The sequence below is a fragment of the Copadichromis virginalis genome, linkage group LG18 (assembly GCF_057382275.1).
Source record: "Copadichromis virginalis isolate Kocher_CV1m ecotype Utaka linkage group LG18, C_Virginalis_male_GT1.1, whole genome shotgun sequence".
Taxonomy (NCBI): Eukaryota; Metazoa; Chordata; class Actinopteri; order Cichliformes; family Cichlidae; genus Copadichromis; species Copadichromis virginalis.
Window position 1 is genome coordinate 27,815,397 of NC_140635.1, and position 113,922 is coordinate 27,929,318.

At 41.2% G+C, this 113,922-nt stretch overlaps 6 protein-coding genes across 14 annotated transcripts; 5 read left to right on the forward strand and 1 right to left on the reverse strand.

The window, feature by feature from the left end:
- Nucleotides 1-2,775: 2,775 nt before the first annotated feature.
- LOC146688152 (disabled homolog 1-like) lies at nt 2,776-53,640 on the forward strand. Of its 3 annotated transcripts, none has more exons than XM_085439413.1 (15): nt 2,776-3,191; nt 24,066-24,689; nt 33,884-34,023; nt 37,739-37,837; nt 39,615-39,746; nt 41,273-41,392; nt 41,911-41,949; nt 44,557-44,622; nt 46,050-46,109; nt 48,075-48,122; nt 48,327-48,435; nt 49,366-50,004; nt 50,960-51,087; nt 51,511-51,595; nt 51,946-53,640. In XM_085439413.1, the coding sequence occupies exons 2-14, from the start codon at nt 24,620-24,622 to the stop codon at nt 51,580-51,582; spliced, it is 1,722 nt and encodes a 573-aa protein (XP_085295539.1). In that variant the 5' UTR covers nt 2,776-3,191; nt 24,066-24,619; the 3' UTR covers nt 51,583-51,595; nt 51,946-53,640. The 3 variants fall into 3 exon arrangements, with proteins under 3 accessions (XP_085295539.1, XP_085295541.1, XP_085295540.1); XM_085439414.1 differs by lacking the exon at nt 2,776-3,191 and adding an exon at nt 3,229-4,099; XM_085439415.1 differs by lacking the exons at nt 44,557-44,622; nt 46,050-46,109.
- A 1,633-nt stretch (nt 53,641-55,273) lies between these two features.
- Nucleotides 55,274-62,661, forward strand: c8b (complement component 8, beta polypeptide). Its single transcript, XM_085439412.1, has 12 exons — nt 55,274-55,386; nt 55,667-55,814; nt 56,895-57,042; nt 58,071-58,212; nt 58,574-58,706; nt 59,844-60,041; nt 60,204-60,444; nt 60,634-60,762; nt 60,848-61,011; nt 61,683-61,836; nt 62,154-62,225; nt 62,354-62,661. Exons 1-12 carry the CDS (start codon nt 55,304-55,306, stop codon nt 62,506-62,508), a joined length of 1,767 nt encoding a protein of 588 aa, XP_085295538.1. The 5' UTR covers nt 55,274-55,303; the 3' UTR covers nt 62,509-62,661.
- Nucleotides 62,662-63,776: 1,115 nt separating this feature from the next.
- Nucleotides 63,777-71,564, reverse strand: c8a (complement component 8, alpha polypeptide). Its single transcript, XM_085439411.1, has 11 exons — nt 71,344-71,564; nt 71,127-71,220; nt 70,646-70,793; nt 70,351-70,498; nt 68,224-68,413; nt 67,969-68,151; nt 66,244-66,484; nt 66,015-66,146; nt 65,735-65,892; nt 65,336-65,561; nt 63,777-64,077 (listed from the first exon to the last, which is right to left on the reverse strand). Exons 1-11 carry the CDS (start codon nt 71,451-71,453, stop codon nt 63,926-63,928), a joined length of 1,782 nt encoding a protein of 593 aa, XP_085295537.1. The 5' UTR covers nt 71,454-71,564; the 3' UTR covers nt 63,777-63,925.
- A 363-nt stretch (nt 71,565-71,927) lies between these two features.
- Nucleotides 71,928-81,442, forward strand: LOC146688155 (uncharacterized). 6 transcript variants are annotated; one of them, XM_085439405.1, is made up of 19 exons: nt 71,928-72,137; nt 73,275-74,184; nt 74,308-74,499; nt 75,112-75,595; nt 75,677-75,792; nt 75,886-75,911; nt 75,992-76,053; nt 76,173-76,217; nt 76,302-76,431; nt 77,399-77,558; nt 77,710-77,833; nt 77,925-77,956; nt 78,140-78,203; nt 78,303-78,340; nt 78,597-78,660; nt 79,829-79,930; nt 80,014-80,060; nt 80,835-80,868; nt 81,031-81,442. In XM_085439405.1, the coding sequence occupies exons 1-19, from the start codon at nt 72,129-72,131 to the stop codon at nt 81,095-81,097; spliced, it is 2,706 nt and encodes a 901-aa protein (XP_085295531.1). In that variant the 5' UTR covers nt 71,928-72,128; the 3' UTR covers nt 81,098-81,442. The 6 variants fall into 6 exon arrangements, with proteins under 6 accessions (XP_085295531.1, XP_085295534.1, XP_085295532.1 ...); XM_085439408.1 differs by having other exon boundaries at nt 80,047-80,060; XM_085439406.1 differs by having other exon boundaries at nt 78,306-78,340.
- A 961-nt stretch (nt 81,443-82,403) lies between these two features.
- On the forward strand, nt 82,404-94,625 carry LOC146688156 (phospholipid phosphatase 3-like). Of its 2 annotated transcripts, none has more exons than XM_085439023.1 (6): nt 82,404-82,772; nt 87,491-87,645; nt 91,390-91,670; nt 91,781-91,838; nt 91,931-92,107; nt 92,952-94,625. In XM_085439023.1, exons 1-6 carry the CDS (start codon nt 82,634-82,636, stop codon nt 93,078-93,080), a joined length of 939 nt encoding a protein of 312 aa, XP_085295149.1. In that variant the 5' UTR covers nt 82,404-82,633; the 3' UTR covers nt 93,081-94,625. The 2 variants fall into 2 exon arrangements, with proteins under 2 accessions (XP_085295149.1, XP_085295148.1); XM_085439022.1 differs by lacking the exon at nt 87,491-87,645 and adding an exon at nt 88,481-88,638.
- Nucleotides 94,626-111,143: 16,518 nt separating this feature from the next.
- LOC146688157 (uncharacterized) lies at nt 111,144-113,526 on the forward strand. The gene is made up of 3 exons (XM_085438969.1): nt 111,144-111,748; nt 112,221-112,393; nt 112,888-113,526. Exons 1-3 carry the CDS (start codon nt 111,536-111,538, stop codon nt 113,396-113,398), a joined length of 897 nt encoding a protein of 298 aa, XP_085295095.1. The 5' UTR covers nt 111,144-111,535; the 3' UTR covers nt 113,399-113,526.
- The last annotated feature ends 396 nt before the right edge of the window (nt 113,527-113,922 follow it).

Sequence of the window (113,922 nt, forward strand, 5' to 3'; positions counted from 1 at the left end):
CTCACGCTCTGCTGTGACAATACGATTAGACTTGATTAAAACAGTCTATTAGCATAGAACCCACAGGCTGGGCAAACATCCTTCTTTCCTGGAAATCATGCTCACTCTGAGTGTCGAAACTGCAACTGACTGGACGTGCACTTATTGTTCGTGTTTTTGGCAACCTTCATGCCCAGAATCAGAGGCAAATCAGCACTGTGTTGGTACAATAACCTTTTTCTTTGTCCTTGAAATACACATCGTGACCCCGAAGCTGCCGCTCTGACTCAAACAGGGAACTAATTATTGATCAGCTTTCATGCCGAGGTTTTGCAAGGTAGCCACCAGTTACCCATCTCCCCTTAGGGAGCTGACTAATCATTTGCCAGGGTGCGGCGATGAGAATTTTGACTTAACTAATCTCTGGATTGAATGGAGATTAACTGCCACGTGGGGTGACGGCTCTCCTCTTTGTCTTTTTTGTCTGGACGGGGATCTGTTCTCCTTATCTTATCACCCTGCCTCATTTCTCCGGGGCAGTTCCCTGCCGTTATCAATTTGGCTCCATCTACATGGAAATCAAAGCCTTTCCAGAAGTGGAATACGATTAGGGAGGGGGGAAAAGTCTAATCTTTCCCCTTTTGGTTCATGCCACCAAAAAACCTACGATGAACCGAACAAATGAACAACAACAAACACTTCCTGTTATTCTTAATTTAGGGACTGTGTGCGTATTTGCCTAAAGAGAGCCTGTGGAGAGGGGTTTATTAATGCTGACTGGTTGACAGTGGTTGGGAACAGGGAACTGGGGAATTGACAATGGCTGCAGTGGACCCTTTAATCATTTGTAACTCTCAGTTTCACTTCGGCTCTTTATATAACTTCACTCTTCTCTGTGGATGACTGAAGGGTCATCAATAAGACAAACAATAGTTGCCCACAGACCAGTTGTACCACATATTTTTGACATTGCCCCCATCTGATAACATGTGCTCGCTGCAGGTGGACATTCAACCCACAGCTGCCAATGTACTGAACCATAATTTCCCCTTTACAGTGGAGGTGGATGAATGGGTGAACAAGGTGGCACAAAAGTGACGAGTTCCTGCATAACTCACGAAGCATTTCAACTGCGAGGCTTCTTTTTGTCTCTGGGCCTTGGAAATGAGGATTAACTCTCGCCTCACAGGACACAGCTGCCTGATTCCACTCCTGACACTGACCTCCTTTGTTTCTTTTTAATGACCAAAGAGTAGAGGACTGTGTGTGTGTGTTTGTGTGCTTGTTTGTGTGTGTGTCCAGTAGCAGGGGTGTCCGATAAAGAGCGGGAGGTTTACAGAGGGGATTAAAACCCAAACAGCAGCTTCCCTCCCTGGTAAACAAAAGTACATGGGGATGTGCAGTGTGTGTGTGTGTGTGTGTGTGTGTGTGTGTGTGTGTGTGTGCGCCACCGCTCGTGACACCAGACAAAAAGAGGAAGACTGAGTCCATCTGTGAAAGCAGCAGGATTAAGCTGTGCTCAAGCCAGGAGCTACACGTCAATCAACCGCTAAGTGTTTGTGCGTGTTCTTGTGCCAATGTGCATATATGTGTGTGTGTGTGTGTGTGTGTGTGTGTGTCACATGCACAACTGTACACCCACATACATGTGCTCTTCTGATCCCACAGCGAGGACCCCAACTTTGCTGAATTCGTTCATAATCTGTGGGATGGAGCGAAGCCAGCGATACGTCCGTCACCCAACATAAAAAAAGAGAGAAACTTTATTTTTTGTGAAATGTGTGAAGTTGGCACCCGAGCATGAATCGTATGTGGCTGACATCTCCTTCATACTGTAATGTGGGATGAAGACGATGCTTTAAAGTGCTTCAAAAACAAGTTTGACAACAAGAGGGCCGACAAAGTACCGAAATAATAATAATAAAAAACATAAATTCATTCTGCAGGAATGTTCTACATCATTAGTGTACAGTCAGTCCCCCCAACACAGGTCACCCCCTCTCAATGGTTGCTGGTGCTCTGTCTCTCTTTGAGAAGCTTGTTGTCTCCTTGTCAGGACCCCCGACTGTTTGCCCATAATGCACCAGCACTCCTGCATGGCACCCTGTGAGGGGTGGTGGTGGAGGGCAAGTCAGAAGCCTTCAATGCGCGGGCCACAAAGACCAAAGGTAGGCGTGTGCTTGGAGAGGTGGGGGGCTTGACCTGGATGTTCCTCAATAAAAGGACCTTGAAGGCAGGGGATCATTACGCCTGCATGAGCCGGTGCGTGAACCTGGCTTTCTCCCCTTGACAATCTTAAGGGGTAAATTAAAATCAATACAGCCTATGATGAGGCGACTGCAGTGAGACAGGGGTGAGGGAAGGTAGGAGGTGGGGGAAAGAGGGAGAGAGAGTGAGCTTGGACTTGATGGATGGCTGGTTAAAGGGGGATGATCAATTACCCTGATGGATTGCTTTTTGGGGATCTCTGAAATGAGACAGATCTCTGCTCTTTAAAGGCAAATTCAGAAGGAATGGAGGCTCCACTCCAGTTTGCATGAGAGCCCTGCAAGGCAGGAATATTATTCACTTACATCTTTGTTGTTGTGAGAAGTGGCAACTGGTCCCTCCTCCTCTCCAGAATCCTTTATTTTTCGAAAATGTTTAATCCCCTTCGTCCCCTCCCCCCTCCACACATTCTCCCTCCAACGGATCCCCTCTCTACATTATTCTCTGTGCATTTTAATTTTTTTTTCCTTCTTCTGTCACCGGGGGCCCAGTTTTTCCCCGCCTACTCTCCTCATTTAAGCTTGAAACTAGAATACTGGAGCCAAGAAATAGTTAATCTCTCCGGCTGCTGCTATGATTGGCCGCTGTATTCAGCGCTTCAGCCTCCTTGAATGAGAAATAGGGGTAACCAAGCAACTTCAGTGCTGGGGAGAAGAAGATAAAAAAAGCAAAAAGATGATAGGGCTTTACGGGATTTTCACAATGATGGAAGAATTTTGAAGCTGTTAACAGAAGAAAGAAAAAAAGAGGAAGAGGCAATGTGATTTCACCTTGAGTGTCCGGCAAATGGAATTAACAAATGGATTTTCTTAAACGCGCTTCCTCCCTCTCTCTCCCTCTCTCGCTCGTTGAGGGGGGGGAATAGAGCGCTCAAATGAAGGAGACACAGATGTGGATTAAAACGCACAAATGGGACACTTCAGAAAAGCATCCACTGAGAAAAGGTGAGTAACATCTCAGCTTTTCTTTCTTTTTTTGAGGGGTGTGGGATGAAGAGGTGCTTCAGCATTAAACTGTGAAACTACAGAGCTGTTTAAGGATGCAAGGCAGCTCAGCGACATGTCAAGATTTATGGATGGGATGCGTTGAACGAAAATGGGTTGCGAACCAGTCCGCTGTGGATGACCGGGATACAAACACACACAGAGTGAAAAAAAAATAAAGAAAGAAAAAGGGAAAGAGAAACAAATGTGATCATGAAGCTGTGAACCTGATCGTCGGTGCTGCTTTGATGGATTTGAACGTGGAGTCCTCTGAAGCGCAAACGCCGGTCGCCTGTCAAATAACCCGCTGTCCCACGTCAAATTGCGCATAAATTACAAAGTGACGTTTGGGTTTTGATTGTTTTTAAACGATTTCAGCGGGTTAGCTGCTCATAGGGGCTTTTGGCTGTAGGATTTCGTGTAAAGGAACAAGTGTGAGAACAGGCGAAATCTTTTTTTCTCTGCCCACCACGTCTGTTGCTCTCGCCCCCCCTCCACAATATTCAAATGAAGAGATGTTCTGCTGCAACAGCAGTAAGTCATCCTCAAACGAGTGCGTGTTAGCCCGCTCCGATGCTGAGCGAATGGATGAATGATGACGCATATGTTGATAAATGTATTGATTTCAGTGCGGAAGCGGTCAGGGAATGCTCCGCGGGCTGCAGTAGTAGGGGCTGAGTACCTGTGGATGAACGGTTGGATGGGAGCGCACAGCGCACAACGGCGCCGGTCTGTCCGGCAGCGGTGAGCAAAAATGTGCCAGAAACCAGTGCGTGGGCCTTCAGTGTGAGTCCTCCGGTCAGCAGCGACGTTCGTGGGTCAGTGTGGAGGTGGAAGCATTCCAGTTAGTCTTGGAAGACGTGGATGAGGTGGGTGGGTGGGGGGTAGCGTGAGACACGACTTCCATTTGCGTCATTTAAACATTTTTATTTTATTTTTTATGTTGATTTTTAATATATGTCTGGATTTGTAGGACTTACTTGCGTTGTATAAGAATGGCTAAACTTTGGTTATTTTATTTTTTAAAAGTCTGTTATCATTCTTGGTTCTATATTTAAAGATAACCCTAAACAGCAAGGTCCATCCCTAGTCCAGAGGCATTTCTTAATTAATTAAAAAGAGCCAAATATTGACAAAAATATAGTTTTTTCTGTTAAATCATTCAATAGAACAGGCTACTGTCCTGGCTGTTTATTATTTTGTTTTTCCCAATCATAACCTCTCAAACCCAACCCCCCTCCCCCTTTGGGTAAAATTGAATTGGAGCCAGTGTTACCAGTTCAAATGCAAAGTTCATTACTGGACCATATGTCAGTCATGATGCTCTGTGTTTTCTACATGGGTGCTTGTATGAGAGCAGCCGTAAATTATGGGAAATGAGCACTGTAGTGGAAATGTAGTAACACAGCAGCCATCAGCTACAGATCAGGGTGCTGCTGAAACACTGTGGCTCACCTGCATCTTGTTCATGCCGTGGTTTGGTGGGATAAAAGCGAAGGTCTGGGGCTAGGATTCTCATGCTGGTGCCAAAGTTCACTGGCGATTTCTGCAAGTCGCCCAAACTATCCTTCGTAATCTCCTTAGTGAGGATGCTCTGCAACAGAGCCTAAGCTGTGCTCAGTAGGTCGATCGTGGGATGGATGTGTTACCACTCTCACACACACATGCTATAATTTCCGGTTGTCACCCCCAGACATTTCTTTGCAGCCCAGTGTGAATTGTGGTGCTTAAGATAGAGCTCAACAAAACACTAGAGAGCATTAACTTCTCCAGTAAGGCCTTCTTTGTTGAGACTCCCAGTGGAATCAAGGCGCTTCATTTAGCTCCTGAAAGCGAAAGCAGCCGGTGCATATGGTGGATATAGCTTATCTAATTAAGACCATAATGAATTTTCCCCTTTTGCATTTGGAGGAAAGGTGGTTTGGGTATTTCTTCTCTGTGTTAACTCTTCACGATTGCATTGCAACAGTGTTGGAGCATTTTCAGCCTGTTGTTGTTTTGCACTTCTTAAATCTTTGGGCTTTTTCACCCCTTTGCCGTACCGTGCACACTCTGCTTCTCTTCTTTTGTTTCTGCTGGAAGCCTGGTGGATTATCGCATTTGTAGTTTCTCTTCATCTCGCAGCGGCATTCCCTCAACATGAACTACCAAGTGCTCTGAGGTAATACGTCTAACAAACAGGGCCTCGTACTGACACTAATGCAGTTTCAGACTCAGACACATGACTCCCGGAGTGGCCTGAATCTTTTATAAAAAAAGTAGCTTTAATGAGCAAGATTGTGCCTGAGTTCTGATTTTTGCTGGCGGCCTTATCACATTTAGTCTGTTCATTAATAAAGATGTGGCCCCTGGCAGAGGCAGGTCAGAGGTGACCTCGCTTGCAGGAGTTGAACAAAAGGGGGGAGATTGCTCCGATAACGGTGTATTGTAAAAAGCTGAATGATGCACACGTCCCCCCCCCCCCCCCCCCCCCAACCCGCCACCCTCCTGGGAGTGTAATCACCATGACAGGTGCAGGGAGAGTTGGGGCAACTTAATGTGTCAGAAGCAAGAACTCAGACTACTTGGTGTGAAATCAAAGAGCAAAAAAAAAAAAAACGGCCTTCCATTTTACAGAGTGCCATGTGCTGCACTAGGTTTTGGGATGAGTAACTTTGTTGAGTTTACATCAGCAAACTGGCACCATCTTGAAGTAATCCAACACAACCCCCCATTAAATTGTTTTGTTTTCTGCTATTTTGATGAACAAACAAAGTGTTAAATACTAAACTTTAAAGGTATTGGAAGGAATAGCAAGTATAAGTTGGTTGTCACATTACACCGTGGAATCTGTCAGTATCACACATTTGACCTGACAATATGTCCATTTTTGCTGTGGTCAGTTTGTGGAAAGCACACAAACTTTGAGGGGAGGACACATTTTGTGATTTTCTTGGGTCAGAGTTTTCATGTTGTTGTTTCTGTATTAAAAAATCATACAATATTAGGCATTTAAACTGGACTTTTATTAAAAAGTTGAAGGTAATAGCTTTGATTTGAATCAGTTCTTCACTACCCAACCAAAGCCATTTGGTAGCTAGGTCTCACTGTTACCCTGTGGTTGATTCTTTGTTGACAGAATGGTTTTTGTTGAGCCATAAACCAGAGGAAGTATGGCTTTGTTGTGTTGTCTGCTAAAACTGATCACACAAAGACTTTATCCCTGAAAAACAGAGGTGTATGTTTGTCATGACTGACTTGTGTGATGCTGAGGGATGTATAGGCTTGCTAAATCACAACAAGCAACCTTATGGAGATCCCAGAAACTTTCCTTACCTGGTTGATCGAGCATGCATAAGGACTTAAATGGAGAGCAGTCAGTTTGATATTGATGCAGTTCATTTTTCTTCTCACTTTTACACCACCTTGCTCACTATTCCTCTGGTTACCTGTTGGAAAATCTTGCAAAAGAAATCTGTTTGTCTTTTAAAATATATACAGAACTTCTGGCCTTTTTTAAAATTATATCAGTGATACATCAGTGGAATTGGTTCTCTGTTGTTTTTGTGGCTTTTATAAAAGTGACATTATTAAAGCACTGAGAATACCTTAATTTCACTGCTCATAATACACAATAATTATCACTTGTTTAAATTCACATTTTAATTACAAGGTGTAATAGATGGTGTTCATTTCTAAATTTACATTTAGAAACACCATTGATAACTATGGAGACAACCAACCCCAGTTGGTGTTCACAACGTGTCATTGATGGTTAATTACTTTGTGATACAATTGACTGCAAAAATGAAAAGGATACCCATGTTTAGCTAGCACCATAAGCTCTGATTTAACAAAGGAATAGTTATTGAAAGCTATTCAATGATCAGCAATTCATGCAAGAGCAAAAAGTGTAACAACAAACCCTGGTCTACCCTACTAGCTGTTTGGCTAATGAGGAACTTGGATAGCACCACAAAGTAGTGCCTTCCTTTTTTGTTTTATAGTTGCAGAGTTGAGAGTTGCATATGGTCACTAATATACATTCATTCCATCCATCATTGTGACTAACAAAGAGCAAAGCACAAGTACTGAAGTCTTCATTCCCGCGCCGGATAAACTTCTGTGCTAACAAGCTAGTGTGCAGCCAGTGGAGCCAAGCTAAAGCTAGCTGTTGCTGTTTGGTTTGAGTCTTTATGCTAAGCTGAGCTCACAGGCTGCTGGCTCCAGCATCTCATGCAGTTTAAGGTCATGTTGCCCTTATTGATTTTTTCATCTAACTCTCAGCATGAAAGCTGTTTTTAACGTCCTCTAGGACAGCCGTCCTGCTAAGAACCAAAATATCAGGCTTGGACAGACTTCACATCAGCAATATCATGGTAACAGGACTCGCTTATTGAACAATCTCTCAGTAGCATCAGCAAGCAGTCATACAGAATATAAAATGCGAAACTGGAAAATGTTCAAATGAAAATACTCTTTTTGGACCTGTTTCAGTATAAAAATTGGAAATAGTCCACACTTTACATCTTCCACAGGACAGAGGCTGTACTGCCTTGCAAGTTTCTGTCTCTCGCTTCATAAAGAGTATCTGAATGGAAAAGCTAATTCTGTTTATGCCTTATTAATACATATGTTAAATTGTTTCCAATTTAGCTATTATATCCAAAATTAAAGAAAGGCTGAAGATATTAAGCAAATAAATCCACTCACATTTACAAACAATCAAACTTATAAACTTCTCCATCCAAAACTATCTCATTGTGATTTAGACAATTGTAGATAAATATGTACATTCTGCAAAAACAGCAATCGAGTACTGCTTTCCTAACCTCTTGTCACTTATCACACTGATCCTTTTGAGCTGATAATGAGGCAGTGACCCTAACAGTATAAACAGTTTCACTGGACTCAGATGGGGAAGTGAATTACCAGTCAGTCATACAGTTATTTCCATTGTGCAGAGGCGGGTGGCTAGTAATCCCTGTGCCTTGGCCTGTAACATCTGGTGAGTGAGTGAAGTGTTCAGTGTGAAGCCATCACTGCCCGCTTCACTTCCAGAGGACTGGGCAACTTCAATGCATCAATGACACCAGCCATCACAAGGGACATGTAGCATGCCAAACCAATGATTCATTAGGACTCAATTAGCTGGGAGGCATGGGGCGCCCTGCCATATGCCTCGAGGTTCAACAGCAATCTGTACCCACTCTCCGTTACTATAATCTCAACTGTATTTTGGCACTGTAAAGTCTGTACATGTGTGCTGTATCAGTGGTGTACAGTAGCAGCACAAGGGCTGCAGTCTGCTCTTTTCCGCAGAGGCATCGTCTTTGTGCTATTAAAACAAGTCAGTAGCAGAGTTTTAGCAGCTCTGTTTCCAGCCGCCCAGCTTTTGAGCTGGAAATGAGTCACAATGACCTTCAGCTCAACTCATGTTGCGCCAGTTGGCACCGTATGAAATACTCATCCATCTACTGAAGTATGAGACTGTGGAGCTCCAGATACTGTAAATCTTAGGAGGTAAGAAAGGCCCTCGCTCAGTATCGACTTCTCTTCCCTTGCCAAGAGGCGGCATGCGCTGCAGACAAGATCTATCCGCCCTCAAATCTAGTTTGTCTTCTTATCTGTGCCAAGGTAAAGGACCCCCTCACCTCATTCCACATGCCCCCGCCACTTAATCAAAGTGTTCCATAAACAGAAATAAATGAAATCAGATAGGAGCAGGAGGCAACCCCTTCGGGGTAAAAAAAAATCCATTAATCATCAACACTTTTGAGATTTGAAAAGCAAATGCTCATAATTTTCTCTATTTTACATTGATTTGTAGAAATTTTAGGTCAGAGGTCCTTGAAGGAACGGCTGAAGCAGGTGTAGGGCTTTCTTTAGCGTATATATTTAAAGTGAAACCTCCCATGCACATAAGGAAATTAATGTCGGTCACACGCCTCCCTCCCTCCATATCTCCAGCATTTTCCGGCATATGATGGGACGGCTTAGCTGCTCATCCAAATCACATTTGATTGGATAAATTTATATGTAGGGCAGTGAAAGCAGGATGAGTCAATGAAAACACTTAACAAGAAAGGGATTTTGGTAAGGCAGTGTTCTCCATACAAACAGGTTTGCATCTCACGTGAACATCTTTAGCGGAAACCGGCCATCGTTCAGGAGGTTTTGTTGGTTTGGCTTTTGAATTTTCACATTTTAATTTGTGGAGCCTTTTTTTTTGGAGCAAGAAATAGAAAATGAATGCAGGTTTTTGCGCATTAAAGGCCTAACGTTTCAATAATACCAGCAATGAGTGAGGAGACAGGCAAAGTAAGTCAAGTCGGAGCCACTCTGCCCCAGTTGTAAGCACGTGCAGCCACCCAACTGCACTCCTCCAGCGTTTTCACCGCATTACCCAGAAACGCTGCGTTCGCGTGACCCAATTTATCAGTCTCTCCTCCCCATTCATCTGCTCTCACAGATGCACTACAGGAGGCTCCATAAGAGCATCCATCACCTCAGAGTAGTGAGATCCTTCAGTTTCATCCCGCTGGCCCGTTCTACAACCCTGTTCCCAACAGGCAGGACAGCGGGTCCATATGTGGCTGGCGATTATAACAGAGTGCCAGGCTGGCAGCAGCAGCCTCGTGTTTCAGTCTGTAAAATATGTAATCAAATATAAGCTTAGCCATGTTTTTCTTCCACTGACAGTCAATTTAAATATTGTCTCTGCCACATCTCCTTACTGCTGTACTTCTTCAGCCCCCTGGAGATAATTGGGCTGTTTAGTTCAGCCCGGAGGAGATATCAGATTAAGTTTTCATGTGATTTCATCTCCCTCAGATTCATGTCTTTTTTTTTGTTGTTTTCCCCAGTGCTGCCATTTCAATCATTTACAATTTTGGAGTATCTGAGAAGCTAATTTTTTTTCAATTCACGAAAAGGAGAACTTTATGCCTCTTATGGGAGGCTGTAGTTTGTGTTTCCAATACTCGGGATGCCCTCATTGGTATAAAAAAGGGAATCCTCACACATCTAAAGAAGTTTCAGCAGCAAAGGCTACGCTACAGCATAACCTTCAGGATTCACCGGAAAGCTGGTGTATTAGACTGCATTAGTATCTTTTTGTAGCGGATAAACTGACTACTGAGTGTAGAATGTCTTTCATGTGGCCAAGCTGCTACACCGTAAAGATGTAGAAAAGCATAAATAGATGCTGTAAAACTGCTGTAGCTCTTGCTGAGATCAAGAGAAATCTTCAAAAACCCAAAGTTCTCATTCTACCCTTAAAAAACAAAAAAAAAGACAGAATTTATATTCATGCGATCGAAAGTGCGGGGAATGAGAGTACCACCTGAGTTATGCTTTTATTTTATCAGCGTACCGCGTCTTTCAATAACCAAGTCTGCTAAATTAAAAGATGCTGGTGCAGAACGTCTCGTAGCAGCGCCTGCAGGGAAGAGCCTCTGTATTTTTAATTTTTTTTGATGTGGAGTTGCACCGAGCAGCGAGCATCTGGCACAGCGGCGGCGGTCAGCATGACGCCTTCTGACGAGACCCTTTAGATCACTTCTCATCAGAGCGTCGCAGTTGGAGACCACCCTGATACTTTGCTCTAATCAGCCGTCAAGTGTCATATTCAGAAGGCTTCACTCAGGCTTGTATCCAGCCTCCACTTTTGGTTTATACAAAACAACACCGAAGGAGCAGCTCCTTGGAGAGAGAGACAACACTTGTGTTGCTTGTGTGTGCATGATGTTTTTTTTGGGGGGTGTTTTCGCGATCTGTGCGAGATCCTGACCTTGCGACGCCATTGTAATGAGAGGCAGTGGAATATTTCACTTATCATTAGCAACATGATTAGCTGCCAATGGGCTGTGCCTGACGTGGTTTAATCCTCCCAGTCTCCAGAGTGCGATAACATATGAGATGACAACAGTTTCACACCCAGTTTCACACCTCCCGTGGTTCCATACGTCGCAGCAGCCTAATCACTCATGTGAGATTAATGAGAGACGTTGAGGTGTGGTGGGAGATTCACTAATTACACCCGCGCATGCTGTAATGTAGTCGGGGGACTGGAGAGTTTGTGTGTCCGAGTGTATGTGTGTGGGTTTCTTAAGCTCTTTTTAATGTACAGTTTTATGAGATACCTGTTACTCCTTAGTGGGCGAGGATGAGCTACAACAAAGGTGACCTCGAGAGGAAAGAAGAAATGGCTGTGTGGGGAAATGGAGTAACAAAGTCAAATCACTGCAAAATATCTTTAAACCTGGAACGTTAACAAGTTGTAGTGTAGAATTATTAAAGGTGCAGTTAGTCATTTTTTTGAGGGGGGGTTATTTCGATGAAAAAAGATTGTTGCACTGATGAATATGTGTGTAATTACGCCTTCAACAATCTGATGCATTCACATAGAAAATGCACAGGAGCGAGTGCAGGTTCCTAGCATATTTGAAGTGGCTAGGAAGGACATCTACCTTCTAATCACATTTCACATATGTGGTTGTTAGAAACATATGTGGTACGCAAAGGAGAAGAAAAGTGTTGTATCACTTGTAGGGACATAAAATTCATGTCTGCGTGAAGGTTCATAGCTACATTTTATTGTTAGAGACGGAGTTCCCTTTAGCAAAGAAGCAAAAAATGCAAAGAAAATGAAAAGAAAAAGAGACAACACCAATAGCATCACACACTCAAGTGTGCATAAACATGTTTGTTTATTCCCATGCTGTCGCACTTACTTATTGTGAGCAGATTAGATTAGATTAGACACATGACTGTTCAGGCTCTGGACTAGATTATAAATAATAAACTGAATATAAGTTAACATTATGCCGGCTAATTTTATGCTCAAATGTCCTAAAATCACACTTTCCCTCTGATAAATTTAGAGTTTATTTACTAACCATCAGATTCCAATCTTAGATCTACTTCAAAGGCAGTTTTGCTAATGCTGGCTAACAGCAGCAAAAACAGCAATGCTTACCAACAGAAAAGTTCAACATATCCTCATCAACTCACCTCAGTATTGCTGTTATTGGTCAGAACTGAGCTTCACTGACTAATCAACTCATGTATGAATCTTTTACAAAGGTTCATAACCTCTTTCAGTGTAAATAAAGGTGGCTGTTTCCCACCCAGCATTGATAGTGGACTGACAGCCTACATAACAGGAAAAACCTCAAAGGCAAATCTGGTCGGTCTCTTTGCTATCTCAGTACACACATTACAGACAAATGGCAGCCAGAGGTTTTGATTTAACTGATTTCATTTAAGTGTTGATATTATTCAAATAAACTCATTACAAAAAGTAAGGACATTTGTGTGTTGTTACAGCAATTATTATGTTGCTGTAATGATTGTTCAGCAGAGTTGAATATGTGGGCTGAATAACTGACCTGGAAAACTTCTCCGTTATCCAGGTCATGATTGTTTAAGGAGCTTGGAAAGACAGAGTATGGACTACTTTAAGTTTCTTGAAGATGTTTTTTTACCTCTCATCCAAGAGGCTATGTCAGTTCTAAAACCAAATGGTGGATCTTCCGAGATCTTTAAATCCTGGGACTGTCCACCATTTGGTTTCAGAACTGAGGAAGCCCCTCGAGTGAGAGGTGAAACATCTTCAGGAAACTTAAAGAGGTCTAGACGCTTTCTTTCCAAGCTCCTCAATCTGCTGCTGAACCCACAGATGCATTACAAATGTGGCACAATTTAAGTGGAAACAAACAGGCATTCCAACACAGTAAGATTTATCGCCAACAAACATTGTTACAACAAAGAAATAATCCACCAAACTCAATTTCCTTATTTTTTGTGCTAAGTTAAAGTAAAAATATAGTGTGTACAAAATGTATTTTTATACCAACAGAAAGAAACACACCAGCTGGTTGCAGTCATCATGGAGAAGTCGTAATTTAACGTTTTTGATCTCTCTTGTCTGACTAAACCATACTATAGATAGGAATATGCATTTGAATTAGGAGGGGTAAGAAAATAAAACTTAGTTGACTGCAATCTGCAATCTACTGACATATATTGGTGAAACTTTACACACTGTAATCACAGGAATCTTTTGGGCAGTAGATTTGGAGGAGCAATCAAATTAATTGCGGCACTTTTAAAGCAGAACAAGGAATGTTTCAGAATCAGAATTCAGTTCCGCCAGCTTGATGTGCCATAAAAGTGACGCGTTCGTGTGGAAGTGATTCGTAGTATTTGTGTTGGTAAGAAATACCAGACCTTCAAACTCAACAAGAAAACACCCAACACTGCTTTTCAGACTACAAAGTGGAAAATGACACAACGAATGACATCAATGATAAAATCTAATCTAATTATTAAAAAAATCAAATCAATCCCAGACTTAAGGAGAAATCACTTTTTAGACACAAATAATTGTATTATCCTGTTAAGTCACACTTTCTGTTAATGTTATAGACAGGCAGGACTGATACAATTTACTGCCCAGCTCCCATTTTATCATTGCTCTTTTATTATTAACCAAAGCTGCTAGCATCTATCTGAATGATAACCTAACTGGCAGCTAATAAGGCTATGCTAATAGCACTGGTCTTTTGTTTGCTACTGGGAATTTCAGACCTGCTCAGTTTTTGTTTTCTACATTGATTTCTGCTATGAAATTCAATTTAAGCTTGCGTGTCATGTTTTTGAGATACATATCAATGACATTTTGACACTTTTGAATATTAACATATATGGAAGTTTAGCAATTTCCCTCCAAAACTGTTGAAATCTGTTTAATCTAAAAGCAGAGCAGAAGATGACACTAGAGATCCGTTAAAACATATTTCTGTCAATTTGACTGAAAATAAAATTAGGTCAGCGTGCTAAAAAATGTTTGAGGCACTTGCTTTTGTCCTTGTACTGCACATCCTTCTCTCGTTGCAAGCACCAGCGGTAGCCACCTCATCATACTCGGATCAAATGTTCACTGATATCGTTTTTTTCGTCGTGCTTATATCTGAATGAAATCTTTCCCCGCGTTCATTGCTGACATCGCCCAGGTTTGGTGAAAAAACGTTGAGATGAGAATGTAAGAAGTGGCATTCTGGGACTCATTAGCTGGTACACGTTCAGCATGCTATCACAAGCTCAGCGTATCTCTCTGCTCTGTGATTACCAAGAAAATTCTGGGTAACCTGCACAAATGTTTCCCATGTTTCTTTTCTTTTGAACTCATCATGAAGAATCAGTTCACACATTTCAGTAAAAACAAACACTTTCCTTAATTTTGATGTCACTTTTCTCGAGATCAAAGTTTTTTTCTTAAATGCTGAAACACATCGCCGTTTCTGTCCAGTCATCCGAGCTGTCTAACACTTGGATTATCATAACTAAACAACTGAACTTTGCAGGAAGAGAAGACGGCACTGTTGGTCAGATGATTAACATCTGATTACCTAATCAGATGTTAATTTTTAGAATCAGCTGGAATCTGAGTAGCATTTTTTTACCATATAAAAATTGTATTTCACTTGCTTCGCTTTCAGCAGCTTAGATAAGCCAAATCAGCATTTAGATTGAGATTTCATCTTGCATCCAGCAAATGAAAGTCCAACAAATACCCTTTTCTAGCTCTATTTCTGTTCTCCACCACTCGAAATGGCAAGTTGCTACCTGTTTCTTTCTTTGTGGTCTGCTTGATGCTGAGACATTAGAGTATAGTGGGATTTTCCAAGCGCACCTCTGTGCTGTAACTAAAAATTGCACTATGGCTGTTTTCACACATGAACTTCGGAGGTCAAGATATTGTTTGGAGTAGTCCTTTCTCAAATCTAAGATACCTTCTCACTCCTGAACATACCTCCTTTTGTTGTGGCTCCTGGTTGACTATTCAGACATGTTCTCACATAAAACTCCTTCTGGTAATATAAAATTTGGGGCTATGGCGCATGTGTGAAAATGGCTTGTGAGAACGGTGAGAGTGGAGCAAAAAGATAAACCGTTTAAATCTCAGTAAAGCTGACAGAGCAGCAGGTTTAGCCGATAATTCTCTGCAGGCAGAGCTCTATGAGAAACCCACCTTCACAATATTATTTAATGGTATTTTTGAAATGTAGACAATACTACTTCGTGACTAATATTATTAATCTACACATGTTAGAGATCTGAAGAAACTTTCAACAAATCTTTCACACATCTGTTGATCATTTATTTAGATCTATACAAGGACGTACAAATAATATTCCACATTACTACAAATCACTTCCACACGAATGCGTCACTTTTATGGCCGAACATGAAGATGGTGAAAAGGAATTCTGGTTAAACATTTCTTTCTTCTTTAAAAGAAAGTGCCACAATTTATTTTGGTGCCCCTCCAAATTTCCTGCCCAAAAGATTCCTGTGATTGAAGTGTGTAAAGGTTTCACCGCTATTGCAGTCAACTAATTTCCGTTTTCTTACCCCTCCTAATTCAAATGCATAATCCTAGCTATGGTGTCTTCTATAGGACACCCATTTTAAAATGTATTCCACTACAGATTACAGATTACATGCCCCAAAATGTATTTTGTAATGTATTCCGTTATGTTACTCAATGAGAGTAACATATTCTGAATACTTTGGATTACTTAACATATTATCATGCTTTTTACAACTACATGAATGTACTATTGCTGTGTGATTTATTACTATTACTGAAGGCTATTCGCCATACAAATACTAGATTTTTAAATCTTAATATAAAATGAGTAACAGTAGTGTGGACACAGCGATCTCGTATACAAAACTATTCTGTACGTATATAAAACAGGTCCGCGGCTCTGAACCGTAGTAAAGGGACCTCTGGCTAATACCTCGGGTTCGTGTCGGGCTCGTAGCTGAAAAATAGCTTTACTTTGTTGTCTGGGTCAACTTTGCTAGCAAGAGACAGGGAGAGGCGTTGAAAGGCTGCTCCAACGGAGCTTATTGTTTCAGAGGAAAACTCGAACACAGCGTACAGTCGAGTCTTAATAGCTTACTTACAACTGGGCTACACTGCCCATGAGGCTACATTATTTAGGGCTATGCCTGTAACACTCTGCCTATTGCCTTCATATTAAATAATTTTTTGAACAATAATTTAAAAAAATATTTCTTCACATCATTATGCGGGCTGCAAGTAGAGATGACATGGGCCGCGAGATTGAGATCCAGGCATTAGAGCCTCTTAATGCGTGTTTTGTTTGGGTTTTCATCCGGCGTGGAATTACCAAAAATAGAAAGGGGACAGCCTAACATATGAAACAGGAAAAGACCGCCGTGTAATCCCTTTATTTCAACAAAGTAACTGTATTCTGAATACCACCTTTTTAAACGGTAACTGTAATGGAATACAGTTACTCATATTTTGTATTTTAAATATGTAACGGCGGTACATGTATTCCGCTACTCCCCAACACTGAGGACAAGCAAGTTTAAGTTAGCCAAGGGAGCTTAAAAACATTAAATTAATGCTACTCCATAATGACTGAGGTCAGCCGGTGTGTTCCTATCACTGCTGGTGTAAAAAATACATTTGATTCATGTTTTTTTGCCATTTCAATTTCCCCCGCAAAAGTCTCAAAAATGGTGTTGAATATTTTCTTGGGTATTCGTATTGACTTTGAAGTTCTGTTACTGTGCCAAACCTAATGGAGCCAGAACTATTGTGTTCTTTAAAATCCTAACCATAAGTGCAATATTGTGCCCATCTCAACTTAGGCTTTAGCAAAATGTTGTGACAGCAAGTAGAAACACTAAAAACTTTCATCTCAAGATGGATGTTTTGGGTTTCCCCTCAAGTTCATTAATGTTTTCTTGCAGACCACAGGTAAGGCTTTTGTGCTTGATCATGAGCACTTTAATCTCTGCTACACAGGACTGTTGTTGGGAGTACTCCTCATATACCTGTCAATGATTCTGCATTAAACGTGCGTCTTTTAAGATGCGAATAGTAAGAACAACAAACCGTGAAACTAATTCACTGTCAAGTTTCATGAAGAGGCTGCTTGTGTATCTTAATTATACCCATGACCCATGTGTAATTAAAGAGGACACCTTTTGGCTATTTATTTAGTTCAAAGAGAACACAGAGGGAAGAGGGGGGAAAGCCCTAATTGTCTCATTAATTACTCTCCACATGAAATAATGACCAAACCAAGGTATCCACAGCTCTTTTGTAACTGACAAAAGAGAGCAGAGGAGGGGTGGCAGCAAAATAAAACATGCTTTAACCTCTTTTCACAAACAGGCATTGTGTTGGAAGAGAGGGAGACAAAAAAAAAGAGGGCAAATGAGATCAGGGGCAGGAGGGAGGAGAAAAAAAGAGGTAAATACGCAATTGAAAGAATAAAAAAGGCTGAGATTGAAAATTATAAATACAGAGCAAATCAAAGAGAGGGAAGCGAGACAGAAGGAGAAAATATTGGCTGTGAGGTATCGTGGTGTTTGTCCAGGCTTTCTGGACTCTGCCCAGTTCTCTCTCCCACCAACATGGTAAATAGGCTGTTTTAACACACTGTTCAGGCACTGAGACACAAACAAACCAAATCAACACTAAATTAAAGACTCCTCGGGGAGACCACAGACTAACATCAGAGGGGGTGCTTTGAAAAGCCAGATTCAGCAATTAAGTGTTCCAAGAGAGGTCCTGGAGTCTCGCGCCAGTTTCCAGACCTGCTATATTGCCATGGCTGTAATTAGATGAATAAAAGAGGAAATGTAGTGTAGCTTGTTTTCTTGCTTTTGTTTACTGCTACCATTGGGAGCAAGTGACACTTTATTAGCCTGAATATGTCTTTTATTGAGGCAGTAGAGGCCTAAGAAATGAAAACTTCCCAAATAAACCCCATTAATATTTGCATCTTGAGACCTATGCTGTGAGTGTATTTCTTTATTTATCTCGTGAGATACACACACAGACACACACACTCACCCCCTCCTCATACTTGTTTGATCTAAAATGGGCCCAATATCCTCCAGCTAAGCTGGTCAAAAGGATAATGCAGGGGCACTTTGAAGGGCAGCTTCTCACTGCCCTTTGCTTGCCAGCCACGAACATGCTGGAGCCACGCCTTACTGAGTGCACAGCTCAGAGCCCTTTACGGGCAAACTTTAAATCTGCACAGCCAAGCAACTGCGTAACAACGCTTATTTATACCCTCAACTGAATTTTTTGTATGTATTTTCTTCCCCCTACTTCACAGCTCACACACTTCACTATTCTATCATCAGAGGCCCTCAGTCTTGTCAGAGAGAGGTGAACTAATGGGCCGCGGCTGAGCAGCCTGAGCTCAGAGGCTATCAGTTCCCCCTGGAAGGCCAGGAAGGCAGAGAAAAGGAGAAAGGGGAGGTCCTTCTGTTCTTTAGCCTCTATATTTCTTCTTCTTCTCCTTGGGATCACCAACTGCCCTCAGTCTGTTGGTTATCCCTTCCACCACACTGGGCCTTGCTGTCTTTAGAGCAGGGAGAGTGGGACCGTTTGGGGAGGTTAGCACCAATAAGCTTATAAAGACATAAAATTTACATTGATCAGAATTGTAACTATGGTTAAGGAAGTGATTCCTCCACACGTATCTTCTGTACTGCTATGTCCCAACACAATGCAAAGCAGCTTTCTCAACTCTACTCCCACAGAGGTCCATTATCTTGAGACTAGTGTTATATCCTCATAATACTGTGGCTTATCTGAAGAAGAAGCCAAGCAATAACAGTTGCTTAAGCAGCTGATAACGTGAAAGTTAGAGGAAATGGTCTTGCACTCATTTAGAAGGTCTTATTTTGGCCTCTATTAAAGAAGCCCTGTGTAAAGCTGGAACATCTTTCTATTTGTCACCGACTGAGAAAAACGGTAGCTGTTCAGCACTGTAAATAGAGCTCAGTTGAACCAAGTATTCCTTTAACCTTAACTAGAAATGGCTTTGTGAACTTCTGCACAGGTAAAACTTTAACCATTAGAGATAAAATATTAAAAGCCGTCCCACAGATGTGCCTTTAGGTACAGCAACCCTAATAACTACTGATTCTACTTGGATTCTTTCGCTCTGATCAGTCTGCATTATTTTCAATAATGTCTTCCTTTAAATCATTGATATCCATTTTAGACCCCATTCCTAAAAGACTGGTCAGGTTTCACCATTAATAATAATAATAATAATAATAATAACAGACTACATAGCAGGCTTTTAAGGTGGCAGTAATGATACAAATACTTAAAAAGGCATCACTTGATTAAGCTGCCTTACCTAATTATAGACAGATTTCTAACCCTTCATTTATTTAAAAAAAATGTTGAACAAGTAGGTGTAAAACAGTTAACTGATCATTTATAGAGGATTTGATTATTCAGTCAGGATTTCGAGTCTTCTTTACACACAAAGGTTTATTATGGAGTTCCACAGGGTTCTGTGCTAGGACCAATTCATTTTACATTATGCATGCTTTCTTAGGCAATATTTTTAGAAAACACTGTATACATTTTGAATGCTGAACAGATAACACCCAGCTTTATTAATCCATGAAGCCAGATGAGACAAATTAACTAGTTAAACTACAGGCATGTCCTAAAGACATCAAGGCCTGGATGACCTCTGATTTCTAAATTCAGATGTAATACTCAGTCCTAGCTGGGACTAGAAAATGAGAGCACATTTCTCCCCTATTAGCTCATCTTTAATGACTCACTGTTAAATTCAGAAATGAATTTAAAACCCTTCTCTTTATATGGAAAATATTGAATAATCAATCATATCTTAAAGACCTCATTTGACCTTATTACCCTAACAGTTCAATATCCTAACAGAGAACTTCACTCACAGACTGCATGCTTACTTGTGGTTCCTAAACTATCAGGACAGACGTAGGCTTAAAACTTGCCTTTTTTGTTAAAGCTTATAGCTAGAGCTGGATCAGGTGACCCTGAACCATCCCTTAGTTATGGGCTAGGCTGCTGGAGGGCTTCCCATAATGCACTGAGCATTGTTTTCACTCACTTCTTCTCGTTGTCTATGTGTTTATACAGCACTCTGCATTTAATGATTAGTAATTATTAAACTCTGGCTTTCTGTCCTGTAGTTTGCCTTTTTTCCTCTCTCTATAAAGTCCTTAAAGTACAGCCTTGCAGAACCATTTCTATGGTGGACCATTACTCTGAAATGCTAACTTTGAAATCTTTAAACATTTTCCCAGTGGCCTTACAGCTATAACTAAGTTTAATGTGATTAACCCTCAGAAAGCCCTGAAACACATGGTCAGAAATGTTAATAGATGCCATGCTACCATGAAGACCCATGTACCAATGAACCACTCGCTAATCAGGAATCTAATTTGTCCAACAAAATCAAATTAACGTTATCATAGATTAAAGGGCCATCAGACTAGGATGACCTTGTTGTTGATTGTGAACCTGTGATAAGGCCTCTTTCAGAATAGAATAAAATGTCCAAATAAAAATTTTCCAGCAGAAACAGTCGGTCGGTCTGTACAACCGTAGATAACACAAGTTAGCACAGCGAGGCTATTCTGAGAGGAGCTTTCCTAGGCCAGGTTGTGACAGTTGTGTCCCACTCCATAAGCTGGAGGCCATTTAGTAACAAAGATGACCAGCGCGAGGTGCCAGAGCCGGTCTGTCGAACAAATGTTCCACGAGCCCCGGGCCACACTAGGCTCAGCTAAGAACAGACAGAGATGGTCCTGGGGACGGGGCCTCCCCGCTCCTCAGCTTCAACGTGCAAGCTGGAGTGCAGGCTGCACCTTCCGTCGGGACCACTGTGAATAGAGGTGTAATTGGCCATATCCAGTCATAGATGGGTGTTCAACCTTTGTTGCTCATCAGTGGCAGGATACACAGAGGCTTGTCTCACAATATGAGGTTGATTGTGCAGTCTATTAAACACCAGTCTCAGGAGGAAGTGTTTCTCCTTGGAATGCTGGAGCTTAGAAGAATCTCCAGAAAGATCTGATTCAAAAATCGGCTCGTGCTCAGTGATTGCCTATTATATCCCAGAGACAGTAAACATGATTTAAAAATTGATCACGCTTAATTAATTGCTTTCCTCAGCAGAGACGACTAAAGAACTAGACTCAGTTAGAAAATCACAACCTTTTGTTTCTCAGAAGCATAAATCAAAGCTGTAAATTATAGTTTTTATTTCATTCCAAACCAGTTATCATGTTATGCAAATTTCTGGTTGTATGATACATGCAATAATTATGTAATTATGGAAACCATTTCATCCTAATACAAAGAGTCAGCATGACAAGATACAGACACCTGCATGTCGCCCAGAGGGTCTTTTTGAAGAGAAGGTAAATGTTCCTGTTGAAACTAGAAGGGCTGAATGCATTGTGAGCGTCGTGTTAAAGAAGAGTCAACCACACAGTAGGTTTGTGATGTTGATTTCTATAAACCATTTCTATAAACCAACAGGGTGAAAATTGAGACACAAACAGGTGATGCACATTTCAAGAACAGAGTTTTGAAATTCAGGCAGATAGAAAAAAATGCCAGCAGGGGATTAGTGGAGGAAAATAAAGACATGCATGAAGAAATGAAATTGAGAGCAGCAGAACAAAAATGAACAAATTAATAAATAAGTGGTGGCTTTTGTTGAGGGCTTTTAACATCCCCTAGCAGTTGAGAGAAGCAGGAAAAATGAGCGATGCTCGTTAACTCTGACCCAAATCCTAAGAGACAGTGGGAGCTGTTAAAACACGGAGCAGATTGGGGAGTCTGCGTGACCTAGATAGCATTGGTTTTGAAAAGCAGCCGTACTTCACATTAAATCGCTCCTACGTCTAATATAATGAGGCATATCTCCCTGGTCGGTAATGAAAATTACATTCTGATAAGGTTCTTTGTGACATAGAAAATACCTCTCCCACCACTGACACTCCGAGGCTCTGTCTGAGACGCAGTTGGTAAAGTGCGCCTTCGTCTGGACTTGGGTGGCATTATCTGGCTCGTAAGCGCACATGAATTGTGACACATGGGCTAGACATCCAGAAAAGAAGCGGTAGTGATGAGACAGCCAGTGGCCAACTGTTGTTCAAAGACATTATATGTGTCTACAACTGACTTTGGAGACTAGTGGATTAATGTTACACTCACACTGGGAAAAACAGTGATTGGAAGCCATGGTATGACCAAAAGTATTACAGCTGTGTGCAGTGAACTTGTGTGAAGTTGCATATCAAGGGAGTATATGTGACCAGTCGCAGTCACCTACCATCTTCAATGCATCTTTGGCGTGATGGTAGTAACACAGGAATAAGACAGAGTCAGTCTGCTCTCAGTTTGTGGTCAAATCAGGTCAAGTTGGTGATTATATGCAATCTATTTGTGATAATATGGTAACTGACTGTAAGAAACTCCATCCAAATAGTGATAGATAGTGATGTGGTTGCTGCAGGGCAGCAGTTTAACTACAAAATGACATAGGTTTTTACTTTTACATAGGAATATAATCATAGTACAACCTCTTAGCAACCAATAGAGCCGAGTCCCATGCTGCAAAGAGATGTGTTGAAAATGAGTTGTGCTTGTCAACGTAGACTGACTCAATTCATTTCAGTTCAATGTTATGTATGTAGCCCCAAATCACAACCACAGCCACCTCAATGTGCTTTATATTGTACGAAGAACCCCAACAATCAGACAACCCCCAAAGAGAAAGCACTTGGCGACAGTGGGGAGGAGAAACTCCCCTTTAACAGGAAAAAACCTCTGGCAGAATCAGGCAGCCATCTGCCATGACCAGCTGGGGGTGAGGGGAGGAAGACTTATACTGATTTGCAATGTGTGGGCAATCTGTCTGTGTTAATGAATAAGAAGGTAATTATTTGTAAACCTTAGCCAGTCTGTCTGAAAGCGTTTGCATTTGAACTGTTGCAGTACTAGAGCTTTCATAGATAAAGCTGTTTTATTGAGCTTGTGGGCAGACAGGAAACACCTCTAGGCTCAGACAGCACTTATATAAAACAAATGAAAAAATTTATTTTCTAGACTGGGCATAAAAGATGGACACTGTGACTGTGCCACTCATGCGGCAGTATTGCATATATTAGTAGGCAAAATTTGTCCACTGGATACATTGTCTATCCAGATATGATGATTAATAAATAGTATGAAATGTTTTGAAATTAATCATAAAATGACTAACTGATCACACTCCTACTACACAGACAATGTCACACAATGTCACGCAGGACAATGTGTGGCCGGTGCTCGATGGGCTCCATCTCTTTTCAGGACAGCATAGGCTCAAGGCCTCTTTCTCCAACAATGGCACGTCACCATGCCAACAGAAGCTGTGCCAGCCACAGCGTCAGCTTGGCTCAGCCACCGTGTTAGCAGTGGATGATTCAAGGGCATTAAAGCACAGTGTGTGTGTGTGTGTGTGTGTGTGTGGGGGGGGTTCTAGTGTATTGGTGGCAGTGCCAGGATTCCCACCACAGTTTGCTCTGAAACAGCCTGTCATTCATTGCTTTCCACTACTTCCCCTCCTCTCATGCTGTTGGCCCGAGCTGGGAGCATTACCAATCCATCTTCTGAAAATTTGTTTTGCATGCACAGAAGCACCGGTCATGCTCTAATGTACTATATTTACTCAGAAGCAGAACATAAAAAACAAGAACATCAAATATTTCCCCACAGGTCTTCTTCAAGGGTGGGCGCCGAACAGCAAGCATTTGCTGCACTCTCATTACGGACTGATGATCCAGAAGAGATAATAACATCTTTGTTGATTTGTTAAATTAGTTCCTGCCATTTCGTGTCTTAAATTAATGTTGTAATGAGTGATCAAGGGGCATGTGTCTTTTTAAGTTCTTACCACCTCCACCTTAAAATTAACCATCACCCCCTGTCTCCTTGTCTTGCAGTGCTCAGTGCAAGTGACTGTGATGGGCTGTCAAACCACATCTAAAGTACTCTACCAAAGAATAATATCCACTCCTGACCTACTCTGAAGAAAAATATTTCATTCGATCAATGTCGCAGTCTCCCCCGCAGGGGAATTACTCTTGAACAATAGGTGAACCCTAAGAAAAGAGCAACACTGGACCATGTGATACTTGACCTTCAAAGAAAGAACTCAGGTGCACTCCAGAAGATGTCAAATCGGATCTGAAGCAGCTCTCAAGAGGATCGCCCAGCTCATAATTCAAGCACTTTTTCATGTTTTGTTTTATCATTACTCAAACACCATGGGCCAAAAGTGACAGAACGTAGTTATTTTGGCTGGATCTTCATCTAATGAGGAGTACCAGACATCTCACCATGGATTTGAAGGAGATTTTCTTCACCAAAGAGCAACAGTGAGAAACATCAGAGTGGGGGGGGGGATTGGACACTGGAGGCTTGGAGGATTAGCTTGGAGTGCTGCTAACCCATGGTGGATCTGCTGTGAGTGGGGAAAGGGACTCAGCGGTGGAGGATGTCAGCAGAGGCCGAACTCCAGCCGGGTGTCAAAACCAGCCAGCGAAAGGAGTCCAGGAGGATCAAAGGTATGTTCTTACCTTTGCAACACCAGAGCGTCTGTAACATAGATGCTTGTAATATATCAGGCTTTATTATGTTTGTTTGTCAAATGAGATAAAGGTCTGAGATATAACGTTAAGGGAAAAGTACTCAAAAGACACGAAACGTGACATGACGAAATGGGAACCTGAAAGCTTTCTTATCTTCATCAGGTGGTGAACGTAACTTTTCACCTTTTGGTGAAACATCTTGGATAGAGTTAAATAACGCTGGGCTGCACGGAAAAAGGCTTCACTCAGTCAGGTTTGCCGAGAGGCTCCCTGTCTTATTCCGGGGATCCAGATGTAGTAACAGCTATTCCATGTAGCCCCAGGCTTCAGTAGCGACGTGATTTAGGTGTCATGGACAGGGTAATTCGCACTCTGTCGCTTTGATGAACAGCATAAGTGAAGTAATAGGACGAGGCATTCTCAGAATGCTCACTGGGAGATTGAAATGGGATTGAAAAGGCTGAGAGGGGGGAGGAATGAGGAGATAGAGGGGCAGAGAGAGTGGGATTCACAGGGAGGGAGAGGAAAGTGAGAAAGAAAAGGATGCTTTCTCTTTCTTCTTCCCCATCTTCATTTTGGCTTTTTTGTTCTCATTTCTCTGTCCACAAATAAAGCCACTCCCAACTAGTCCTGTAAATCTGGCTTCTGCGGGCTCGCTGTAACGAGGCCATGGGGCCAGGTCCTTTGCGGCTGTTTCACTGGCTCTGTCGACTTGCTCAGATAAATGGCCCGCTGGAGGAGGGCCCATCGATTTCAGTTAAGTGGAGGGGGGGGAGTAGAGCGAGGGGGCAGTTGCACACATGGCCATGTGGCTTATTGGTGGGGACTATCAGCACAGGCTATCAGCCCCTGACTTTACCATGCTAATCACATGTGCTGCAGGGACTATTATCACAATCAGCAAACATGCTATTTAGATCCATATAAATGGAAATCAGGCAACATGAATACAAGCAGACTGTCACGCAGCATGGTGACTTTGAGCCAGCTGGGGCGAGGTGAAGGGCACTATCAAGAATCAGGCTGATGACATACAGAGGAGGGGAGAATTATTGGCCACCATGTACATGTCATTTTTTAATAAGTATTTCCGAAGTGCTGTTAAACAGAGCAAGAAATTTTTAACACAGCTTGTCCAAACATCATGGTTTTATTTTGGATGCTTGCATTATTTAGTTTACACACAAACAGAATAATGTCACAAAAACCCCAAACTACAGGTCAACAGGTCAGAATAATTAGCCCTCTTCATGCTAAAAGTCAGTTATGTGGCCTTCTCGCTGGATAACAACCTTAACAACCAACAAGCTTTGTGTTTTGGGTTGTTGTCACGTTGGAAGACAAAGTGATGACCCAGACCTAGTTTTGGTGCTGACTGCTGGAGGTTTTCTTTCAAAATCCTTACCTGTCCTTTATTTTTTCAGTGCCTTTTTAGTGTGTGGGCTGGCAGCCACATGCCAAATGGTTAGAACGCAGCGTTCCCTGTTTGAGTCTCCCCCGTGGCCCTTTGCTGCATGTCTTGCCCTCTCTTTCTCCCTCATTTCCTATCTATCTCAATTTACTATCCAATAAAAAAGGCCAAAATTAAAACTATTTATCCTTCTTTCTTTATGATTCCTTCCACCTTGACAAGTTTCCCAGTTCCTAACGCACTGAAGCCTACCCACAGCATTATACTCCCACCATCGTGTTTCAGTGTGAGGATAATGTTCTTTAGGTTTAACTGATCTCCCATCTTTCTCAGAGAGTCTCTGTGGCCAAAGATCTCTAGTTTCATCCCATCTGACCAAATAACGTGCTCCCAGTATGCATAATCTCTCTCCAGGTTGTCCTTCCTGTAATTGTTCTGGGTCTTTAGAAACATCTCTCTCAAGTTTTCTTTCCTGAGTCGTTGAAATCTTTTGTTTCCTAGCTCTGTATATACTCTATATCTGGAAAATAACACAGGGGGATAATAATATTGACCCTGGTTATTTTGGTTTTTTATCTGAAACGGTTCACTGAGAAGGGACTGAAAAAGAGATGATATCTAGTGAGCAGCAGTTCTCTGTGTGAAAATGCTTTGATAATGTCGGAGGTCAGAAGAGAATGGCCAGGCTGTTTCCAATAGGAAGGAGAAGCTAACTCAAATACTTACTTGTTACTACCAAGCTATGCAGAAGAGCATCTCTGAACAGAAGACCTCATCACATGTCATGGGTTACAGTTTGTTCGGACTCAACAAAATTGGATAACAGAAGACTGGAAAATGTTGCCTGCTCTGATGAGTCTCAGTTTTGGCTGCAACATTCAAATAGGCTCAGAATTGTGGGTAAAACATCATGAAAGCATGGATCCATCCTGCCTTGTATCAACGATTCTGGCTGGTAGTGGTGCAATAATGGTGTAGGGGAAATTTTCCCGTGACACTATGGGGCCCTTTGTGCCAGCTGAGCATTGTTTAAGCACCACGGCTTATCTGAGTGTTGTTGCTGACCATCTCTTTTTGACCACAGTGTACCCATCTTCTGATTGTTGCTTCCAGCAGGATAACCCGCTATGTCACAAAGCTTAGATCAAATTGGTTTCTCGAACATGACAATGAGTTCAATGTACTCAAATGACCTCCAGATCTTGATCCAATACAGCACCTTTGGGGTGTGGTGGAAGGTGTGATTCACATCATGGATGTGCAGCAAACCTATCTGCAGCAACTGTGTGATTCTATCATGTCAATATGGACCGAAATCTCTGAGGAATGTTTCCAGTAACTTGTTGAATCTATGCCACGAATAGCAAATAGTAATAGTTGTACCTAAAAAAGTTTGTGGTGAGTGTCTGTTTATGTTGATATTGGATAAAATATCTAATCCAGCTTCATTCTGGACCTGGAACCACAAGAGGGCATGACAGTGACAGCCTCATTTGTATTTACTGCTCCCCTTCTGCTTTCCCATTCCCATCAAGTTAAGCTTATTTGCAGACTGTTGGACAGATAGACAATGTCTTGCTTTCTTTTCAAGATTGTAAGTAGAACTTTAGAAGTGAATTTAATGAAAGGAAATGACAGAAAAGTAAAGTTTTGGTCAGTCAGAGCAAGAACTGCAAGCCATGGGCAGATAGACAGACAAAATATTGTGTTTTTAGTTAATGACCTTGATGATGTTGTTGTTTTTTAGCAGCTTTGAATTAATTTTATTATTTTTCATCATCTAGCACCTATGTTCCAAGTGCTATTTCCCTGAATTGTGCAAGGACAGGTTTAATAGGCTGTTAGCTTTAACACTAGGTTTAAAAAAAAAGGAAAGAAAGAAATATTTTACTATGAAACAAGAGAATAAATGTTCCTATTTAGCCTTTCAGAGACATGATTCATTCCAAAAAAGTCTCATGGCAGTTTATGACATCTCATCTGCAGAATTACGTTCCTACTGCCCGAACATTCGGTGGTGACCTGGCAGACTACTAGGGGTGCAACGATACACAAAATTGACGGTTTGGTTCGGTTCAATACTTTGGTGTCACGGTTCGATATTTTTTCGATACAAAAAATGTTCATGCCTTTTTAATTTGTCATTTATTAATATTCTGAATATATATTTTTACTCAAAAGTGCAGTTTTTAAATTTAATGTTGCTGAAACAACAAAATAATTAAAAAAATAAATCTATCTGATCGAAAAATCACTCATCTTTGGAAAAAAGAGTTTATTACAGAGAAATGGCTCTTTCCAAAATAAAAGCTATACTATACGCTTCTTCTGGGCTATATTCTCAGCAGCATATTAAACATATCAGGTCCCCATAAGGAGAATCATGTGCTAACGGCTGTCTAAATGACTCGGGTAAAGTTTGTAGCATGCGTGCTTGTTGTTTTTGTCTGCTTCCACTTGTCTTTGCACTAGGATGATGTCGGCGTAAATGTGCTGTCATATTCGTTGTGTTCCCACTAGTGCTGTCAGCGTTAATCTCGTTAAAATGACATTAACGCCATAACGCGGCAAATCTCTGTTAACGAGCTACCGCGGATCGCCCCGTGCGTGGGGCTGGACGGCATCAACACGTTAACAAGCTAACTGTGCTAACACACTAGTTCCCACCAATTGAGCAATGCATGGCACATCCGACATACTGTTTTACTTTTGTCCATGACGCGCTTACCTTCAGGTTCATACTTCACATGAAAACCAAAATAGTTCCAAACACCAGATCTGAATGAGGGTGGGGGAGGTTCAATTTGCCATGTTGCAACGAGCTTAGCGTCTGTCTTGCTAGCTTGCGCTGCGCTCAGTGGATCTGCGCAGTGTTGCCAACTCCTCAGTAAGGAAAATCGCTATTGGCTGTCCTTAAAGTCGCTAGAAATCGTTAAATGACGTCATCGCCTAATTTGCATTGGTCATGCTAACATAATTGTAACCTACGTTGTTGGAGAGAGAAATAACATCATGGAAGAGACATAAAGTGAGTAAAGAACATTCTAAATGCATTTAGAATTTATTTATAACTACAAATTAAATTTATTTTAGCAATTATTGTTTTTTTTAATGTCACAATTCCAACCCTGCTCCTTTATCCGGGCTTGGACCGGCAAAAGTGACCCGAAATAGGCACTCTGGTGGAGTTACTGTGTGTGTGTGTGTGTGTGTGTGTGTGTGTGTGTGTGTATAAGTAGTTTTAAACCTCGTGATCCACAAAACAGCATAACAGTAAAAGAAGAACTGACTGCGTTACAGTCAGTGTGAGAGCAGCGGCTTCGCTCATGCGCGATTCATTTGCAGTTCGGACGCATAGGTGTGAACATCTTCTGCCCTGATAGCAGCTGGGGAGGACTCTTCTCCACCGTGAGCACTTTGGAACGGGCGAGGTACCCACGGCAGCACCGCTGCTTGTTGAGAGTAAAAGCGATACCCGCTTTCACGTCAAAAAGTCGTCATAAATAAGTCCAATTACACCAGAAAAAGTCGCCAGATTTGTTGCTAGTTGCTTTTTAGAAAAAAAGTCGCTAAGGGGGTCTGAAAACTCGCTAAATATAGCGACAAAGTCGCTAAGTTGGCAACACTGGATCTGCGCTCGACGGTGCAGCCTAGGCGGAGTAGTCGAACGCAGATCCACTGAGCGCTCAACACAGACAGCATCGTCAGAAGAAAAGTTGATAAAATAAAATAAAAAATTTGTATTGTTCGATACATATGCGTACCGAACCGAAAGCGCTGTATCGAACGGTTCAATATCGATACGAGTATTGTTTCACCCCTACAAACTACATCAAGTTGTATATTATGGATGCAAAAAATAGGGAAAATCTTTGAATCCTTTCAAAATGCCACAATATTGCCACTCACAGAATAGAAATAAATTGGAGATAAGTTGCCCATTACAACATAAAAAGATTTGCCCCCTTAGTCATGTCCTGGTTCATCCACTAATGCATCATAGGCCACTTATTATTTAATTGCTTCTGTATCATTTTCATAAAATTCTGATGCATTTGTGATGAATGCGAAACAATTTAGGGTGAACTTGGTTTTTTGCGTGTCCGTTTTGGTTTTGGCACGCACTTATATCACTCTTCATTCTTCTCAAAACGGTGAGGAAAAATTCAATCCTGACTGCAAAGTCTGCCGTCATAAAATCCAAAGCTCCCCTCTACCCATCGTCAGAATTGCTTTACATGCGTGACTTTACTCTATCTCCATAGCAACTGTTGCTCTACCAGTGTAATCTGTGCACCGAAAAAGAGAAAGAAAGCAAAAAAGATTCATTTCAAAAAGAAAAGCATGGAGTTGAGGACATGGAAGACACTGAGAGCAGGGGAGAAAAGGGCAGAGAGCAGCTAGCAGACAAGCAGCAGAGTAAATCACTGGTTGCCTCCCATACTCTAAGAGGCAATACAAATACTACCCATTCAAATCTATTCAAACACTATTTGCCAAGTCATTTGCAGGTATGCATTTTCCTAACTGTGTCTTGACGTTGCGTCCCCATCAGCTTGGTAATAGCATCATGGAGCCCCCCCTTCCTAAAGTATCATCCCCACAAAATGCCAGCCTGCACACACCGTCTCCTGTGTGTGACTCCACAGCGAGTCACTGATCTATCTAGTGAACTGACAATTTGCACAAAAGCCTTCATTAATCCTGAAACTGCTTTATTGATCAGCCGTTTAGCCAAACCCTCAATGCTGCGTTTAGTGCCAAAGTTTGGTCGAAGAATTTTCAATGTATTTGTTTATTTTTACATCAGTGAGGGCTGGACGGGGAGAGCACGCACCGCTGTTGAGATTTGTAAATGTGCTTCTGTGTGTTTGCTGAGGCTTGTGAAATTTCTTTTGCGCACATGGGGGGAGGCAGATGGCGCGGACAGATTTTGCTTTTCTCAGACGAGCATTCTCTTCGCTGCTACTTCAGCCTCCTGCGCTGACAGGAAATACCTGTCTTTTTATTTCAGAGAAAATATCGGCTGCTATTGCATATTTCATTATAGCTCGGAGGATGGTGTGTGTGCGTGTGGATGTGTGTGTGGCTACTGGCAAACAGCGACTTTAAAGGAAAAGGACAGGAAGGCACAGATACACACCCAGAGAGGTTCAAAGGTTAAGCTGCCTCTATGCCCAGATCCCCAACAAAAAGTTTCTTGTTGCCAAGTCCTTATATCTGGAGGGGCACTTCTGACTCTCCATCTGCCGCCATCTGTCCCTTTGCTGTCCCCATTCTAGTGTGGCAAGAAGACGGATGCAACACTGTGATCAGACACGAGCCCTGAAACAGTATGGAGCAGGGCGAACAGTAATTGTTCTCTCCATGGTCCTGGTGCAGAGCCTGCGTGTCACGTGGGAGGATTGTAGCGTTTGATTTAAAGCCTCTGACATCTTGGATTTTAATGCCCGACTCAGTTTTTTTAAAAAATAAAATCTTTGTAAGACTACTGAGAAGCAAGGGATTTTGGAAATATTGGGAAGCAGGAGACGAGGTCTAAATTTTAACCCTGGACACATGCACTTCAGACCACCAGGCACCAGGACACATAGAGACAAACAGCACACAATACTTCAGGCAATCCACTGTCAGAAAAATTATGAGCATCAGCCTTACGGGCCAGAATCATTGTGAGGACCATTCAACCTTGGGTAATTGTAAATCCAGAAAGCCAGAGGAATATGTGTCACCTCCCGTCACGAACCCATACACACACACACACACACACACACACACCTTCTCGCTTCTCCTCTCTTACAGTGTGTAACAACATGAAACAACATGCCCCTCAGCTCTTTAGTTTTCAAATACAGCACACTCGCTCATCTGGATCTGAACCCAGAGCACGTAGTGAACAAGTTACGCCACTGACTCAAGACTCTCATTTGGTATGCAAGGCCTATTTTTTTTTTTTTTTTCTTTTGAGGATCTGTGCATAAATCTCTAAATCCTTCCTGAAGTGTGAGGAGGGCCGTATGCGGTATGTAAAGAAACAAATGGCACAAAACATTTGGTTACAGCTCATCTGAGAGAGTTGCACTGAATTGGACCGATTGTATTTAAAATGCATCTGGAGCAGCATGTATTTTACATTACATTACAGAGTATATGACTCGGTAAAATCAGGGTGGAATGCATAATACTGCGCAAACAAACTGCGGTTGCTTTGTGAGCAATGATAATTACCTTCCGGGGTTTAGCAAATAGGACACGTGTGGCTACAGTTCGTATTTTTAGGGAGTTCGTCACTAAATCTGAGCGTCCGTTTCTTCACACGCTGCGGCTGATGTTCAGATGTGCCCATTAGGTGTATAACTCCTCTGGCAGTGAAATAAGTCTAAATTAGACCCAGATTTGACAGTCGCTTGCTTAGAGACTTTAATGACTTTAGCATCCTCAAGCCCTTCCCCCTTTTAGAGAATTGTGCCCTCATGAATTAGTGAAGAAGTGTGCACAGCCAAGACAAGCACTTACATTTCACTAAGATGGGGTGGTGGGTGGGTGGGTGGGGAGAGAGACGCTTCTTAATCTGCCCTTTTCCGTTGTTTCCAATTTTTGTTTTTGACTTGAAAATTGCAGAAACGGAAGACGGGAATTTGGTTAGATGTGGCAGGCAATGGCATTTCTGGGTGGAATAAGCTGATTTTGGCGTAAATGTGACTTTGGAGCACAGCCTGACAGCCTCTGTTAAGGATGTTACACCTTGTCTCGTTGTCGCCCACAGCTTAGCCAGCCCCTTTAATGTGCTGCTAACTGATGTACTGCATGGTCTCCTGACCTAGATTTGAATGAGGAAGAGACTTGAAACTGTTAAATTCTCCAAGGTGCCGGTGACCTTGATTCGAAATCCCTACTATCTCTTTGTGCGACTGCTGCAGGGAGCCGGTGTTTTGCGAGTGACAAAGCCCGCACAGGTTATACAATGTAGACCTACGAGATAACGCTTGAGGCTTGAACCCACATAATCAAAACAGCGAGCGATGAGACAAAATGAGAAAGGTGTCGGTATCAAGGAGATGTCAGGGTGGCTGGAGAGACAGAATAATCAGGAAGAAGGAGGGGAGGGGATGACAGTATAAAGCCTGAGGCCATCCAGACACACACGTGAACACCCCCCACTGCCCCCAGCGGCTCACACCATCAGCCCGCCACCTTCTTGCCACCACCCTACATCCATCACACAGAGAGGGCTTGGGTGGATTGTGGGTGAGCGCTGGACCGAGAAGATTCCTCTCAATAGGAGCCATTCAGGCTGGTTTGTCGCTACCAATAGCACCCATGGGAACTCCAGCCATGGGTAGCAACACTGGAGTAAGCACCCCCTCCCTTCAGTCCTGCCTTTGTGTGTGAATGCCCTACAATGCTCTGCGACAGGTGATTGTGGCGCTGACTGTTTTTGATGTTCCAGTTGTTTTCTCATTTAGTGCGCCGGCTTTATCCAACTTCATTTTCAATTTCAAGTTCAATTTTCTTTCCATCTTTGCGCGCCGCTGCTAATTTTCTATTCTTTCTGCGTTTCCTATTCCATAAATATTAACACCGGAGCAAAGAGACACACGCGCAAATACGCATGCACCTACGCACAGACACCGCACGCAGAAGCCCACGTACCAAATGTGTTCAATTCAGTTGAGCTCACACGTCCTCATTTCCTGTAATCACTCTCTCGTTCTTATTTCTCCAACTCTTGTCTGTTTCTCTTTCTCTTCCTCTGCAGGTCAGGACCGCAGTGAGGCGGGGCTTATTAAGCGTTTCCGCGGAGATGGCGTGCGCTACAAGGCCAAGCTGATTGGGATTGATGAGGTGACAGCCGCACGCGGGGACAAGCTGTGCCAGGACTCCATGATGAAGCTGAAGGTGCAGACTTCTTTGTGTGTGTGTCTGAGTCTGTGTGGACATCACTGAGCATCTTCAATCATCTCAGTCAGATTTGGAATAAGCATGCTCAGACATGGCTCTGTTGTCTGTTGTTGAATGAATCACAGGAGCTTGTCTTATCCTGTGTATGACTCACTGAAGGTTTGAACTGACCAGATGGAACAAATGAAAGTCCAGCCTTATTATTCCACAGTGTCCTATAGAAAGCTACTGTAAGGTTGGCTTGTGCAAAATGGAAGCGGCTTTCTACTTTATTTTAATAGGCTGCTTTATTTTTAGTGTTGCTCAAAGCACTTCGCATATATTCATATGTCTTTGTTTTTTCTTTACCTCCGGGGCAAACTGGCTCCCTATTCTGAGAAATACTTAAATCAGTATATCAGTTAAATAAGAGAATTTTCACTTTTCCGCATGTGCGAGGAGAGTAACCATCCCATCCCCCCACCCCGATCTGTCTCCTGTATGTTTTCTCGTGTCACTCACACTCTATTTTTACAACCAATTTCATGATGTTACACTTGTGGCACATATGCAAACTGTGATAACATGACCCAGATAATACTTCAGCTAGTTTTCCTTGCAAAATATTGAAAGTAAACTAGATCAAATTCAGCCAGAGAGACAGAGAGAGTCAGAAAATGCCTGCATAAAAAGTGGTGGATGAACGAGTTGGGTATTCTTGAACTTACTACATAATCTGCGAGTTATTTCTATTATTTTTAAATGGGGAAAAAGTGTCAGAGAAGTAAGGTAAATGGTGGGGCTGTGGAGAAGGCTTTATTGGGGATCAGGGGCAGCTCCAGGGCTGAAATCCCCCCCACCTACAAGCAAGAGGAGAGCGCAGCAGGAGTGAGGCAAATGAAGGGGAGGGTGTGGGACACAAGAAGCAACAACAAACAGGTATGAAGGGCAGCGAGGATTATGATAGGAAGGAGACAGTTTGATGTATGAACTTCTACTTAAAAGGAATTACCTCTATTAAGTCACCTTTCATGAGCTTCTCTCCTCTAAGTGACTGAGCCTGCACATGTTGGATAGACAGATTGGTGAAAATGTTGCCTCTGTTTAGGTTTGTCAATTTAATTTCATGTAAAAGACATAGTAATAAAGACAGAGTACAGAGTAAATCATGTCTATCATTATAATCAGATGCTTAAATCAGGTCTATTTTATTTTTCAGCTTTGTTTTGAATTTTTAGACCGTGGACAGCTTTAGCTTTTGTGGCTCCTGTTGTTGTTGTTTTTTGTTTATTTATTTGTTTGCAGCCAGAAAAAGTGATTATTATCACATGAGTTGTAGTGGCTATTAGCTGATGCTAGCTTGCTTATCTATGTGCATCACACAGACTTGGGTATCTGCTGATGATAATAAGGTTCAATAAAAAAATTATAATTTTACTCAGTAAAAGTGTAAGAAAGACTCTTCGGATGGGCTCTTAGTACTCTTAACATTTCAGCGAGCCATCTTTTTTGGTCAGATAATTAGAAATGCAGAAATGCAGTTAAGAGGTCCAGTTCAGTGTATATTAGCTGAGCTGAAGCCTGGCAGACAGCTTGCAGCAGCAGCTGTCTGTTCACCTGCCATTCAAAATGGCCACAAATTAGAAGAGTTATTTACAATTCTTCCCATGCACAATAACTATACCGGGTGAAATAAGGTAATAAGATATTTGAAAGAGACAAAAGAAAATCTTATAGAAGACTGGAAATGCAGTATTATTTTGCTTCAAAGTGTGGCATTTTTGGACAATATTAATGTCTTTGGGGACTGATTCACTATCGAGCCATGAGTTCTGTTTGAAGAAGTTTAGTTTTTGGTATCATTTCATTGGCTTCTTGTCTGTTTTTAGCGCTGAGAGTTGCTGTTTCTTTGAATTTGGCAATTACAGTGATCTGTTTTGGGGGAAACTGCAGCAACTAAACATTTTGAACTGCCTGATGATTTTAAGATTCACACCTCTGATGTGATTCTTATCTTTGGTAATGGTCTTATACAAAATTGATGAATAAAAACCTGGCTTCTCAGAGACAAAGACGATGTGCTCTATTGAGGTGTACTGCAAATAGACCGTTTTAATGTAAACCTGTATCATAAAGGCTCTGGTTTTACATTAAAGGAATAAGACAAATGAATGGCAAGTGATATTTATCAGTTGAGCAAAGAAGCAACACGCAAGCATCACTGCAGTAATTGGCTACAGGATAAGCAGATGAACTGTAAATGCATATTCTCAATGACTTTCCTAGAGCTTAAATGTGTGGGAAGCCCCACTGGAAAAGCAGTATAGCCAGAAGGCAAAACCTCTCATTGCCCATACCCTTTTCAAATGATACAGTACTTCTAATAAAGCAACTTTTTCACTGCTTTGATCAGACATTTCTGCAGTGCCCTCCATATGACTCCGGTAGTCACCAGCTCCCAGCCAGTTACAGTCAATGGAGCAGTCGATACAGAACTGCTATTATCTGGACAGGGGATAGAGAGGGGGTACAGGTCTCTATTGAGCTGCCGTTCACTGCTGTGCGGACTAATCCGCCAAATGGGGATGCCGATGACTGATTGACAACATCCATTGACTCTCCTGCCCACCCGCCTCTTTCTCATTTGCTTTATCTCTTTCCTGCTCCTGTTGCTTGTTCTGCTCTTTATCCTTCGCCCTCTTCCTTTATGTACTGTTATTCCTTCAGCTTTTTACTGTATAGTTATTTAAAGCTAGCTCGAAGGTGATCACTGCGATTCAGGCTTTGTGGTTGTGTTATCAGCTAGGCTTTCAAAGAACTTCTCCTCCCCCTCACATGCCCCACCAGTCGTAGCAGATGGCTCCCCTGCCCCGAGCCTGGTTCTGCTGAAGTTTTTCTTTCCGTCAAAAGGGAGTTTTTCCTTCCCACTGTTGCCAAGTGCTTACTCATAGGGGCCCATCTGATTGTTGGGGTTTTCTCTGTGTTATTGTAGAGTCTTTACCTTGCGATTGCCATTGTGATTTGGTGCTATATAAATGAAACTGAACTGAATTGAATTGAATAGCATTGATGCAGTTTTTCCAGACATACTGAGCGCAGAAGGCAAGCTTTTTCTACCCTTATCTCATCTTTCCTCTTCTCCTCTCTTCTATTTTCTCCCAGGCGTTGTTCTGTGAAAGACATGTCAAGCACACAGGTCGCATCAAAGGGAACACGGTGGAAATTTTAATTGTTTTCTTTATCAGAGCTGAGAATATGAGGAAAAAGAAGCTGGTGAGATCCATGGGAAAAACATACTTCAAAGGCTGGATTGGGTGTTCAGTCAGCACTATGTGAAGTTCCCGAAGCGAGCTGACGTCGGTCAGCGGCGCCATCCATTCTGTCAGCAGATCTCACCTTATTGTTGTTAGCTAGCACTTGTGTATTGCCACGTTGAGGTGTAGCACACTTACTTCAAAAAAAGGGAGAGAAAAATGGTTCTAAAGGGGGAAATGGCAATAATAATATAACTCGCTGCACAAGGCGATGTGTGAATTCCTCTGAGAGTGAAGCTTCAAGAAAAAAAGAGCACATGAAAGAACATCCTGTCCTATCACACTTTATGTAACTCCTGTCACCCTGCCCCCAATCTCTACCCCACATCTCCCACTGCCACACTCACCTGAGTCGGAATAGAGGAAGGCTTCATCATCTTCTTTTATCTCCTCATGTCGTTCCCTTTAATCTCCTGCAGGGAATGGCTTCCTCGGCACGTTCCAAAGGGGAGCACAAGCAGAGAGTCTTCTTGACGGTCTCTTTCGGCGGGATCAAGATTTACTGTGAAAGATCAGGGGTGAGTATCACATTAGCGAATAGGCCCGGTTTGGCAGGGCTGCACTGCCAACCTCTGTGCCAGCTGCTGTACCGTGAACCTACAATGCAGGACATCCAGAGGGCAGACGCTCGTACGGCTCAGTTCACAACGGCTGCTCGGGCCGCCATCTTATAAGCCTGACTCCCACAGTTGACATATTCTTGCAGCTGCATTACCTGTAACACATCTTTCAATGCGTTGACCATATTTCAATCTCTTCTCCAAATGTCAACAGAAATCACGAAATAGCATGATTCATACAGGACAGTTTGCCCTTTAGCCCCTAAAAGTTAAACTTGACAGCACTGGATTGTGGGCCTTGCATTTGCTATACAACCCAAAGCCAAGTGGTTTACTCCAGTGCGATTAGGAGAGTGCTGCAGGACCTACTTAAGATCACTCAGGCCCTGTCTGTGTGCTAATGATAGTGCAGTGAGCAGTCTTATGGCGATGATATGAAATGGACTGTTTCCGCCTGCATCCTGGCTTCCACCCCCACCCGGCAGACTCAGAGGCCTGCTGTTCCATTACAGGATGATCAAGGGGCTCGCTTCTCCCCCGTCCCGCGGCGTAGTGTTGGCTAGATAGGCCCACTCTGCTCATCAGTGCTAACCGATAATTAGCACTCAGTTCCACCCCTTAATGATCATTGCCGCTAATGCTAATTACACCGCCGGCTCCACCTCAGCTGTCATTAGAGCTAAACTGATAATTATGCAACAGCGCTTGTCCCGTGGCTGCCATCTCCCGCCCGACCACCAACAGCCTACTCCTCACCACACCAAACAAAAAAGCCCCTCATCTTTTTGATAATATCTCTTTTCAATGTGACTGGTGGTGATAGTAGTACGTCTTTCGCCTCTAATGAAAAAGAGCATTAAGCCTCCTGCCACGACCCGCGCAGCTCACCAGCTTTTTGACATGCTCATTTGTTGCTCGGAAATCATGCCCCCTAATGCTCCTCTTTTTATTTACTGATTACTGGCAGTAAATAACACTCCACACTTAATACCCCTCTTGACTTATTTAGGTGGAAATGGGGATCGCTAGAGCACAGGCTGCGTCAGCGAGCATTTAGATGGAAATGCTTCATGTAAAGCTGATGTGATTTGCCACTGAATTGAGTGCCCGAGTCGTATTAGTTTTGTATTTTACATTAATCTGAGGCATTACCGGCGCCGACACACATGGCGCCGAATATCGGCTAATATTCAAACAAACGCTCCTTCCTGGTGTCTAAGCACATATCTTCTAAGAGAGGAGGAAGCAGATGGGTGTGAAGAGCTGAGTTACTTCTATATACTTACAACCCAAAGTATAGTTTTGCAACTGCTAATATCTCTTGCTTGCTAATTTGGTGTTTTTTCGTCGAACGGCAACTCGAGTCTTGCTGATATCACAAAACAGCACAAAGCTAAAATCATGCCACTGGTTTATATCTTTAATGAATGCTAGTTCTGTAGCTACATTATCCATAAAGTTATATGCAGAGATGAGAGCACTCTTTGAAGCACACTCTGTGTTGTGTTGCATTTGGCTCAACAATATGCAAAGATGTTTTAAGTAGCTTTGACCTACTTTGTCTCCCAGCACAGTTTACAGTACTGTGGTCTTTTTTTTTAAGGGAGGATTTTAAATCATACATCAGGTTTTCATTTCTGCATCTTAAAGTAGAAGAAGACAAATAGGACACGTGAAACAGAAGACCTTTTTTTGTTTAGTTTTAGCTAACACTTTCATATTTTTTGCCATCAAGGTGCTCCTTCATCACCACTCAGTCCATGAGATCAGCTACATTGCCAAGGACACCCGGGACCATCGCGCCTTTGGCTATGTCTGTGGGAAGGAGGGCCACCACAGGTTTGTGGCCATCAAGACCGCGCAGTCTGTGAGTACTTTTCCCCACGAATATTTTAATTCTCAGTAATATTCTTTACATTTGGCAGAAAAGAGAATAAGTTTGACTTTGACTCTGACATGTTAGTTGATTAACTTGCCTACAACTCTGTTTAAGTTCTCATATTATGAACAGTGTATTTCATATTTTAAGTAAAACTATTCTTCTAGTTATCAGAATCAGAATCAGAATCAGAAAGGGTTTTATTGCCAAATGTTGAGCAGGTTTACAACATTAGGAAATTGCTGCGGTACTTAGTGCAAACATACTGTCAGATAACGCTTAAATAAACATAAAAATTAGAAATTAAAAGTGCTAAGTAGATAGATATATACATGAGTAGGGTCATGTGTTAGTGGTGGGAACAGTCATATGGTTATTGTTCATGAGTCCAACAGCAGAGGGGAAGAAACTGTTCTTATGGCGAGAGGTTCTGGTGCGAATGGACCGGAGCCTCCTGCCTGAGGGGAGCAGGTCAAATAGACTGTGTCCAGGGTGAGAAGGGTCAGCTGTGATCCGAGCTGCACGCCCCAGTGTCCTGGAGGTGTACAGGTGCTGCAGAGATGGGAGTCTGCAGCCAATCACCTTCTCAGCAGGGCGTACAGTTTCTGTTTGTCCCTGATAGTGGCTCCAATGTACCACACGGTGATGGAGGAGGTGAGGATGGACTCGATGATTGCAGTGTAGAATTGCATCATCGTCCATGTTGGCAGGTTGAATTTCTTCAGCTGCCTCAGGAAGTACATCCTCTGCTGGGCTTTCTTTATGACAGAGGTGATGGTGGGCTCCCACTTCAGGTCCTGGGTGATGGTGGTACCCAGGAAGCGGAATGAGTCCACAGAGGTGATGAGGGTGTCAGTCAGGATGATGGGGGGGAGTGGAGCTGTGTGCTTCCTGAAGTCCACAACAATCTCCACTGTCTTCTGGGCATTCAGCACCAGGTTGTTGCGGCTGCACCAGGACACCAGACGTTCAACCTCCCTGCTGTAGGCAGACTCACCCCGTCCGAGATGAGTCCAATAACGGTGGTGTCATCTGCAAACTTGATTAGCTTGACAGACTGGTGGGTGGAGGTGCAGTAGTTAGTGTACAGGGAGAAGAGCAGAGGAGAAAGAACACAGCCCTGAGGGGAGCCGGTGCTGATGGTCCGGGAGTCCGAGACATTCTTTCCCAGCCTCACATGCTGCTTCCTGTCCGTCAGTTATGGATGATGGAGTACTATTAGTACTATAGTATACATATATGTATGTATGTATGTATGTATGTATATATATATATATATATATATATATATATATACATACATATATATATATATATATATATATATATATACATATATATATATATAGATAGATAGATAGATAGATAGATAGATAGATAGATAGATAGATAGATAGATAGATAGATAGATAGATAGATAGAGAGAGAAAGGTGATACTTTGATTATATACCATCTATTGCTAACCTTTTCTTAATTCAGTCCTTCACCATCATATTCCAATTCTCTCATCCAGGCGGAGCCTCTCATCATTGACCTGCGTGACCTCTTCACACTCATCTACGATATAAAACAGCGGGAGGAGATGGAGAAGAAGGCCCAGAAGGACAAACAGTGTGAGCAGGCAGTGTACCAGGTAGGATTTCCTGCGTGAAGTCTTTGCATTTTCTTTTTTTGTTGTTTTCCACTCAGTTTCATTTCTAATTCGGAGGTGAGATCACACGTTATAACTCCGCCTGCAATTCATTCACACAACAAATATCTTAACACGTTGTAGCTTCCTTTAAAGTGCGATGCTGTTTTGTGTGTTTGTCTGGACCATTGATTTCTGTTCTGAACATCTAACTACAATGGAAAAGCAACAGGTTTTGCTGGTTTGATTTTATCATTATTATTATTATTATTACTGTCACTTCTAGGAAATATGTGTTGTTTTGTCTGTGATGTGCCAAATTACTGTTTGATTAAAAAGCAACGTGCTGTCAGTCTATAATTGTGCCTGCTTGCAGGAAATGTCACGCTGCAATGAGTGTATTTTTTTGTTGTTGTTGCTGGTGGTGATGGGGGTTCTTTTTTTATCATCTTCTCTCAATTTATTCTCTAATGAGACTGAAAAACAAAATGTGTCATCTGCCTTCTGTTCCACACACACAGACTATCCTGGAAGATGAAGTGGATGATCCAGTTTACCAGGTAGGTCCGTAGGCACTCAGAGCGGGAGCTAAACACTGCTGACTTTGATGCTTTCTAGCTGTTTTCACTTTTTAAGCTTGGAATAAATATATAAACAAATAATCCTTAATTTATATCAGCCACTGACATGCTTGAATTAATGATTCATAAATATTGCACCATTCCAGTAATACACAGTAGACCATCTAGTGGACAGTTTTGTTCAACCATTCAACACCCATTTGCCAGTGCAGTGTTGTAAAACCATATTTTTTCAGTTGATCTGTGTCAATGTTCTGATTTCTTCCAAAGACATGCCCCCCTCCCCTTGACTGGTTGTTATTCCCGTCCCTTTTGCCCTGTGCATTTATTTGGCTCAACATTTTTTTCTCTGTGTTTGCTCACACTGAATACAGACAACACTAACTCTTACTCTGAATGCTATGTTCAGTGATACGTCCAACCACCTCCCAGTTCACCTCTGTTCTTTGCTCTTCAAGTATGTTTTCACGTATGATCATTCCATTTGCAGCTTTCAATTTATGTTGATGTTGGTTGACAAAACTCCAGCCTGCTCCCAGAAGGAACTGTTTGACATCTGGGGAAACATGCTTAATTGATTTCTTGCGAAGAGTTAGATAAGTGGACCAGTGCAACTCTCATGTCTGTATCACAGACAGTGTAAAAGCTAGACTTAGCAAACATGACTTCATTCATTGGTTCCTAAAGTCTTAGGATCAGTTTTACGAATGCGTTGTGCCAGCACAAATTGGGTTTAGGCGTAAAAACAAAAGGTACTGTTGGCATTTACAAAGACATCACAGTGACAAGATTGCGTGCAAGAGGTGGGAACTATACTTGTTGCACATGTAGTTCTCAAGATGCAAAATATAGGGACACAAATATTTAAATCAAGTGCACAAAATGATGTATTAATGTTTGTGACATGCAAATTATTGCTAAGTGCCAAAAAAAGCACATCTTATTTTTGTGCTTGATATTGAAATCAACTAACTGGGTTTAGAGAGCAGCGCAACTTTTGTAAATCACCCGAACAACTAAGCACACCTATAAATGCTATTTCGGCATTGCGCTCATGAGCTACTTTAACCCATTTAGTTAATCTGGCCCTTAGTTTTGAAGCCTCGAGGTTGGTGCTCTCACCGTCACGATATTGGTTTAAAAAAACCCCACTAACAACCATATGACCAGAGAGGCAGGTCTCATTGTGAACCTGCTCGCTCACTGGCTAAAAAAACTTGTAAGCCATTGGCCAATAAAAACAATACTGATAGTCCTCCATTCTGAAACATAGTATAACCAATATGACCTGAAATGAGCGACTCAGCCCATAATGTCATCAGGAAAGACTTTGCCGGCGCATAACAGCTAATGACTTAACTTGTTGGCCATTTTGGTCACACTGTAGGGTTACTGTTTACAAGAGGAAAACCTGGTAGCTGGGGTTTGATGTTCCTTTTGTTGAAGTTGCTTTTTCTCTCACGACCAATGGTTTCATGTCCTGTAGGTTCAACATCACTTTTGAGCATTTTGTGGGCTTGAAATCACACATGAAGCCAATATAGGCTCTGTAGTCTTTTTGCAACCACAGCCATCTGGTGGCCTTCTGATAGAATGTGGCTTTGAGCACTTCCACTGGCTTCTCAGCTTCAGAGGATCTGAATCTGTGTTATCCTGCCTATGGTCTGAAAACAGTACCCAAACATGGAACTACATGCCAGTTAGCTTAGCATAAAGAAGTAATAGCTAGCCTAACAACCTGGCTGGGTCTAAAGAAAAGAAATTAAGCTTACTAGCACCTCTTAAGCTCCCTTTTAAAAAGTAAATTTTGTGTTTTTATTCCTTGGAAAAATCAAAGGGTAAAAATGACATTTTTGCTAATTTTTCCTCTTCGCTAACTGTGCTAACTTTCTTCAGGTGCTGTCAACCAAAAAAACATCCTAGATTTTTTTTTAATAATTCAGTAATTGATATAATACATACTATATAACTTATATCATTAATTAATGTGCTTGTTGCCTGGCTAGCTCTTTTCTGGTCTATATGATAAGCTAATTAGCTGGCTTCAGCTAAGTATTTACAATTGCCAGTGTTATAAAGTTGCAGTTCTCTCATCTTACTCTACACGCAAGATGACTAAGCACATGTCCCAAGATGTGAAACACTTCTTAAACGTTAAAGGAATTAATGACAGATTTTAAGACTTCATTAAAGGACATTCAGACCAGTAGGTCTGTTTTCTCTGGAAGAGGTGGAGCATTTCTGAGGTTGAAGTAAGACCTCAAGCTAAAACCTCTACACTGCCTTGAACTATTGCCTGACCTGTTATACTTGTGCTCTTTCCTCACACCTCACTCTTTTTTTCTCCCTCCTTTCATCTTCCCCATTCCTTTTTCCCATGCCCTATTTTTATACACTTCATATTCCTATCTCATTTCATTTCCCACTTGACGCCATCCTCACTCCTGTGTGCTTTCATGTATTCTTGTCATGTTTCACTACCTCTGTCTTTCTGTTTTATATACCAATCTGTCTCTCTCTGCTCTCTCTCTTCCATCTCATTATTATCTGCACCTATACGCCTTGCCCACTACTTCTGTTCTTTAGTACATAGTGTTTGAGGCTGGACACGAACCCCTCCGTGGCCCCCAGTCAGAGGAGAGCGTTTATCAGGTACAAAGACAAACATTGCCCCCCATTCTGCTTCCCTCTTCATACCCTGTGATAGATAATACAAACAGTACTAATATTATAACTTCGTAGCACATCTTAAAGAATTTAAAAAATGCCAAACTTTCATAAGTACATCAAGCTAATGTTCCTGACGAGGAAATTCTGTAGTAAAATTCCATGCAAACAAAAAAAAACGTTCATGCTGAATATCATTACACGATGAGCACCAGCAGATCATATTAAAGATGATTACCTTGCAAACAATGATATCTACTAAATGGTAAAGGCTAATGCTGAAAAGTGTCATAAAGATGATGAATAATGTTGAAAATCTCGAGGGCTGTAACTTTAAAGATGCTGGCATTGAAAAGGCATCAACTTTACGTTAAAAAAAATGATGTCAGAGTCAAGGTCAGTTGTTTAGTCTGAATAGTTCACCCACAGCCTGTATAACATTCTGCTTTTATATATCCAATACGATGACCTTTTGGTTTTAGACCATTTGAAGCTCCAACTAGGACTCCAAATCAAATCAAATCAAATCAAATCAAATCAAATCACTTTTTATTGTCACATCACATGTGCAGGCACACTGGCACAGCACATGCGAGTGAAATTCTTGTGTGCGAGCCCCACAAGCAACAGAGATGTGCAAACACAACAACACAAACGAGCAAAATACAAGAATGGCCAACCTGAAACTAATAAATATATGTACAATATATAATAGTGTATGCATTTCTGGATGTGTATACTAAATATTTTCCTACGTGTGTGCCAGGGAGCTGGCGTATGGTTTAATCCAATTCCCCAGCCCCCCTTCTCTTTCGCCCTCTCTTCTCTTCCTCCTCCTCTTTTTGCCTCTCTGTATCTTGCCTTCTTCTGAAGATGAAAGATGCAGAGAGAGTGAGAGATTAATCACTTGCCATGCCATTTGATCTCAGAGTGAAACAAGATCAATAGACTCGGGGAAAAAACGTAACCAAAGTTAACCAGTCGAAGGAGCGTGGAGGAGTGGGGGGGTGTGACAGATGAGTTTAAGAGCAACAGATAGTTTGGATAATTGTGAACGAAATAAACAGAACAGGCCAGAGCTCAGGAGGTTTTTTTCTTTATATATAGCCAGATAAACTAGTTGAGATGTGCTGTTGCTGATTAACAAATACTCACGAGCCCAGCACACACCTTTCTCAGGCACTGTTTGCAATCGATATTGATTTAAGTAGAATTGATTTGGTGCCGCAACTTTAAAATCTGCATAATCCTATTGCGCTAAACGATGAAAACGCATCTAAATAAATGGCCCAGATAGAAATTGATTCCGACATGTTTCAGCTCTTGTAAGTTCTTGTTCTTAAATACTCAGCCAAGAAAAAAAAAGGTGTTGAATGTGACTTACGTTTGACTCGACCTCCAATCCAATGCAGGTCCCAACCAGTCAGCAGAAGGAAGGGATCTATGATGTCCCAAAACGCCATTTCATGACTGTAGGTGTTTTGTTTTTTTCGAATTATTATTTACTTTTCCTATTTTTCTACTTGCAAACCTCTCTTTAAGATACTCTTGTAGGAAGTGCCTTAAGCCACCATCCATTTCTAGTAATTTAATCTGCTGTTATCTAATGGTTTCAGTTATGAATTACAGCCGACAGGCTTTTAAAAACAAACTTCTCGAGACAAGGACGAGTCACACAGGGGTGTATGTGTGTGTCTGCGTCTGTTTTTTTTCTGTGACAACAAAGCTACTGATCATGATAAGCATGCTTAAAGAATCGAAACTAATTGATTTGTCAACCAAAAGCATGCATGTCAGCAATTTCACACAACGTTAGAGGACGGGTCTCTTAGCCAAAATCTGAATCTTTGCACAATCTGATTCATGTCAAGACAAAGAATCTGTTTGCTGGTCCCAACTGACTGGTGCAGGGGGCTGATTAGATAAACAAAGGAGTGGCTGCTTCATCTTCCTCAGAGGTCGAGGACGAGAGGTTTGTAGGTGGGGGTGGGTGTCGGGTTGAGCTGCATGAGGTGTAGTTGCAGTTACATACTATCCAAGGCCGCCAAACACTCATAAAAGCTTTACTTTAACAAATAGCATCTGACCAGAGAACAGCATAAAAAGAAATGCACTTTTGACCCCATCCCCCTGCCATGTCATCTAACTGAAAATATATTTCATCTCATCTTGCTAGGCTTTATGAGTTCTTCACCGCCATGCAGTGACTACGCTGTTACATCTCTCACGTCGCTTGTAAAGGATAAAAAACATTTATTCAAACCAATTTTGTCAAGCATTAACCCAGTAAGAACCTCCATGTAACCTCTGAAAACAGCTGCGTCAAAGTGCTCTTCTTCTCCTCCTTCTCCTCGCTGTTTCTGTGCTTGTTGCTCAGCCTATCAGACAGATAAACTGTCCCAGCCCCTGTTGCTATCTCACCTGAACAGCCCATGCCAGTATATTAAGTAGCAGCGCTTCCATATCTCTAAGTGTTACTGCTTGTCTGTTCATTCAGTTGGAGCTTTCTGAGAGCCTCGAGCTCCCCTGATGTGTGTCGGTGCCGGCGGGCAGAGATCTCTGTGTACAGTGTTTATCTCGCTCCAAATTCTGACTCATTCTATCCCCCTCGATGGTTTCGAAATGCAGTTACAATCGGTTATGTCCCAGCTTATCGGAGGAGGACATAAACGCCCTGTCGGCAGCAACGTGGATTGCTGTGATTCCTCCCCCTTTTCCTTTCTTTAGTTTGACCACGTTGTGTTTGTGTGTTTGTCTGTTTCTTTTACAGCATGTAAATCCTGTGTGTTTTTGTGAATCATTGTCTGCTTGTGCATGGCCCCCCCTCCCCTCAGAGACATTTCACGCAACCTAGCCATCTCATAGTCTCTCCCATAGCTAGGTCTCCTCTCCTTTAAGTAGTGTGAGTGGAGGACAGAGGGGACTAGAGCAGGGGTCACATCTGCCTATAGGGTGAGGTGGCCTCATTGCCTCGGTCGGGTGGTTCCAGGAGCTTCTTCCTTCATTCATTTGATGATATAAACACAGTCCCCCCGTGTATGTGCTCACAGAGGGAAATCAGCATGATAAAGCACCCCGAGCTCTCATGGGAGGGGTGGGAGTGGGGGGGCTCTTGATTGGCGCACATAAGAATATCTAATCAGAGTCTGCTTTACAGGGCTGAATAGCCTTTTACCCACTCAATTATAGCGAGCTACGAAAGATTCATTTTAGATCCATTTTCTGATAATGAATCGAGGGGACAGTTGTTTCTTGCCATCCGCGGCACAAACTGCCTTTGTGAGTAACATTCACTTCCCCGCACCTACCCACCCATGCAACCACCGTACCCTATCCGGAGATGAATTTAAGGCTTCATGGTTGTGCAAGTCTCATTTGCGTGATGTATCACTGGCCTTTGTCTTTCTCTCTCCCTCATTCCTCGGTTCGACTGACAGAATATCAACCACTTTGATCTTTTCGGCGACATGTCAACTCCTCCTTCGGTGAGTACTATAACACAAACCCTCTTTCTTTTTTTTTTAGCTCCAACATGTAATGTCATTTAATTTCATTAGGTTATTTACTGAGATCTAAATGACCTGAATATGTGGCAGACACTGCAGCCAAAGATATTGTGACTTTTAGGTGACTTTGATAGCACGGTGACATCTGTGCGTGTGTGTGTGTGTGTATGCATTTCCTCCCAGATGCCCCCATCACCTGCCAACACACTGGACCCTAGCAGGAGCAGCCGCCAGCAGCAACACACTCCTGCTGAGCTGTACGCCCCCTTCAGCCCCACCTCTGTGCCATCAGGTATCCATACCCAGGCTGAAACGCTTCATCGTTTTCCACAATGCGAGAAAAAATAAAGAACGCCGGTGGCGACGTGGCTCTTTGATGTTCATGAAAAATCTTGCCAAGATTTAGCAGTGAGCGCACACAGAGATGCAGTTTAATTAGGCTGTAAACCTGTGGTGAGATACAGCAAAGTGGTGTTACTTGAAGGACCACTACAGTGATTTTGCATACTTTACTGAAACAACTGGCATTGTATAAAACTGAAGAAAAAAAAGATGTATCATTTAACCAGCAGCTCGCTGAAGAGCAACATCCTTTTAGATGCAAGAAACAACAACCTTCACAATCATTCTTTTCACAGTGTGTCTGTCTAAGATAACAGCGCTTATAATATGAAGTCAGCAGGCCTCATGCAGGAACATTGTTGTAGTTCTTATTTATACTACATGTGCAGCACTGGTTTCCAACTGGATTGTACATTGATTGTACCTCTGTATGTTCTCTAATATACATTTATAGCCAGCCATCTGTCCGATTTTGACTTGGTTTCATTCACAGTAAGATTTAAAGAGTAAGAAGGAAAAATTAAATTTAAGTCATTCTGATGACTTGGAGCACTACAGCAGCAAACCATTTTCAAACAAGTTTGTGACTGTACTATCACAAATAATAGCATAAATGTGACAAAAATATGATTTGGAAAGATTATAGTGCCAAAATGAGGTCGACAAGAAAAGTCCCTGTGAATCTAAGACTGTAAAAAGAATGATCTCCTCAAGTGCATCTCTTTTGCTCTTATGTTCAGAGTTAAATAGCTCATTTTTAAAGATTGGAAGTATTTATAGATTAGTATCTGTCATTTTAATAATGTGCACTAAATTGGTAACCACGGAGACCTTTAATCGTTTCCTTTTCTTTTCTCTGTCACTCTTGTTCCTGTTTCAGGTTATATGACCATGGGCCCTGTGCAGGCAGCACAGTGGGCTCAGCAGCCATTTCCTGCCCAGGCTCAGACTCTGGCCTTCCCTGTGCAGGCACCTCTGCAGGTGGCTCAGGTCCTCCCCAGTGGTCAGCCGGTCATCTGGAGCCAGGCCAACATTTTCCCTGCTACACAGCAGCAGTGGGCAGCTATGGCAGCCTACATGCCGGCCCAGACAGTGGGCGTGGGGGGCCACGCCATCCCGGCCGCCATGCTCCAGGGCTTAGTACCCATAACCACAATGTGCCCCCAGGCCTGCGACCTATCAGCCCCATCCTCAGCCATCACCAGCCCCCAGCATACGGCCGACCCCACCCTGCTCCAAAAGCAGCTCAGCCTGGGTAAAGAAGGCCTCGACTCAGATGCAGGTGAGGGTCCTTCTACATCGGGAGCAGCTGTATCAGTAGAACCTGGTGCTGTATCAGCAGGGGTGAGCAGGTGCGGCACCCCAGGCCTCATGAGTGTACCGGACACACTGGTCTGCAGTCAGCTCCTGCCACCTCCAGCTGCTACGACCCAGGAAGAAGAAGGGAGCTGTAGCGACCTTGATCTCTCTAGGATGACTCTGAGCCCAGGTACATCGACTTCACCGTCTACTGAGTCTCGTAAGTGTTTTATATTATTTACCTTCTACATAATTACTCAAACCGGCAGCTGTGCCACTTTATATGACTAGCTCAATGCATTTTTTTCATCTTCTCGATCCCCTTTTGAAAAAGGTCAACACTTTGGACAACAGTGGGCTTACAAATGTTTGATTTAGTTCTGTGCAGATATTCCTCCATAGAGAATAGAAGTATTTTCTAAATTACTTATATTATTGTAACAATTATATGTACTACCTTAAAATAAGTTACATGCATATATGTTATATGCATATAGTTTTAATACATGTAATTTTTAAAAAAAACTGGCTGCAACGACTTGGCTAACATTAGCTAAGAATGCTAAGTCATTAATCAATGAAAATACCACATATAATTGTACATTTTGTAACATAGTATGACCAAAATTTACAAAATACTTGTACATGTTTTATATTCACTGTGGTACAAATCAACACCCAAGTTAATTAGCAATTAGCTACTTAATTAGCTAATTAATAAGCAATTAGCAACTGGGCTACTGAACAAATGTTAGCACACTAACATTGCTGTACACCTGCTAAAAATCAAAAAGCTAATATGTTAGCATGCAGACATTAGCATTCACCTCAGTTTTATATAGCCTACATAATGTCACAAAACTACTAGCATGTCTGTACATTTTGCCTTGTGTCTTTACAGCTTTAACCGAAAAACTCTGTTAACCTTAAGAAAATGAAGAGGGTTGTCCTAAGTTTTATAGAATGTCAAGTACATTAGATAAAAAGGATAGGTGATGACAAGCAATAAAGGTCATAGTTTTAAACTTACTGCTTCCCTATAAGCACATCCATGCTACCAGCCACGATGCCAGAATACTGACAGAGCAGATTAGCACAAAATCCATCTATAAGTCCTTTTACTGTGTTCTGTGAATATTTTTCTTTCATCTTCATGATTATGTTCTTTTCCTTAGCATCCACTCCAGCCCCACAGCAGAGCTCATCTTCAGACTGCCCCCCTTCCCAAGGCAGTGACCCACCCACAGATCACTCCCCTGTTGACCCTGAGGGCAACTCCAGCAACGCTAAGGAGGAACAATCGGTGAGGACGGCCCCTCTGGGGGTCATGTCAGTCATTTAGATTCATAGATTTTTCATAGAACAGCTGACTAGCATGATGCTACAATCCATTACTGCCACATGGGTGACCTATTCTCAATTATGTAACATGTAATTACGCAGATTAGAATGTCGTGATTATTATGGCCAAATTCGATGAGAGTTTAACCTTTTTTCTAGAAAAATGCCAAGTCAATTAAACACAAAAGGTCAAAAATGATTTAAGTGCTTTGATTAGATCATGTATAATAAGGCAAAATTTCAAGGTAATTAAACTTGATGTCACTTTCCTAAATGTTTTCCTGTTTTTCGGGGAAATGCAGGAGGTTTAACAAGCTGAGGATCGCCTGATCTTGACAAACACGTCACGTCTAAAGGAGAAATTTTATTGTGTTTTCTCTCTCAGGGCTCTGCCGTTGTGCCCAGCGAAGCTGCTGATCCTCCACAGGATCAGACATGTCCACAGGAAGACAGCTAGAGAACATCAGACAGTGAGTTGGTATTTCATGGTTTCCTTCTTTCTCTGATTTTCTCAGTTAAATATCAGCTGTCTTCACATTGTTGCATTTGGGTCCTCTCTCCCCAGCTCCTCTCATCCTGCTCTTCCCTCTCTCTGTCTCTTTTTATTATCCCTGTATTTTCACCTGTCAGTATATCTCCTTTTTCCGTGTGAATGAGTGGCCAGTTGAGAAAGGGCCTTGGTTTAAATTCTGTTTCTGTCCTCCAGCTCTCTGCTTCGTCACAGAAATAAGGAAGGCACAATGTTGCCACCTTGTGACGAAAGTTGTAACAGCACTAGTGCCGCTAAGTGATTTTGAAATTATTGCTGTTTGTCTTTTAGGGTGATGGAAGCTCTAAAGGCCGAAACATGAGCTCACGAGAAAAAGAAGAAAAGAGAGATGAGCGACTGTGAGCAGCAGCATCTCACAGCCTGAAACACAAACTGCTGGTTTTTTTTCAACCTTTAAAGGATATTTTGGCAGTTATTTAATAGCTGGCTATCCTAGGATCTGCTTTCCTCCAGAGGCCGCTTACTGTACTGTACTGTACTCCAGACTTTGGCTTCATCGTCCAATCAATTGACCTTTCAACCAGGAAGTGACCTTTTATCTTTGACCGAAACTGACAACAGGAGGTGATTGCGTCCTCCTGTTCTGGATTAATGAGTTTATATCTGCAATGATGTAAAAGACAAAAGAAAAAAACAACATGGTTACACTGATGATGCAAATTATTTTTTGGAAAAGAGAGAGGAGCAGTGTCCTACTGGATGCGGTTGACCTTCAAGTTCGTCAGCTGCCACCAGCAAACACTGTGCACAGCAGGAAGATTTGCCAAATGTTCTCATAGCGTCGCTCCACCGACTCAGCCATTTGCATGAACAGACCTAACATGGGTTCAGCGGACTCGGCTGTGAGCAGAGCTGATCTCCGCAGCTTCCTTCTAGGCCTGCAACAAATTTTTAAAAAAAGAAAGGTTATTTCATTTTTGTTTTTATTTTATAAGCTGTGAATTCTCGGTTGATGACGCTGAGTCACTGCAGATATCCACATGACTCTGAGGCATCAGCATGGAAATCAAGATTTGCCAAACATCTATTTTGTAAATAAGAATCTTCCCAGTCCCCCACACCCGAGCCTCTGTGCCATAAGATAGCTCTCTGCCTCTTGGATGCCAACTACCTGTGTTTCTCTCAAACAATGCCCTACCAGCACCTCCTTCTTCTTTGTTTTCTTTTTTTTTTTTTTTGACATCTGGACATTTGTTTCACCTTTTTCTTTTCTTTTTTTAAATTTCAAAAACTGTCTTCTGTTCAGTTAGTGAGAAATGAACTGTGAATCTGTGTTACATTGTCATTAAAAAGAAAATTTAAAAAAACTACTAGACCCAGTTTTTGCTCATTTTGAACTTGAAATATGACACGAGCGACGGGGCCGGAACCACAACCGCTTTTTCTTTTTTGTTGTAGTGATAGGACGCTTTGCTTTTTAGATATTTGACATTTCCAACTGAGGTCACGTTGTTTACACTTTGCCTGTCATCTAACCGTATCTCTGGTTTAATAGGCGAGCAGAATCAACTCATCCTGCACTGACGTGGCTCGATCACGCCAAACTCGGAGACGGTCGATAGCGTTTCAATGCCTTATCGCGTTTCTTTTTATCGTCTTTTATCGTTTTCTTTTTCATTTGTCGGTGTATACAGTAAGCAGGTCATTGTTGTGACAAAGCACTTAGGCATACTGTAGGTCTGCTCCACTGAAGTAAGACGGTTGAAAAGACAGGCAACTTTATATAATATGAACAATAGAGATATCACTATTAACTGCTAGACTTACAAAAACAAATGGTAACTGTACCCCTGCTTGTGTAAGAAAAATGAGAAATAGTCCCAAAATATTTTGTAAATTTTATTTATGGAATTAAGAATTGTCATGAAAAAGGAAAAAAAAAGGACTTTTGTACGTCTATGACTTCCCCCATACACTGTACCCATGCCACTGTTCAGTCACAAATAAAATACCATGTGATTCCCACCATTGCCTTTGCTTTTTTTTTTTTAGTGTGTGTGTATGTGTATGAAAAATTACATCTCCATTTTTACAGATTCATCCATATTTAAGCAAGTATTTTAGAGGGGGAAACATTTTGCTGAATCTGCAAAAAACTCATTATCTGGTTTTCGAAAAGTGGTGACTGTTTTAGTGACAAATCAAAAAATTGCTATTGTGCAGTTTGGTGTATCCGAGTTTTTTCTCCTTGTTTCCCTTCGTTAATAACGGCTTCCTGATAGCCACCCTCCCACTGAGGCCATTTCTAATTAAAATTCAATGAACAGTGAATAGATCAGCTGAAGATTCAGATGCGTCTTTCAGGACATGTGTCGGGTCTTTCTGGGATTTTTCCCCCAGCGTGACTTTCAGATACTGTTCGTCACTTTCTTCTGTCTTCTATTTGTCCAGTTTCCTCAGATGTTTGATTAACACACTGCACACCATGCTAAGCTAAGATGTGCCATTTTTTGCTGCTCCTTATTGGTGCAAAAGTATGTCTGTAAAACTGTACTTTGGCATTTTTCATAGATGCAACTAAAGAAATTGGAACAAAATATCATTTAAATGCATTGAAATATCCATAGGTCAGTCTTAAGTGGTTTAACAACAACGACAACAAAGCCACTCATGTGAAAATGATCAGGTACATAGACAGGACTGGAAATAAGTGGAAAAGTAACCAATGTAAGAAAATGTCTAAAGACACAATTTAATTTGCTAGGTTTTGTTATTCTAGCCCAGTTTGAATGAGTAATAGGTCAGTGTTAGTGGCTCAACAAACAAACAGAAAACATTCCTGGAAAAATGGCCAGAAACATGGACTGGACTGAAAATGAGGAGAAAGAAGAACTTTGAAAGACCTTTGGAAAGCCTGGAGAACTATCGCTCAAGACCACTTTAAAACATTACAACAAAGTCTGGCTCCTTCAAAACAAAATAGAAAGAAATTAGGGGTGGCTCAAGACTTTTGCACAGGAGTGTATATACTTTACTACTGTACTTAAATGTCTGCATGTGACTTAGCTTCTACCACTACTATCTTTACAAAGCAGAAGCCTAAATTTTGAATGTATAACATGACAAAGCAGCTGTTGCACACTCAGTGTGAGTAATGGCAGTTTCTTTACTTTCATTGCTTTTCACTAAGTACAGCTGACTCCTGTGGTTGTGTCATTCTGTGAAATCCCGCAAACCAGTCAAGATAAATAAAGCTTAAAGGTCACACGTAGGGAAACATGATTCAAATGACTTTGCTGGAATTTTCTTCATTACAAACTCTTGATATTTCACCACTGGCATATTTTAATGGAAATACTTTATAGGCATCCAGATTCATTGATTCCTACAGATTATACAGACTAAGGTTTATGAAAACTAAAAATACATCCATATAATTTGGGCTGACCAAACCTGCAAGCTCTGCAAATTCTATAATGTTTAAGTAAACTTGAGGTATGTGTCCCAGCCACACAGACAACACCATAACATTGGCTTTGTGGCCCTGAATGCCTGCAGTATTCTGACTCCAGCTCCACATCTGACTTTAATGGCAGCAGTTCATATACAGTCCATTATTGATCAGGCTTTGTTTACATAGAGAGCAGAGTGTCTTCTCCTCATTCACAGTCAGTCACAACACACAAACATGCTTTCTGTGGTGATACAGAGCAGTGCAATCAATTTGCACAGTTGTCTACTCCACGTTACTTTGAGTTTGGTGCTGCTAAGGTAGGAGATTTATTTTTTTTAACTGCAATGAATTGATAAGCTTATTTTTTCATTTGCTGAGTAGGTTCCACAGGAATTAATTGTTGTAACTATTTATCTGTCAAAGACCAGCTGACAAACTAGAAAGTTTAGAAGCACCTCATTTGACACTTAAATCTGTGTTCCTTTCACAAGCTATTATATTTTGATCAGATGCTTTTGAAAAAAACACATGACCTTTGCTCCCAGTGCTGCATTGCTCTATTTGTTTTGATGTGAGTTTTTAATCTGCATGTAACAGTAACTTTGCAGTGGCCACAGGAAGCAATGAAGACCCTAGCAGTCGTCAAGCCCGGTCAGTGGGTGACCCAGTGGTAATTCACCCAGTGGATTGCATTTTGTCAGAGTGGAGCGCATGGTCACGTTGTGACGTCTGTCAAAAGAAGAAAGTAAGTATAATGGCTATGAGATGTTAGTTAAATCAACAAGAACATACAGTGAAATCTGCAGAAATATGACTGGATCTCATCAGACAATCTGATTCATGCAGCTATGCATAAGCTAAGCGTGTGCTGCCTCACAGAGCAGCTGACCAGTGGACAAATACAAGCAGAACTTTAGTCTGAATGCAATGCTTTAATAAAAAATTAGAAAAAAATACAGTCATTGTTAGTCCAAGAATGTGGAACAGCCTGTGATTCAGCCTCATGTGAATTTACCCCCAACAGTGGTTGGTCATTGGTTATACTGTAGACTGCTTTAGAGATAGGGCAAACAAAAAGAGGTATTAAAGACTATTTAAAAGAATTTGTTTGAAAGTAGATGAGCAGAGCGTACTATTATCAAGTCTGAACCATGAAGCTTCAGGCAGCAGTCGGCTAATAGTAGATCATCTACAGTGGAAACGGCTTGCCTGGTTTAGTCCAAATGTAGAATTTGCCTAGAAGACCTATATATTTTAAAAATAAATCTGCTAAATTATGCTAAATATAAAAATGCTAAATTAGCAACTAACTTAGCATTGTTTCAATGGGAATTTTTGGCAAAAGGCAAATAAAATATGTTTCCTAAAATATCAAAAGTTGAAACAAAATCTTTCATCTCAAACTCAGAAATCAAGCAATACTATTTTTAGTTTAACTAACCCACAGAATTACTAGCCAGATAAACTTCTTAAATCAAATGTTACATTTCCACAGATTAGCTTAATTTAGCGTAGTTTAGACTGGATGAATCATTCCTATGGGGCTAGGATTGAGAGCTAAATCTGGAGCATTCTACATTTTGACACTTGTGACCTGTTTTTGTGAAAGCTGAGAGCTCAGTGTCTGGTGAAGGACTCAGCTGATATACTTCAGTGCTCTATTTTATCCACTTTACAAGTAAAGGGATTAATAACCTTGACATGACAAAGTGGAAAGAGCCTGCTAATGTGATTTCAGCTGATAGCTCCCCGGGAGCAGTTTTCAGGCCACCGTTATTGGATACTGGCAAAATCTCTTGTGTTTTTGTGACCCGCAACATCACAGTATCGCTATGCCAAAGTGGAGCAGCCTTCTCAGTTTGGAGGGGAACAGTGCAATTCCCATGCCAGGGAGGAGGAGGCCTGTAATGTTCCAGCCCGCTACACTTGTGACAGTGTTCCTCTCTGTGAGGGCTTCCTCTGCACCCAAACAGGTAACTCCAACAGTCGGAATAGAAATCACACAGCAGTAGTTTTTCAGTGTTTAAGAATTCACATTGCATGGACGTTACTGTTATGTGTTTGATATAATCAAGTCTTCTTTCCAGTCAGAAAATTTCAAATTATCTAGCAATTTAATTTTTACTGGGTTCAGCCACTATATAATCGTAAATTATCTATTTTTAAACAAAGTTTTTGACTGTCCAACCTAGATACAACTTAAATTTTACGGATTGACCTATTTTCTGAGTGACTAGAAAAATGAGATTGTGGGGGGAGACTTGTGGGGATAGGTTAATTGATTAATCCAAATTGTCACTAGGTGTGAATGTGAGTGTGAATGGTTGTCTGTCCCTGTGTGTTAGCCCTGCGACAGACTGGCGACCTGTCCAGGGTGTACCCCGCCTTTCGCCCTATGACAGCTGGGATAGGCTCCAGCGCCCCCCGCGACCCTGAAAAGGATAAGCGGAAGCGAATGGATGGATGGATAGAAAAACGAGATTGCAGCACAAATGAACATCCTCCAAAGGGTGACAGGGGGTCAGCAGGGGTCTTGAAATAGAGCGGCTAGGCCTCCAGGATGCAAGGAGCCAGTTGAGGTGGTTGAGACATCTGACCAGGATGCCTCCTTAGTGCCTCCTAGGTGATGTGTTCAGGGAAGAGGCCACAGGGAAGACCCAGGATTCACTGGAGAGATTACATTTTGGGATAAGTTGTGACTTTCCGGAGTCAATATTCTTTATTTGGAGCAGAGTCCAACTTGCTTTATTCCCTAAGCTTAGCAAACTGATGACCACCACTTGACAAAGAGACATGTTGAGAATCAAATCAACTCTTCATCTAATTCTTATCTAACTCTTCACTTGAAAGTAAAGATCCACTTTTGAAACACATTTTTTTTGATTTTATGTTACAGATAATTTTGCAAAATGGATCCAATTCTGCAAACATACTTATTCTGCACACTGCCTGTCTGGAAAGAAGTCATGGTTTAACACCATATATTCCTCTACTCTGTCAGGTCGCTGTATTCCTAGAACTCTGCAGTGTAATGGGGAGGATGACTGTGGGGACATGTCAGATGAAAATGGCTGCAGGAAGGTTCCCAAGCCCTGCAGGCAGGAGGCTGAGGAGTACTGGGGAATCGAAAACCTTGCCAAAGGGTGAGCTATGTTTCCACTAGTCTGTCTCTTGTGCAAGTCCAAATTATTGTTATTACTTGTGTTTTATGTACTTTGTACTTCTATCCAAGCATGTTAGGGATAGCTCAGTAGGTAGAGTGGTGGCCCCATGATCGGAAGGTCGGGGGTTCGACTCCACTGAACGGCTACCCTGAGGTACCCCTGAGCAAGGTACCATCCCTACACACTGCTCCCCGGGCTCTGCACTGGTGGCTGCCCACTGCTTCACTGGGTGAATGGGTTAAATGCAGAGGAACTATTTCCCTATGGGGACTAACACGCACACTTTACATGTTACTCTTCTAAATCCAATCCATGCACAGAATTATTGCTGTTCTTTCAGAATAAACATCTTGAACAGTAACCTGGAAGGAGTGGTGCTTGATAACAGATACTATGCAGGCAGCTGCCTGCCCCACTACATCCAGGACGTCAGATTCAGGAAGCCCTACAACTTACAACAGTATACCTTTCAGGTGAAAAAGCAGACAAACACACTTCTGTCCAGTATTGTGGTCTAGTATTCATAAACGAATTCATTTACTAATGGTTTGTTGAAGTTTTAAAACAAAATTGTTGCCATGTTGCCATGTTGCTATGCCATTGTTATATCATTGCAGTATCATCTGTGTTCAAAGTACTCTTAATATGACTATTTGTTTTAAGTTTTTATTATTTTTTGAACATTTAAAGAAACAGTAGGGGTCCGAGGCACTTTCCAAAGTGTTAAAATAAGACGAACACAGGTCACAAGCCCAGTGTTTAACACTGAAGCCTGCTTTTTCTAGCTCTGGCACCTCGCCTCTGTCCCCCAATAGGCACAGTCTTGGTGATCTAGGAAACTTAAATTTCACCCAGCCCTCCATATATTTTAAAACATTTTCCCATATTGGGGAGACCAGTGGATATTCCCACATAGCTTGCACTAGCTTACCCTTTGCTTTTTATGCACTTCCAACACAAGTCATGTTTACTAATTTTATAAAGTCTCAAGTCATGTTTACTAATTTTATAAAGTCTCATCTGTGTGTAATAGTACCTGTTAAGAATTTTATATTGGATAAATTTACCTCTAGCTTCCCTTATGTAAAACCCATTTTCAGAGATGATTGAATCCCATGTTCCCTTATCAAAGGATCAATCCAGATCTTTTTGTAAGTAAGGGTGTAAGTAAAATGAAATTCTCTAGAAGATTTGTCTCCTGAGACAGCTTTATTTTATCTTTCAAACAATCTCTAATGGCCGGGTCCTTCCAAATTAAACTTTACTGTCAGATCATTAAAAGACATGAGCGTGTTCTCTTCTTTTAAATCACTTTTTTGTGCCATTGTGGCCAGTAAATTGTTTGTTTACCTTTTTTAATTTTGGGGTTGTGCCACAGGGGTGCACATTTTTAAAAGTATGGGGACAGATTAAAGCTCTTGTGAACCTCTTGCCACACCATTTTTGAAAACTTTAAAATAGGGTTTTCTATTCTATACCCTTTGTTGTCTTGTTTTTGAGCTAACACCTCAATGGGGGTGAACAGAAAGGCCAGTTCACGCTTAATATGACTAATTAACCATTACCATTTAGTTTTCACACAAAACATTTAATTTTTTTTTTGTCCACAGACGAGAGGCTCCTATGATTTTAGCCTGCAGGCTTTTGAATCCTACTCTGACTACATGGACTACACCATGAAGGAGCGCACTAGCAAAACCGTTGTTTCCATCGGCTTTGGCATTCCAGGAATTTTCAAGTTTGGCATCAACTACAATGATAACAAATACAGCAAGTCAGTTAAGAAACTTCGCAGTGCCTCTGGGACGGTGAGGTGTCATGTTTTGGGTTGTTTTTAATGCGTGCAGATCTCTTTACGTTACCTTGAACTTCTCACTCTGTTTTCAAATATCCACATATCCAAAATGTATGTTGTATTCTTAACACAGTAGGCATTGTGATAACTTTGACCTGCATTCTCTGATGCCCAGACAAACAGCTTTGTGAGGGCCAAGGCAGAGCTGGAGTTGGCCCAGTACATGCTGAAGCCGGATGATTTAATGCTACACCCCGAGTTTCTACGGCGCCTACGCGCCCTGCCGCAGGCTTATGATTATGGGGAATACAGGCAGATTTACAGGGACTATGGCACCCACTATGTCACCGAGGCTGCCCTCGGAGGAGACTATGAGCACACCATTATTTTGGACAAAGAGAAGCTTGCAAAGACAGGTAGGAGTCCTCAACAAGCTTTAGTTAGGCGTTCTCAGTCAGTTGTTTCCATATTTAGATGACATGACAAGAAATCCTAGACCGTTACTGTTAGAAATAAGCTGTCAACACTTTAAGACTGTTTGAACTAGTCTTTGCTTTATTTCGTGAGAGAAATGGTCTCTGAGGGTTTTTTTCTCTTTATCCCAGAATATTCTTTAGAAGACTACAAGAACTGCGTAGAGGCAGGTTTAAAGGTTGGCGCAAATATAGACGGTATCTATTTATCATTGGGGTTTCACGGAGGATCCTGTGATGGCATGCTGAACGAGATGGGAGGTGGGATCTCCTGTTTGATCATAGTTCTGTCAGTCTGTCTTACATTGAGCAAATAAGCTTAAGTAAGTAATTTGTCTCTTTCCAGAGGAGAAAAGGACTGACAGTGAGGTGGAAGACTTTGTTGCTATCGTAAGAGGTGGAAGTAGCGAATCCGTCTCTGCTTTGTTGTCCAAGAAGCTTCCCACCCCTGAACTAATGAGGCTATGGGGTGAAGGTGTGCGGTTCAACCCTGACTTCATTCGCCAAACGGTGAGTTCAGTTCATTTCAGTTCAATTAAATTTTATTTATATAGCACCAAATCACAGTAACAGACGCCTCAATGTGCTTTCTATTGTAAGGGGAAGATACTAAAATAACAAAGAAAACAACAATAATCAGATGAACTTCTATTAGCAAGGAAGAGCCAGGCTCAGGAAGAGCAGCCAGCCTGGGAACCCCCCAGCAGCCTAGGCCTATTGCAGTTTTTCTGTCTATTGCTTCTATTTTGGCTGTGCTACATGCTGGAGTCCCACACATAATACTCTACAATGGGTGTGTTTGTTTTTGTCTATTTTTTTTTTTTACATGAATGCAGTAAATAGTTCATTTTGTTCATTTTTTTTTTTTAATATTTCTCAGCTTCAGCTCAAAAATGTGATGGAATTATCCACACGGCATCTGACCTCACTAATTGATGCATGACAAGCACTGGCACAATCACACAGTGGCAAAGTACAAACCGAGCTGATCAATGGCAAGAGCAAACACAAAATGATGCCAAAAAGCAAGTGTGCCAAAGACAAATAGGCTGCCTTGCTGCAGCACAGTCAGGTTTCAGCACTTGTGGAGCTTCCCAGTAAGCTCAGTACAAAAAAGGGAGAGAGTTTTATTTGGACAGTAAAAAGATCCTGGATTTAAAACAGTATTTATGTCTTATTAGACACGGCCACTCCATGAGCTGGTGACCTCCAGAGACTTTTCCCAGCATGCTGTCCTGAAAAGAAACCTGAAGAGAGCCCTGTCAGAGTACTTGGCAGAGGCTAGTCCATGCCGGTGTGCTCCCTGTCGCAACAATGGAGTGGCTGTTCTGAAAGGTAACCCAGTTGTTGTTGTTGAGCAACAACTATTAACATGGAGTGATTCCTTTGTTCCATCTCCATCATTTATTCACAGAACACTCAATGCACTACTTTGTATCATAAGCTACTTATGATAGCTTTACTTTGATGTAATAAGGATGTGTCTTTCATCAAAGACTCAAGAAGTAATTGCAACATCTTAGTACAATCCCATTTTTCTACTGTTTTGTTTAAGTTTCAGCTGAAACAAAATCTAAATGCGAGATCTGGTGATGATTATAGTGATGGCAAATAGTGACAGTGAAGGAAATATCTTTTTTTCTTCTTAACAGGTACAAAGTGTGACTGTGTTTGTCCTTTTGGCTATACTGGAAGAGCCTGTGAGATCACTAATAGGAAAAAAGGTTAAGACAACTTTAAAAATAATAACAATAATAATAATAATCTGGTAACAGTGTTGTATTTGTTTTATTTATGTCCACTAATTGTGCTGAGACACTGACAGGAGGTATGGTTTGATCCGTTCTGACAGAAATAGCCATTGATGGCAACTGGAGCTGCTGGGGTGCGTGGTCATCCTGCAGCGGAGGGCAAAAGACAAGAAGTCGACAGTGCAACAACCCTCTACCCAGCAATGGAGGCAGGGCATGCACAGAACTGCAGCAAGAGTCTACTGCCTGCTTTTAAAATCCCCTGTCAAAGATGCCATAAAGATTTATAAAAGAGATGTTCAGTGTCTGGTACATTTGTCTTGTATTTGACTGTCCAGTGTGACATGATGATTCTCCTTGACAATGCTTCATCTCCCTATTCAAGTATTAAAAAAAATGTTAACCCCAATGGATTATGTCTTGATTCTAGGCCTCGTCTTTGTATTTTTTATCCCGACCTGTTTCAGATACTTAGCTTCTGTTAACAAGATTCGACCGTCAGATTTAAAGTAATTCACAAAAGTACAATACTGTGCAGCTGGAGGTGCTGGAGGTGCTGGAGGTGCTGGAGGTGCTGGGGTGCGTGGTCACTCTGCAGTGGAGGCCAAAAGACAAGGAGAGAAGTGGTAAATGGACTGGTTCTTATAAAGTGCTTTTAAAAAATAAAAGTATATATATTTATTTATTTTTGCCATACTTGAGCGCTCAAAAAGCTTTTTACAACATGTCTCATTCATCCATTCATGAAAGCACTTTTCTCTACGGCTAACACTCACAAACATTAATACTCAAATGGAACCATTTGGAATAATTTGGGGTGCAGCATTTTGTCCAAGGATACTTTGGCATGCAGGCTGGAGCAGTCCAGGATCAAACTCCCAGCCTTCCATTTGGTAGATGATCTGCTTCTACCTCCTGAGCCAAAAAACACCCCACAGTGGAAAATACGTGCAGAGATTTATTGAAACGTATGAAAGGATCATAATAAATACAGTATGTAAGGCAAAAACAGAGTTTGGACAGTCTTAACAACCATTTCTCATTGGTGAGGATCAAATGTCTTTCAGATACTTTTCATTTGCTGTAGATGGTCTTTTAGGCAAGTTACTTTTTCATTTTTCCTCCACTTGTTTAGTTTCCTCAAATTTTTTATTGACACACTGCACACTGTGGCAAGCTATGGCAATTTTTCAGCTAAAGACTCTTTGGGAATCAGCTTGTTGGTGCAAAAATACCATTTTATGCCTCTCAACTTGTGTTGTCTTTGATATTCTTCATCAAATTGAAAAATAATTAAACAAAAGAAAAGAGAACAAATTAATGTTTTTGTGACAGGCTGCCAGTAACAGTAGGGTGCCTAATTTATCATTTAAAATTTGTTCTTTCATCCTAAATTTTAATATCGTTTCATCCCTTGAGTTAGGTGTCTTTTTTTGCTTACATGACTCAGGTCAGTGTTAAGTGGCTCAGCAAACAATAAAGCTTTCCTGTGAAAATGGCCAGGTACAAAGACTGGACACAAAATCTGCATGAACATACATTTATTCGGAAAAATACAGAAATTCCAATTTTCTCTTTTATTTTTGAGCACTTTAATGTTTCCAAAGGAATACAAAAAATGCTCACTAAGTAGTTAACACATCTTCACTCAGCAATCTGAAAGAAACTTGTGTTTAACAGGGCCAAGTCTGAGAAGCAGAGCCCAAGCAGGTGGCTCCGCCATTCTGAGGTGGAGGATTATTACACACTCGTGTCCTGGTCTTCCTCCTCGATGTACAGGGTGACCAGGCCCCCCAGCAGGACCACGATCCATCTGCCTTGGTTTCTGTTGATAAAAATTAAAGGTGTTGATTATGAACTGTAGGGTGTAGATCCATTAACAGCTAAATTTTTGAGTTTCACTAACAACAGATTAGATGACTATTTGAATATGAATCAGTGGAGAACTATCACCGCAGTCGGTTCATTCTAGCTCAGCTATTATGTTGCTTTGGGCTACAAAAGGCAACAGTCTGCAGTAAAGAGGAGCCGCTCCCTTTTTTCCAAGGGGCCACTACAGCAGATGGAGCCACACATTTTGATTTGGCAAAGATCGCGTGCCTTATGCTCTTCCTGACACAACCCTGCCATCTAACTGGGCTTGATGACTGGCACTAAGCGCACATTACCTTGTGATCCTTCTGAGGCTGGGTTTGTGTTTGCTTCCCTTCCGGAACCAGGGAGCTTTTGGATTTTACGGTGAATGTGTTAACCACTACACCATGGAGCCACACAACAGTCACAGTACTGGGTCGTGTGACCCAGTGTTTAAGTTTTATTGTATTTTGTTATTCATTTGTGTTCTAGTTTCAGTTTAGTTTCTCAAATTAATTTCTACGATGTCCAGGTTGCTGTTCTAGTCCTTTGTTTGTGTTTGTTTCTCCTGCTAAACAGGTGAACATAGATTCAGGAGCAACAGGACTTAGTGCTACTAATTCTTTGATTTTATTTATTTTTTGCTGTGTTTTACTTGCATCTATTTGAAAGAGTGTGTGTGTAAACACAAAAAATTTATTTTATATGATGGAATATGCAGAAAATAGGTTTAAATGTTAAACAAATTCCTTCAAATCAAATAATGTTATATATAATTTAATTTTTGCTTGATGCAATGTGCATAAAGTTAAAAGATTAAAACTAATAAAACAAGGTTTTAAAAGAGACTTTTTCATTTGATTCAGTTTTATATGATGGATTATTCAGAAAATAGAATTGGGCTGAAAGGTCGGTTGCTTTATTCAGTTGTGTATCATGTTTTTAAAAAAGTAACTAGGCAATAAAGTAACTAATTACTTTTGAAAATAAGTAATCAGTAAAGTAACAGGATTACGTTCTCGACGAAGTAATCTGTAATTAGTAACTAATTACTATTTTCAAGTTACTTGACCAACACTGGTCATATACAAGTGAAGCTTGTCTGCTGAATGTTAAAAAATTACGACTACAATATTTGTCACAGTTGTATTTTTACTTGTTTCTAATGTCTTTTGAAATACTGTGTGTGATTTGAACATGTTCAGCTTGTTCCTGTTTCTTCTTCTCACCTCTTCGGTTGGTCTTTTCGCAGGCGTACCCCTGGTAGCCTGAACTACACATGCAATTACAAGACGTGCCTGAGAGGACAGGAATCCCATTGTTGCTGCAGGGGGCACAGCGGCACGGGTTAAACTGCTGCAGATACTCATCAATGGCTCGCTGCAAGTTGGCCAGTCTGTCACCTACGTGGTCAGCAGCTGTGCTGCTACGTACAAGCTCATGAATCGGCATGATCTAGTTTACAGGGCATGTGGGACAGAGACAGGACGAGAAGAAAGAGGAAAGTTCATTACAAGAAGATGTCAGCAGTGTGTTGAGAGAAATGACACTCAGATTTATAACATTTGTTGAAGAGCAAGATATATAATTCATCTTGATTCATACATAATTTAACTTTACTGAGTTACCTCATAATCAATGAGTGCTGGGTTATATTTAAGAGAGAACCCCCACTTCCGGTACATGTCAGGGTTCCTGATGGCGTTCAGACCAGCGCTGCTGTCTGTGATTCCTCCGCTTACTTTTGTGACAACGTCCTCAATAATAGCTGAACTACCTCTTCTATCTGTGCATACAAAAACAAATCAAAAGAAACTATAACCCTGTTTTTGTAAGAAATGAAAAAAAGTTACAAATAAAGCAATTTAACTAGTTAATTTAGATAAAGACAGAATTTCCATTTTTCACCTTCATTGAAATGTCCGTCTTTGTTGCATAATTTCCCTGACAGCTTGGGCTCTATTGCTGCACTGCTGCCAACTGGAATACTCAAACCAAACGAGGCACCAAAGCATGAACCAGCTTCATCAGCGTTAATATCTGTAAACATTGGGGAAAACACAAAACAAGGGTTACTTTACATCGCATGTGATAATGTGGTAGGGTACTCTGATTACAAAATGGAAAACTCCAGTACCTAGGTTTCTCAGTGTTGTTTTGTTGACAATCACGACATGTTCCAGGGTTCCACCCATAGTTCCCTCTGTGATATAGTGGGTGCCAAATGTGTTGAAGAAGCGAGAGTACATCCCAAAGTCGTATTCCTCTGGGAGCTCCATGAGTGAAACATAGAAATCTTCATGAAGCATCAGCTTATTAGTTCTCATCTTGAAGCGAGCGGTTTGCACTTCTGAATTAAGCCAAATGAAACCTAAATCCTGAGGGGGAAAAAACAATATAACAACTAGATTTTGCACTTTGAATGTGAAACAACAAATATACAAAGAAACAAAATGTGCCACCCTTCACTTCTTTATATTTTGTTTCTGTGGCAAAGGGGTCTGGGCCAGACTTGAACCCAAGGTGCTCCATTGAACCTTGTGGTTGAACATAAAATAGTGTTGTTGGTTTTTTTTACTAATCAGGTGATTGCCAAAGTGCTTTTAGCTGATAACTTTTTCAGTTTGTCCTTAAAAAAAAAAAAAACTAGAGGAAGAAGTCTACACAGATGAACGATGTCTGAAAGTTATCTTCCCAAGAAATAGAAAAATCCAGCAAAATAGGCGGAGCTGAAAGATGCGTCTTCACTAGATCCATTTGGATCTTGTTGAAATTGATGGAACTATGAACACAGACGAGTACTTTCATATTTTGAGCTACCACACAATACCATCTGGGAAGCATCTGATAGGTAACAGGTTCATTGTTCAGCATGACAATGATCCCAAACACACAGTCTTAATATAACATAACATAATAACATATGTGAATTCTGACCAGTCACAAGAGACAGTTTCACATTGACCTAAGTAACAATTTCATGGTTCAAAGAGTGCACCACTCCGTCTCTTTTTTTTCTTGCCTTGTCTCACCAATATGACAGAAACCATATGGATAAGATGACATTTCCTTAATTACACTTTGGATCTCACATTTAAATGAATGGAACGCTTACTTTGGTCTTCACAGATCACAGCCAAAAATAATAATGATAGCTTTTGAATTATTTTCTTAATTTGTACATGCGTGTGCTTCTCTAATTATGAGGATCAGCCCAAACTACTTTGGTCCATTAAAAACCAGAATCCTGACAGCATGCCTGCCTCAACATTAACATCACTGAAGCAGTGTGGGATAATTTTGATCATTTTCCTTTGAACGTCCTTCCAGAAGCCTGGAACTATTCCTGAAAACTACTCAAAGACATCTTGCTTAGAGAGTTTAGACTATGTTAAAGAGCAAATGGTAGTCATACCAAATCTTGACTTTCAGACTGATTTGAATTGTATACATTTAATTGACATATTTACCATTTTAATCCCAAAATATAAAGAAGTGAAGAGGAGCTCAATAGTTCCACACAGTACTGTACAATCTTGCTGACACTATATTCTTGTTTGACCACTGAAGCTAATGCTAGGTAGAGTTCTTAGCTTAAGGTACCTGTTGAGCTAGCTAGCTCAAGCCAGTTGGATTGAATGTGACCTCTTATAAACAATCTAGTTAGCCATAGGTTAATTATTTGCTGGTAGCCTCAGTAGCTAGAAATACCGTAAGCTATTTAACTCTAAATTATTTAATGCTAAATTAAAAACGAATTAGCAGTGATTTCAAATAATGAACATTAATATATTTTAACAACAATATCAACAGTAATTGTTTTCATTTAAAACATTTTAATATTCGGGTGAAAAGAATATACCTGGCTTTCAAACTGTGTTATGTTATTGAGAAATGTATTTTCACTGCTGCCACTCAGTCCCACTTCCACACGGGAGATTCCAAATGTGAAGCCACTTTTGGACGATGACACTGTTTTCCTTGCTTTCAGCAGGCTCAGCATGTCATCAAAATATTCAGAAGAGCCCTTTGATGATGCTTGGGCCTGTAACAGGTTAGATACGTTAAAATATTTTTGTAGAATAAAATAAAACGAAAAATCAGAACATTACAGTACCATAAAATGGTAAGTATGGTAGTTGTATGGTTTTCTGTAGTTTTTTTCATCTTCATTGTAGTGCAGGTTCTCGCAGAATGCATCATACGTGAATTTTCTCCATTCGCCATTATAGACATATTCACACTCTCCTCCAAAATATCTTGGGTCAAGTACATGATCCATTAATTCTCCACTTAAAACATTATAGCTACAAGAAAGAAGAACAGTGCAAATTAAGAAATTACATTCAGATACAGATTTATCCTTTTTCAAGACAAAGAAATAGTGTGATATAAATGCATATCAAAGGTTCAATTGGACCGGCATTTTGGAGCTAAAACTGTTTCTGGAGCAAAGTATTTTGTTTTGGGGGGGTCACAGGGGTGCCTGTCAGTAAGAGGGTTTCTGTGTGGAGTTTGCATGTCACCCATGCCAGCGTAGGTTCTCTCTGGGTGCTCCAGCTTCCTCTCACAGTCCAGAGTAAGGGATAGGTTTATTGTCCACAAGTGGGAATATGAAAGGCTGTCTATCTCTCTATGTTATGTATACCTTGCTTTTCATCCTATGACTGCTAGGAGAAGCTCTAGTGCCCCTGTGACCCTGGAAAAATAGATGGTGGAGTGAAATAGTCACAGTTTTACAGCAAAGTAAAAGTCTTTTAACAATTCTCAACTACAGAAGCAAACTTTAAGAAGAGGTACTTAATTAACGTATTACATAAATATTGATCACCAATTACCAAGTGATCACCAATGGGTGTGAATATTATCAGGGTTGTGATGCACATTTATCCCAGCTACCATAGAGGGAGAGGCAGGGTAAACCCTGGACCTTTTAGACAACACAGAGAGACCGGCAACCATTCGCGGTCACATTCACAGCTATGGGCAATTTAGAATCACCAATTAACCTAACCCCACTCCCTGCATGTCTTTGGACTGTGGGAGGAAGCTGGAGAACCTGGAGAGACACCCACGCAAATATAAGGAGAACATGCAAACTCCAATCAAACCCAGGACCTTCTAGCTGTGAGGCAAAAACGCCACCGTGCTGACATTGTTTGACAACTCCTTCATAAAAAAAAAAAAGCAAAAAATGCTTTTATTGTGGCAGGGTCATTTTAATGCAGTTATTTTATTTATAAGGTCTTGAAACAGCTTTGCATTTTATTGTTCACACAAAATATATTATGACTTGAGGTGGCAAAACTGAGTTCTTTTTTAAAATACACACGCAAATAATCTGCTAACAATCTTTTTACTTGCTGTTATATTTTAGGTCCTATTTTATAGCAACTTCAAAAGGTGCAACTTTTACTTTGAAGGCAAAATGTCAGTTTCTGATATGCATCGCATGTGTTTTTTCTTTTTTCTTTAATTAGTTTACAGATAATTGAATAAGCTAATGGTTCAGTGAATGGTAATCCACATCTTTATCCAAAACAAAAAGGAAGGACAACTTTAGAGTGACCATTTTCCTCAAGCTACTGGTTGTGATTAAAAAATAAATAAATAAATAAATCTTAGTATAATACAGAAAATCTCTGTTTGCATGTTTGTTTCTTTGGCCACCAACTCGTCCTACACAATCAGGAGTTGAGCCACCAAACTTGGCGCACAGGTAAAAATTAGGCCCCTGAGGTTTTAATCAATAGCAGAAATTATGCTTCATCGTGTTGCCTAGCAACTACCCAGCAGCATGGGTAAAATGTTGCTGGGTAGTTTTTCACATTTATGCACCTAGAATATTTTGTAAAAACATGACATTATTTTTATTTTACCGCAATTTACCACATTTATATCCATAAAGGGTGAATTATAAATTGTACAGTGTCATGTTGCCTGGCAACCACCTAGCAATGAGCTAAAATTACCTATTTTTTTTACATTTATGCACCAAAAAAACCTTATAAATGCATTTTAATCATTTAAATCTTAGGCCACAAGCAGGCCAAACAATACTGAAAGGTGGCTTTCACCAGGGTCACAGCAGTATGCCCGTTTCAAGGCATAACAATAGACAATATAGAAGATGGCTGTAGCCACTGAGATGCCACTGACTGCTAATGAAGTCACATATTGTACAACTTTCCATAGGTGATGTAAACTACATGTGCATGTGCATTCATCACAGCACATTATTCACCCTTGCGTGCCACGCTCCGCACCAGGGATCGGTATGAGGGTGGAACACTTGTTGTTTCTCTGGTTAACATTTTCACATCCATCCTCATCAGAAAAATCATCACAGTCTGGCTCTCCATTACATTGAAGCGAATGGCTGATGCAACGCCCTAGAAACAAAGTAAGTAAGGACGCACATTTATCAGAATTGACTTCCTGACACACAAATGCTTGCAGCATGCCATGCATGCTAGTGAAAAGACATAGAGAAATCACCTTCAGCATTTGTTGCCTGAATGGTCGTAGATGGTCCTTACCTGTTTCTTTGCAGGTGAAGCTCTCTTCGCAGTAATCTGGGACCAGACACGGCGTGGCTGATCTGGGACACATCTCCCTCCTCCAGAGTACATCAGTACACTCAGTCCCACCAAACTGTGAAGGTTTCTCTAAGTATCGGAAACTGAACTAAAACCAAGTTCAAAATGAGTTAAATTCTCTGAATTCATCCATTCATGCTCATAGTAGAAGAATCGTAAAATTAAAATTGTACAACATTTGATATTTATTGATGAGTTATAAAGTTATAAGAGAGCTTCCAGGAACATCGGGGACAGAGTACAGCCACGGCCCACTTTATTGACTCTCCTGATGTGATCTGAGTTACTTTGCAAAACAAACTGTGAAATGTCAGTGTTTGGAAGAAAGTTGCAGTAGCAAAGTATTGCACAAGCCAGCCATACCAAGCACTGTGAACAACATTAATCATATTTAAATGTTTAGTGAAAAAAGCATAATCACCTTTCTGTCTGTGCAGGAGTCACATGGTGTCCAAGATGACCAGCTCCCCAGTCTACAGTCGATAGGTGTCGGTTTGTTCACAGCTCTGGCCCTCCTGACCCACATAATTATTATTATTATCTTAGTTCCATTTGTAAATCCCATTGTGCATGAGATATGATAAATAAAAGCTATTAAGGTGTAAATGCAAGAAGTGGTGAGGTGAAAAATACTGTACCTGTTTTTAGCTGTTGTCCATGGCGTCCTGGATGCGTCAACAATTGTGTCAGAACTGACAAACAGATGCAGTGTGCATAAACCAAGGAGTAAACGAAGGAATGTCCCCATAGTGAAAATAAACAGCGATTCCTAAAGACTCAGAGCCACATCGCAAATCAGATATTGTGATCCTGAAGGGGTCCTGAGGGGACTCTTGACACTGTTGCCTTGATCAGCCACAGTAAATGATTGATCAAGAGTAAACACATGCGATTACAACAGTTAGGAAAGTTTTTCTCTGTCTTTTTTTAAAATCATCTATTGCAACCTTTTTCTATGACATACTTTACAAATGTGAAACTGAACCTTCACTGTGTGCAAAGTTGATATCCATTTATTTAAATTATGATATGTAATGAAATTTTCCGATACCTCACCGAATTTCATGAATCTTCTTGGAGAGGTGAGAGGTTGATATGGACAAAAGAAGATGCGTTAAAATTAAAAACTGTAAGTGGAAAATTAGTTATCGTTATCAAAATAAATCCCTATCCACGCACGTTGCGCCTTCGACGCTCCTGATTCGTTGATCGAGGAAACGTGAACGCGCACGTAGGTCGAGTGCAGCACGCAGGTGCGTCATTCAGCGGCTCTTTCAAATTGTTTGTTTTAGCCTTCACCGTGATTAACCAGAGCTGTTAGGTCGCTGTTTAAAAAAAAGAAAGTAAACAGCGTCTCGGTATTAAAATTGAAACCGTCTTTCAAATGCTCGGTCCTTAACAGCGATGACAGACAGAAGCTACAATGGAAGAGGTAAAGTTACAAGGCTTTTATAGCAGGTTTAATTAGCTAAAGGGCAGTTAAATAGAAAGCTAATTTACTTGTATTGCTTTTCTTTCTGCTAATGTGCTTCTGCTGCTGCTTTACTCTTTCTAACACACGAGTATGGCTTACTTAACTGATAGAACGGGGAAAAAAAATACTTTTGAAATAAAATCATCATTTTTACGACCAACCCAGTTAAATATATGAAAGTCGTTTCGGTGCTCACAGTGATAGCAGTTTTTCCTTTTGATCGCTTTTGAGAAACATGGATGTCTTAAATTTTCTACATCTATTATTGATTAAAACAATATATGAAGGCTTAATCTGTTCAGTAGCATCTTAATTAACCAACAAACACTTGGGTTTTAAATGACCAGCGACTTGTGGAAAAAAAAGCCTCGCAATTACCAAAAGGGTGTAGTTTTGTTTTTTCGGGGAAAAGAAAGAAAGCTTAAAGCAGAGACATTAAATTTAGGTGAGCGGATTACTACTTTAAACTCTGCAGTTAGAAAAATAGTTCTAAAGTACCAAAAAAAGGTACCTTCACGTGTCATTTGTATGATTGGTAGGTAAGGTAGGATTGGAAACTTAGAAAGTTTATTTTCATTCCTGTTTCTCAGCATATGCAAACATTACCTGTTGAATTATAGCAATTTTGTTGGACAGATGGAACGCAAAATTATTTCTGTATCACTTTCAGGGGAGTAAATGAGGAAAAGACGTCTTTTGTAATTTTTGCAGGCTTATCTCTTTACCCCTTGAATGCCGAGCAGCAGCAACCCTTGAAGCTTTTTTTTTTTTTCTCTAAACTGAGCAGTTTCTGTCATATTTCGGGCCTGCTTATAGAAACAATGACTGGGTTTGTACCAGAGGTTAGTGAGGGTGGTCTCTGCCCATGTAGCTTTCCTTGGAAAACGACAAACTCTTCTAATGGTTGTCACACCACGTCTTTATAGATATATACTGAGGTGTCAGCGCTCGTCATTAAGGGTTCAGAGGAGGGCATCAAACCTTGTCTTTATGAGGGAAAAGAGTTAAAATGACCATATAACATCCCTTATACTTCTGTGCTTTCTTTTACTTACGTTTTTTTTATTTATTTATTTATTTATTTTTTTTATTTAGGAGGGACCAATCAACTTCAAAGCACTGAGGGCCAAATTTCAGGAAGAGGCTCTCCTGGCTCAATCCAAAACCAGCCGTCCAGCTGTTGCTGAAAAACCCAAACTGATTCTTCCACCTGGAGGTCACTGCACTGTGGTTAGCAGTATTAATACTCCTGCAGAAAACAAGACACCAGCGCTTCCTCGTGTCATTTTCAGAGATGCACTGCGACTGTCTGGAGGCAAGAGGCCGATTTCCTTTCCGCTGCAACCTCAGCGGACCTCCCTGTCATCTCAGCTTACTAATGGAGACGGCACAGCAAGGCATTCTCGATACATGCCGCTGGTGCTTCCTGTCCTGCCCGCAAAAGATCAGAAGACAGAAACACCATTCAGGAGAGAGTACAAACCCGAACCAGAGTTGGGGAAGGAAGCCTTGCCACAAACTAAAGTCAAGAAGAAGGCTTTGCTGCTTCCATTCAAATCAGTCAAAGCATCAAAGGTCAGTGCGGAAAGCGGAGATGAGCCCACATATGGTGATTTGACCACCAGACCGTGTAGCGCTCCTGGTGAGTTGCCATCAGTGGAAAAACAAACCACAGAGGATGGGGCTTCACTCCAAAGTGACCAATCAAACAGTGAATACCCCCTCTCCAGTCCAGATGTCCCAGTCACCCCTCCTTCAGCAGAGACCACAGTCGATTCTGACAATAAAATTATGAGCACTTTGGAGAGGGCCAAGAAGAAATTCTCACGCCGAAACATGTTGATCTCTTCCAAACCCAAGAGCTTGCATTCCCCTGACAACACAGGCAAGGAGTTTACTCCACCACCGAGGACCGCTGATCTGCCCACCCCCCCACCAGTGTGCCTTTCACATCTGGCTTGTATCTCAGCCCGGCCTTTCTTCAAAACCAACAACGCTTTATGCAGTAAGCTATATGCAGAGTGACAAATGTCAAAATCTGCAGTTTCATCATGTGTGTTAATGTTATAACATAAATTTTTATATACATTGCTAATACTATTCATATTTAATGCTTTTCCCCCTCAAGAATCGGCACTGGATAAGCAGCTTGGCAGAGAGAAATCTGAAAATATGCCAGTGAAGACTGTTGAACTTCATCCACCATGTGTCCCACTAAAGAAGCCTCTGCCTGATCTGAGAACACTGGGGCCAGTCCCGGCAAAGCCCCTCAGACCTCCATTAGTAGATCTCAGCTATTACCATGCGCCTCTGTTTACTGGTATGAGAGTCTCACGAAGTCTACAGACATGGCCACTGGGAGCAATAGCAGAGAATAGATTTGCGTTAAAAACCTATTAGAAAATGTCAGCGAAGGTTAGCTGATGCGTTTTAGCAAATTCTGTCCTCTCTTGCTGTCACATAGACAGTTTACCTGCATCTCAAACTGCGCATTAGGTGTCAGAATAATCTGACAAATTACTTGGGCTGCGATCAGTCATATTAGAAAACATAGTTGACAACAAAAGGTTTCTTGATCTTAAGAAAAACCTGATTAATGTTGGAAAAATAGGAAAATGTAGGTTTTATTTTAGGTTTTAACATCAGCTGCTGTCTATATAGCGTCAGTTAGAATGATTATTTATTAGCAGTACTCCTAATAACATCTCAGGTTAAACAGATGCATGTTGGAAAAGGCTATCAGTCTGTTTATAGAGATTAATGTTTCATTTCTTCTTCTTTTTCCTCTTTTTGCATCTTCAGTTCTGTGGCCACAGTTCATGTGCTTAGTCATCAGTGACTTAGCATTATCCTCTCTGCAGTTCACATTATTCCTCTTTTTGTGGTGAGGCCTAACATCTGTTCAAATACTGCTTTTACTTTCTTATTATAGTGGTGTCACCAAACGTTAGCCAAGCAGAGTCTGAGCACCCACCCGTCTCCAACCCTCTGCTGGATGCCCCAGAGTTTCCAGACTTTGAAAATACAGAGATGGAAACAGCAGAAAGTGGAGGTGTTGATGTTGCTGCACTAGAACTGGAGGCCTTAGACTTAGTCGGCGCTAACCCTCACACAGCTGTCGACGCTGAGCATCCACAAGCTGACTTGTCAGCGCACGATCCTGTGGGGCCTCGTGTGAGCTCCATCATCCAAGATCTGAACCTTGGAAGTGAAAACATAATACCCCTTGATCCAGCCAGCTTCTCTGAACCAATAAACTTGTTGGAGTTCCCAGAGCCTGCTATACCACAGCAGAGGTCCCAGAGCAAAGAGGTGCTTGTCGATTCTTTTCCTAAATCTCCGTCTGATGAAACTGATGTGGGAGTTGCTGAGTGTCAGTCTTTCCCAGAGGAAAGAGAGCTCAGTAGCCACTCATGGTAAGTTTTATAGTAACTGGAATCAGTTTTTTTTTTTCCTTCTTCATATAACAGTGTGCTGTTTATACTTTCCCCTTACAGTGGACATCAACAGGACAGTTACTATGAAACGTATACTAACATATATGAAGATGTTGAGAATATGAACAAATTCACTTTGAGCCAAAACTCCACCAAAAGAAAAGGCGGACTGAAGAGTAAGTACTTCACACACATTTTATTCTTAAAATAAAACCATTTGCAGATATTTATTCTCATTTATAATCACTGTTTGCTTTTGCTTTTTACAGATCCATACGTGGACCACCAGCCAAAGGTAACTCATTTTTAAATCGGAGTATATAATCATCTTAGCAACTTTAAAAAGTGTATTTTACTGTGTATTTTTGTATCTAGTGTTGTCTTTTTTGGGTTTTTTCTCAAAAGGAGTCATGTGTTAAAAGGCAAAAGAATCCATGGTATGCTTTTTCTTTTTTCCCGTCTTTCATTCCCTCCTTCCCTTCTCGTAAACATAATACCTTTGTTCTGTTATTGACACTGTGACATCCATTCCCTTCCTATGGTTATCAAACTGCAGGGTTTGTGTATCGGGTGAACATTTGGCACATAATCATATGCACAGGTATGTCAGACATGTAAATCTTTTTACTTAACATGTGATTTAAAAAACAAGCTACTCAAATCCCTTTTTTCACATTTTTCTTAGCATGATGAACACTCCCAACCCCGCCGACCATAAAGAACAGAAGAAGCGGGAGAAACAACGATTGGAAAAGGAAAAAAAGGAGCAAAAAGAGAGGGAGAAGAAGGAAAATGAAATGAAAAAGAAGTTCAAAGTAAGGGGGTGATTTGTTTTGAGATGATGACTTTTGATTTTAGTTTCCTTTGGTTACTGTTTATTCAGCTTTTCTAAGTCACAGTTGGGAAATGTTACTTCCTGAATTTTTAGGTGTTTTTTTTTTTTAATAAAACTTCAAACATAGAATCAGTGCAGCATCTCTTCAGAGATGTAAAACATTTTTGTGCTTTACTTTTTTTGCTGCTTAGGTATTTGTAAGACAGTGCAGCTCATTGCTAAGATGTGACTCCTATAATGTATAACAGATGGATGTGGCTTTAGGGTCTGAAAAAGTACCATATACCTTTCTTTCTAATAGCCAGCAGAGGGTGACACCTGTTTTCTGGAAATAAAAATAAAAAATCCTTTCATGTATAACCTCAGTAAATGTGTTCCTGATGTGATCAATTTCACTAACTAGAAGTCTAATTTCAAGTCTTTATGAATACAACAAAACAAATATTTGTTTTCAGTTTGCCAGCCTGTGAGTGTGTGACATCCAAGGACAGCTTCTGAAAATGAAACCAATGCAGAAAGTGTTAAAAACTCCAGTACCTGTAGGAATCCCCATAGTCTCGTGTTAAAATGTCCAACTTTACAGCATTAAAAAGCTTGTTTACAACCTGGTAGAAAAAACAGTTTTCACTGCTGTGGATAGTTCACTTGCTCATAACAACTCTGAGTGGCTAAGTCGATTTTACAGGTGTTCAGACACCGACAGCTGAAGCCGATGAGTAAGTGCTTTGTAATCTTAGCAATAGTGTGTGTGTGTGTGTGTGTGTTGCAGCCGCAGGGTTTATGAATGCAGCTTGCTCTCCAAGCTTGCAAACATTAGCAGATTAATTGGCACTCCAGCCTCCGTCCACCCAAAAAGAAAAAAGACAGGGCAGTGGTCAAAATGTTAATATTGAACCTTAAAACTCTAACGTCATTGTTTACATACAGTCTTTTACGTGACCTCGTAGGTGACGGGGGACGAAGAGCCGATGTACCATGCCAAGGTGATGGTGGCCAGTAAAGTCCGCAAGAATGATCTGCCTGTGAAGAGCGGGGACACGGTCAGCATTATCCGCACCACCAACTGCCCCAAAGGCAAATGGTTGGCCCGAGACGCCAACAACAAGTGTGAGTTCACTTTTGTGTTATTTGTAAGTGTGAAATAAGAATGGCTTAATAGCATCTGGACTTTAAAAACATAGCATGGATACAACAGATGTTGATACAACAGGAGTGTTTCCACATTTGGTGTCATTACTTTGCTGCTCTCTCCTTGCAGATGGTTATATTTCAGTGATGAATGTGGAGCTAAATATCAAGGAGATGCTGGAACTCGGCAAGAAGGCTCAAGCAGCAGGGCGAGGAGGCAACGTGGAGGGAGATAACATAAGTATTGGAAGCAGGTACTGGGTAGCACACTGATCAAATTTTTAGTTTCTCAATTAAAAACAAAACAAAACAGTGCCATGATTCACTTTTTTCTTTGTTTTTCAGATCCTCAAACCAGCCTTTTCTAACAAGCAGTTGTAAGTTTCAGGAGGCTCTGTATGACTGAAACTTAGGCTGGATCCCAGCCAGCATCACTTAACTGCTGTCATCTGCTTTACGGCCGGGTGTTATTTTATGATACTGATGGAATTCATGGGCTTTCATTAGCATGCTTGTCAGGCTTCATTGTTTGTTTTATTCCTTTTTCCTTCTTCACACAGTCACAGATGACAGCGAGGAGTGGGCCTATGAAGATGAGACCCTCTCACCATTCAGTGAGAGCCAGTAAGATGTTTGGCATTTATTCAAAGCAGCTTTTTGATCAGTGTCACTTCTAAAAATGACAAATGAACATTAAATATTCTTTCTCTTCAATTTGGGTAGCAGCTTTTCTCAGCAGACGGCTTCAGTGCCCGAGACGTGTGAGTACATTTTTATGTCCCGTCTTTTTGAAGTTGAAATGGGCCAACAGAAGATGCCTACCCACACCCCCACCCTCTCCTGTTTAAAGGGAACTCTGGTTGTTTTATGCAATGGCAGACTGCAGCAGGGCTTTGATGTGCACTTTTACCATATGTTTTTCTTACTTCCTTCCTCTTCAGTCTGCATTTTAACTAACCCCGTTCCTGTCTCGCCCTTCCGCTTACACCTCTGCCCTTCATTTGTTCACTTTGTCAGCATGTGTTCATGCTGGTGCCCAGAACACACCGAATGACGCCAACTTGGATGACCTGCACTCGCAGTAAGTCTCAAACACGGATGTCAGAGCAGACGCATTATTTCCCTTTCAAACCCTTCATAAACATTACTGCACTGCTTCTTAGCAAGGGTATATATACTGTGTTGTGGACTAATTTATGATCACTTACTGTGTTAATGAGCAGGTAAATATTAAAGGTGGAAGAGGAGCAAAAACAATATTGGGACACATTTTACAAGGTCCTTGAAGCTGTAGCGATACAGGGAGTGTTTCTAGAGACCTCCACTGATTACAGGAGCGACTAAAGACTATCATTGCCACACTGGATGATAAACTTAAAAATCTTAGCTGATTAACAGTCTGCCCGAGAAAGGCGAATCACCAAACCGAGAAACCGGCTAACTGCTGGCTTCTCTTTTTGTTAACCTGTTACTTGTTTATGATTTTTCTTTATTGGCATCATTTTCTTTTACAAAATGATTAAAAACTCCAATTATAATCATCTGTGAGGTATTCCAGTTTATTCTTTTGTGCGAGCAACTGTATAAATCTAAAAGCTATTCAATTTGTAATCACATCCGACAAAGGGAGGGCGCCAGCTGGTAAAATATTGGCCAATTTACTTGAAATTTAAGCGAAACAATTAATCAGAAGAGAGAAAAGCTGCTGATTGTCTAAGTGAGCAAAGCTTGAAGTCCAAAATATTGGGATATTTTAAATCCTAAGTGGCAGAAATGGTTAAATAACCAACGCTTGCTGTTTTATTTAACCTACTTATCAACATCTTACTAATACACAAAGGATCGCCACTATTAATTTTTGTTTGTTTTTTGTTTTTTTTAAACTGTGGATTTGTAACATAAGTTTTCTTCTTTTTTATGGAACACTGAGTTTAGGTTAAGCCTAAAACTAAATTACAAAAATTGACTTTGATAGCATTGCCTTGAAGGCTTTTACCTTAGCTGAAGGAAGCTTTTTGAGCCTTTTATAACCAGGCTTTTACTTTGAAACCTGAGGCCAATACAAATTTGATAAAACGTTTTGTCTTCTGTTCCAGGGAGTACAAAAAGTAGCCTTTAATAAAAAGCTCTGCTTCAGGGAGGTGTTGTGTTGGGTTCTACTCACCCTGCACAGTCTTGTTTCCGTGGAAGAATTTGGAAGCTGGACAAAATAAAACAACTAATTTTGCAACATTACTTCTGCTCTTCAGAATTAAGCATGAAGCCCTGCAGAAGTTGGCAGTCTTCTTTCACCAGACCAAAGATGAACTTGGTGATGTCCATGATGATGATGATGGAGCAAAGTTTACAAGGTTTTATTTTTGTAACCTTTAACCTCAGACACTATTTATGCAAACTTGTCATGTTTCTAGCTGCTTGTCTTTATATTCAACAGCACTGTTCTTTCCTCTTCTTGTGTCCTGTTTAGCCATGAACCTCAGAGTAAGTGGTGTGTTGTTTTTGTTTTTCCCCTCCCATTCTCTGCCATGGCTCCACTGTTGTCACCACATGTCGCCCTCACTGATAATATGCATATGCATCTGGTACACTAGCTGCACAGGGGCTCAGAGGAAAGCACTCCAAGGGATCATTAACACGGCCCAAAAGATCACTGGCTGCACTCTCCCCACACTGGAAGTTCTACACAACGCCCACTGTTTTAAAAAGGCCCAAAACATCATAAAAGACACCTCACATCCTGGCCACTCCCTGTTCGAACTGTTGCCCTCAGGCAGACGGTACAGGGCAATCAGAGCAAGGACTAATAGACTCAAACACAGCTGTTATCCAACTGCAATAACACATCTGAATACTACAAAAAAATGTCCATCACGCCACTCTTGTGTTAATCTATGCACGGTCTGAAGCATGTGTGTGGGAATGTATGAATGTTTTACTGTTATATCTTATTAGTATTTTAAGTATTCTATTTTATTTATTGAATTTTATTGTTTTATTTATATTTTGATATTGCTAGGGATGATGCAATGATCGGGGACCATTCTTAATTTCGTTGTTCTCATGACAATGACAATAAAGTTTCTGATTCTGATTCTAATGGTGAAGCTAAACACGGGAGACTTTTTCCCTAATGGAAAATAACTTGAGAAACCTTTATCTGCTTTAAATGACCTGGAGTCATGCTGCTGTTAGTTATTTTGCGTTGCTGGTTGTTCAAAGCTGATGTGACACTTGTATCTGTTCGTCTTTATCTAGACTTCTTGAGTGCGGTTGAGGAGCCTCCATATCCGTAAGTGTCTCCTGTTTCCTTCTGATCAGAAAGCCTAACTTTGTTATTATGACAAACATTAAACTGAGTACCCATAGAAGCATGTACTGTAATACTTAGAAAAAACATCTTACCTAACCCTTTCTCATAAACTGTTGTAATGCCCTGTGTTCTTCTTGACAGTGAACAAGAAGTTGACTTCACAGAGCTGGAACTTCTTCCTCCCCCACCGCTATATGCTGACACCTAATTATCACTTTATGGAGATTGATGTTATGACTTTGACCCTCTGCTGTGAAGAAAAAAACCCTCATGAATACTAATTGAACTGTGATATCACCTACTTTTTGCGAATAGTAGTCGTTTGTTTTTTTTTGTTTGTTTTCATTACTCTGGAAGTCACTGAAATGAGTAATGGTGCACATATTAAACAGTTACACTTTGTCTAAATACCAGTAACAGTAGTTAAGTGTTCACTTGTGGTTGCTTAGTTATGACTGTTTCCAGAAATGTTGTTTACATTTCTTTCTTTCTTTTTTTTGCTGTTGTTTCAGTGTAACATCTAATAAATAGTTGACATCGAGTTATGCCTTTATGACACCGTTTGGTTTTCCTATCCTGTTTGTGTACAGTCTTTTCTTATGACTGAGTTTGAGGCAGTGGTGGGGGAACTCCAGGCCTCAATGGCCGGTGTCCTGCAGCTTTTAGATGTGTCCTTGATCCAACACAGCTGATTCAAATTGCTAAATTACCTCAACATGTTTTGAAGTTCTCCAGAGGCCTGGTAAAAAACACATCATTTGATTCAGGTGTGTTGACCCAGGGTGCAATCTAAAATATGCAGGACACTGTCACATGAGACCTGGAGTCCCCCCCTCTGTTAAAGCATCCCAGTACTGAGGCTGTGCTTATCAGGGTTACAAATGATATCTTAAGAACAAATGATATGGGCAGGTGTTCTATCCTTGTATTACTTCACAAATGTGTTCTTTACCTCACGCTGGCGTCCTCAGTCCAAAGACATACACGCTGGAGTGAATTGTTGTGTTCATTGATATAATTGAATAATCTGGGCTGGATTTAGGTGGTGGCTGTGGCTCAGTAAGTTAATTTTGTCAACTGTAATTAACTTGCATCTATTGCAGTGTATTTAAGAGCATGTCAGGCGTAGGTTAAAAGTACTTTTTAATGAATGTTTGTGTAATAGGTGAATGAGGATGGTACCAAGAAAGCACTTTGAGTGCTCAAATTGCTTCAGTCCAACTGCAACCCTGAATTGGATGAGCAGAAGAAAATGGATGAGCTCAAAGTTTGCAAAATCAAGGAAATTTTCCTACTGGTTTTTCCCTCCATCTATGAGTTATTTAAAGTGGAAAATGAGAACTTGCTCCAGAATTTGAAGGAGGAAAAAAGTTTATTTTTCTTTGCTTTGTTGCTGCTGTTGACTGGGGCGCCCCTCAGCCCTGAGAGGTGAGTGGGGTGGTGGGAGTCCCCACCGGGCACATGAAAGAGGAGGAGCCGGAGGAGGGGTTTTCTTGAAAGGCTGTGACAGGACCTATCCCTGCAGAAACGAGTAAAGGATGGTTAGAGGAAGGTGAGCCATTAGTGAGGAGCGAGTAGTTTCCACAGTGTTTTCCAGCTGACCAAAGAGACTCGCGTGACTGCTCCTACTTAGGATTCCTGTAGAGACACGTGTTGTAGACCGAGAAATAAACTCCAACAGCAACCAATTTATTTTTATTCTGCTTCCTCCTCCTTTTTTTAACCAAACACGCAAACGCTTTAAATGCAACGCTGTCTGATCTATGAGAAAGCCATGGCAGCCAACACGAAGAACGGCGGGAGTTCGCTCAACAACAACAACTGCAAAGACCACAGCGGGAGGAAGCTGCTGGTCGGAGTGGATCTGTTCTGCCTGTTTTTAGGTAAGAGTCGCGTCACGTTACTGTGGGCACCTTTGGCGGGAAGTTTGCGGCTTCTTGCTCGTTTCATTGTTACTCCTGGCGTGTTTCAAACGGACAGTTTCTCGCTCGTGTGCGGCTGCCCCGGCTTATACTCGATACCAGGGATGCCGAGCTCGTTTGATGTCGTGACACTTTCTTTAAGAGAAAACTAGTTTTTTACTGCACATTTCATTCCCGAGGCTTCTCAATATAAGAAAAAGAAGTGCAGTTTCACGTAGAAATGCTGCAGCATGTCAGTGGAAGAAAGTGGACTCTGCAAGACTCTTTGGGCGGAAATTGTAAGAAACAAATGTGTGAAAGTCCGCCCAGGCTGTCCTGTATTAATAAAGCTGAAATTTTTGGTAATTCATTCATTGTATTTATTTATTTTCTGTGGAGGCGTAAAAAGAACAGGCATGTAGATTGTGGGGAAAACTGAACTTTACTGTCATTTAATGATTTATTGGTAGCTTCATTGCTGTAGTATGTATGGCTGTGGGGGAAAGTCTTAATCAGTAGAAAAAGCTGTAGAAAAATTCTGAATATTCAGTTTAAAGGTCAAAATGTATTCCTTATTTTCCAAAGACATTCACATTAAAGTCCTTCCCAGGCCGATTCTAGTCCTCAGACCATATGTTTCACACCACTGAGTAATAATATAAATGTCTTTTTCCTGTAGTTCATTTGTGATATTAAAACACTGCATTTGTATCTCTTTTCTTTATGTCTGCTGTAAAAATGTGTATTAAATAAGACAAAAAGTGATAATATCACATGTGATTCTGCCACACCAGCTTTCACAAACTTTGTAACTGAAGCAAAGCAGTGGCTACTCTGGCCTGTTTATTTAGCTATTAAAGTACATGTGGATTTCCAAAAGTTACATTAGCTTAATCCCTAAAAAATGCAGTCCAAGTGGAAAGAAATTAATAAAGTGCTCCGGGAGGGATATACATTTCTTTGGTCTCCACCCACACCTGTGTGGACTTCTGCTTTGACTGTTCATTTTATTTTCCAGAATGGCCCACATTCCAAAGCAGCAGGAATTCTTCAGATCTGAACATCTGGCATAATATTTCTGTGTGTGTGGTGTAATTAAGGGAAGTGGTGAAAAGGTCAGAGCTGAGTGTGTGTGTGTGTGTGTGTGTGTGTGTGTGTGTGTGTGGATCCATTCTGGTCCTGTGATGTTCAGCAGCTGCACACACTGGGTGAAACATTCAGAACATGAAAGTCCCAGTTTTAAAAGTGGGGAGGGTGCTGTGTGGTTCAGACCTTTGACTTCATTTTCTGCTGTGATACAACCACATGTTTGCATTGTGTTGTTCACTGGAATATTGGTGTAAAGTCATGATTGCAAACACCGCAGCAGTGGTAAGATAAAGCCGCAACTATACTGGATAGCAGTTAAGCTATTGTTAACAGTGGTTTAGACTACAAACAATCTTTCTTTGACAAGCTATATTTAGTTTAAGTGTAATTTTATTTTTTGTATCTCTGTGGAGGGTAAATCCCCGTCGTTTCTTCTCTATGTACATAACTTCCCACAGAGAAGCTTGTCAACAAACCAAGAGTGTTTTTTCTGGCTAAAGATGTGGCTTGAACAGAGCAACCACAAGGAGGAAACGTCTGGCCAGCGCTGGTTAATCACCACTTCTCCTTCATTCTCACACACTGATTTGTACTTCTGGGGAAAACTGCATCCCAGGATATTGCTCCCCAGCTCTGTCATGCACTGAGTGAATGTGCTCCCCATGGACCCGTCAGTGCATGTAAAGATAACAACAGGGGAAGTCGGCTGGATGAGAAAGTCATGCTGATTCAGTGTTGACTAGAACTGAATTGGGAGAAGGAAAAAGAAAGATGCCCCTCAATCAGCCCCGGGGCGAGGGGGTGATTGGGTTCACGTTTACTCTAAGCTGTAGCAACTGACTCTCCAGTTAATCGCGTGATCACGTTTACACGTGCCTTCGCCCAGCTTCACAACTAAGCTGGTGATTGGCGGTTAATGGGTAACGATCTGAATTTTTTACCACACTTTTTTTTTTTTTTTTTTTAAATCCCTTAAGGCCTGCTCACCAGAATGAGGAAAAACAGAGAACCTCACTTTCATAATGCGTTTCATTACTAATTGTAATTGGATGCGTTGGAGGCCAGCACAAGCCTCTACAAGCAAAACTGAAACTAAAAGTGTCTTTGTATTTAGAATTTGGTTAAACGGAGCCTTTGGGAATAGTAAACATGAGCTTTCTTTCTGAAACGAGTTATTTCCAGTTAATCCAGTTCTTTCCAGGAACCCGTAGGCTCCTAGATTCCTTCTTGTGACACAATTTCCAAAAAAAAGCTTGACCCACAGACCTTTTGGAAAAGAGAAAAGCACTGAGGTGTTCCAGTTTAATAAATGTTTGTGTTAAATGAAATTGTTAGTCCAGTGTGGCAGTCAAGATGTGAGATTCACATTTGATTTCACTGGGATTTTCATTAAAACCCAAGCAGGCAGACCTGCGCCAACCCCCCACCCCCATGCTGAAATTGTGAAGTAGCTCAATTGCTGTGTGTGTGTGTGTGTGTGTGTGTGTGTGGTGAAAACAACTTCATCTGTGTATATGTCACAGCTGCCTCAGACGTGTATGTATACTTTTTTAGGCCAGCAGACAGCGAGGGATCCCTGCAAGTGGAAAATGTGCGTCTGTTTGTTTTTAATAGCCGTGTTGGCGAATGCCTCCTGGAGTATAGTGAGGATTGAATTTGGAGTGTGCGTTTACCGCATATTTATTCTAGTTTCCACAAGGTGTGGCTGCATGGAGCTGTCAGATCTTGATGATGTGTCTTCTGCCGTGTTTCGACGTTACGCCGCGCTCATTCGTGAGCTGAAAAAGTCATCATCGGTCTTCATTTACGGGGTTTGCTTATTTTCACATTTTGTCTCCACAGTTGTTTTGGAGAAGAGGTGCGAGAAGGAGATCATGAACTGCAGGAAAAAAAAATCTTCCAGCATTCTGCTTGTTTTTTATTGTCTTTGGGCCGATGCTGCTAGTGCGAAAGGCAGACTCACGGCTGCTGACTGGTGTTGTTGTTGGCAGTGATGAGGACACCCTCCACCCCCTCGCCCTCCCCCCCTGACTTTTAGATGAGGGGAAAAGGAGGGGAGGGAAAATCCCAAGATGCCACACTCACTGCTGATGCTGCAGCTCTGTTTCGGATGCAGGGGGTCAAAGGACTGTGGAAGAAAAACCTGAGGCAAGCAGGGGTCACATTTCTTCTTTTCTTTTTTTTAATATATTCCAATCACCGCTTTGGAACCGTTGACCTCACGCTGGTTCCTCAAAAGCTGTGACCTCTTAAGTTCATCAGGCCGTTTGCCATCCATTGGTTTCTTTCCATCAGTCTCTGGCCTTGTGGTTTGTGGGTTTGCAAATGTGTTTAGATGCAGTCGCAGGGGTCGGGGCTCTCGGGTCAATGTGCTTCGCATGTAGCATTTTGAGCTTCTGTGCCCTTTTTTTTTTATTTTTATTATTATTATTTTCCCTCCCTAAATCCTTTGTATCAGCAGTTTGAACAGACTAAGTCCCTGCTTTGGAAAGGCTCGTGTTGCTCTTTTCATAGCCAGACTAACCAAACTGAAGGGATCAGACATGCAGGATTTAGCAGACTTTAAACTGCAGTGTATTTTTACAGTTCCAGAGCTGTTAATATGTCCCACCCTGCGCTTTTTCTTTTTTCTTCTTCACTGGACCTGCTTCACAGCCGCTCCATCCAGGTGTTTGGTTGAAGAACAACAGTGAAAGCGAGAGAATTAATAATGTGAATCCTGCTGAATGTGGCAGGACTTACCCCGGCATTCAGGGTGCCAGAGTTCTGTCTGTAACCTGAGCCCAGCCCACAGCTGAACCTTCAAAGGCACCCCCGAGTCAGCTGTATGTTTGTGTGTGTGGATGTAAAGGGGCTCAGCAGTGACTGGAGCATGTGTTGACATTTATTTTGAGAAATTGTGCCCGCTCCCCCGTCTGCTTGTTTTTCTTTGTGTCTGCAGATCGCGGACGTCTTCAGAGAGTGGCTCGAAAGCTAAACGTTGCTTTGAAGTCGTTTGAAAGTGTGTTTTCCAAATTCTGTCCGAGATTTGAGGCCTCCCCCTGGGTACCCTCGAATATCAAAGTCCTCGCTGAAGTCTGTTAGGAAATTGACGGGGAAAATAAGCTGTTTTGGGGGGGGAGGGGGTTGGCTTGCATCTTAACTACGCCCACTCTGTTTGTTATCGGAAGACAAATAAGATCTTTTTGGCACTTTTGCCGAAAAACACGCAGTCTATCGGACACAAACACCTCCCCCGAGGCGTCTTTTAAAAGGGCCTTTTTAAGAGTAAGAGCACTTCGGCAGGAAAGGAAGGAGGACTGATAGCGTGTGTTTTTTCTTGTCAGTTAACTGCAGCATTGCCTCCTAAGAACAGGGCCCATCTTACCCTCTTAATGGGAACTTGAAATCATTTGATGCTATTCTCGGCTCAAGCGGTTCACTTAAGTCAAGTGCAAAATGGTGATGATTTGATTTAATGGTTATCATTTTTTCTTCTTTTTACGATAACGGGCAAACGGGATGCGATAAGCTCGTAAACTTACTGTAAATGTTTTAAATGTGTTTTGTTTTTTCTCTCTGTTGATCCAACGTGTCTGTGTTTGTGGTCCTGTGTCTGTCCAACCATGCAGTGATGCTCGTTGCCGTGCTGTTGCACAAATTTCCCTTCCCGCCTTACCAGAGAGGATTCTCCTGCAGTGACAGCAGCATCAATCTGCCTTATAAGAACAGCACAGTGTCCACTGCGCTGCTCACGGCAGTGGGCTTCACTGTGCCTGTGGTCTCAGTAAGTTCCTGCGCGGTGAAGTAAGAAAACGAGAGAACACGTCGGGACGCTCTCAGTTCATTACCGGCTGCACTGTGACACCTTAGGGGGGGTCTGATTGGTTCAGCAGCCTCTCACTCACTCTCAGTGGTTTTGTCTCATTGACTGTAAATCACGTACATTACCGCCAACCATTTTCCACTGCGCGGTATCGTTAACTTTTAGATTTAATTGCTACCCTTCAGGCTGCCTCGGTTTCCATTTATTTCACTGCTTCAATAAAATTAAATATTTTACACGTTTAGAAATGGGACTATATAATAATGCAATTACCAGCAACTCCCTAAGATGATCAAAGAGTCATCTAGTCTATGAAATCTTAAATGATCCTAAAAACACACACAGTTTCCCACACTCTTGCTTATGTACATTTTTAAAAAGAGATTTTCAATTCACTAAATTTTCTGTCGTCTGCTGGGATTTGGATATATGCGTTATCCCAAAAATAGATATCTGAGCTCGTTTTTCTATCAGAGAATAAGTCAGTTTTCAGCTGGCTTGGAGAGTTACAGATAAGTCTGAAAGCAGTGATTGTCCAAAATCCGTCTTAAAACGTGTTGTATTTTAACAAAACTGGAATAATTTCTCCATCGGTTGTGGATAGCAGCCACAGAATGAACTGAGCCGGTCCCACGTGTTCGCTCGTTACCTCTTGCTTGTATCCGCGTCCTCCTGTAATTTGCGTGGCATTAACCCAGCACCTCCGTCTCTCTTTCTCCCTCTCCCTTTCTTCTCCATCACCCATCCCCACCAACCCTCCTTCCTCTCTGTGCCGCTCGCTGCTTCTTCACACTAGCCGGCCTGCCTTTCTTGGTCATTGAAACCAGCGCAGTTCAGCCTTACCATAGAGGGTTTTACTGCGACGATGAGTCCATCAAGTATCCGGCCAAAAACGGAGACACCATTAGCGACGGTGTGCTTAGCGCTGCTGGCATTCTAATCTCCATCCTCTCTGTAAGTCCTCTCACCCTGACCACTAATGTCATCACCTCCTCTCATGTTTTTGCACCTTGCCCATATACTAGCAGCACCGTTGAACTGCAGTTGATGTTAACCACATCCTTTGTCATCATCCATCAGTCTTTATTCATTGTTACAGCCAAGTGTCCAGCACAGACGATTTGTAGTAACGCTGATACACTTTTCCAGCTGTTAGATTAGAACAGTTGTGTTTTTCACCAAGTAAACCTGCAATCTTCTCTGTGCGCTTTACTGTATGTGCTGAGAAATGCGGGGTTTATCGCTGGGCTTTATCTTACAGTTGATGCGTTCTGGCCATAAACTGAGATTGTCCCGGGAGATGGCTGGAACGACGACTCCTCGTACCTGCACCATCACACCTTATTATTCGTTTCACCCCGTTCTAGATAACAGTCAGTCAACATTTTCTCAGGGCTTTGCCTTGGGGGATGAGGGGTGGGATTTAAGATGATTCAGGTGATTTGAGTAGGTTTTTGGAAATTCCTGTGAGAAAGCGATGATGACGAACCTGTGCACATTTCCTGGATATCAAATTTTTATTTGCCACGATGATGAAGCCCAATGGCCCTTTCTGCTCCAGATAATGTTGCTGCTTCAGGTTTCAGATGGCCATCAGCGGGCCCTGCAGAGAGAAGCCTAACATTTCACAAACACCTCAGAGTGCACAGCTGCACTGAGGCTCAAAATAATCCAATAGAAACGCTTATAACTGCATATTTTAATAGTGCAAACACTAAATATATCTTAAGCTGTCATCCTTATGAAAATCAGGAGAAAATATTTTAGGTATCCTTTCTGAAAAAATCCATGAATAGTTTGGAATTAGGGTCCACAGAAAAATCCCCAAATAGGCGGAAGGTCGACTGTGAAGATTAATTCTATTGTTCTAGTGCATTTCCAGTTCACTAGTTACGTAAACGGCTATTAAACATTACATCTCAGCAAACTACAAACCTTCAGCAGGCATTAAAGGCCTCACACTGGTGATCACAGTAAAGGAACTGTGGTACGATACCGTAGATTCTTTGATCGTGGTTTTAGAATTGCGACAGGATAAATGCACACACAGTATTTTAAACAAATACCACTGACATGCAAGAAAGTGAGCACAAACATCCAAATCACACACAATAACGGATAAATAAGACTAAAATAAATGGACAAGCAGCCTGGACAGGAACATGGAGCATACACACATTAATGATAAAAAGAATAATGATGATGATGATGATAATTCTGCTCAGCGCTGCTGCAGCACATGCTGTCACCTGACAGAGCGACATGTCGCCGACTGTCATCATCTCGCCCTGCAGTCACCAGAGCAGACTCTGGGCCCTCAGGGGCTTTTAATGGTGAGGAGACCTGGCTGTGCAATTATGGTTGATGCAATGGTTGTTTGGTTAAATACTGTAATTGCTGGGGTGGAATTGTGGCGAAAGCCCCAAACAAGAAGGCTCTGCCAAATATCGCATTTTCCCCTGGTGCAACATGACTTTAAAATCCACGTTTTCTTTTTTTTCTTTTTCCCCCCCTGGAGCGTTCTGGCCAACCTCTGTTTTCTGAACCAGAAGGCGCAAACATTAAGCCATTTAGTGCTTCATTTCCCACTATAGAACTAGAATCCAATGTGTCGTAAATGATTTATGCCCAACTTTATTAGAAGGGAAGAAAACACTGTGTCACTTTGGAAATGCGAAACTTTCGACATAAGCCACAAATTAGTGTCCTGCCCCACGATTATCTTTGAGGTTTCAGTGCAACAGGCATAGATTCTCGAATGCCAGCTCGTTCGCAAAGTATAAAACAAAACAAATCTCTCAAAGAAGGGGAACCAGATGTGTTTTGTCCCCCTTCCCCTCTTTCCCATGAAAGCCGCTGAGCTGTGTCGAGCCGGCTCTAAAGGCCTGAATGGTGGGAAAATGACGCGCTCGCACTATCAGCTTGTTAAATCTTCTTAAGGGGCTATCCCTCCCCAGAGAGACTTTCCCAGAATCCGACTTATTTCTGTGCCGTTCGAAAGAATTTCTTATGAAGCTGAGACACTAACATGAAAACAACTCACACGTCCCTTGTGAAATCTGAGCTGTTTCGGTAAGGCGGCCAGCGGAGGGGAAAAACAAACGTGCCCCCGACGTGCGCCTGTGGAGTCTGGCCTCCAGAATCAGACACAGCACCCAGCTCAGCGATTCTCCTGATTAGAACCACCGGGGCCCGGCCCCTCCTCCGATGCTGACTTCCATCCTTCCACTCTCGAGCTGAGACAACAGCGGATGAGGAGGAAGGGGAGGAGGGAGGCTGAGGGGGGACTGCGAGGCGTTTTTGAGCTCCAGCAGCTGTTTTGAGTTACCTCCTCCTAAACACGCCTCACTCCATCAGTCGCTGGTTTAGACTGCGGTCTATTTACACACTTCTAGAAAACTATACAAGGTGGACTCGGTCTGACACCCCCCTCCTGTCGTCTCACTGTTGTTATAGTTGTAGAATGGCACAGGTAAACACTTCAAACTCTAAACAAGCTCTTCTCGAGCCCCTTCTCAAAGAAATCACTGCATTCTCGTAGCTGTAATAACAACATCTACGGTCTTAATAGTTAATAGTGTGTTCATTATTTATTTGTTCTGATATTTAAAATATAAATGAATAGAAGCTCCCTCAGGAATAGGTCTTTGTTGTCTTTGTTACCAGTCGTGTCACTGACATTGCTTTCCCGTCTCTCCCCCTCAGATTATAATTGGTGAGAGCTACAGGATCTACTTTTTGAATGAAGGCTCCAAGTCTTTTGTGGGGAACCCGTACATTTCCGCTCTGTACAAGCAGGTCGGGGTGTTCATCTTTGGCTGTGCAGTCAGCCACTCCTTCACCAATATCGCCAAAGTGTCAGTGGGCCGTCTGCGTCCTCACTTTCTTGACGTGTGCGATCCTGACTTCTCCACGGTCAACTGCTCTCTGGGCTACATCACTGACTACCAGTGTCGGGGCCTGGAGAGCAAAGTTCAAGAGGCCAGGTATAACGGGCAAAGCTCAAAATGTTCTAAATATCCCAAATAAAATGCTTGATTGGCCGCTGTGTTTTTTAAGCCGTTTCAACATGCTGACTGCCATCTGCTCTCCTCAGGAAGTCTTTCTTCTCTGGACATGCATCCTTCTCCATGTACACGATGCTTTATTTGGTGGTAAGTTTCTGACCTTTTTATTCTCGTACCATCTTACTCATCCTGTTATTCTCTGCATGAATACTCAGTATGTCAACGTCTCTCTCTTGCAGTTTTACCTCCAGTCTCGCTTTACTTGGCATGGAGCCCGTCTGCTTCGCCCTTTAACCCAGTTCACCCTCATCATGATGTCTTTCTACACCGGCTTGTCCCGCGTGTCTGATCACAAGCACCACCCCACTGACGTGCTGGCTGGTTTCGTACAAGGAGCCCTGGTGGCTTACTGCATAGTGAGTGGCTGTGTTGCAAACTAGTGCACTAGATTTGTTCAGAAATCGAAGAGCGCTCAGGCTAAATCTTTCTAATAGAATGATGCCGTTCTAGTGGACAATCACCTCGCTTTTATTTTGAAAGTTCAGTCGTTGCTAACCAAAAAGCCCACCTTGCGTTTCTCTAGTGGCTTCTTTGCCCACCAGGTTGGTGTTGTGGATGTCCTCACTCTCATTAAGCTACTTAACAAGAGGGGATCTTGTCCAATCGTTAGATTTTCTCCAACTACTATCCTACTCCTGCATCACCACAAATGTTTATCTGTAGAAAATGATGCTTTTTTTGTGTGTGGATGCTGTTGGGGTCTGTATGTTAAGTCTTAGGATGACAGTGAGCATTATCTATGGAGCGTAAACTAAAGGTTTCCATATCAGTATGTAAGAAAATGACAATGGTAATGATGTTCTATATTGGGTGAGACTGTGCCTTGTAAATGATGCAAAGATTTTTTTTCCTTTCATCATTTAGACGCACAGTCGGTTTATAATTTATGTTGCAAAAAGCATGTTTACAAGTGGAAAAAGCAAAGGGACCACATACAGAACCCTGAGGAACACCAAACTGTATTTCTAAAGGACAGAAAGTACGAGTGAAAGTAGGAGGAGTAAGACTTTAAATGGGAGGAACAAAATACATTTGTCTAGTACTGACATACTCATAAAAATCCCTCCATGTAAACAATGCATTGTCTATTTTCTATCTTACATTCTTAATGTTATTTGATTACATTTTTAACATTTTTAACATTTTGCCCCTTTGCGATGCTCAAACGTTAAAGGAGTGTTCTCTCTATGCTCTCCACAGGTCTTCTTTGTGTCAGACTTGTTCAAGCCCAAAGGAAGACGCTCTACTTTGTCTTCAACCCCTCTGAAGAAAGAACTTGTTCCCACCGTAGACATCAGAGAGCGGAGCAACCACCTCATCATAGCATAGAGAAGGCTGCAGAGTGACTGTATATAACCCTGACCTGTGCCTTTTTTATTTTTTTAAATTAAATCACAACTACAGCCACTAGTCAATACTGAATAATGGAAACTTCAAAGATCTGGAACATGCAGACAAATCCAGAGTCTTGAACATCTCACTGGATGAGAAGACGCTGTGGAAAAGCAGTTAAGCGACTTTAGCTCTCTGAATGGAAATTTGTCTTTATTTCCCCTCCGATTTACCAGACGATCTCAGAGTGGAAAAGAGAGCTGACCTCCTTTTGATTAAGAGATCCTTGTCCCTGTTTTGTGTTATGAAGATTTCTGGAGATGTCAACTGTCAGCTTAGAAATGGCAGCTGTAAACAAAGCTGTGCGGCTTTCTTGCCTCAGCTGCATCTATGAGTCCCGGGGTGCTACTCTGCTCCTGCCACTCGCTCACTGTGTGACCTGTCCTAACAAACCATGGCAACCAAACAAATTCCTTAATTTCAGGAAGGATGTTGTTTTTGTTTGGTTTGATTGCAACACAAGCAGTCTGTGTGATTTATAGCACTAAACTCGGTATTCTTTGTCACCACTTGAATGACATAAAGTGAAGCTTTTGGAAAGCTTTGTAAGCCGTCAAGTTAAAAAAAAAAATAAAAATAAAAAATGTGCACGATGTAATGTTGCTTAGAAGCTGCACATAAGTAACAGTAGTTGGGAAGTACAGTGAAGGCGTATGTTTTGGATGTGGGCCTGTTTCTGCTGGGCAGGACAAGCCCACACTGAGCCATTTAATGAAATGCCTGTTGTATGTACCAAGCGGGTACTCACAAGTGTGCGTGTGTGCGTGTGTGCGTGTGTGTGCGTGTGTGTGTGTGTGTGTGTGTGTGTTCAGTACATCTGTACATGCACACATACACCTAAAAACAACAAGATGCGCACTCATAGAGCAGCAGCTACCCGTTTCAGGACCAAAGCACAATTTAGTCATTATTTTCAGCACATTGTAAATAACTCAAAGTCATGTAAAGTAACACAAAAGGGCTAGCAACAAGCTAGGGCTAGCTCTGCATTATATAATAGACGACCATTTTATAATGATGCCAGTATATTTGTATGTTTTTAATGTAATTACCTAGCACAATGATAACTGTTACCACTGGGTGAAATATCAAAATGTCATCCTAACTCGACGGAGTTGAAACTTTAGTCTGACATGTTTATAAATGTACTTTATATAGAATCTGAGCATTCTTGTATATATTTTTAATTTTTTCCCCCACGTGTTGTGTTGTTCGTGCTGTGCGTGTGTACAGCAGGCATTTTGGTGAAATGTCCACTATGACTCTGACACCTGTGTAAATGGAATACGAGCTTCTTGAAGAGGCAGAGCATGAATATTAAGTTTTATAAAAAACAAAGCTCTCTAAGCAGACAGCTTCAGTACTTTTTTTTTCTTTTTTTTATAGAGTTTGAGTATTTTTCTAACTTTGTGAAATTTTGTACGATGAAACTGTGTGACTATATCAAAATAAAAATGTCTTTAATAAAATGCCTAAAACCAAGAGCGAGAGTGTGTTTGGTTTGTTATTTTACTTGAAGACAAAAAAGAAATTCTCCGAAATTCTCTTTCTTTATATCTCGGTATAGTCGCTGGCAAGCCAGTGCGTGTGATGGAGCGATTTTTGGGTGTGGGGCAATACTAGACTTCCATGCGCAGCTTCCTGTGGGGGAAATGGTGAACATTCCAGGCTTTAACCCCTCTCCCCAATGGCTCGCTGGAATAATATAGAGTCCACACAAACTATGGCAGAGCGGTAAAATACATTCACATGTGAAAACGCTTGCAGGCTATATAGTTTGCCTGCCCTTATATACTTCTATGTTGCCTGTAAATGTATATGTTATCCACAGGTTGTGCTGTTTAACTGTACGTTTCTTTATGTGCCAGCATGTTCTCCTGAGCTGCTGAGGCACGACACCCAGAGGGAGACCAGAACTGATTAGTTTAATAAGCTGCAAAATGTGTTTTGTTTATATGACTATGTCAGGAGTAATGCTATTGTGTACCAGCTGCCTTGTGTTATGCTACTACTAAATTACTGTTTCCAGTGTCTTAATTTGCCATGAGACTACACCATACTGTGTGTGTGTGTGTGTGTGTGTGTGTCCACTCTGAGCTAGGCTACATTATGGGTTATTTTTAGGTATTCTATCTGGAACACAGTCCAAAACAAAACATCTCAACAATTCCTGAATGGATTCACATAGCTGCAGTACAGACCTTTTTTGTACACTGATACTCCTTTCTGCAGATCTGGCAAACGGGCCGTTGCTGGTTCATGTAAAAAGCATTACTACAGCTGTGTTACTGTCACCAGAAACTCTGCATTTAAAAATCGGGCATATTTAGATGCTGATGGGATTAATAACAGTGTTAAGGGCTTGAATCTAACAGACGTCTGTTTTCACGTAAATGTTCAGCACTCCAACTTTGAATTACATTTGCTCTCTATAGAGAATGAACCCAGTTATTTATGGTGGTGATCATCACAGTGTAAAACTAAGGCAGGAATATCAGTCTGTGCAGAAATCATAAGCCATTTTGATACCATTTCATTGGCTTTGCTGCAAATGAAAGTGACAATAAGTGCACTGGAGAGGCAACAACAAGACCCCCGTCAAGAAAGGGAACAGTTCCTCTTTCTTAAATATTGCAGATTTGTTGACTGCACATCCATGATGAAAATCTCCCATTCCAAAGGTGCACAGGCACCTGTCTGCAGCATCCAAATGTGCAGGTTTGACCTGTCACATGATCATAGATGCACTTTTGCATGCCCTGGTTGTAACAAGTGGTTATTTGACTTACTGTTGCCTTCCTATCAGCTGGAAGCAGTCTGGCCATTCTCCTCTGACCTCAATGAGGCATTTTTATCCAGAGAATATTTCCTTCTTTATGGGCCATTCTCTGTAAACCCTAGATATGACTATGCAGGAAAATCCCAGTAGATCAGCAGTTTCTGAGATATGTTCCGCCCTGTCTGGCACCGACAACCACGCCACATTCAAAGTCAGTTAAATCACCTTTCTTCACAGGTCGTCTTGGCCTAAACAAATTGAGTTGCTGCCATGTGATCACTTGATTACATATTTGTATCCGAAAGCAGTCGAATGGGGTTTTTTTGTTTTTGTTTGTTTGTTTCTTTCTTTCTTTCTTTCTTTCTTTCTTTCTTTCTTGAATGTGATTCAGAGGCTTTCTTAATCAGAAGCTCTCAGCTCTGAAATACTGAAATACTTTCATGTGGTTTGGAGGGGGGAACAAAAAGAGAAGTTGCTGCTGTGTTTTCCCACTGTGGTTTAACTCCTGATATTTGTGAAGTAATTACTCTGTGTGACTTACAAATTCTTCCCATGAACTCTGCGGCAGTGTTGTGGTCGGTCTGAAGTCTTGCTTCTTTGTTGTTTGCCCCCTGCACACACAGAGACTTTAAAAGCCATCTAAGATTATTTGTCATGCAACTCTTATTAGCGATGGTGTTTCTGGTCATGCGTGCACAATGTTCCGAGGGCATCCTTTCAGATGTTTTTTGGTAGTTTGGACAGAAAAGAAAAACAGCATTTGTGTAGTTGTAGTTTTTTTTTTTTTTAAATTAATGCAGTTAGAAGAAAACAAAACCTGGTCTATTCTTCGACAAAGTTTGGCCTTGCTGCTCCTTCCGTCAACTTTGAAGCCTGTCGTGGAGTTTGACGCCACATGATATTATTGGCAGGACTTGCTGAGGTCACTGGTCCTCTCCCTCTGACAGATGGAGGGATGCTGAGAGGAAGCGTGGCACACCCTCCGAGTGCCCTCGCTGATAAGTGACCTCATTACGGCTCCGCTGGGCATGTTTTTCTTATTCACAGAACAGAATGATGACGGCTGGCTCCTCGGGGGACCTCGGCTTTTGAGCTGTGCCAAGTTTTCTGACTTTCTGAGAGTTTTCTCTTCTTGGCTCATGGCTCACATTTAGTTTCAAAGACAATCAGTACCAGGCTGAAATACTCACATTGCACTGAAACACATTGCGTTATCTGATGTCTCTATACCAGCAGCTTGTGAGAACATTTACTTTTACTGCTTTCTATCAAGTCAAATATATTGACCTCCATAAAATCTCAATACCCAAGCAACATGTTATTCAAAGCCATTAGTCACAGAAAACCTGCCTCTACGTACCCCAGAAACATATTCCATCCCAGTCCCAACTCCTCAAACTGATTTCCCAATCCCAAATCCCAAGGCCATGTACTCCCTCTTATTTCTTTCTCCGCTGAAGAATTTGAACAAATTACCTCCATATGTGTCTGAAGGAGTCCCATGGGAGGAGGGCCAAGAAGAATATAGTGCTGACAGAACACAAACACTGACTTCATCAAACATTGCAGGCATGCTCTGATGCTCACCATATGCTCACCTGGCACTAGCAGGCATTTGCTGACAGCACAGCAGCATCTCACCAGTGAGGTTCTTTATCTTCTTCTGCCACATGTTCAGTATCTGAGGAGCGGAGGGGCGCGGAGGCTGGTCATGGTAGCTGCTATCACCGCTGAGGCAAAACATCACCACACAGCGGAGGGTCTGTGTTTATACAAGCCTTCAAATGATAAGTTAACAGTGAGAAAGCAAAGATTGAAAATGTCAATCAAATTTCAATATTTCTTGTGTACGTTAACAAAATCGCTCTCTGTGGAGCCTCAAAGAAGCCGAGAGGAAGACCGAGTATACGTTTCCATTGGTGACTGACATTACACCTCAGGTACTGCACTCAGCCCACTGAAACCTGTATTTCCACTGGCACCTGGCCAGAGGCTTTTGACCTTGTTCGCTTTCGTTCTCATGCCATTTGCCGGTGACCTTTCAGGCAATGAAAAGCATGCCTCTGGAGAAATATCGCTTACAGAAAGCCTTCGCCGGTTTTAAAGAGAAAAATCACCTAATTAAGCGCAGCAGTAATTCATACAATCATCAATGTGTCTGGAGCTATGGTCCTCCCTCTGCGCTGACCTCCACCATTAGGAATGTGTGATTCAGCAGGGCAGAGAAAAGTGGACTGCTCCTATCTACTGAGTGCCAAGCTGTGCTGTAACAGAGCTATGGGCTGATCCAGAGGGACTCCATCAGCGGGCTCTGCCTCCTCCCAGGCGTCTTTAACAGCACAACATGCACAGATAGATTGAGGGGGAGGATCTTTAAGGATTTGGCAGTAACAGCCTTTCTGAGTACCAAAAGTGCTATTGCACTGAAGGCTGTTTTATTGTGTTGTGTTCCATTTGGACCCTCTGCTCAGCTGTTCGACTTGTTATTTGATGGTGGTTAGAGATCCTTATTAGAAATCCTGGGTGCTGGTTTAGCTCAGTGGGTGAGCAGGCGACCATGTGCCGGGTTTGAGTCTGATCTGCATGGCTTCCCATTTCTCTCTCCGTGCTTTCCTGTCTATCTTCACTGTTTCTATCCGATAAAGGCAACACACACACACACACACACACACACACACAAAAAAGAACACATTCCACATTAGACTGAACAGTTATATAAGTTACCTTATTGCTGTTCTGCTGGACAACATTCACAAGAAAGCACTGATTACTAAAGTCACCCCATGGGAGGCCAGCAGATTGGAATCAGTGACTCTGAGCACACTGGAATTTTGATTTCTTTGCTCTGATCATCTAAACCTAGCATCAGCGTCTTTTTACTGGAGGAGGTAGACAAAATTCTGACAAAGCAACATGTGAGTCAAGTCATGCAGCTGACTCACATCTGGGAAAAGAGATGGAAGGTGATGACTTAAGCCTTGGAAATGAAAGTAGCTCCCAAAGCATGCGATAGCCTCAGTCTCTTCTCGTACCCAGCGCTTATTAGTGACAATGGGTCAAACGTGTGATGTGAAAGTGGTCACCTTCAGTGGAAAACCCACAGGAGATTGTGTCCATCAGCTGAACGGTGTGATTTTCTTAATCTGATTATTTTGGTTTTAAAACCCACAACTTGACACTTCACTGTCCTCGGTTCACCCTCCCTGCTGTCGTTGGCTCTGTTTGCAGCTTTTAAACCCTAATGCACTCTACAGGCAAACCTTAGCAGCTCAAAAGCCCGACGTAACCCTCGGCACTCGACGAAGAGTAAAACAGAGCAAAGAGGGAGAGAATATTGGACATCGTTTACAGACAGCTCCAGATCAATGATAATGTCAGCATTCCCACGAGTGGCCAAAAAAATCAATAAATGCAGTTAGAAAATAATAATAATACAAGAGGTGGGGATATTGATAGTTTTTCTGAAATGAGATGCTATATGTATTGATCAACTGGTGGTAGCTATATTGATTAAGTTGTTCATCAATATTTCTGTTGTTGTACATCTATTAGTGTAGCCTCCTTTAGTCTATACATGCATGTAATCTTGTTTATTGCTTATTTAATTAAGCTAGTAATAAAATAAGTATAATACATATGGATTAGTGCTTTGGTAATCTTCTGTGGACAGTATATTGATAAGTCTGGTGACTTGATGTCTATAATGATGGATTTACTGCAGTATGCATCACTAAATCGAATGAAAAAAGCAGAAATGTAGAAGTAAATGTCCAATTTCTACTATGAATTAGCTAATGTGTCAGCAGATACAGCAGTATTTGCAAGTAAAAAGTAAGTGCAATTTTGCAATTTCATTAGTGCAGCATCCATTTCAAGAGCAACATCCCAAAGTGTTTCAAAACAAAATGCTAGAACATAGAAAAAGTCTAAATGTTAAAGGGTCTAATGCTGGACTTCATTGGACTGTGTTGGTTTTAGCACAGTGTAACCAGTAAACTGTACTGCTTAACGTTTATCAAAAGTAGTATCAGAAGGGACATCAAACCAAAATATCTGAAATTCTTTCCTGTGTTGGAACTCGCATCAGTTCCCAGAGGTTTAAATGTTTTCTTGGGAAGGATAGGAAGATCTTTCCTCTGTGCACTGGATTCTCCAGCTCCTCCTTACTCCAGGCGGTAGAGATCCCTGAGTGATGCCTGGCCTTTCTCCGGAGCTCTGGGAGGAAAATCCTGTTTAATGTCTCCACAATAACATTCCCTGGGGTTATTTATTCAGGAATGTTAATGTGCTTAGAATCTACTAGCCAGTATGGCCTCTGACACAGGCTCCTCTGGGTTTTCCTATCAAGCATTCAATCAGGCCGCTGCCATCTGTTTAAACAACAAAGATTGATGCAGCAGGAATCTATTGATGACCCTGCAGTCAGACAGTGCGGCTTATCAGTGTGTGCACAAGCCTGCCCGGATGCTCATCCACGCAGTGTGCGCTTCTGCCTGTGTTTTGCTTCAGTCTGACATTGTAAAGTGCAGCAGGAAACAGAAGCAGTTTAATGTTTGCGAGGCCTTCTGTAAAAAAAAATTCACGGACTACTTAGCATGCCTGTCATGCATTGTAAATGCTGTGTCCTCTTCCAGGATTTGTGCTTTATGTCATGGTTTGACTGAACACAACGCCATTACAGGATGTAAATGGGCCTCTCTTTACATGTGAGCTTCATTACTTTTCCACATTCATTTAATCTCTCTGTAGGTCCCTAAGTGGAAACAGATGCACAGAGCAGCGTGATTGCTTAACTAAAAATTCATGCACTGCAGGAGTTATTAACTAACAGTTCCCCTCTTTACACTGCACCTTTACTTTACAGTGTTTAGGCTTACTGTGAAATCCATAAAATAAATGTTTTCAAACACACACTTACTTGACTTCGACATCAATAATGCTTTCATATTTGCTATAAGGCGCCTCCAGCAGTGAGGCAAAATATAAATGATGCCATATAACTGATCATCAATATAAGCTAATGTTGTTATTTTTTAAAAAAAAATGTAGTTGCACAAAACAAACACCACAACAGTTTGACTTACCGTCGTGGGGGTGGTTTTAAAGACTAAAGAGAATGAAAGTTTATACACTTGCAGTTAAGAAGAAGGTGGGAACAAGAAATAATCAATTGAAATAAAGCATTATGAAAATTAAATTTCTATGATATACAGTAGCAGGCACATTTTTTGAGCCACCCCAAATTTCTTTATATATGCTAGGAAAACTGGAAGTAGGTGCAGAACTTTTTGAATCAAGTACAAATTTATATTTAAATATAGTGTAAGTATAGTGTAAATCTCTACAATTCATGAACATATAATGGAGGCAAGAGGGTGCACAACAACGTAGGTAAAACTGAAGTGGCAGAGAGAGTTGGGACTTAACATATCTGATGAGGAATGGTCACAAATCTGGAAAAAACAGCAGGCAACAGCATATCTCGTGTTTGGAGACTGCATTGCTGGAAAAATGTAATTAGATTTTTTATAACACCCAAAATTAGAAGCAAACACACTTCATTACCACATCCGTGTTGGAGAAGCTGTGGAGATGTAAATGTGTTCTGGTTCTGTCCCAAGATCGCAAAATCTAAGTCTTGTACATTATTATATCTTGGTGTCATTATGGAAAATGTGTTGAAAGAACATAGATACATATTAAAAATTATGATCAGGAAGCACCGATAAGCATGCCCAATAATAAGGCTCCAGGTCCAGACGGCTTTCCTGCAGAATTCTACAAAGAATTCTGGACGATTCTAGCACCAGTTTTTTACAGAACGTTGTTGGAAATCAAAGAAAAGGGCAGACTTCCATCAAATATGAATTCTGCAAACATTAATCTCCTGCTAAAACCAGGCAAAGACCCTGTATATCCCTCAAGCTATCGTCCAATATCCCTTATTAATGTAGACCTTAAAATAATCTGCAAAGCTCTCTCAAAGAGATTAGAGAAAATAACCCCCCTCCTAATTCATCCTGACCAAACTGGTTTCATAAAAGGTAGGCACTCATCAACAAATACACGCAGATTACTTAATTTGATAGACTACTCATACAGTAAAAACCTAGAAACTACAATATTCTCTTTAGATGCAGAAAAAGCATTTGACAGAGTTAACTGGAAATTTCTATTTGCAACTTTATACAAATTTGGTTTTGGATCCTCTTTCATAAACTGGTTAAAAATATTATATAATTTCCCAACAGCTTGTGTCAGAACAAATGACCAGACATCCTACAGCTTCTGTCTCCTGAGGGGCACTAGGCAGGGATGCCCACTCTCCCCTTCACTGTTTGCAATTTTTATTAAACCACTAGCAGCAGCAATTAGACAGAATTCAGTAATTAAGGGCATAAAATGCAAGAACGTGGAACATAAAATCAGCCTTTATGCCTATGATGTGTTACTATTTCTCCAAAATTCACAAACCAATATCTCTGGGGTGATTGAATTGATAAACTCTTTTGCAAGAATATCAGATTACTCAATTAACTGGTCAAAATCTACAGTCCTACCGATTAATTGCTCCTTCCATAATTCCTCTTCTACACCACTGCAATCGGGAAATATAAAATATTTAGGTATTAATGTTTCTCCCAAGCTTGCAGATCTAACTAAATTAAACCATATCCCACTTTTAAAGAAGGTAGAAGATGATCTGGCTAGATGGAAATGTCTACCCATATCACTCATGGGAAGGGTCGCTGCTATAAAAATGACGGTCTTACCAAAAATAAAATATTTATTCTCAATGATCCCAACTAAACCGCCACAAGATTGGTTCAGATCTCTAGATTCATACGTGTCCAAATTCCTTTGGAAAAATAAACCCCCACGTATAAGCTTAAAAACACTACAAAAGACCAAGGATAAAGGAGGACTAGAACTGCCTAACTTTCAGCACTACTTCTTAGCCAACAGGCTTCAGTTTATCTCAGGATGACTAAAACACACCCTCTTAGATGAACCTTGGCTAGATGTAGAACAAGCACTTTGCAATAATCTAGAGATCTCAGACCTACCATTTATCAGCTCAAACATCCAACGACATGAATGCTTTAAAAGCATCAACATCAGCTCTTCTCTGACAGCATGGTGGGAGTTTCTAAAATTGACGGCATCTTCATTAATCCCATGCAAACGTACACCTATCTGGAACAACCCTGACATATTACAAAACAATAATATGATAAACTTTTCAGATTGGAGTGATAAAGGAATCAAATATTTAGAACATATACTAGAAGGAACAGAATTTATTTCATTTGACAGACTAGTTACACAATATGGGATCAACAAGAAAAGATTTTTAGAATATCAACAAATTAAATCCATAGTAAAAAAGAAATTTAAACCGGGTCAAGTTGAACTACAAACACCACCAAGTGTGGTTCAATTTCTTACTCTTAAAACCCCCAAATTACTATCCAAAATATACAGAATGCTTTCTAAAACAGATGAATCAATATCACTTCCTATTGCAAAATGGGAAGCGGATTTATCAGTTAACTTAGACCTAAACTTCTGGTCTCAGATTTGCTTAAAAACCTTTCATTTAATTAGAAATCCCAGTCTTCAATCAATTCAATACAAAATACTACATAGAGTGCACTATACAGGTCATCGGCTGTTCAAGATGGGCTTTACGTCTACCAACAACTGCTCACACTGCCAAACCAATTCACCGGACAATTATATCCACGCTCTTTGGTTTTGGCGCGAGATATGTGAAGACTTATCGAAGTGTCTGAAATGTAACATTCCAACTTCCCCCTTAGTGTGTTTGTTGGGCAGCTTAGATAATGTCACTACAGATAAGAATGTAGCCCATATGGTTTTCACTGCCCTATGCATAGCCAAGAAAACTGTCCTCATGAACTGGAAAAATAAAAATAATCTTAATTCTAACCAATATAGAAATTATCTATTAGATTACATTAGTCTTGATACAGCCTCTGCCACCACATCAGATCAATTTCTCTGGGCTCCTTTGATCAGCTCCATCACCTAGTGGTGGTGGGGGGTCATAGTTTGGCTCCTACCTCAAAGCACACTGTGCGCTGTCGATCTTACGTGCTGCACAATAATGTTTAATATTTAGTATTTACTGTTATATTCCCATAGATCATCGTGATGTTGTTTATTATATCGCTCTTTTTTTCCTGCTTGTTTTCTCTTTTTTTCTTTCTCAACAGGTGATCCAGGTGATTGATATATGTATTTTTTGTCTGTTTTTTTTGTTGGTTTTTGTTTTTTGCCCTTTATCCCCGTCCCTCTTCTCCACTGTTTTTCTTTCCCTCTTTCTTTCTCCCCTTTCTTTTCCCCAGTCAGGTCTGTCCCGTATTTAGCAAGTGAAAATAAAATAAAATAAACAATAAAAGGTGAATCAAATAGACCATTACGGCAAGGCTGGAATGGTCCATTTGGTAAAGTAAATCCGTTGGGCAGCTTTCTTCAACTTTAGAGAATAATTGTGATGGCAAAAAGAGCCAAACAGGACAGGCAAAAAAAAAAAAAAAGTATGATTGCAGCCTGTAAAAAGGCAATCACAAGAAAATGGTACAAGATAGACCCACCATCGCAGGATGAATGGATCAAAATTATAGACGAAATACAAATTATGGAACAATTGACTTACAGAATAAGGACTCAGAAAGATTCAATACCATCACAGTGGGAGAAATGGACGGATTACATAAACTCGACAGGATAAAGACCATCACACTGATAATGAGAAACAATCAAATTGTAGAAACATGGTGACTCAACACCTTTTTATACCTGTTTTATTTATTTATTTCTTTTTCTTTTTATGTTCTTCTTTGTTGTTACCCTCCATCTCCCCTGTATAATGTTTAAAGAAAAACACTAAAAAGAAATGATCAAAAAATAAATATAGTGCAAAGCTAAAAACAACATGGATTCATCTCTCCATCAGACGCATCACCACGGATCTTGTGTAATTTGGCGTAACCTTCAAGAAGAAAGTACCATCAGGTATTTTCCACAGTGTATTACATGGTGGATCAAAATCTGATGGTACTTTTTTAATCAGTTTTCACAAGATGCCCAACACCACTGGCTGAAATGCAGCCCAAACCATGACACAGCCTCCACCGTGTTTTACAGATGGCTGCAGACACTCACTGTTGTACGTCTCTCCTGACCTCCTCCATATGCATTTACAATGATTTGAAAAAGTGGTATTTGCATTTATCACTCTGTAAGACCTGCTGCCGTTAACTTTAGTCCAGGGTTGGTGTCATTTAGCATCAGCATTTTCTCCTCGCTATCCTTTTGTAAAAATGTCTTCTTGACAGCCAGGCACTGAGACTTTCTGAAGAGGCTTTGGCAAACTGAAACTGAAAAGCCAGATGCATCTCTCAGGTCCTGTGTCAGTCTTTGCTTTCAGATACTGTTAATCTGATGTAGACTTTTTTTAAATTCCTGCTAATCGTCTTTTTCCTCCAGTTGTTTAGTTTCCTTACATTATTATGCCTGTCAAATGGTTTATATTGAATTTAAGAAATGACAACAAACTATGTGTTTTTTTTCCACAGGCCTCCAAATTATGGAGGCCTGTTCTAGGTCTGGTCACGGCAGATGGCCCCGCCCCTCCCTGAGCCTGGTTCTGCTGGAGGTTTCTTCCAGTGAAAAGGGAGTTTTTCCTTCCCACTGTCGCCAAAATGCTTGCTCATAGGGGGTCATGTGATTGTTGGGTTTTTCTCTGTATTGCAGGGTCTACCTTACAATATAAAGTGCCTTGAGCTAACTGTTATAATTTGGCGCTGTATAAATAAAATTGAATTGAACAGAATTGTAAATTATGCATTAAGACTTGTGTACAGTATTGTACACACCTACATTATCAAGGGGCCATTTTCTTCTCCCTCACCTACACAGACGTCATTATGTATCATAGCTGACTGCAATGCATGAAGTATCACAGAATCACTGTGCGATGTTTCTTTGTTTTCACCAAAGCTCAACAGATAAAGTCCCAACCTCTGTGCTAAGCTAAACAAGAAGAAGCTTAATGTAAGAGTGGCAATAATCTTCTCATTTAAATTCAAAACTGAGGGAAATATACATTTTTTCCCCCAAAATGTTGAACTTTTTCTCCCCAACATTAGGATTTTACAGTCTTCTTAAATATCTTCTATACTACATATTTGACATGTGATGATTTCCACACTTTCAAGCTTATTTTTCTTTGCAAACTTGAACGAACAGCTGAGCGTTTCCTGGTCTTGTTGTGCCGTAGGAATCCAGGGATCCTCGTCCTCAGTGATTGGCTTTGTTTGCATGTGACTGCCTTCCACCACATGAAGCAGCAGGATTTCCTGGCTCGTTCGCCTCATTTGTAATGCTGTTTTTCTGACCCTCGACTCAAACATGTTTGCCCTAGTTCATGCTCATTATTTGGGGATTTGAGCTCTAAGGATGTTAATATATCTTTTTTCCTTTCTTTCTTTTAACGATCAGGGTGACTCTCTGCAGTCAGGGTGATGTGGTTTTAATTCTGCTCTTCACATGTTTCAGGTGTTTGAGGAAAAGAAAGTAGGGTAACTGCTGTAACAAACCTCCTGCCCTCTTTATGATCCACAGTAAATCACGTTTAATTGCAATGGCAGAAGCAGTAAAATCATATCTGCTCGTAATGTTCCCCTTTCAATGATATCCGCATTTTGACCATTTTTTAATGTTTACACAACTTTATAATTTCCCTAAAACTGGAAGTCAGAGGCCCTGACTCATAAAAAAACAACATAATTCCTTCGGTGCGCAACTTTTTTATGATTAACCACTGCGTCATGTAACGCTAACTTTAGGGTCACTCGCACATTTCCTGAAAGAGGTGGGCAGTAATTTATGCCCCCGTACACCAAGTGAAACCTGATGTTTATTCACTCCTCACTTCAGCTTCATGCTTTTTTTCCAGTCCAGGAGGCTGCAGAATGCTGTGTCACATTTGACAAATTTACCATCAGTGTTAATGCTTCTCTCTGATGAAGTCACTGAAACGTGCTCGCAGCAGTCGAGCACCTTTGTCAACAAACTTGGACATTTAATGGCCGAGCTTTCCTATAAAGTTACAACAACTACATTCTCCTGGTATACGCGATGACCTCATGGTGTTGACTTAGGCTCAGTTTTCAGGATTTGACAGGCTCAGTGGTGAAACTTGATCCGTAATCTTAAGAAAACAAAACTTGTGATTGTAAATCCCTGAAGTGCAAAGATATGACCTGATTTTTCAGACCAGAATGTGTCACCCTTTTATGGAGAGCTTGGAAATGTTGAATACATGCTGCCATCTGCAGGCCATTACAGAAAATCTAGTTTACATTTGAGCTTCAGCTGATGCTCTGTTACAAAGGTCAAAAGAAGGTCTTATTTATAGTTCTGATTATTTTCACTGAATTAAAGTGTTTAACTGATGCACATTGTAAAAATACAGCAACTAAGTGGTTTAGAAGGTGAGAAGAGGTCATAACGTTTTGCTTTAGTAATGCTCAAAGATGGCACACGCCATTCTACTGGAATGTTAATCTTTGATATAAACCTTGCACTCGTGGTTAATGCCAGATGTTAATTTTGTAATTTTGTTGTAGGTTAAGCAACATCTTTTTTTTTTTGGACAGGGAAAAAAACATGTGCATTTATCTTATTAGCCCTGTGACAGACTGGATAAACAGAAGAGGTTGGATGGATTTATCTGTGCAAAAATTCATTTTTCATGGAATATTATGTAGTGCAACTAAAAGCAAAAACAAAATAGCTATTAAATTCTTACATTTATGCTTCGTGATTCTAAAAATAAATTAGCAACAATGACAGCAACACATTTCTTTCTACAAAAAGTCTTGATCCAGCCCTCATGACTTTTTATTTCCCTTCTAAGCAGCAACACGTTCCTGTTATTTCTAAAGTTTTTCAATCATTTTTAGTCCAGTCCTTATACCTGAATTCTTATAGATATGTCTTATGTGCTTTTTGCTTCTTTGTTTGTTTATTTGTTAGCCACTTAACACTGACCTATGAGTAATTCAAGCATAAATAACTCATTATAATCATTAGATTCCCATCCCCTGTGTAATACCATCTGGATAGTATCTGATTGAAAATGGCTTCACAAACCCACAGTGACACACACTGTTAGTCATGCAGTAGATTGGCCTCCCCAGAGCCCAGAGCTCAACATTACTGAAATTTACAGTAATTTCCTGTCATTTCTATTTACAGCACAGTTACTAATCTCATCTGCAGTAATTTGCAGTAATGTGGAATCATCCTGAAAACATCAAAAGAAGAGTTGCGTTTCTCCAGAAACCTGGAGAACTTAAAAAATTACAAGGAAGCCTGACTAAGAGAATTCTGTCTGTGTTGGAGAATAAAGGTGGTCGTACCAAATATTAACTTTCAAACACCTTAGAAATGTGCTTACTCTGTTTTTATATGAATGATTTTTTGTGGTTGAGTTTTATTTTTTGAAGTTTCAATAAATTGTTGCATCTTTTCTTGATTTTCCTGACAAAATGTTAAGAAATAAGAGTTGGCTCAAGACTTTTACACGCCAGAATACCTGCGTGTTAAAAACACAGTTCTGATATTGAATTTGATCCATTTATACAATTTCTATGAGGGCAGTAATCCTTAACAGCAACTACTGTGACTCCTATATAAAGTTTACCTGAAATGGTCACTATAACAACAGCGTCGTCCTGGTGGCCGCTGAGCAGCTCCAGTAAAACCAGTTGAGGTTTTCTGTTCCACTGCTGAGATTTAAATGTAAAGGTGAGTGAAATTTACGAGCCTCTAAACCGTGGCGTAAGCCGCCGAGGGAGGTAAAGCTAAAGGGCAGAAGAAATTCATCTTTTAAACCACGCATGAGATCATGACTCATTCTTTAACATAAACACTGTGCTCCCAGCTCATGCACAGACATGAACATTAGTTGTTTGGATGTGGTGGACACTTTTCGACACTTATTTTCAAATGAAGATCTCCAAAAGTTTTGAACTGCTGCTACTGCTTTGTATGTATGTTTATGTATTTTGTTAAATTCCAGCACCATCATTGCATCATTACCTTGATTCTATCATACATGAAACCTTCTGAAGTCTTGGATCTTGTTAATTATGAGGTATTGGCAGGTCCAGGTCAAGTTTTATGAAGCATCACTAACATGTTTTCTGCACTTTGCTTCACATTTTTAGTTAGGGTGATGCTGTATCATCATTGCATATTAAACAGGTATTAAACAATGCATTTTCTGCACAAAATCTTAGATGTGAAAAAGCAACAAGCATATAACCATCGGTCCAGTTTTAAAGAGGCATGAATATGGGGCAAAATGACAGCAAACAAAAATAAATCAACAATTTTAGCAGCTGGCAGATGTCAGCTTCCTCCCTGCTTGTTTGACCCATCTATGAGTCTAAAAAAGTAGGTTGTGATTCCTTCCTCTTGGGGCTTTGCAAATCTTGAGCACTTAAAGAGCCCACACAAAGCTTTGGGGTTTTTGTTTTGTTTTTTAATTGCGTGAAATCTATTTGAGCAAAACACTTCAGACAGCAATGATGATAAACGAGAACAACGTCACTCCAACAACACACTCAAAACAAACAAGTTCATACTAGCAGAAACACAACAACATGCTCAGTGGAAAAAAATGGTAAGCAACGCTAAGCTTTGCATTCACTAGCAATCCATTAACAGCCCGATGAAGTACAGCTGTGGGCGATCCGATTTATGGACTGGATGGTGTTGCCACGAAAACTGAACCACAGTGAAAGAAGAGGCCGGAGGAAGGTCAGTGGGCTGATTAACTAATAGTTTGGTAGGTAAGTCAGAACCTACCTACCAAACTATTGCAAGCTTTACAACAAATGCAAACATTTTGCAGTAATGGGGTTTCCACAAGCTTTGCATTTTGGGAGATCTGTCTCATTCTTCTCAGCAGATCTGCTCAGCCTTTGTTAGTCTGGGTGTCAGTCACCTGTTAACTGTCACCCACAGATGGATCTTAATTTCTTGAAGTCCAGTTCCCCATGCCCCTGCACTCTGAAGTGCTTCTTCTATCTGTATGGTTCGGTTATTCTTTCCTCATGTTCGTTCATGAATACGGCAAGGCAGGAGGAAAAGAGCTTAGACGAGGTTGACGTGAAGGAGGACATGCAGAGGGTGTGACAGTGAAGGAAGAAGAAGAAATATTTCCTTAGTTTTTAGAAAAGCATCCTCATGGCATTATACCAGTGCTACGTCTGCCATCCTTCACCATCAAGAGGCCTGCACTTGCCTGTACATTCATTTTCTTCTTATCAGAGCACATTTTTGGCCATGCTCCCATAGATCTTTAAATGCAATTTAGAGAACTATGGGCAGTCTTGTGAGTAAAAGCTGTTACTTAGAATTGTTTCCATCTAGCACTAATCTCGCTTAGCTGCGTGTCTAATAGGGAAGGACAGTTTGGCTGAACAATAACATAAAAAATAATCTGATGATTCCAAAGGTTTATCATCTTATACTTCACTACTTAACCAGCTTTCACTGGTTTCATACCATAATCTAAGCTGGCAAGGTCTTCAGACACTTCCTTTGAGCTCATGAACTGTATGAACTATGTATACTGAGATTAACCAAATGCACCACTGAAAAGTGTATTATCTTACTTTTTTTCATTGATTGTACTTAATTGTATTTTTGTATTTCCTTCATATATATGTACCTGAGCTGAGGTGACGCAAAAATTTCCCCGTTGTGGGATCAATAAAGTCTTATCTTATTTCTATCTTATCTTAAAAACACAGGAAATCATTCCTGCCTGTGGTTATCTTTCTGTTTTTAACTTTATATTTTATATTTTGTGTGTAACATATCGGGGATATTTCTATATTAGAGCTATTTTGTAATATATTGTATTATTTAATATGGTACTTACTGTCTTGGAGCACGTGTGACCACATATTTGCTCTGGGATTACTGAAGTATTGTGTCGTTCTGGTGTGCACTGTGTACTGGGAAAACTAGTCAGTGGAATTTCCCACAGATGGACTACAGTCAAGTTTGAATACCTTAAGGCTTAAAAGAAAGCGAAACCAGACTGCCAGTAAAGTCAGTCACGTGATCCCATATCTTTACAGGGTATCCGGCACGCTCTGGTCTGCGGCAGCTCGGTGCTCGCAGGTGTTTCTGAAGCTTGTCAGTGTGAAATTCCTGCCATTGTTTGAGGAATGCACAAAGGGCATTTCCACTTTCCGCCGTCATGTTCCGGGCTGCATACCTCTGTAATAGGCTGTGAATGGTGACGGCAGTCAGCTGCCGCACTTGGTTTGTTCGTTCATACTTCCAGCGTTTTCGTAGATTTTTCTGCGCTCCCGTGACAAGTTTTTGTTTGTTTGTTTGTTTGTTTTCCAGTCGCGATCATGCTGAACTGTGGAGCGTTCAGGAATATAACCCTCGGACTGTGCTGTAAGTCGACAAGTGCGGGCTGGTTTGCGCGTGTGTGAGGTTTAAAGGGAATTTACGCTTAAGTGTTCCTTCCCATCCAAAACCAGCGATCGGGATGGCAGAGGGGTTATTCAGGGATTACTCCCCGGATCTAACAGAGCTGGAAAATAAGATCGGGATGAAGACACCGGAAAGTCTTCTGACCTGGATGAGAGATGCTCCAAATTGTGAAGGTGGCCGGAGGTCTGAAGTGAGCGGCAGGGAAAACCACAGCGCTGATTTCCCCGAGGCTTTATCTGACAAAATTAACAACTTAAAAAAAGAGCTGGTAAACATTTCTGTGCTCACTAATAATTATTTCCTGTGTGTGTGTGTGTGCGTGTGTATTATATGATACAGGTATATTTATAGAAAAGATTCCAAATGGAGTTTCCATCATGCGTTTTAGTGACTCACCATTACCTGTGTATTTTTCCTTACTTGGCCAAAGCTAAGCTACAACCTGTACAACTTGTTTAGCAATCACTGTGACATGTATGAAGTGCCATTCTGAGCCACTTCACAGGCAGCAGTTTATTTCTTATGACAGTCACTCTTACCTGTGTTCTCACCACACCTGTCAGTGCCACATTCTGACAACAGATTCCTATGTTGACTCCCACCACCTTTGTTCCACTCTAATGCAATTAAAATGAGCATGATAGTGGGGTGGAAGGAGTGGAGAAGTTCATAGTACACACACACACACCTGTTTCTTCAGTTACACCTTAACACTCACTAACTCTGTGGCATTTAATCAGAGATGGCTCCGTTCTGCCGATGTAAGGATCCTACGGCAACTGGTGGCTTTGAACGAAGGGATCGAGACCATGCGCTGGCTACTGGAGGATAGGGGCCCTTTAACCAGTCGTGGCAGCAGTTTAACAGGAAGCCTGAGCAGCCTGGAGAATGGGCCTTTGATGTCTCCCTGCAGGTGGGTAACCAGGTGTCCCACTCTCTTGTCTCCATGCCCCACATACTAAGGCAATGTCTCACATTTTAGTGTGCAAAAGAGAACACAGAGACATACAGTGTGATTTTTTTTTTTAACGTTTTTATTGTGATTGCTGCAAGCATGCAACTTTAACAGCTTTAATGTTTTCAAAAAGACTGTTGGGATCAAGTGGCAGTTTCCTAAATTTAGTAGCCTACAGCATGTTGGCAAAATAATGCAAGATTTTCTAAAAGCGGTTAAAGGGAGAAGTTGTGGATCAAAGGATAGTCAAGGACGTTTGTGGCAAATTAGAAAACTCAACTGGAAAGACATAAATCACAAAATTGGCACATAAAATGCTGGCCATGATTTTCAGGCCCTTGCAGAAGAGGTCAAAAATTATGTGTTGCTGACCCATCAGAATAGACTTTCCTTGAGAGAAATGAACTTAAATCCTGCCTGTGACTGATGCATTTCTGTTTCTTTTCCCACAGAGAAAACCCAGACTACCCTGAGGAACTGACTGAAATAATGGGTGAGAATTCAGAGAATTCAAACCCTAAAAGCTATGCTGACATTCTCAGTTCAGACTCTAGTGAAGGAACATCTCAGAGTCCTTCCGGCTCCGAATTTTTGATCAATCATTCTGCTCCTGGAAGTTTTGGTCAGACATCATTTAGTCCAGCCAGTGGATTGAATGATGAACAACCACAGGACGTTTTTCTAACGTATTTAGCGCCAAAAGTAAAAAATCGTGGCGACACAATCAGAAGAGTTTTGCTTAGATCTTTCAAACCAAGAAAAAGCTTGGACGTGGAGACTTTTGACCCCACTCCACTTCCACGAGAGACACAGACATTACACCAACCTCAGGAGAGTTTCACAGCATCTCACACCAATATTATAGAAAAGGAAGACAGTGAAACCAGTGAGGAGGAAGTTTTTCTAGGCTATGATGCCCGGTGGTCCTGGGTGGAATCAGAAGATGATGTGACATATGTATGACGACCTCTGAACACAACTTTGATTTATGATCTTTGCTTTAAAGCTTTTCAACTAGTGATCTGAGACGTAAAGGCACTTTGGCACATTTTTTAGAATAAGATTAAAGCCACTGACTAATGTGAAGTTTCTCTGTGTGTCACTATATACTCTGTGTGTTTGACTTGATATTTTTAAATCATTTGTTATAAATATTAAATAATTAGAAATGAATGATGTGATGAAGGTTTCAAACACCTGAATGAGATCTGAGCATCAGATTTTGTGTCTTTGTTGTGTAACCATCGGGTCTTATGTTTTGTATTTGTTTAAGTAACTTTGCTTAGCAGTTTTCTTATCTTGAATTTTATGGACACTGTGCTTTCTTTCCTAAATCTCTTGAAGATAGGGGAAAAATAGCAGAAGGTGATTTTTTTTTTTTCAATTTAGAGTAAGGCTTTTTGTATTTATGAGCCTAATATATCTTTTTTATATATACAGTGGGGCAAAAAAGTATTTAGTCAGCCACCGATTGTGCAAGTTCCCCC

What these genes read in the sequence shown, in the direction of transcription:
- LOC146688152 (XM_085439413.1), top strand. Translation starts at nt 24,620, where the DNA reads ATGTCAGCAGAGGCCGAACTCCAGCCGGGTGTCAAAACCAGCCAGCGA. An exon ending in ACTCCATGATGAAGCTGAAG is followed by an intron (nt 34,024 to 37,738) that starts GTGCAGACTTCT and finishes AATCTCCTGCAG; the next exon opens with GGAATGGCTTCCTCGGCACG. An exon ending in TTCACCGTCTACTGAGTCTC is followed by an intron (nt 50,005 to 50,959) that starts GTAAGTGTTTTA and finishes TCTTTTCCTTAG; the next exon opens with CATCCACTCCAGCCCCACAG.
- c8b (XM_085439412.1), top strand. Translation starts at nt 55,304, where the DNA reads ATGCTTTCTGTGGTGATACAGAGCAGTGCAATCAATTTGCACAGTTGT. An exon ending in CATGCTGAACGAGATGGGAG is followed by an intron (nt 60,763 to 60,847) that starts GTGGGATCTCCT and finishes GTCTCTTTCCAG; the next exon opens with AGGAGAAAAGGACTGACAGT. An exon ending in TGGAGTGGCTGTTCTGAAAG is followed by an intron (nt 61,837 to 62,153) that starts GTAACCCAGTTG and finishes TCTTCTTAACAG; the next exon opens with GTACAAAGTGTGACTGTGTT.
- c8a (XM_085439411.1), bottom strand. Translation starts at nt 71,453, where the DNA reads ATGGGGACATTCCTTCGTTTACTCCTTGGTTTATGCACACTGCATCTG. An exon ending in TGGACAACAGCTAAAAACAG is followed by an intron (nt 71,221 to 71,343) that starts GTACAGTATTTT and finishes TATGTGGGTCAG; the next exon opens with GAGGGCCAGAGCTGTGAACA. An exon ending in AGACGGACATTTCAATGAAG is followed by an intron (nt 65,893 to 66,014) that starts GTGAAAAATGGA and finishes TTGTATGCACAG; the next exon opens with ATAGAAGAGGTAGTTCAGCT.
- LOC146688155 (XM_085439405.1), top strand. An exon ending in AAATGAAAAAGAAGTTCAAA is followed by an intron (nt 76,432 to 77,398) that starts GTAAGGGGGTGA and finishes GTGACCTCGTAG; the next exon opens with GTGACGGGGGACGAAGAGCC. An exon ending in GGCTTCAGTGCCCGAGACGT is followed by an intron (nt 78,341 to 78,596) that starts GTGAGTACATTT and finishes TCACTTTGTCAG; the next exon opens with CATGTGTTCATGCTGGTGCC.
- LOC146688156 (XM_085439022.1), top strand. Translation starts at nt 82,634, where the DNA reads ATGCAACGCTGTCTGATCTATGAGAAAGCCATGGCAGCCAACACGAAG. An exon ending in ACACGATGCTTTATTTGGTG is followed by an intron (nt 91,839 to 91,930) that starts GTAAGTTTCTGA and finishes TCTCTCTTGCAG; the next exon opens with TTTTACCTCCAGTCTCGCTT. An exon ending in CCCTGGTGGCTTACTGCATA is followed by an intron (nt 92,108 to 92,951) that starts GTGAGTGGCTGT and finishes TGCTCTCCACAG; the next exon opens with GTCTTCTTTGTGTCAGACTT.
- LOC146688157 (XM_085438969.1), top strand. Translation starts at nt 111,536, where the DNA reads ATGGCAGAGGGGTTATTCAGGGATTACTCCCCGGATCTAACAGAGCTG. An exon ending in ACAACTTAAAAAAAGAGCTG is followed by an intron (nt 111,749 to 112,220) that starts GTAAACATTTCT and finishes GCATTTAATCAG; the next exon opens with AGATGGCTCCGTTCTGCCGA. An exon ending in CCTTTGATGTCTCCCTGCAG is followed by an intron (nt 112,394 to 112,887) that starts GTGGGTAACCAG and finishes CTTTTCCCACAG; the next exon opens with AGAAAACCCAGACTACCCTG.